This window comes from Saccostrea cucullata, unplaced genomic scaffold (genome assembly GCF_032062105.1).
Source record: "Saccostrea cucullata isolate Sc308-1 unplaced genomic scaffold, CSIRO_AGI_Scuc_v1 ctg75, whole genome shotgun sequence".
Classification (NCBI taxonomy): domain Eukaryota; kingdom Metazoa; phylum Mollusca; class Bivalvia; order Ostreida; family Ostreidae; genus Saccostrea; species Saccostrea cuccullata.
Window position 1 is genome coordinate 5,920 of NW_026940114.1, and position 144,179 is coordinate 150,098.

Below are 144,179 nucleotides of genomic sequence, written 5' to 3' on the forward strand. Positions count from 1 at the left end.
ACAATATAAGAGGAGCGTTATAGAGACAACCAGAGAATTTACAATTATGACACAAATGAAGTACGGAAAGATTGGCCAAAATTAAGGATTAACAACACATAGATGGACATCTGAAAAAAGATTTCATAGACTTCAAACTTTTAATGAAGAATACAACTAAGACAACCAAGGGATCGACAAAGATTTCTTTGAAAAAAGGATGAAGTTAACAAAACAACAATCAGAAGAGTGTATCCCTGTAACAATCATCAGGGAAACATCATAAAATTTTACAAACTCACCTTTAGTGAAGGATATTTATAGAATGATAAGAAATTTTACCAAAGGAACATCCAAGGATTCATTAAAAACATTAACCAGTCTTAACACCATGAAGGATTCAAGTTGGAAAAGATACTGCAAAAATCCAAAGCAGGAAAGAGTTGATATCATTATAACAACCACGAACTATCAGAACAATCAATTACATACTATAATGGCAACAACAGGAAATATTTATCAATACAACTAAATGAGAAGATCAGCGGAACCGTAGCCATGCAGACTTTATAAAGACAATCCTTGTAAGGACATCATCAAGATAATTGGTTAGCAAAGACTTTGAAAGGGCAACAAGTAGGACAATTTCAGGAAGGACAACCGTAGAATAGACACTACTAGTTTTTGCTATAATTAGAAACGGACACAAAAAGGATAAAAAACGGGATATTATTTTAAAAAAATAGTAAGGACACGTTTATTCAGAATATTCAGAAAAATTGATATGAACAAGGAGTAGGACAAGACACTGTCAGTACCAAATTAGGATATTGCATCGTCAAGAGTGAGTAAGAGACTCGTTAAAACATCTACATTCCCATAGCTTCGAAATCTACTAGCAGTTCAAGTAACTACTAAAAATACATTCATGAGGACACAATCTCAGAAGAAGAAAAAAAAAACTACCAGCAGATCAGGTACGTCACGCAGACATTCTGAGGACCAAAATCTTAAGAGACGATGAAGTGCAACAACTAGGTGATAAACATCATCAGGATGGACCATAAGAAAAGATATCATGGACATCTATAACTAAATAGTTAACCAGAGCATAACAGGGACAACCAGGGAATCTACAAAGACAACAATAAAGTAAGACCGCCATCAACACTCACACAGTCGGAAGAGGATATCATCAAAACAATCATCAAGGAAACTAAAGAATTCAAACTTTAGTAATGGATATTTAAAGAATGATATGAAAATTTACTATATAAACAGAATTCAGGGAGTCAATAAAAACATTAACCAGGGTGAATATCATGAAGAATTCAAGTTGAAAAGGATACTACTAGAGGGAAATCCAATGCAGTGACGAATTGATATAGTATAAGCAACCACCAACCTTCAAAACAACCATTACTTCTATATTGACAACTGCAGGAAATACTTGTCAATGCAAGTAAATGAGAGAGTGGCCATGAGGAAATTTTCTCAAACAGGAAATCTACCAACTGGCAAGGTAACCACTAAACAGAGACATTATAAGGACACAATCTAAGAAGAATCAGGAAATGCAATAGCTAGGGGATAAACATCATCATCAGGACTGAGTAAAACGTGTCATTTAATATCTTCATTTTCACAACCTGGAAATCTACCAGCAGCTCAGATATCTACTAAAAAAGACACCATGAAGACAAACTTTTAGATGAAGAGGAACCGGTACCAGCAGACATCATGAGGACAAAATATGAGAAGAAAAAGTAAATGCAACAACTAGGGAATAAATATCATCGGGATGGACAAGATAGTAAGATACCATGGACTACTAAAAAGAAAAATAAAGAAGAGCATAATATAAAGAACCAGAGAATCTACAAAAACTACTGTAAAGTAAGGACTTAGTGAACACTACCACAGCCGGAGGAGGATGTCATCAACAAATTCATATGGGAATCTTTTTTAAAAGTCCAAACTAATCATTACTGATGGATATTCAAATGATGATAAGAAAACTTACTATGTGAACAAAAACAAAGGGGTCATTAAAAATATTAACTAGGGTGAACATAATGAAGAATTCAAGTAGTAAAGGGGATACTAAGATAAGGAAACCAATGCAGTGAAAAATTGATATCATTATATTAACCACTAACCTTCAGAGCAACCAATTAATTACTTTGATGGCAAGACTAGCAAATATTTGTTACCACAGCTAAATTAGAAGATGAGCAGAACAGCAATTATGAGGATTTTTCTTCATTCTCACAACCAGAAAATCTACCAGCAGCTCAGGTAACTACTAAACAGAGACACCATGAGGACAAAATCTTAAAAGATAAAGGAACATGCAACATCTAGGTGATAAACATCATAAGGATTGACGGCAGGGAAACCTATTAAAGGACTTCTAACAACTAAATATGGCATTAAATGGACAATAAGAGAAATCTACAAATGCATCAATGAGACAAGGATTTCATCAACACTACCACAGCCAGACGAGGATATCATCAAAACAGTCATGAAAGAAACACTTTTAAAGATCTGTTAACTCATCAGAAGTGAAAGATATTACTGAATTATAGGAAAATGTGTTATGTAGACGACGACAAAGGATACCTTAAAAACAACAACCACAGTGAACATCATGCAGAATTCAAGTAGGAAAGGATACTATGAAAAGGAAAGTCAATGCAATAAAGAGTGAATTTCATCAAAATAATCATCACACCATCAGAAAAACCAATTAGATACTATGATAAAAGCAATAAGGAAAATACTTATCAGTACATCAGCAGATCAGTGGCCTTAAGTACTTCAAAAGGAGGACATTCTTAGGAAGGACATCATCGTAATAACTTGCAAGCAAGGACTTTGGGCAAGTAGAAACAGATACAAGAAGGGTGGAAAGAAATGGATATCTTTTAAAAAAATATTAATGACAGGTTAAATCAGAACACCCAGGAAAATTTCAAGCATAATAGATAGGACAAGGCACTATCAGTACCAAAATTAAGATCTTGCATCATCAGGACTGATTAAGAGACATCATAAAACATTTTCATTCTCACAACCTGGAAATCTACTAGCAGCTTAGGTAAACAGCGACATCATAAAGACAAAATCTTAGAAGAAGAAGAAGAGGAAACGCTACCAGCAGCTCAGGTAACTACTAAACATACAAATCATGAGGACAAGATAAAAGAAGAAAAAGTACATGCAACAAATAGGGGATAAACATCATCAGGATGGACCAGAGAGAAAGATATCATGGATTTCTAACAACTAAAGAAGAGCATTATAGGGACAACTAGGGAATCCAAAGACGCTAGTAAAGTAAGGACGTCATCAACACTTCCACAGCCTGAAGAGGATTTCAAAACATTCATCAGAGAAACCTTTCTTAAAATTCAAACTCATTCAAAGGATGGTAAGAAAATTTACTACGGGAAGGAAAACTAAGGAGTCATTTAAAACATTATCCAGGCTTAAAACCATGAAGAATTCAAGTTGGAAAGGATACTAAGAAAAGGAAACTCAATGCACAGTGAAGATTTCATTATAACAACCGCTAACCTTCAAAACAACCAATTACTTACTATAATAACAATATGAAATATTTGTCATTACTAAACGAGAAGATACGCAGAACAGTGACCTTGAGAACTTTCTATCATTCTCATAACCAGAAAATCTACCAGCAGCTCAGGTAACTACTAAACACAGACATTATGAGGACAAAATCTGAGAAGATAAAGGAACATGCCACAACAAGGTGATAATCATAATCAGAATGGACCACAGGGAAAGATATGGAATTCTAACAACTGAAGAAAAGCATTATATGGACAGCTGGAGAACTCCACAAATGCATCTATGAGATTAGGATGGCATCAATACTGCCATAACCAGGGGGGAGGGGGTATCATCACAACAATGATCATGGGAACATTTTAAATAACCTTTTTAACTCAACAGCAGTGAAGGATATTACTGAATTTTAGGAAAATGTATTATGTAGACAATAACCAAGGATACTTTAAAAAGCAACAACCACGGTGAATATCAGCAGAACACAAGTAGGAAAGGTACTATGAGGAAAATACTTATCAATACAGATGAAAAATTAGCAGAACAGAGGCCTTGAGGACTTACTGAGAACAATCTAAAGAATATCATAATCATGACACTATGAGGACCGAATCTTAGTGAAAGAAAGAATGGTATCGGGTTAAGGATCATCAAACCCGTGATTGACATCTTAAAAAGATTTCCTGGACTTCTAACTAGCAAGGAAGAGTATAATTGAGACAAACATGAAATCAAGATATCAGTGAAATTGAGAATGCCATCAACACATCCACAATCAGAAGAGGATACCTTGAAAACAATATTCATAAGTACAATTTGATGAAATATCAGCAGACCAGTGTCTATGAGGACTTTATCAGTAGAATAGAAGAGGAAGACATCATCATGATAACTGTTTAACAAGGACTTTGGAAGGACAGCAACTAGCAAGATGCAAGAAAGGACAACTGGAGGATGGACATCATTTAGCTGAGGTAGAAAGACACACAAGGAGAAACATAAAAGAGGGCTATCAGAAGAAAAATACTAAGGACAGGTTAACTCAGAACATCCAGAAGGCTTTCATGGACTACTAAGTAATACATGTACCTAGGATAATACTATCAGTACCAAACGTATGACCTTGCATCATCAGAATTCTAACTACCGGGAAATCTACAAACAGCACTTTACATATTCATGACAAGGATACCGGGTTATCAAACAGCAGCTCGGAGGGAAAAAACATGAAGATAAGATCTCGGAAAAAAGAAGTTAAGGCAACAAATAAGGAAAAAAATCATCAGGATGTACCACAAGGAAAGATATGGACTGCTAACAACCAAAGAAGAGCAATATAAGGACAGCCGGAGAATCTGCAAAGACACCAGTGAAGTAAGGACGTCATCGTTACTACCACAGTTAGAGGAAGATATCAAGACACACAATTATAACGGAAACATCCTCAAAACAACAACAGATTCATCATATGAACAACAACCAAGGAGACAAATGCTATGAAGAATGAATATTATCAAAACAACTACCAAAACATCAGAACAATCCAAAAGTTACTTTGATGAGAACATTACGGAAAATACTTATAAGTGCAATCAGATGAGAAGACCCGCAGAACGGTGGTCATGAGGACTTGTTTGATATTTTTTACTGGTAAGCAGTTCGTTCTTGTAACTTTATAAAATGACTTTTTTCAGTAAGAAACAAAGGCAAAGAGTATTTGCTGAATGTATTTTAAGATAAAACTTGACATTTGTTAAAATGCATGTTTTTGTTGTAAACATATAAGTGATTGAATTCATTTTGAAAAAATGTTATTGTTCTGATTGTGTTCCTTCTTTATTAACAGGTGATAGTAGAATATCGGTATGATGCAGTATGAAGCACATCCCAGAAGAATATTTTTGTCAAATGAATCAATGATAAAATAAAAATTTAATTTATAAATATGTATGTATTTTAATTGATTTATTGGGTCCCTTGCTTTTATTAAAAGCGAACGATTTTTTTTATATATCGATCTTAGCTGCAGTTCTAACACTCGTTTGAATATTGAATGAACACAGTAGCACTGGTTGAAAAAAAAAGTATAAACATTTATTGTGCACAAATAGAAGTCGCTATTTTTCTATATATTTCTCCAAGATTTCAAAACTGTCATCTCAAAACCGTGTGCATCTTGCATAATCTTTTATAATTTCCTTAACAATTGCTGATAACAGTTCTCCTGTACCTGAAATTTAAACAACCGAAATGGTTGTCTTATTTATATTGCTATTTTGGTCAAGCGCTCTTTGTGCAAATGTCTAAATGAAATAGGTTTAGGGATTTTTTTTTTTTTTAAATTGAGCTGAAGTGCTGTTGGGTTGAGAATTTGGATGAATTAATGTAGAATCGAGCGCAATTTTTTGTGTGCAATAAATGAACAGTTTTTTTTCTGTTGGTTACATTGTAGCTTTGCTGTAAATATTTATAGGGAGCAACATTCTTAACGAACAATTTTCCATCCCTTGTAATAAAATGGGTTAATGAACAAGATGTGTTTGTGAAATACTATGCGCCCGGCGGGAACAAAATTCGATAAAAGCCATTTTTAGCAAATAGGTCAAGGTCACAAGGTCATTGACCTTGGTGTCATTTGAAAGAACTTATTAATGGAGTATGCATACCAAATATGAAATCTCTATCTCTCATGGTTCAAAAGTTATAAAAGTTATGGTGATGGTTCAAAAAAGTTATTTTTAGCGTATTGGTCACAATCAAGGTCAAAAGGTCATTGACCTTGATGTCATTTGAAAGAACTTGATTAGTGGAGTATGCATACCAAATATGAAGTCTTTATCTTTCATGGTTCAAAAGTTATGGCGAAGGTTAAGGTTTGCAGACAAACAGACCAACAAAAAACAGACAGACAGGACAAAAACAATATACGCACCGGATCTATCGATCCGGGCGCATAAAAATTACAGCCTAACGTTTTATATGATATGAGGGACATCGGTCAACGTTCGACTTAATGTCCGTGTATTTTTTTTTTTTTTTTTTTTTTTTTTTTTGCAAACAGTTATTGTATCTAACAAATTTGCATTGTAACTTTGTAAAGGATTAAATTTATAAGTGCTTGGACACTCGTATTTGAAGTTACTACTATGATAAATATCACATTTTATCTCGAAGTTATTGGAACTTCGAATTTCTGGACACGTTTCATCGACACGTCCTTGCACTTTGACAAATTTATTTTTATCCTAGATACTTAAGAAAAGTAGTGAGGTTTTGCTTTCAACATTTTTACTCTGAATTTTCTGGATTATAGATGTAATAATTTTCAATAATACACAGCAAAATTGCTACTTTTCTTAAATATTATAGGGATAAGTTAAATTTTTTGAAAGTGCAAGGATGTGTTAGTCAAGCGTATCCCGAAATTCGTAGTTCCAATAATTTTAAGATAAAATAAGTTTTCATATTTTCAAGTGAAATGCTATTGAAATATATAAGTCGTGATTCTATACAGAGAAATTGAGAAAATATTAAGTTTAAATCTGTGTTTAAGCACCTGTCAACCAAATTTTCGTGTTTCCAATCTAATTGTCAATAGCCTGTCTTCTTTTAAAAATCGTTCATACATAGCATACTTATGCACCTGTGCATCAGTTCAATTGGAATTTAGTATAAGAGATGATTTGTCAGTTTAGCATCAATTATCAATAGTAAGGCATCCAAATATGAAATGGACTTTGTGGGGTATCATTGGGATTCACGCATCGATGTTGACAAATAAGTTGTTGGTGCAAGGATACCGTTTAGTATGAAATTTAGTCGTCAGTTTACCATCAATTTTGTTGCTAACATCCATCGTCACGTATTTTGTATCGAGATCAATGGGATGTATCGACGAAGAAGTTATAATGATACGAGGATATCAAGAGTCTAGTCAACATTTCGTACATTCTTAAGTCAACACAATGATATTAGCTAATACAAGCTTCCGTTCTGTCGAGTGATGACTGACATTTTTTAACACAAGTTGTTAGGTCATTATTTTTAATTGAATTTTTTAACGCATTGTTTGTTAGCCCGACCATGCAAAGAAGCACGAGGTTCATGAGTTTGTCAGGCTGAAAGGGGATGCTTACTCCTCTTGGGCACCTAATCTCACCTCTAGCATTATCTGTTTGTTTTGCTCCCAGTTTATTCAAAATGTTTCCGTGAAGTTTTGAGTTTTATTACTGATTGTTGTCTTCATATTTTGTAAATTCAACTGAATATTTGAAATTCATAAATCAATATAAACAAAGCATGAGACTTCTTTTTCAGTTTTTTTTTAAATAAATGTGACTTTGAATAAAAAAAAATGGCCGAACACATCCAACGGCATTCAAACAGATTTTTGGAAATCTTGATCCTCAAAAACTTCTTATGGATTTTGTCATTGAGTACCTTCATGTAGAATCACAATGTTTCTAATAAACAAAATAAGTTTGCATGTGACTGGTAGTTTCCGAGTTCAATTTTTTAATGAATCTAAGTAGTTACAAGTCGTTATGCTCAGTAAGTAGAGAGTGCAGACTCGCCACGACCCAAACCCAGTCAATTACATATATAAACGATAGCGACGGAGTCTTGAAGTAATACTACACAAAATTGTGTAATTAACAAATGTCAATTCATCCACTATTAATGCGTGATATCATTTGATTATCATTAATTGATGAGTCTCCATTCGTTGCTGTATACCACGTAATAAAATCCTGCTAATTAAATACTATAGATTAACCTCGGCGTCTGTAATTGTGTTGAGAAAATATTTGTTAGTTTGCTCTGGGAAAAGTTAGAGAGTTTTAATTATTTATCGCTTCCAAGATATTGACTCCTGGGTATATATGAACATAATTGGCTTTTTATAACCGTAAGCGTCAAGAATGAGATTTTCCTCCAAAGGTGGGTAGATAATTGTTTTACTAAACGATTTAGTTTTAGCAAATACATTTTCAATTTACTTCGCTATTAGATTTATGCGTAGAACTTACACTATTTTTTGATAAAAGTTAAAAACTTTCAATCAAGGACTTGCCTTCGGGTCCAGAAAAAGAGACATTTTACGACAAACATAAAAAAAAATTGATCGAAATTTCTACGGCTAGCTCTTGTGAGACTTGAGTACATGTTAAGGATCAGCTACAATAAATTCTCAAATATGTAACTTAATAAAAATGACGTTTTCCGTGCAAGTAAAGTGGGAATTTTTTTTGTAAAATTTTGTCACAATGTCAGAAATATCTGCAATATTTTATATAAAAAACAAAATAAACTGCATATCTAAATTTTTTATTGTGTTATGCATCCTTAATCAACAGTTTTCATGTTTACAATACTGACAGACAAGTTTTCTATATATTAAGTTTTCTTTTCTTTCTCAAAAAAAAAACAAAACAATATCAAGTCCTATTTTAAAGCAGTAACTTGGAATTTTTAACCTACAATTCAAAGTATTCCTCATAAGGAGAAGATGTATAATGATTCAATCATCATGGTTTTAAAGTCGTACATAATTTTGATTTGGTGGCTTGAAAACCTGAAGAAAAAATTGCGACAAGTTATATTGATTAAACAGTTAAAATGTAAATGCATTATAAAACATGACTATCTCAAGCATAAAATGAACAATATTTGAGTCCGAACAAGGACAAAATACTTTATTTTTCTTTAAAATACTTAAAAAAATTTTGGCTCTACATTTAAGTTGCAGAATTTATATATTTTAGTTTTTCTATAGTTTTTCTATACACGACAGTTGTTAGTTTAATCCGAGACATAACAGTTGTTTGATGTAGTTTAGTTTTTTCCTTGTTAAACTGTGTTGTATCGTTTCAGAGTGATGGTGTGGATAAGAAGAAAACGCACTTTCCTGCTAAAGTTGACTTTTTACGTTTTTTATTTATCAGTTGTAATTTACATTTTCCAAAGTTTGTTCCATGCATATACTTTGAAGGAAAAGTATAAAACTAACAATTTGCAGAGTGAAAGTTTCGAAAGTCTCCAATTCAAAACTAAATTCGTTTCGATCAATTATGCCTTTCTCTTACATGAAGAAAAGAGGGTGAGAAAAAACTATTACGCAGATTTAATAAGACAAGAAAAAAAGACGCCAATTTATCACCAATATCCGTTAAATGTCGACTTGAAAGGGATCTTAGATCAGATCAAAAAGAAGGAACCAGTTCCACTGCCTGTTATTAATCCTCATCCCTTTTCTTACATTATCAATCCTGAAAAAACGTGCCTGTCGTCGAAAGTTACTTTGGTGATATTAGTAAAATCAGCAGCTTCCCATATGGAAAACCGTGATGCCATCCGAAAGACCTGGGGAAATATTCCGGATCCAGCTATAAAAGTTGTTTTCCTATTAGGTTCTTCTGAGTTTAACCCGATTATTATTGAAGAAAATTATTTCCATCATGACATAATACAGGAAGATTTTCAGGACGATTACAGGAATAATACATATAAAACAATAATGGCTTTCCAATGGGCAACAACGTACTGCACCAGCGCTCGTTTTCTTCTCTTCGTCGATGACGACTTTTATGTGAATCTTCCTAATTTGCTTTTCTTTTTAGGAAAGTTAACGAGTAATGTTTCTCTTCTCTCGGGGTATGTTTTACCCATGTCCGAGCCTTTCCGTGACAAGTCTAGCAAATGGTATGTTCCTTTTGAAGATTACCCATTTCATCGTTATCCGCCATATCTGGCAGGTGGCGCTATCATAGCGTCCATGGACGTTGTGCAACAGATGACTGCAGCTTTCCCTTACGTGAAATACTTGGTTATTGACGATGCATATTTAGGAATTGTTGCTTACAAACTTGGGCTACACATTTCACACAATCGAAAAATTACAGACAAGCATTGCCAAGACTGGCGCCTACGCTCAAAGATTGCTTGTCATGGATTTGGTAATGCTAGTATTCTGGTCCAAACCTGGATTCGTTTGAAAAATATTACAACCAAAAACTAGAAAGACAGGAAAATCTTAATTATTTGAGTTTATGCATAATGTATATAATTTTGACACACATACATAATATAATAATATTATTATGAATATATATATACCTCCTCGCCTTTTTGAACATGTATATTGAATCATAAAGAAAATTTTAAGTTTAAATTAGAGTTACACATACTAATGAGTGAAAAATTCTCGAGAGGCATTTTAAACAACATAAAAACAAACAAATACTTATATGAGGCTTATATATCAAGATAATAGGATCATAGAAAAGTCAAAGTTGATACAAACTGCTTTACAATGAAGTCAACCAGTCACAGCATCAGCAAACTGATGTTAGCTGCTTATATACTTAAGAGTTATCGTGTACAATTAATAAACGTAATATAAATCATTGAAATTTCATTCACAAGCCTTGATAAAAGTATTGGTAATTCTGTATTTCTATAGGTTTGAGCTTAGATGTGAGAACTGTTCCTATACTGATTTACCTATTTCAGATCAATACTAAAATAATTTCAGACACGAATGCTTGGCAAACTGAACACACTCGTATATCACATGTATATTCTTTCGCTGATAATGTTGTTCAATACTCTTCTCTATAAGATTTATAACACTTGTTGTTATGATCAATTCAGTTTGGTAATAGGAGTATTTTAATAAAATCATTACAGAAAATGTACACGGCATTCTAGGATCTTGAAGAGGTATCCTGAATCCAATATTCCAGATTACACGCGTTTGCGTGTGCGTGTATTTTTCAGGGTATGGCAAAATGGGTAAAAAATGGAAAAATTAAATATACATTGGAGACGGCGAGGATAAGCTTAAAAAGTTTAAATTATACGTAGCCGTATACCTATCTGTTCTACAAGTACAATGCTGTTTTGTTTAAAAAACGATTAAATAAATAAAATAAAACTTGTCAACCATTCAGCTCATGGAATTCGTTATAGCACTATTTTCTTTATTTAAATATTATAATAGAAAGTCTTCTTTATACAAAATATTTCTGTGATATGGAATTGCAAATCTATAGGTCGTGTGTACTTGTTGAATACAATACTTATTATTTTCAACCTTTATGACCTCGTTCTTAGTAAACAAGGGGCTGTACCGAAACAATAACGAGCATAACGTAATTTGTTAAACATAAACAATTTTAAACTTATTTACAAATGTTAGGTAATAATGTGAATGTTTATCAACAGTGGTAAGCCAAACAAATTTCGTGTATACATCCTAAAGGTCGATATAAAAAAATCCATATCTTTAAAGGTGCACGGTCCAGAAGTAAGTCAACGCAAAAGATCATAAGCCAAGTATGAAATATTTACACGACATCACAATCGTTCGGGGTATGCTATGGTACAAAACTCTTCAGCATACCATATACTTTATGAATGAAAGAATTAGAATGTTAGGTACTTTTAAAATCATTATGTTGCAATCCATTTTTCCTTCATTTATATACTTTCAAAATTTATTGCAAGCACATTATTGTAAGATTGCGTAGCAGCCCCTCCCATCCCCAGTTTTCTGTAAGCTACCCCCCCCCTTTACAAAAAAGAATTTTCAAGCTTGGAACTAAGACAGTCTACCCCACCTTTTTTTTAAACTGTATGTTATTAGATGGTGTCTGGCCACAGGCTCCTGTTTCTGTTATGTTTTTTTTTAAAACCCATAGTATGATAATAACACGTTTTATTATCATTATAAAACTTACATAAACAAATGTCTGTGTGTCTGACATATGGCAATGATAATAAACTTTTTATGAGTAGGAGGTATTGGTACAGAGATATATGTATATGTCTCGACCCCCCCTCTCTTTCATCAATTTAAATAAAGTAAATATAGAAAATACGTGTATACTGATATTATATTCAAAACAACGGAATTAAATGTCCACGAATCAATTTTAGATCTAAGATGACAGATCAACGAAATTCTATCCCCACCAAAATCTGTGCGAATGCATTATTGACTTTTAAAAAAAAATGTATTCCTCTAAAAGTTTTTATTTCAACATGGATAGTTTTTTAGCTCTACTGGTCAGAGACCAGAAGAGCTTATGCAATAGTAATGCGTCCGGCGTCCGTCCGTCTGTCTGTCTGTCTGTCCGTCTGTCTTTAAACAATTTTTCAAAATGCTACTCCTCCTACAGTTTTGGCCTGATTTCAATATAACTTGGCACACAAGTAAACTACACTAAGATACATAATTCTGTTTATCGGTTTTTGATTTCGATGAACGGTGTTGCCGTTGTTACTAAAAATAGAAATTTCTGTGAAAATCATTCAAAATGCTACTCCTCCTACAATTTTGGTCTGATTTCAATATAACTTGGCACACAAGTAAACTACACAAAGATACATAATTCTGTATATCGGTTTTTGATTTCGATGAACGGTGTTTCCGTGGTTACTAAAAATAGAAATTTCTGTGAAAATCATTCAAAATGCTACTCCTCCTACACTTTTAGTCTGATTTCAATATAACTTGGCACACAAGTAGACTACACTAAGATACATAATTCTGTTTATCGGTTTTTGATTTCGATGAACGGTGTTGCCGTTATTACTAAAAATAGAAATTTCTGTGAAAATCATTCAAAATTCTACTCCTCCTACAGTTTTGATCTGAATTCAATATGACTTGGCACACAAGTAGACTACACTAAGATACATAAGTCTGTGTATCGGTTTTTGATTTCATGAACGGAGTTGCCGTTGTTACTAAAAATAGAATTTTTTTTGAAATGCATTCAAAATGCTACTCCTCCTACAGTTTTGATGTGATTTCAATATTACTTGGCGCACAAGTAGACTACACTAAGATACATAATTCTGTGTATCGGTTTTTGATTTCATTGAACGGTGTTGCCGTTATTACTAAAAATAGAATTTTTTTTGAAATACGTTCAAAATGCTACTCCTCCTACAGTTTTGATGTGATTTCAATATAACTTTGCACACAAGTACACTACACTAAGATACACAATTCTGTAAATCGGTTTTTGATTTCAATGAACGGAGTTGCCGTTGTTACTAAAAATAGAAAAAAAATTTGAAATACATACAAAATGCTACTTCCCCTACAGTTTTGATGTGATTTCAATATAACTTTGCACACAAGTAGACTACACTAAGATACATAATTCTGTGTTTTGGTTTTTGATTAATGGTGTTGCCTTGGTTACTAAAAATAGAAATATCTTTGAAATACTTTTAAAATGCTACTCCAAGTACAGTTTGAGTCTGATTATAATATAATTTGGCATGCAAGCAGACTACACTGAGATACATAATTAACAGTTTTGTTTTTGATTTTGATGATTTATGTTTCCATTGTAATTTAAATTGAAAATTCAGTAAAATTTTATTGAAAGCTACTCCTACAGCTGTAGTCTTATTGCAATCTTGCCTCAAAAAGAGACTTAATCAAGGATCATTACTCTATTTATTGCTTTTGTAAAGTTTTAAGTCCCAACTGCTACTTTTCTTTCCTTTATTATACCGGTAAGTACAACCCAGTAGAGCTACAGTCTCGACAGAGACTTCTGGTTTTTACACAAGTTGAAATACAGTCCTTACCTTTTTATATTCAATAGAGGAAACCTAGGACTTAACATGAGAAATGTGAGCTACGGAAATGAAATAAGTATTGAAGAATATAGATATCACTGTAGGCATTATGTGTAGGTTTACATGATATTTGCTTTTTACGTTCAAATTAAATTTTACACCTATATTTTGAACTAATATCCCATAGGCGTCGGAAGCAAATTTAAAGTAGGGGCTGCCTATATTATGGCTATCTTTGTATTAAAAAAAAAAAAAAAAAAAAAAAAAAAGGGGGGGGGGTAAGCTGACACCTATGTATCACCAAGTTTCTATAGTTAGATTGACTTTAATCAGTTATTGTTTTATAGATCTCGGATATTTATGAGACGCGATTGATTTAAATTTTGTAATTTACAGGAAAGTCCTATCTTTATTTAAAGTAGCATAATACATGTAAATAGAAAGATCTTTTTTAATTTTGGTTAGTCTGAACTTATGAAAAATATGCCAAATATGACAGAATGCGCGAACTGACTTCCTTGTTAGATCTAAGGATGAATTTAACAACCAGAATCAAAATTTTCAAATGACTGCGTGCCAAAACCATCATGTTTAATTACTTCTTATTCGCGAAAACTATTTTGCGTATTAATGCAAGACACATTGTTCGCGATTATTTCATTTTTGTGTACGTTTGCATTTTCAAAAATACTTTTAGCAATGGGCCTACTTGTTTTCAGTTTTCCAACCTTTTTTCCGTTTCAAATGCTGGAATCCCAGGCTATCAATAACATAAAAATTCTCACAAAATTTCTCGATTAAACGATAACTGAAATACTGTGTCTTTAGAATGTGGAAAACATCAAATCCAGATGAAAATACATTACAAAATTCTTGAAGAAATAGCAATAGGCACAAGTTCACCGCTGCGTCAGGAGAGGGTGTTGGAAAGTCGAGTTTCCCGACTTTTGATTGACTAATTTTACAATTTCCTTCGAGTTAAAATGTTGGACTGGAACTCCATTGAAGATTATCATTTGAAATGTATATTGTACGATTTCATACTAATTCAAACTTCTCGTAGCAAAAATAACGGTCAAAACAGAGAATGTTTTCGTTTCACAAAAAGAACTTAAAACTAAGACCCAATACTTTTGGTTTGATGTATTATTTTCAAAATGAATTATTCAATTTTAAATTGATGACATACAACTATATGTTTCTGAATTCTTTAATTTTTAATTTTAAAACTATCAAAACAGTTTTCGAAAGGTTCATTAGAAAATAATAATTAAGTAGAATTACATGTTTGACTGTCAAGTCTTTATTCTTTTGTAAAAAGGGGCCTCTCTTCTCGATATTTATGCTACAGTCAGCTTAATTGAATCAAACCAATAGTTCAAGTCGTGCGAACATATGCTGCATTCACAGGCACCTGACGTTACTTTTTTTTAATAAAAAAAATATATATACCCATAGGTATGGGTATTTTTTTTTTATTAAAAGAAAAATAAGTAACGTCAGGTGCCTGTGGCTGCATTTTATAATCTTTTTCACAGGCACTTGGGGTATGGACCCCCCCCCCCCTTTCCATTTTTTTTCTTTATATCTGATACATAAAAAGAGAGAAGTCTCTCTTTCAGTCGAAAACGATATTTTTAAAAACAGCTTATAGAGACAAAAGAGTTACATTATTGATCATATATAGTGCATATTAGAATACAAAAATAGGAAAAAGGTGACTCGACCCCCAGGTATAAAGAAAAAAATGGAAAAGGGGGGTCCATACCCCAAGTGTCTGTGATCTTTTTTAATACCGTCTCCAAAGAAACTAAAATAAATCTTTTTATAGCCTAATGCTACAATGTCTGAACTTGCTTTTTCGTTTCGCGATAAAAAAAGTTTAAATGACATATTTTCCAGCATTTCAAGCTCTTTTTTTTTATCGATTTTGTCAAGATCCACCTACGGAGTGAGATCTTACTATCTATGTTACAAACATTTTGATTGGGTATTACAGAAAAATTTTCCATTTTCATGAGATAAATACCTAAGAGGTAGTTGCCTTCAGAAAATAAGTAATTAGTTAGTTAGAAAAATAGGACTTTACTGAATTAGATTAAAACAAATTTGGTTGAAGAAAAATATAACTAAGGCATTTGATTCTTTAAACATAACTTCTCATACTCAAAAATTTAACATCCAATCAAAAAAAGCGAACTATACTTTGAGAACCCACGAAAATTAATTACCTATAGTATTTGGGATATATTCCAAACTGTGAGATATAAAATTATTTTTGTTGTATGTTACGTTAACAACAGCTGAATAATTTCTTATAGTCTTAGGATTTCATTATTTAAAAAGCCCTTTAAAAAATTTTAAATGTCGTTTATTTACGGATTTTTCCGAAGTTTTACGAATATGGCGGTTATGTTCCAGTTTCAACCGGTTGAGGAAATTTCGATGCTTTTCTTAAAAAGTTGGGTGTATGTCAGTGGAAAAGTTCTTCGAGGTAAGACTTCTTGTGTGTAGATTATGATAGTCATTCAAAGCTGAAATGACACATAAAAGCGTATTTGAAAGGAACACATCATTAAATTTCTTTTATTTTATGGAGGCGGCCATATTTGAAGCTACGGAAGCATATTTATGTTTATCACGTGATTGACCGATATTGCGCGGTTTATAAGAATGGAAAATTACTGATGGCAAAGAACAGCATGGAAGGTCTTTCTAAATGTTGCATTGCAAGAGAATCGAAAATAATAAAAAGACTCATAAATGGATAGTGTCGCGTCAATATCATATAATTTAATTTTTACCAAAACGATTTTACATAAAAAATTTAATCTGAGTTATTTTTAAAAAGTATTTTGAGTAAAAAAAAAAAACAACGTTCAATTTAACGCAGATATTATAGAAATGGTTTCTAAAACATGACAAAGTTGTACTCTAAAAAAAGATCTACGAAATGGTCAAAGTTGTTGAACAATGTTGTGTAAGGCAGCAACTGGGAAAATGGATTTCCATCAAGTCCATGGAAAAGAAAGCTCTACTACTAGAATCTAGTAGTATCCCCCAATTCTCAGCATGACAGTGGTCTACAACTTAGTACATAAATTATGTCACGAAGCAAACATTATATTCCAATAAGCAAACATATAATGCCAAAAGAAACACGTCATCTGACATCAAGGCTCAAGTTCTGTGTTTTAACTACATGCTAAATGTCATAATGTCGGCCTAACAATTTTTGAATTGCATTTATAGACTATAATGATATTAATATAATATTCTAAACTGGCATTTTTTTCAGTTAAGCAGTGTTTTCTCTTAAGAACCGACTGACGGCCAAATTGACCGCTTCAATTGATAAAAATGCCGCCTAGAAATCAAAATTTGTTGTTAGGTTAACATAGTTCTGTACATTAACATGAACGCTTAGCCTGTAACAATCAATCTTTAACCCTTTACTTTAAAATAAAGGGAAAACACTGGTTAAGTACAATGACATGACTTGAATTAAAACGAGAGAAAAAACATCCCCATCACTGGACTATTTTCCAAGTCTCTATATATTTATTACTTCTTCAAAGTTCATAACTTAATTAAGGTGTCAAAGTATTTCGCTGAACAAATCTGCCTTTGTAGACATTCTATACATTGCCACTGTGACTTGATTGTGACAAAATTATGAAATATATGTACACCCTATCATATCAAGGGAAAACATGCAGGTCAATGCATGTAATCAACACAAATGCATGTTGAACAATTAAAATTTTAAAAGTAAGACTAACTAACTAAGACAACATCTAAAGAAGTGATAGATGCTGGCCACAAGTTCTAGGTATGCAATGAGGGGTAATGAATGCAAAATCTATATATAACCTAGTGATGATATCAGAGGTAGAATAACTTGTATGACATAGGGCTAATTTAAATTAAGAATATGAGTTGTATTCATGCTTTTTATCCTGTAATATATTGTTGGTAATTTGATATATTTTCATTTCTCAGAATAGACATCATATACATATTCTTACTAATTTTTCAGTTTGAAAATAAATAATTCACTTTTGATAAACCTAAGTTTTGTTTTAGGTGCTACTTCCCTAAAAGGTTTTGATGCCACCCATAGCAATGAATTCGGTTAACCTCTCAGAGGAGGCTGCCAAGCTCCTGGACTTCAGTCAGAAGCTGGACATAAACCTACTGGACAATATAGTCACAATGATGTACACAGGCAATGGACCACAGGTATAGAGGTGTTCTGCAAATAAAAAAAATGGTATTTTAATTATTAATTCAATTCAATTGGTATGATATGTTGCAAGCTAATTTTGTTCTTATTTTAGCAAAGAATGGCGCAAGAAGTTTTGACAACACTGAAAGAACATCCAGATTCTTGGACCAGAGTGGACACAATTTTAGAATATTCTGTAAATCAACAGACCAAGTACTACGCCCTCCAAATCTTAGAAAATGTCATTAAGACAAGATGGAAAGTTTTGCCACGAGCTCAATGTGAAGGCAAGTCAATCCATTGTTTCCAGATAAATTATTAGTTTTTCAATTTGACTCAATCCAGAATCTTTTTGCCCGTTATGTAATATATAAGCTTGTCTTTTACTATGTTTTTCCTGTTATAAAATTTGTCTTTTTTATGTAGGTATAAAGAAATACATTGTGGGTTTAATCATCAAAACATCATCTGATGCTGCCTTATTGGAAAAAGAAAAAGTGTATGTTGGAAAACTCAACATGATCTTAGTACAGGTACAGTATTAATATAATAGGCTTTGTTTGAATTAATAGGATGTCTGGTTGAAATAAGTCTTTCCTCTGATGAAATATTGAGGTACATACAAATTCTTTTTTTTTTCTTTTCCCAGATTTTGAAATATGAATGGCCTAGGAATTGGCCCTCATTTATCAGTGACATTGTAGGAGCTAGTAAAACAAATGAATCATTGTGTCAGAACAATTTAACAATTCTGAAACTGCTTAGGTAAGTAGACAAAATCTTTTTCTTTAGACTGTATTGATGATGATATGTTGAAATGTTCAATAAAATTTGATTGGGTGATGTATTGTAATTTAGATAATGCTCAATTTTTAAAGTTTTTCTCCTTCTTCTATTTCAGTGAAGAGGTCTTTGACTTCAGCAGTGGTCAGATGACACAGGCTAAAGCCAAGCATTTAAAAGACAGCATGTGCAGTGAATTTTCATCTATCTTCCAGCTGTGCCAATTTGTCATGGTAAAGGCTCCAGTATATTATGTTTTAAATAAGCACATTTATTTAAAGCAGTATATTGCTTATAATGAATGACTATATGTATATAGAAGATATATTATGCAGGGATAGATAATATTTGTATTTGATAAAACCATAATGTATATATATTTAGCTCCTTGATTTTACCACTGTGTGATTGAATTCTCGTACTCAAGTTCAGTCATTATTATTTTACAATTTGCTACATATGTAGGACAACTCCCAGAATGCACCATTGGTGGGGTCTACTTTGGAAACACTCCTGCGATTCTTAAACTGGATTCCACTGGGATACATTTTTGAGACAAAGTTGATCACCACACTCATCTATAAGGTTCTATTAAGCTCTCTTTTTATAGGCTTTATCTGTTAGTGTTAGATGGTTCATGCAAAAAAAAAAAAAAGAATTCAAATACTTTTTTTAGGTCACCTGAGTAAACTCAGGTGACCTATTGCTATCCGTTTTCGTCCGTCGTCGTGCGTCGTGCGTTGTGCGTTAACATTTGAACATTTTCAGCTTCTTCTCTGCAACCACTGAACCAATTTCAACCAAATTTGCCACAAAGCATCTATGGGTGAAGGGGAACAAAAATTGTGAATTTTATCCCTGCCCCCCAGGGGCCTGAGGGGTGGGGCCAAAACCACTAAAATTAATGCAATCTTTAAAAATCTTCTTCTTTACTCCTGGGCATCAAGCAGTCAAACTGGTTGCATGATTGTAATCAGCATTGAGTCCTCTACCAAAATTGTGAAATTCATGGCCCTGGGGTCAGGGGTTCTAGTGCTAGGACGGGGCTAAATAAGTAGGTAGTGAAAATGCATTATTTCTTTGAAAATCTTCTTCTCTGCTCCTGGGTATTAAATAAACTAACTAAGTACATAGTTATGATGAGCAAGAGTGCCTCTACCAAAATTGTGAATTTTATGGCCCCAGGGTCAGGGGTTCTGGTGTTAGGGTGGGGCTCTATTGATTATATAGTGAAAATACATGAATTCTTTGAAAATCTTCTTCTCTGCTCCTGGGTATTAAATAAACTAACTAAGTACATAGTTATGATAGAGTGCCTCTACCAAAATTGTGAATTTTATGGCCCCAGGGTCAGGGGTTCTGGTGTTAGGGCGGGGCTCTATTGATTATATAGTGAAAATACATGAATTCTTTGAAAATCTTCTTCTCTGCTCCTGGGTATTAAATAAACTAACTAAGTATATAATTATGATGAGCAAGAGTGCCTCTACCAAAATTGTGAATTTTATGGCCCCAGGGTCAGGGGTTCTGGTGTTAGGGCGGGGCTCTATTGATTATATATTGAAAATACATGAATTCTTTGAAAATCTTCTTCTCTGCTCCTGGGTATTAAATAAGCTAACTAAGTGCCTAGTTATGGTGAGCAAGAGTGCCTCTACCAATATTTGAATTTTATGGCCCCAGGATAAGGGGTTTGGTATTAGGGGGGGGGGCTCTATTGATTATATAGTGAAAATACATGAATTCTTTGAAAATCTTCTCTGCACCTGGGTATTAAATAAACTAAGTGCATAGTTATAATGAGCAAGAGTGCCTCTACCAAAATTGTGAATTTTATGGCCCCAGGGTCAGGGGTTCTAGTGCGGGGGGGGGGGGGGGGGGGGGGCTCGATAGATTATGTAGTTAAAATACACGAATTCTTTCAAAATCTTCTTCTGTGCTCCTGGGTATTAAATAAACTAACTAAGTGCATAGTTATGATGAACAAGAGTGCCTCAACCAAAATTGTGAATTTTATGGCCCCAGGGTCAGGGGTTCTGGTGTTAGGGTGGGGCTCTATTGATTATATAGTGAAAATACAGGAATTCTTTGAAAATCTTCTTCATTGCTCCTGGGTATTAAATAAACTAACTAAGTGCATAATTATGATGAGCAAGAGTGCCTCTACCAAAATTATGAATTTTATGGCGCCAGGGTCGGGTTTTGGTGTTAGGGCGGGGCTCTATAGATTATATAGTGAAAATTCATTAAATCTTTAAAAATTTTCTTCTCTGCTCTAGGGTATTAAGCAGATGAACTACCTATATAGTTATTATCTACAAGGGCCCTAATCTTCCAAAATTGTGAATTTCAAGGCCCCAGGGTCAGGGGTAATATGGGGGTGTGTACTTATATACTGAAAATGAATGAATGGTTTGAAATTTGCTCCTTGGTATTAATCAAATATCAAGGCCTAAGGGTCAGGGGTTCATGTGTAGTAGGGGCACTACTGATTATTGCTGAATATAACTGATTAGTTGAAATGCATTTTTTGTTCCCCTACCTTGTGTATGGGTATTGAGTAAACAAACTAAGCAACTGCTAAGTGAATTGTTATGATGAATTAAATTTAATCACTGGAAAGTTGTTGCATAATGCTCAGGTGACCTATAAGGCCCATGGGCCTCTTGTTTAATTTATTTTCATACTGGTTGAATTACATTGAATAATGACAAATTAATACAAGAATTTTTTTCAGTTTGAATCTATGAATAACTAATTTGGAATTTACTTTTTTTTCAGTTTTTAAATGTCCCATTATTCAGAAATATTACCCTTAAGTGCTTAACAGAAATAGGTGAGTGATTTAAATGTAAATTCAAAACACATATTTAGGTTGAATTTGTTAATGACAGTTTTTTTTTAGGTGATCTACATATAAATCAGTACGAGATAATTATTTAACTCGATAAAATGTTTATCATATTTTCTTAATATCTCGTTTTAGCTGCTGTCTGTGTTCAACAATATGACGAGCAATTTGTTCACTTGTTCAATCTCACAATGACTCAGTTGAAACAGGTACAGAGATTTGTAATCAAATGCATTTTGAAAATTCTTAAATGACAAGATATGGAAAAAAAATTGTTTAGTTTGCAATTGTCATTTATGCAAAAAATTTGAATAAGCTTTTAATTGTACATGTAGATGCTGCCTTTAGACACAAATTTGAAGGAGGCCTATCAGAAAGGAACAGATGATGAACAAAAGTTTATTCAGAACTTGAGTCTATTTCTCTGTACATACCTGAAAGAACATGGCCAGCTGATTGAGAGGAAGCAGGACCTGCACAGTGTCTTACTGGAGGTAAAGGTTATATTGGCAAACTGCTATTGTATAAGCTTGTCCAGGTTTTTAGACTTGAAACAGGATTTTAATTAGGTTCCTTGATTTTGGTAGGCCTTGAATTACCTAATACTAATATCAGAAGTGGAGGAGGTGGAGATTTTTAAGATTGCTTTGGAGTACTGGAACACACTGGCTGCTGATCTGTACAGAGAGAGTCCCTTTTCTTCCAACACATCACCATTGCTCATCGGGAAACCCCACCACAATGATGTGCCTGCCAGGAGACAGCTCTACACACAAGTCTTATCAAGGGTTGGTATTGTGTGGAAATGAAGAATTTTTCGATTTGCATTTTATTTCGTTTTGTTTGAATTTGCTGTTGATTTTGTATTAATTATATATAAGATCTAATTTTAATAGGTCCGAAGGGTCATGATTTCAAGAATGGCAAAGCCAGAGGAAGTCCTTATTGTGGAGAATGAACAGGGAGAGGTTGTGAGAGAATTCCTCAAAGATACAGACTCCATCAATCTGTACAAAAACATGAGAGAAACACTAGGTAAGATTCTACTCGGTAAATGTACCACAAAGAAGGCTGCCTATATCTCATTCAGTTGACTGAGGATTCTCCATGTTCTATTTTTAGTGTATCTGACTCACTTGGATTACAACGATACAGAGTCAATTATGACAGAAAAACTTCACCATCAGGTAGATGGTACCGAGTGGTCTTGGAAGAATCTGAATACAGTAAGTAGGATTTGAGATTCCATCCTGAGGAGGAAGCAGGATGTAACATAAATAGAATACATAAAATGATGTTTTAAAATTCCCTTACTTTTGATTTTTCTTTGAAACTTGTGACAAATAAATGATGATTGTTATGATGAGGGATTTTTCTGTTTCAGTTATGTTGGGCCATAGGATCCATTAGTGGAGCCATGCATGAAGATGACGAGAAAAGATTTCTAGTAACGGTCATTAAGGTTAGAAATCTTTTTGATAATACTTTGAGAATATTTTTTTAATTTTATGTTACTACAGAGACTGTACAGAGAATTCTGATATAAAGAATATGATGAAAGTGTATTTGTGTATTTAAACAGGACCTGTTAGGGTTGTGTGAACAAAAGAGGGGGAAGGACAACAAAGCTATTGTAGCCTCCAACATTATGTATGTGGTGGGACAATATCCTCGCTTCCTTCGGGCACACTGGAGGTTCCTCAAAACGGTCGTCAACAAACTCTTTGAGTTCATGCATGGTGAGTTGCTTTGACAGGTTTTGTTGGGAAATGTAAATTTGTAATGAAGTTCCTATGTGAAATTTATTAAAGATAAAGTACAGTGGTGTTTAATTATTACGGTGTATTGCAACAGATACATGGTACATTGGAAATGCAAAGCACCAAACACTACACAAAATATAAAATAGGAAAGTTAATGTCAGGACTCAACATTGATGATTGTCCAATGGTAAATTTCATGAGATGCTTATAATTGAATAACATAAAAGATTTCAGAAACAAAAACCTTATACTGCACATGTATGTTTTTGATCGTAATTATGAGACTCCACTGTACATTTACATGAAGAGAGCTATACTGTGTGTTATACTAAGCTATATGGCTATGACAAGAATACAAGGTAAAAAGAAGTGATCAAGCTTTTGTTTTTCTCTTCAAAGAAACCCATGATGGTGTACAAGATATGGCATGTGATACCTTCATTAAGATTGCCCAGAAGTGCAGGAGACATTTTGTTCAAGTCCAGGTTGGAGAGGTGATGCCATTCATTGAGGAAATTCTAAATGGAATCAACACAATCATCTGTGATCTACAGCCACAACAGGTAAGGAAGCTCAGGAGAAATGGTCAACAGATCGGGTATTTAGGAGACTGTAATGATTACATGTACGAGTATTATCTTGTAAGAAGACAATAAAAAGATTAAGATGATTGGTTGGAAGCTTTCATTGATTCTGTAGTGCAACATTCTGAACAAAAAAATTTTCTTTGAAATGGACTTTTGATAAATAATTCATTAGTATTCAATTTGAATAATTCACTTCTACTTACCTGTACTGGTTGACCCATCCGTTTAATAACTGATTAAACTAGAGTTATATCTACATACACCTGTACAGTATGTACATGTTTGTCCTTATTAAACATGAGGGTTAAATCATAGAAGAAGTGATTTGTAATTGCCACAAGTGATTCAAAGAACAACCAATGTTATTTTTCTTCTTAGGTGCACACATTCTATGAAGCAGTGGGGATGATGATCAGTGCTCAGAATGACCAGGTAGCTCAGGAACATTTGATAGAGCGATACCTCTTGTTACCAAACCAAGTGTGGGACGGAATCATAAACCAGGCAACACAGAACGTAGAAGTTCTCAAGGACCCTGATGCTGTAAAACAACTAGGAAACATTCTCAAGACAAATGTTAGAGCATGCAAGGCACTGGGTCATCCTTATGTAGTGCAGGTTAGTGTGAAATCAAAAAGAAACGTCAATTCATGTCCATGAAAATTAAATGAGTTTTATATTTCAACAAAGTGACAAGAATTTGTTTTACCATTTCATAGTCAGTGGTGAAATGTTCTCCATTTGTTGTTACAGTTAGGAAGAATTTATCTGGACATGTTGAATGTGTACAAAGTGATGAGTGAGAACATTAGTAGTGCAATAGCAACAAATGGTGAGACAGTGACAAAGCAGCCACTGATACGCAGCATGAGAACGGTGAAGAAGGAGACACTGAAGCTAATATCGGGCTGGGTCAGTCGCTCCAATGATCCACAGATGGTTAGTACTGAAGGTTGATTGTGATTGAATACAGTCATTACATTGCAGATGAAAAATCTTAATTACTTTTTGAGATCATCAAATCATGTTAGTCATATTTATAAAGAAGCATCCTCAAGTACCATAGATTCACGGGGGGGGGGGGGGGGGGGGTAAGAGAGGGCCACATCAGGAGATCAAAGTTTACATATGGAATGTATAGGGAAAGGAATATTTTTATGCCCCCCTTCGAAGAAGGGAGGGCATATTGCCTTGCTGCTGTCTGTCGGTCGGTCTGTCGGTCCACTTAGTTTCCGTTCATTTTCTTCGCAACCGTTGCACATACTGAAATGAAATTTGGTATACAGATATATCACATGAATATCTAGGTCAAGTTCTGTTTCGGGTACAATCGCGCCATTTTTGACAGAGTTATGCCCCTTGGACTTAGAAAAATTCCAATTATTTGCAGTTTCCGTTCATTTTCTTTACAACCGTTGCACATACTTAGATGAAATTTAGTATACAGATATATCACATGAATATCTAGGTCAAGTTCTGGTTTGGGTACGTTCGCGCCATTTTTGACAGAGTTATGCCCCTTGGACTTAGAAAATTTCAATTATTTGCAGTTTCCGTTCATTTTCTTTGCAACCGTTGCACATGCTGAGATGAAATTTAGTATACAGATATATCACATGAATATCTAGGACAAGTTTTGGTTTAGGTACGATCGCGCCATTTTTGACAGAGTTATGCCCCTTGGACTTAGAAAACTTCCAATTATTTGCAGTTTCCGTTCATTTTCTTTGCAACCATTGCACATACTGAGATGAAATTTAGTATACAGATTTATCAGATGAATATCTAGGTCAAGTTCTGACTTGGGTACAATCGCACCATTTCTCACAGAGTTATGCCCCTTGGACTTAGAAAATTTCAATTATTTGCAGTTTCCGTTCATTTTCTTCACAACCATTGCACATACTGAGATGAAATTTAGTATACAGATATATCACATGAATATCTAGGATAAGTGTTGGTTTAGGTACGATCGCGCCATTTTTGACAGAGATATGCCCCTTGGACTTAGAAAAATTCCAATTATTTGCATTTTCCGTTCATTTTCTTTGCAACCATTGCACATGCTGAGATGAAATTTAGTATACAGATTTATCAGATGAATATCTAGGTCAAGTTCTGACATGGGTACAATCGCACCATTTCTTACAGAGTTATGCCCCTTGGACTTAGAAAATTTCAATTATTTGCAGTTTCCGTTCATTTTCTTTGCAACCATTGCACATACTGAAATGAAATTTTGTATACAGATATATCACATTAATATCTAGGTCAAGTTCTGTTTTAGGTATGATTGCACCATTTTTGACAGAGTTATGCCCCTTGGACTTAGAAAAATTCCAATTATTTGCAGTTTCCGTTCATTTTCTTCACAACCGTTGCACATGCTGAGATGAAATTTAGTATACAGATTTATCAGATGAATATCTAGGTCAAATTATGTTTTGGGTACAATCGTGCCATTTTTGACAGAGTTTTGCCCCTTGGACTTGGAAAAATTCCAATTTGGGGGGAGGGGAGCATAAGTGTTTTACAAACATCTCTTGTTTTAGAAGTATCTTTGAGACAGCATCATTGAGAAGCAATGGTTAGATTCAATGTAATTGAGAAGTTTGTTCAGTCAGAGCAATTAGGGTTAGAGTGGTTCCATAACAGAAAATCGGAATTTTATATGGGGTAAACAATGTCCCATGAATAAAAGAGAGAATTAACATTTCATGCATTTACTTTGTTTAGGTGGCAGAAAATTTCATTCCACCTCTTCTGGATGCTGTACTACTAGATTATCAGAGAAATGTCTCTGCAGCCAGGGAACCAGAAGTCCTCAGCACCATGGCAACCATTGTCAACAGATTAGAGGTAGGAAATGAACTTTTCCCTGTCTTTCATGGAAATGATAAGTTACTGAAACATAAAATCATAAAAGAAAAATACATGTAAATATTAACATATTTTACTAAACTTCTAAGTCTGATCTGTGAGATTGAGTTGGATATTGTCATTTGTTTGTCCAAAGCTGCCAATCCTTGCATTATTTGCACAAGACCAAGGATGAAGCATTAAAACTACACTTTTTGATTTCTTTTTTATTCCTCTCATATTAGTTTTTCTCAATTGTACAGTTAAGTTTTAATGCACTGATTTTTCAAATTATTTCGCCTTCGGTTTTCACTATTATAATATAATACTCCAAGTCCTTATCTAGCACTTCCATTTATTTTTATTGTATGTTTCCATGTTACATGAAGAATTTAATTTATGAAGGTTTATTTTGAATGATGTTGCAAATTATGTAGTTGTACATCATTTATTTGTACATTTATTAATACTGCGGTTTTTCTTAAAGGGTCACATCACGAAGGATATCCCCCAGATATTTGATGCTGTGTTTGAATGTACACTAGAAATGATCAATAAAGATTTTGAGGATTTCCCTGAACACAGAACAAACTTTTTCTTGCTGTTACAAAGTGTCACTTCACATTGCTTCGAAGGTTAGTAATGCACGCTGTTGAGAATTGTCACTAGTTGTAGTGAGAAGATAAACACAAGTTTCGTCAATATTATTTTGATGCTTTTGTACATGTATTGATTATCTTTTAATTTTATTTCAGCTTTCCTTAACATCCCTCCAGAACAGTTTAAACTGGTGTTAGATTCTGTGATATGGGCTTTCAAACATACAATGAGGAATGTGGCAGATACTGGTCTGGACATTTTATACACGTTGTTACAAAATGTGGCAAACCATGATGAAGCAGCACAGAGCTTTTATCAAACATATTTTACAGACATTTTACAGCATGTGTTTTCTGTTGTGACGGATAGTTCTCACACAGCAGGTACAACTTTTCTTCAGTATCCAATAGTTTTAATGTTTAAGAGTCTTAACGTTTAAACCATGTACATTTATTTTTGAGAATTTTATATTAATTTCATCCAATATCACCTGCCACCTGCAGTATGATTGGATTCAGAGACTTGAATTTTTTTGTAGGATTGACAATACAGGCTTCTATCCTGGCCTACATGTTCACTCTGTTGGAGAACGGGAAGATCACGGTGACGCTAGCCCCCACCTCAGGCCCTCCCATGCAGAATGTCCCCTACATCCAACAGTTCCTCATGAATCTCCTCAAATCTGCATTCCCTCATCTTAATGAGTAAGTTCTCAAAACACTCAGTAAAATACCACTAAAATAACTTGTCAGACAGAGAAAAAGAAGTTAATGAAGAATAAAACAAATTCACCATATAAAGGAATGTTGAATTTTTTATTTACAGACCCCAGATAAAAATATTCATTGAAGGTCTGTTTAGCTTTGACCAAGACATTGCAGCATTCAAGGAGCACCTAAGGGACTTCTTGGTTCAAATCAGGGTAAGAAACTGCAGATTTTAATTTAAAAAAAAATATCAAAATTTATCTGAAATATTTCTTAATTTGCTCTTTCAAGAATATTTTTAATGAATAAGTGATTTAAATTTTTGAATTCCTTTTATAGGAGTTTGCTGGTGAAGACAACCAAGATCTGTTCCTTGAGGAGAGAGAGATGGCCATCAAGCAAGCTCAGGAGGAGAAACGTAAAATTCAGATGTCTGTGCCAGGAATCTTGGGACCTCATGAAATTCAAGAGGACATGCAGGACTAATTTACTCAGTGCTTCCTCTATGTGTGTTTGTAAGAAGTTCGAATTTATATGAAGAAATTCAATGGAAAAAGTGCACTAAAAACATACTCTCAGTATATGAAAATGTGGTGCAAGCATATTCCCCATGAGGCCTTATGGGAAGAAGGTATTGGGCAGCAACTAGGTGCCTCTCACTACCGTATAATCATGGCAGTATTTCTGAGCTCGAGTTAAATCAGTGGGAGGAGAAAGAAGATTCCTGCTATGTTGCCTAACCTGAACTTGTTCATTCAATGTGATGCTATGTTTTTATTCTCTGACAATGGAAGAGCTGCATATCTTTCCAGAAATGTTTGAGAAAAATGAAATTGTAAACAGAGGTCTGGGTTTTAATACCAAAACATAACAGAGTGCTTCTATATCTTAATTTGATTTACATTATTGGTGTGGTTGCACATGGATTTTGTGTGAAATGCAAGTAAACATTTAACTTGTTGAGTGCATTTAAAGTGCAATAATGACCTGTATCATAGGAACATGTATCTCATTTGTTCTCTGAGAAAATTGTATTCAAATCTATTCAAACAGGTTCAGCATAGCATTGAAAGCACTTTCATTATGTTGTAGTTTGTGACAAAAAATTAAATTCAAACAAGCTCAGTTTAAGATGATTGTTTAGTCTTTTCAAGCCAACCATAACTAGTGTATTTGTGTTTTGATTCCTTTCTTAACATTCTTTTTCATCCATTGTGTATTAGAAATTTTTATAATGTACATGTTTACCTATTTTAGACTGAGCTGAAAAGCTTGTCTAACATATCTTAAAATTTTCATCCATGTTATACTTCAGCTTGTGTTAACTACATGTATGAATGGTAATTTAATGTTTCATATTTATTGTCAGTCCTTTTCCATGGCATTTTTTCTCATCTGTTAAATTGTTGTACCGGTAAACCATTTGAGAAATCAAATAAATATATAACGTTAGATAGTGTATCTTAATAGGTGAATGAAAATTAATTGCATATTGTCTTATATGTGAAACTTAAGGAAACCGTTGTAAATTTCATGCCTTGTATTGCAATTCATGAAACATCTGGATTTTTTTGTATGTGTGCATATATGATCACATCTGATACAAGTGAGACAAGTTTCTCGTGTAAGATCTGCCTCACTTTTGGTCTAATGATAATCTATGATTAAGCACTGTCTAAAAATATAATGTGGATACACTTCTTAAGCATTGTTTTGTTAGAAACAATGAGAAGATAAAAAACCAGTAAACTTTGTATCAAAGTGAATTGCTGTATGACTAATTTTTCTTTTGGTGCTTCTGTGAGTGTGTGTAAAATAGTAAATGTTTTTTGTTTGTTACTCAGCCAATATCAAGGGTGATCCAGATCCTCTGTTATACATATTTAATCATGCATTGTTTTCTGATAGAAAAAGTCATGAAAAGTTCAATAGAATCTAAATAAATACTGCTGTGTTTGTTCTATATTATGAAAAGTATTGAAGGGATGGTTCAAGGTCTTCATGACTTCATGTAAAACAAAGTCCAGTTACAAAAGTTTTGATAAGCACTAGGATTTTTCATCTCTTGACCTTGAACTTTGACCTAATTTTCAAAAATGTTAATTTATCCTTATTAACTTTTGAGATTGAGAGAATATGCGGCTTTCATATTTGACGTGTGCATTACCTGTGACAAGATATTTCTGAGCATGCTATGATTTCTGACCCATTGTCCCTGACCTTCACGATTGACCCAGAGTTGGTTGTAAGTCAGCTTCCATCTGCTCTTTTCAAAAAATTCAACTTGGGTGATAACTTCTGAATGACATTTGATAGGACTTTATATTTGACACAATTTGCCATAAATAATGACATATCTCATCAAAAAGACACCGAAAGCGGGAGACTACAATTCTTTGAATTAACGATCCCCAATACGCTACTCCCCTTATAAACCTTGTTTATAGGATAGTGTTTCTGAAACCCTTGGCTATTAAAGATGAATGATCAAGAGTACTGAAATATGCTAGGTCATTTAGATCTGAACCTTAAAAATATATAAAAGTCGATTTTAATGTATATATATGAAATATCCTTTGGAACTTTAAGTGTTCAAATCCTATTGCAATATCTTCTTAAAGTTTTTCAGGGAACAAGCTCTTAAGTCCAAAGCATTACTCCTCAATCATGAAGAATTTTTTTTAATATTGTTTAAAATAATGACAAGAGTATTAATAAAATTTGAATTTTATTTTTAAGAACTTCTAACAATGTCCTTTTTCTACATATCAAGGTACAATAACAGATATATAAACATTTTATTTTTACAAGATGCAAAACATGTTTTATCACAGTGACAAGATGAGATCTCATTTTAATGGGATGCAAGCCTGTAGATTTAAATTATGACGACGTTTTCAAAATATTTTTTTTCTGTCAGTTTTGAATTGAATCTAATGTTTTTGTTAGAGAATTAAATTATGAATATTGTGTAATAAAGAACATGTAGTCAAGTTAAAATTTAAAAAAAAAAAATGAAGGAGGCCATCTCTTAAAAAAAATGTTAGGTTGCCCTCTTCTGACCAACTGGTTTAAAATGGCCTGCCTCAAAAAATTTTTAACCTCCAGAATGCAATTATTCATTTATGCATTCCAGAAAATAAATGTTGAAAATTCAGTATTGATCTTGAGATTTTTAAAATTTCTAAAAAGCTACCTACCCACTTTTATATCCTGAGTTGGGAGAGGACAAGCAAACATTATTTTAAAGCTTGCTTGACCAAAAAATTTCACATTTAAAAATAGGAAAAAATAATCAAATACCGGTATTGAAAAGCTCAGTTTATCAGTTAGTCAAGTTTTTTAATGTATGAAAGTTCTGTAAGGTTCATATGATAAGGTAAACGTGTATATAACACATCTGGACAATACGCTCTCAGAATTGAGACTTTTGTATTATGCATCCCTAAAATGTACCAGGGGTATCTGTCCTGAAAATTAAGCCCAGATAGGGCTAATGTTACTTGAGTGCTGGACTTCCAAAAAATTTAACATGGGGTGCTGGATGCTGAAAAATGGCTGAGCATACTGAATGTTCATCTTAAAACTGTTGAAGCAAGTACTCAGTATATTACAAAGGAATCATTCATGTATATAAACAAATAATTATGACCAGCTGCAAAATTAAAGCTGTAAATGGTACAATAAAAAATTAAGGATAATGTTTAAGATCAATAAATAGGCAAACACCACTACATGTTAGGCTTGCAAACCCATGTTCATTTAAACTGACTTGTGAAATATGGATGGAAATGCTATGAACAAACAGTGAATAAATACATTTTTACAATCTAGGGAAATTCAAAATATCAAAAAACTATGGACTTAAGAGTGATATTAGGCCTTTCCAAGTTTTTTCCTTCTGTTTAGCATCATAGAATTTATATTGAGGTAATTGAAAATTGATTAAAAAAAAACACATTTACACCAAAAACTCCATCAAATCAAATATACCCGGGGACCAGCATCTATACAATCATAATTCCTTTTAAACTTTTGTTCTCAAGATTTGTTAGTGATTTTTATTTGTTCTGATAATTGTATATTACAATATGTACACAGTGAAAAAAATTCTCAAAGAGAGACAATTTTTATAATTGTGTTTTAATATTGTTTTTTCCCCTACTGCTTTGTGTGCTTACCCATATAGAAAGATAGGTTCTTGATGTTAAAGTGGATGCTAAATATAGAAAGAAAAAAATTTGGAATGGCCCTTTGATAACAGCTGGGACACTAAGGTGGTAAAATATAGCTCATAAACAAACAGTTTAAAGCTGACAAGTCCATTCTCCTTAAATATTGCTTTGAGAGTCATTTATGGAAATGCTAATCAATGGACACAAGTACTGTATACAGGGTTATTTTCGGCCCTTGTTATTTTTGCCCTTTCACACTTGAAAACAATTTTTTCCCGTTTTAAATTCGCCCAGTCATAGTTTTGTTTAAGAAATTATACTGTATTCTTTGAATTCACCCCATTTTAAATTCACCAAAAGAGGATAGGACGAAAGGGGCGAAAATAAAACAGGGGCGAAAATTTCCCTGTATACAGTAATACATTGGGATAAAACTTTGTAATATATTCTTTGTCCTGATTCTTCTTTATAATAAATATATATGTAAAATAACTAAACAAAATCCATGAACCTGTAAACATAAACCTCTTTGATAATATAAATTTTCTTCATACTAGCCTGAATATTACTGTTATAAATATGTATACTAAAATATTAATCCTCTAAACTACAATAATAATTAATCCTTCATAACTATTACTAGTACTTTAAGCATTTTATAGTGATCAAATGAAAAAAATTCTTTTAACTGAATTAAATATGCACAGATTAGTTATTAATTCTGTCTCTTTTTGAAATATAAGTTCACAGTACTTCACACTTAACTGAAAAAAACTACATGCTATTAATTTCTGGTACATGTACTAGTATATTTATCTCTGATAATAAAAAGAATGATAATTTATTTCATATTTATAACTTTTCTATTAATTTAATACAGAATATTTTAAAATCACTACATCAAAGGAAATCAGAGAACAAAATCATTTGAAAAATCACAGAAATCCTGCAAGGGGAGATAAGTTTGCTGACTTGAGAGGAGAATTTGAGGGTGAGGTTTTTCTATGATTCAGCTTGTAGGCTCTCATCACGGCTTTTGCTGTAGCTGGCATCAAAGTCATCGTCGTAATCATCTGCAGTATCATCTCGGACACTTCCCGCATGGGAGCTACGAGTCTGTACAAAGTCCTCATCTAGACCCACACTCCTTAATGTTGCTGTAAATTTTTTGTTCACGGCATTCTTTGCATTTACCTGTAAAATCAGTCATGGGGTGAAAAATTCTTATACCAGTATCCACTGCTAAAGTAGCACCATATGGCTTTTAAAAAGAAATTTTGCTTTTCTGCACCATTGACCCTGGTAGTAGTTGGTACATGTACATTTATTTTTTTTTTGGCAAAATTTAATATATTACTTGAGCACTATAATTCAATTTTTAGCTTTTGTAATTGAAATAAATATACAATGATTTTTTTTCCCACATTTCATGAATAGACTACATGATATACATGTATTAATTTTAGTTATGCATGTGATACTATATTTCTTATGGTTACAAATATTATCTACCACCTCCTCAAAACCCTACAAGTCATATTTTGGAACTTTCTCTATATACTGATAGTTTATGGCTTTAAATGATCTGCATAATTATTGCCCTTGGATTCCAAGCATGTCAGACTTTGCCCTTCCCCTTACTTGGGAAATCAGCCATTAAGTTCCCATACACAAATTTTATTCCTGCTTACCATTGTAGCTGAGAGTAAACTATAAACTAAGGCAGTCACTAATAATTTTAGACATACGGTACCTGTGACTGTTGTTCTACCAATAGGGGTCTTCTATCAACTCTCTCTTTCATTTCTGCAAGCTCTTTCTCATATTGTTCTATCCTCTCTCTTTCAGCTTCTCTGAAATAAATTTTGAAAATTTTAATATGCTTTTACATCATTTGAACATTTTTTTCTGTTTTCCTAACTTCCTTTAAACCATACTGCAAAGTGTCATTTAAAAAAAAAATAGATATTTTTTTTCTCATCTCAATTTATATTTTTCCTTAACAATTACAAATAATACATGTAATGAAACTGATTGAATGAAGAGCTTTTAGAAAAATGCTACATTTATTGGTAACCAGACTGAGCATCTGGGAAAATTACAATGCCCCCTTTTACCTGCAAGACCTGAGCTTCCTTAGTGTTGTCTCCTCCAGAGTTGGTTGTAAGTCAGCTCCCGTCCGCTCCTGGATGCTTCTCCTTAACCTCATCTCATTAATTCTTCTCTTTCTATCCTGCTCTATTTCCTGCTGTTCCCTATCTTTTAAAATCCCTTTTTTACACCTGTAAAACATCCAAATATTAACAGTGTAATATATCTTGTACTCTGTGATTTCTGTGTCTTTAATTATGTATCAAGTAAATGCATAGTGTTGTGCTGTTGTGACGATTGCAATTTAATTATTACGATAAAATGCTTACTGTGTTTGAAATTCAGAATATAAAATCATTTTTCAACAAAACTATGTTTGTTATGCTGTTCCAAATTGCTGAGACTTTTATATGCTATAAGATAAATATAATATTGACACAACTTTTTAGTTATATCATTTTAGAGGCCTAAAAAAATTAAATCTCCAAAAATGTGTCACAGTCTTAATTACTTCACAGTTTCAGTTCTCAAGTCTGTAGCTTTAGTAGAAGATGCTGGCAGAGAGTCCAGGGAATTTGATAAGTAGCCTGAAATTAGAATGCATATACGCTGTATATAGCTAAATCTTCAATTTTTTTTATTGATTAGAAAATAAGAATGTCCATAGTTCTCATTTCCTGAACTGCTTAACTTTTAACAAAAGTATGGGTTACTTGAAAGCTATATAAATAGTACATTTTTACATATTACAGATAACAGGTGTACAAGTAAACTCTCTTTTTAACATGACTTACCTAGACTTTTCCTGGGTGTTGTTCTGGGTGTCATGTATGGCCATCTGTTTTCTTTGAGAACCTCTTCATCTCTCTTCATGTCCTCCAGGATTCTCTCCCTTTTTGTTGTACTTGCTGTGCTCAGTTTGAATGGTTTCACCACTGTCCCTTCTCTCTCCTGCTTTCTTCTCAGCAGCTCCTTCTGAAAATGTCTGTAAAGCTCCTCATAATCGGGAACCTCGTGTTTCACTTTGCTTGCTGATGCGCTTTTTCTTTTGCTTTTTATCTTCTTTTCTTTAGCCTTCATGTCTTTAATCTTTTGTCTCATTTCCATGTTCTCTGGCATTTGGGACTTGCGGTACATCTCTTCTGCTCTAAGTTTGATTCTAATTTTGCGGTATTCCTCCTCTTCTTTCAACTGATCATCAATAGAAGAGTCATATAAATATCCTGGAACAGGTCTGGCTTTGAATGTGTGGACATCTCTCTCTACAGGTTCAGATGAAGTTCTAACATGCTTTTCATCCTCCCTTTCTCTTGTGTGGAACTTGAAAGGTTTTTCTTGAGATTTGAGAAGTTCTTGACTGTACTGCTTGATGTATCTTTTTCTTGCCTCATTCTTCTCATTAATTTCATCATAAAGAGGAATATACACGTGAGCAGGAACAGGCTGTGCTTTGAACTTCTTTTGACATTCAAGGTCTTCTTTGACTTTTTCCTCTATGAGCTTTTGTTCATGCTCTAGTTGGAGTTTGCTTTTTGTTTTCTCCTTGCTGGCTTCCCTAAGGGTCATTTTAAAAGGCTTTGGAATAGTTATTCGATGTCTCCACTCTTTTTCCTTTTCCTTTTCTCTTCGTGTGACAGATGCTGATGATGGTCTTTCTTTTACTTGCCTAGGAGCATAGTCCTCCACTGAAAAATTTTCCCACATGTCCTCAATACGCGTCATTGCTGCTGCTAACTCTGGTTCATCTGACGATCTCACTATATCATCGGATGTCCTCAAAAGTCTCTCAGTGTTAAGTTCATCGTCAGAATCAGCTCTCTCACGTTGCTGACCTCTCTCTGACGCTATTTTTGCCCAGACTTCTTCTTCTAAGCTTTTTGTAAGAGACCCCCTCCTTCTATACACTGGTGCGGAGCTTGGTCGAGGTAGAGGCATCGTACTGAAACCTGCCTTTTTTGACATTGGAGAAGTATGGAACTGCTGGCGTCCAGTTGGTGGTTTACTAGCTGTGGTCTGTATAACATCCCTTTCAATGTACCTATCCCTTGCATTTTCATCTTCATGTCTCCCATCTAAATACACATTTGATGATATTGGCTCGTCATCAAGTGGTAAACCATTGGACTGTGGTTTGTCACTCGAAATTTTTTTCTTGTAGAGTTGCTCGCATAAATATAAAGTCTTTTTATGCTCATTTTTCAATTTCAACAATTTTTGATAAAATTCGTTGTCATCAAGATCCTGAAGTTGTGATGAAATTTCATCAATCGCGGGATTAGTGTAAACATGAACAGACCTACCGAAGTCATCATGACCATCTTGATTTTTGCTGTTTGCATTAAAGTCTGTGTCTGAATTTTGTAATACAAACGTGTGATATGCATTTGCTCTCTCATGCCATGTTGAAGAGAGACCGGTTTTTGGATTTCTTGGTGGTTTTATGCATGAATGTGCTAAAACTGTCAAACCGTGGGTTGTTGCCATGTTCTCACCAAACTATGCAAGGTGCGCAGCAGAAAATAGAAAACACGCATTGTAATTGGTCAATTTTATTTTTTAATTTTATCATTGTAGTAAAAATATCTTTAGATAACTTTTAATGGTATGCTTTTAGAAAATAAAATTTTAATTTTAAATGCGTATTATTGATAGTTTGATATTTCAAGACCACATCAAAGGTTCGGGCTGGGTAAGGGAGATAACTCTAATTTGACAGACGCACTGCAAGGCCAGGGTGAGATTGCACTATGTTTAAGCATTGCAAATTATGTAACATAACATCTAGAATTGTGAATACATTGGCATCGAGAAACTTAAACTCTGCGAGCTATGGTACTGACAAGGCAGACATCGTTATATCTGGAGGTGGGATGGTTGGAACAGCAATGGCATGTGCATTAGGTTGGTATACTTATAGCTCAAAGCATCATCATAAACTTTGTTCCCAGTGGAACCTTGATTTGCCAACAAATCTATTTTACTTTTATATTGATAATTAATATGAATACAAAATATTTTCTTCTTAAGTACTTAAATAGTGCTTCAGATTCTGATAGTACTTGTAGATTTTCCAACAAGAGATGACAAAACACTTGACCTCTTCTTTGTCTCCCACTCTTCCCTAGTAGAGAAGTGCAAACCTCTGCCAGCATTGGGCAAAAGTGACCACGACATTGTTATGTTGGACACACTTATTACACCTACCTTGGCCAAACCAGGGCAGAGGAAAATTTTCCTATGGAAGAGAGCCGACACACAAGCAATCCAGGAAAGCTTGAAGAACCTGGCAACCGAATTAGTGATGTATAATGACATCAACGTTTCATGGACCCAGATTAAGAACCACATCACAGACATGATACAGAAGCATGTACCAACCAAACTGAGTAGAAACAGGCATTCCCAGCCGTGGATCAACTCTTCAGTCAAGCGCCTGATCCGAGGTAAACATAAGGCTCACCATAAGGCCAGATCCACCCAAAACCCTGAAGACTGGACTCGGTATCGGCACTTGAAGGCAATAGCACAGAGGGAATTTAGAAGGGCTCATGACAGCTATATTGATGAGATCTTCTGCAGCGACCTCCATAACAATCCAAAAAGATTCTGGTCTTACCTCAAGGGTAAAAGACAGGACTCGCAAGGTACTGCACCCCTCAGAAAGGCTGATGGTTTGCTATACAGCGACAAGGAATCTAAAGCTGAGATACTCAACAACCAATTCCACTCTGTGTATACCAATGAGAACACCAGCAGCATGCCAGACAAGGGTCCTAGCCCCTACCCGGACATGCATCGTATAAGAGTGTCACAAAATGGGGTCTACAAGCTTCTTAAAAACATCAATGTCAACAAAGCCACTGGCCCTGACGAGATACCAGCTAAGCTTCTACATGACCACGCTGATCAACTTGCACCAATATTAACATCCATTTTCCAATCTTCTGTAGACACAGGAAGGATTCCAGATGACTGGCGATGGGCAAGTATCGTTCCAATTTTCAAGAAAGGGGACAAACATTTAGCTTCGAACTATCGACCTGTATCTTTAACATCTATCCCTTGTAAACTGCTGGAACACATTATACACAGCCAAGTCATGGACCATCTAGATGAGAATTCCATCCTCTCAAACAGTCAACATGGATTCCGCTCTAAGCGTTCCTGTGAAACTTAGTTGGTGTCCACCATAAACAGTATAGCCCAGAACCTTGGAGAAAAAGGCCAAGTAGACATCATCCTGCTTGACTTTTCTAAAGCCTTCGATAAGGTCCCCCACCAGCGGCTAGCTCATAAGTTAAACTACTACGGAGTACGAGGCACCACTCTCCAATGGATTAGAGACTTCCTAACAGACAGGACACAGCAAGTACTTCTAGAGGGCCATACTTCCTCAACAGCACCAGTGGTGTCAGGAGTGCCACAAGGGACAGTCCTAGGACCCCTACTGTTCCTCCTCTATATTAACGACCTACCTGAAAGGACACTGTCAGATACTCGCCTTTTCGCAGATGACTGTCTCCTTTGCAGACCTATCACAAATAAGGATGATGCAGTCACCTTGCAAAAGGAAACTCTCTGACCAGCTGGGAGGAGGACTTGGCATTCCACCCAGAAAAATGTGTTGTTATTCAAGTTACCAGAAAGCGGAAACCGATCACCGCTACTTATTCTATACATGGGCACCTCCTAGATGTGGTTGATTCCAGTAAATACCTTGGAGTCACCATTAGTAAAGACCTACGATGGGACAACCACATTAGTAACATCACATCAAAAGCCAACAAGACACTGGGCTTTATCAGGAGGAATATGAGGGGATGTCGGACATCTGCAAGATCCGCAGCATACCAGGGATTAGTACGACCGATTCTAGAATATGCCTGTGCAGCATGGGATCCCTGGAACTCCAAGCAAGTCCATCAGCTGGAGAAAGTGCAAAGACGAGCAGCACGTTTTGCCACCAAAAACTACCATGATAACCACCCCGGGAGTGTTACCCAGATGTTACAAGATCTACACTGGGAACCATTACAAACAAGAAGAATGAAGATAAGACTCGTTTTGTTATACAAGATTGAGCATGCTTTGGTGGCCATCCCTGCAGATATGTACCTGACACCCAGTGACAGAAGGACCAGAGGCAGCTACACGTTCCGTCTACCACACACCCGGATCGACGCACATCGATATTCCTTTTTTCCGAGGACAATTCTAGACTGGAACAATTTACCATCTGTAGTTGCCTCAGCACCAACACTAGAGTCCTTCCGGACACAGCTGGACTCATACACACAGAGCCAGCTGCCCATCAACACCAACTAAGTGTGCCAGTTTTTAACCTTTTATTGTACATAGTGCCCTGATCGGGTTTTTAGCCTTGTCCGTCGCGTGTGACAGTCCGAGTTCAACGCTCTTGTAAGAGTAAACTCGTATGGGAAGAAGAAGAAGAGTACTTAGAGATAAAAATTAAAACTGTTTTGTGTAGTTCAGTAGGAAATGGAATTTATTTCAACAGTGGGCCATTTTTTTTAATATTAAGAATGCAAGTGAAATTTGTATCTGCACTTCATGGTAACCAGTTCTGACTTTAATACGACGGAGAAAGAGGTGCTGTGGGTGTTATTGACATATCCTGTTGAGGACGGTCTTGAATGCCTCAATTAATGGATATATTCATTTATTGAGCACACTGTGTTGTTGTCAAGATGGTTCCATTTAATCACAGTATCTATGAAAAATGAGGGCTTTTTATTGCTTTGTTTTGGTTGATGTTACATGTACTTCAAAGCTCTGGTTCTTCTTCTTCTTCCTGTCCAGTGCTGACCTCGATATCGAGTGTAATAGCACGTCGAACACAGCTAAAAGCCTCTTATTTACAGTTAAAAGTCGGTTAAAAAACAATGTTCTGCATGTCACTTAAGGGTGATAGGAAGCAGCTATGGTGTTGGTTAGCTGCTTCTTGAAGCCGTCGATGGTACTGGCTTCTTTAACATGATGTGTTGTTTTTCACTAATTGTTTTGATATGATGTTGTCCAAGATGCAGTTTCCATGCAGTTTCTGGATTTTAATAAATAACTGGAATGTGGAACAGTTTGTTCCATAAGACCATTTACAAAAGAAGTATTAGATCAGGCTTTTAAAAAAGGCTGGCATTATGATCATAATTTTCTTGTATCTGCCAATTATTTTTTTGTATCAGTTTAGGATATCTATCTTCTTTTTAAGGACATGCTGATTACCTACAGGACAAGAAAATAATCCTTCTGGAGTCAGCTCCTGAAAAGAAAAATTTCAAGCTGAGTGAACGATTTAGTAACAGGACTTGTGCTATTAGTCCAGCAACAGTCAGCTTATTTCAGAGTATGTATAAAAAAAACAAAGCTATAAATTGTATTTCAATTAAGCATGACTCTATTTCTTAATTCTTTTCTATAATGATTTGTTTTCAAATAGGTACAGGAGTATGGGATGAAATCCTGCAGATGAGATGTCAGTCTGTCAAGAGGATGCAGGTTAGATTTTAATTTATAGCTCTGCTGTTTGAAGACCATAAGAAAGAATGCTATGAAATTATACATCATACGTCTGTTTTACTGAATACAGTTTTCAGCTCTACTGGTCAGAGACAGAAGAACTTATGCAGTAGTTATGTGTCTGTCATCATCAATTTGTGTCTGTCTGGCTGTTTGTCCATCTGCCTGTAAAACATTTTTTGGTACTTCTCCTACAGTTTTGATATGACTTTAAATTATAACTGGGCACACAAAGAGAATACACTAAAATACATATTACATGCATATAATCAGTAAAGCAACAGTCTTGACAGAGACTTCTGTTTTTTGAAAAACACTACCGGTACTAAATATTTTATGCAAATTTCATAAAAACATGGTATGTACATGATGTAAGTGGACTATTACCATAATATTCGATTTCAACGGACTTTGTGACCATAGTTGTGAAAAAGAAAAAAATCATGAATTTGTTTCTCACCTTTTATTCTCCAAGATTTTTTGTCCAAGTCTCAATGTCCCATATGCAACATTCTCTTGGTTTTTAATTTCAATGTAGACATTTTCATGAATTTTTAAAAGTCTTTAAAAAACTATCTATAGTAAGGTTCTTATGAGTTTATTCCTTTTTTTTTTGAAAAATAAAAAATCTTTTTAAACAGCTTTAATCCTTGTATAAGTATTTTAGAATCATTTTTAATATAAAAATATTACAGAAAAAATAAAATGTATGCTTAATACATTTATAATATACATACTGGAAGAACAAATAATGTCTACCTACACAGGTGTGGGAGTCGTGTTCCGATTCTCTGATCACCTTTAATGACGAGGAGCTGATGAACGACCTTGCTTACATTGTGGAGAATGATGTGATCTCGGAGGCCATAAGGCGACGACTGTCCGCAATCTCAGACCGCGTGGAGATTCAGTATCAGACATCGGCTAAATCCTACATCATACCGGGGGCCACACCTGGCCACGACGACGTGGATCAAAACACCTGGGTTACCATAGAAACAAACAAAGGACAAAGAATCCAGTCAAAGTTACTGGTGAGTGGCAAGTATCTGGTTTAGTAATGTAAGAAACAGGACAGCCAATGAATTATTCATTATCTTTAATGATGATATACCACATAAGTGGAAAGTTTAGTGAGACTCAAATTTAGCGATTTCTACCTAAGAACTGGTATTTTATTTTTAGCGAGAAGGAATTTTTGCTATTTTGAAATGCTAACTAAAGAAACTATTACAAATAATACGCAATTAATTTTCAGTGATATTCAATTTTAGTGATGTCAGCACCCTCGCTAATAATGCCAAAATTAAATTCTCGCTAAAAATTCTACTTATATGGTATCATACATCTACAATATTTGAAAATCTTGACTTTCCATGAATATCTGGGCCTAAAAGAAGACTTGTATTAAATAATTTTTGTCAATAATTTATCACATTTTCTAAGTTTTCTTTTTAAACAAAACATTCAAGATATTGGAGAGATAGAGAGAGAGAGAATTTTGAAGAACATTCCAGTGCCCCTTAAAGTTTAAAATAATGTCAACTGTTTTCCTAGTAACCATTTAAAATGATCCTATTACATTTATTAATAAGAGGTATTACTACAAAAGAGAAATCTCCCTGGACTTATTCTTTTTTAGATAGGAGCAGATGGCATGAACTCTGCAGTTAGAAAAGCTGGAAAATTCCATGTGTTTCATCATGACTACAAACAACAGGCTCTGGTGGCCACCCTGGAAGTCTCAGGGGTAAGGAAAATGTGAAAAGCCTAATATAAATGATACTTAAAGTGGCAATACGGCTGCAAATCATTTGCTTTTTCATTCAAATTTACCCAATATATCATTCAGGAATAAGGTAAAAAGTTGAAGTAAGCATTTTGAAAAAAATAAAAATTCCAATACAATTTGCACTTTAAATGGCAATAATTTTTATATGCCATAAGTGCATTTTTATGTTGAGTTTACACTGATTTTTTTTTCTTTGAAAGCCATGGAGATACATGTATGAGAAATGATAGCATGTATCAACAAACCTGTAGGGTAGAACCTTCGCGAGCCCCGCGTGAATGTCGCCGATATCCCGTTTCTTCTTCATCCAATGATTATATTAATCTCCCAGCTAAATTTTTGTCAGGAAAGTTGCTTTTTAATTTCAAGCCCTATTTTTTTGTTTTGTCTTTCGTTTTTGGTCGACTTTGTCAATGTAGCAGGCCTACCGGTGTAGCATAATATTTTGATGCCGCGATATATTGAACCTGGGTTCAATATATTGCATAATATTTTGAACCCGGGTTCACTTTTTCGCTGCGATATATTGAACCCCTTTATAAAATATTGAACCTCTACCCTTTTCATTGAAGAGGGAGGGGGGTTCAAAATATTATGACCATAATATATTGAGTCCCTTTGCCAATTTACTTTTAAAGGGAGGGGGTGCAATATATTATGGCCATAAAATATCGAGTCCCCCTGCCCTATTAATTTATTAAGGAGGGGGTTCATAATATTATGGCCATAAAATATCGAGTCCCCTACCTATTCAATTTAAGGGGGTTCTAAATATTATGGCCATAAAATATTGAGTCCCCCTGCCCTATTTATTTATCAAGGAGGGGGTTCAAAATATGACCATAAAATATTGAGTCCCCCTTCCCTTCTAATTTTATGGAGAGGGGGGTTCTAAATATTATGGCCATAAAATATTGACCCCCCCTGTCAGAATTATTTATGAAATTTGTAATTTTCTGAAAGTGTATACATTTATGAGTATGAAAAAAATTCCAAATCCTATAGGAAAATTTTAACAAGTCTGTTTTTGAAGAGATGCGCCATATTGTCACTTTAACTGTGACCAACTTTTCAATGAATTAAAATATTGTGATTTTCTGAAAGTACTTTTCAATTGTTTCCTATTTTTTGTTTGCAGACATCAGACAACAATGTTGCTTGGCAGAGGTTTCTTCCCACAGGACCAATAGCTATGTTACCAGTAAGTTGTCTTTACAGTTTCAGGTTATATAATTATTTATAAAGCAATCTACAAAAAGGAACTTTCAGTTTTCACCATTAAATCCTTCCAGTATTTTTTGATACACAAACATACCAGAAAATATAGAGGCAGTGTAGAAATATTGTGTATGTAGCAAAAAATGTGACAATGTAGTAAATACATATGTATGTTATATTTTTGCCCTTTGGCTTTCCCATCTGGAAATGGATTTGCTCCTTTAAATTAGCTTCAGAAGTGATTTATACTAACACTCAAGATGTTTTTCGTATTACTTTTTCCCTGCCAAAAGCATGATTTACATTAATTAATAACTTCATGAATATAATTTTTGAACGTTACCTTGTTACTTTATTTCACTGTCAGACAGTCCTTTGTAGCCTTCGAATGTCATTTTCTAAAAATTCCCATTCTGACATACAAATTTTGGGTCTTCATAAAAAATATGCTGAGGAAATTAATTTATACATGTATATCTAAGTTTCACTCTGATTAAAATCAGATCCTTTGATCCGCTCACATAGATCGCTACACCTTGTGTAGCGATCTATGTGAGCAGATCAAAGGATCTGATTTTAATCAGATTGATCTAAGTTTCTTTTTAATTTGAAACATATCTTCTTTTATAGATGATATAGTATAGTTGATAACTAAATCCCCCTCCTATTTCCCCTCCTTGGTTGTTAAATTCTTTGACAAGTATATTTTATCTTTGCCCTAACATTGTTTGTGTTAAAAGAGAGACAACTCTTTATTAGTTCAATTAACTCTCCCAAAATAAAAATTAAGACAAAAACATCCCCATATTCTACCCAAGGCATTTTCATGGATTTATATAACTCTCAGGAATTTTGATGGCTTAAGTTAAAAATGTCTCTCTACTCATAGAGAACAAAGATACGTGTATAAGATTTCACAAGAGCACATACAAGTTTATTATAAATTGTAGGCTTGTTGTACATGTATTTCAGTTATCCAACAATTACAGCTGTTTGATTTGGACAACAACTCCAGGAAAAGCAAAATATCTGAAGGACTTAGAAGACGACAGTTTTGTTGATGCTGTTAATGATGCGTTTGTAAGTTTTTTATTGGAAAAATAATATGTGGAAATGTAAATTGCATTTTATTTCTAAAAACTTGTATTCTTAGTAGTGGTGTAATTTAATACATTTGATTGAAAAGTTCAAACTGTAAAAAAAAAAAATGTTTGTGCCATTAGTGAAGGCAATTTGTTCTTTTTTTTTTAGTGGCATGAAAGAGATAAGAATTCAACAGTAATGTCCATTTCACACAGATACCAAGAATTTCTGAACAGTATTTTTACTGGTAAGCTTAAACTTTCAATGCACAATACTAATATATCTGTAAAAAGAATCTTGTAATCGAAGACAACAGAAATTTAGATACACTGGATGAAAAGTTTTTCCCGTATTTTTCTGTAGATAACCAGGTGATACGTCAATTACCTCCTACAGTGGTGGGGGTGGATCCAGGAAGTCGCGCTTCATTTCCCCTGTCTCTCACCCATGCCTCAAACTATGTAAAGCCACGTGTTGCCTTAATTGGGTAAGTTATACTTTCCAGTTTTATTCTTTTGTTACAATCATAATAGAATGTCTGATTCTGAATTAAAATTTACATAAACATTGCCTTACAAATTCTTACATGCTTAACCTTTTCTCTGAAGTTAATTTCAATTATGTCCTATATTTTTATGCACCGAGAGTGTGGTTCAAAGCATTTATGTCTGAACACATTAATATTTGAAATAAGCTTTTTTTATGATTCAATATCTATATTTTTGAAAGTAAAGGAGAGTCTATCAAAACTCTAAATTCATAATGAAGAATAAGAAGGCTTTAACTTGTTATTGAAAATTTCACTTGATGATTCACACTAAAGTTAAATATTTCCTCCCCCAGTGATGCAGCACACAGACTCCACCCGCTGGCTGGCCAGGGTGTGAACCTGGGATTTGGGGATGTCAGTTGTTTGTGTAGGCTGGTGGCAGAGGCGGTCCAATCAGGATCAGATGTAGGCAGTCTGTATTACCTCACAAAGTACGAAACTGAACGCCAGAGGGCAGTGTTACCCGTCGTCACGACGATACATGGTTTACATTATCTGTATTCTACAGACTTATCTCCCGTGGTGCTAATACGCAGTCTAGGATTACAGTCAACTAATGCTCTACAGTTTGTTAAGGTAATGTATTATTCATTATGTGTTTAGTTCTTGTTTATTGTCACATTTAAGCCATTTTTTTTTTTTGTAATTTGATATTTTTCATATGAAGTCCCTCCTTATAATTTACTCCTTGTTTTCTTTGCAGAACAAAATAATTCAGCAGGCATCAGCATAAAGATTACAGACCAACAGTCTCTCTAGACTTTAATAACAAACCAAAAAATGACATAGCACTTCTAATTTATAATTAATATTACAATTATGCTGCTAAGCTTAAAAATGTACTTTGAAGCAATAATAAATTATAAAATTTCATATTGCTTAAAGATCCTCCAGTGTAGCTCTTGTAATGACGTTGTACAAAGATAAAAATACTGATTTGTACCGGTATGTTTTGTGTTAAAATGCATATACATGTTACTGAATTGACTGGGCTACCGTATTACAACAGTGAATTGACAAAATATGGCACTAATAAGATGTCTCCAATAATGCACACTTTTTGTGAAAATGACACGTTGCTTTGTACTGGTATTGACTGCAGGAATGAGCATCTGCCTGAAAAAAAAAATGCTTATTAAAAACAAACTGTCCAACTGGTGGAGTATTTAAGTAGGAATTTTTACATTGTTGTCCAAAATGAAAATGTAGCTGATGATGTATCAATTTTTTTCCCCTTGTAATCTAGATAATATTCAAAGTTATTGAATTATTTTACATATTGGCCATTTTCAGCAGATTTGCGATATGTTACAAAGAAAACAAACCTTGACTAGCAAATCTAGTGTAGCACTTTCTTTATAGTGGTGCAATGAATTGATTGGCATTCAACAATTCTAAGTATCTGAAATGAAATTTTAAAAAGGCAATATTTAAATGCATCTTTACTCTTAAAATTTAAAAGAATAGTGATTTGTGACAACTGTATGAAATGAAACAAGTGGCATCATTCATTACTACAGGCATCTTCGCTAGCCAAGGGTTTCTGATACTCTTCTCTCCTCATAAACCCTTGGCCTATGGTGAAGTCAAAAGACGGGATTGTTTTCCATTACTTGATCTCGAATCTATCAGGTACGCACAGATTGCGTCATCGCCAGAAATAAAGACACGTGTTAAAAAAAAATAAAATCAAAGTTTTTTCAAGAATAATCAAGAAGTAGTAATTGAGTTATGTTTATTCATTATTTATAGAACAAATCTGTAGCTTCAATATAGATTCTTAATCACATATTTAGAAGATATTGGATGACACCATGGCTATTCATAGAATTGAATGTTATCTTAAGGATCGTTGTTTACTTGCGTTTTTCATTTCCGAGATTAAAGAGTGAAGATGTATCCCGAACGCAAATATCGTCATTTACAAAAACAATTGCTGATTTGTCGACCTGGGTGTACTGAAATCCAATCAGAACTCTGGAAAAAAATCCCGATTTCTATGAACACCGTAGGCCAAGGGTTTATGAGGAGAGTAGCTTATCAGAAACCCTTGGCTAGCGAAGATGTACTACAGGTATTAATGGGATTGTGAATACCACAAGATTTGTGGTCATTTGACAAGCCTTTTGCCAAGTCCTTGACTGAATCTTGGCATTTAGTTTAGAATGATTATTTTTCAGGCATAATTTTATCTTAATTAATGTCATATCATCAACATTAAAAAAATCTTATTTTGAATCTGAATATAACATCATAGAAAGAGTACACAAAATAGTTTAAAATTATTTTTGAACTTGGACATTGCCTCTTGATTTTATAATCAGGATTAAAAGAAAATCCTTTAACATTTGAAAATTAGTTTCAGTTGTTTCAATAAATGCCTTTATATGTAGAGTCTACTTGAATGAATATTTGGAGGGGCAGGCTAAGATACAAATCAGTGTACCTAACAACTCTCAAGCACTTTTTGTATCAATAGAGTCATAAGAGCGAGGCAAACTCGCTACACTGACTATGGATGCTCAATTTGAAAGAGAAAAAAAAGTCCTTATTTAGTATAATACTGAAACATCAAGGTAGTAGTTTGTTTCAAGCTCTGTAAATCAAATAAAGCTTCTGCTGATGCTTACCGAGGATTGTACTGCTCCACCCTGCCCCGTAATATACTGGGTCCTAGGAAGCCACTCAGCTGATTAAGACACTGGCTAGCTGCACTGGCTGTAAGAGCATTGTCACAGGTCTGAAGGAGGAAAAATATTACACCATATATCAAAGAACTTGTGACAATATAAGATGTACAGTATACATGTTCAAGTACATATTCTGATAGTTTTGTATTCCCATTTACTACAACTTTAATATAAATATTGTGACCACTGTTGAAATATTTGTGGGGATCAATGTTTGTTTTTTACTTGTTTGTGAGGATGTAAATTTGTCAATTACTAGTTCATGCTGTAGATTCAATTAATCAATACGTTTACAAAATAAATGTTCATGGAGATCTAAATTCATAGGAAAGGATGACCCTTAAAATCCATGAACATTGAATACCTATGAACAACGAAGATTCCGCAGTATATTTACATATAATGCCCTTCAGGCGTTATAGAATTTGATCACGTGACCTACTTCATGTCATATCCCATTGAAACTCTAAAAATGATATCTTATTTCTTAAGTACTTACTATGCCATAAAATATACAGTCAAAGAACTCTTCCAAGTGTGGTTTAAAGTACCTCTTTCCCAGATTCTTCCCAATGTTTGGCAACTGCAATACAGATTCATACAAGACTTGATATGGAATGAAGTCAAAGAACACTATAACACTGATTAAACAGACTACTAGTTAATTGTTCTGCAAAATACCACACTGTCCTTTAATAAAAATTATTAACCCATATAACCCAAGCATTAACACTCCAGTGGCCATTCACTTGTTGGGTGATTACCTGTTTACAGACCGTTTCCAGGTAGTTGACATGCTGGGGGTAGTGATGGAGGGAGGTGGACTTGGCCAGAGAAGGCAGTAGGTCAGACACGGTGGATGTCAGTTCTGGATTACGGGAAAGCTCAGCTATCAAATGTACACACCTACAACAGGAATATTACAGGAACTTTGAAGAATTCTCTGTCTTTTATAAAAAATTTTGCAAAATTTATGAAATGCTATAATTCACAACTTAAGCAAATTAATATGAAACTCAATTAATATAGAGATTCAATTTAATCTTCAAAATTCTTCCAGATTTTTGCATAAAAAATCTTAAAGGAAATATCACACTTTGAGGGAATAATTCTATGTGATTTATTTTTAATCATCAACATTTCTCTACTGATAGAGCTTGTTACCCATCAGCCAGCTCCCAGGGTTCTGGGGGTTTCCTGAATTTGTGGTCCATACATCCTCCTCCCCGGGTGCCCTTCATCATCTTTGGAGCAAGGGAACCACAGGAATACATCTGTCAAGAAAATATCAGAAAATGTTTTCTTTATCGAGAACAAACAATCAAAATGTGCTGCCACCAGTACTTATCAGTAGTTTGTTCTACACAGTAATTCAACATACTTTTGCTGTTGTTAATTCAGATTTTGTGTATACATGTATATATATAAATGCAATCTTGTTTTGGACAGGCATTTCTTTCATGTTTTTAATACATGACCAAAAAAATTATATATAAATGCAATGAATGCAGAACATATAGCATGTAATAGCAAGAAAATGATATGTTAACAGTTTACAAAGCAAGTTTGTTAATCAAGATTTATAAAGTAAAGGTATCCTATACACTTGTGATGTATTAGCATTACTTTAGTATTTTAGAAAAATAGTTACCCAAAAAATGAAAATGTAATAAAAACTTTCAGGGTCGGAGGGTAAAATGTAGGGTAGGTCGGGTGACAGGAAACAAGAGTATTTTTTATTTTGGCCTAAGCATTACCTCTGAGAAATCCTTTCCCCCAAAAATCATAATTTTTTTTTTACCTCAGAAACTTTACTTGATCATAATATTTTATAATTCAAATATTTAAATTTCTTTGTATCATGGATGTAAGACAGGCAGTCAAGATAAATACAATGTGACAAATAACTGATCTCAACCAACAAGACATCAAAATCGAGGGACTCGATTGTACCTGTTTATTTGTATGGAGATCCATGTCATTATCTCGTAGCTTTTTGACCACACTGTAAGTGGCCGGTCCTTTATCTAAGTCACTGTATTTCTCTGAGGTTTCTGGTTGGTTCTTTAATCCCTCTATTCCCTCCTTCACTTTATTGAGAATTTCTTCATGACTTTCTTGACCTAGTTAAATAAAGAGTATTCATGTTAGTAACTTTGATTTTAAAACACAAGGCTTTTATAAATTAGGGTTACCTTTAAAAAAGTTTTTGAAATGGTACCTAGGTATTCAAGTTCTCTAAATATAAGTTACTTTCATAATAATCTAAGATGTGATGTCAAATCCAGAGGGAAGGACTTTTTAAACTACATTTTGTATCTCTGATGAGGTTAGCTCTATTGGTTTGTTTGTATTCATACAATGTACCAAAAATATGGTAGGAAAAGAATTGCAGCTGAAACTAAATTTGAATTTTTTTATCTCATGGAAAGTTCCAAAATAGAGACTGATTTATGAAATTCAATTTTTGCCACACCACAAAATATAGTAGGAGTTCCAATGTTTTAGACATATTTTTAGGGTCCTATTGCATATCTACAATGGCAAGGCCAATCATAATCAATTTGATACTAGTAAACAGTGATGATGAGTGACAGATGGGTATGGCAATTTTTATATGTTCTACAGCATTTAATGCACTATAATTTCATGGACAGAAACTAGGAATTTTAAGCCTTTGGAATGTTTGATTAATGTAAAAATTCAAACTTTTCTTACTTCAAATACATTAATTTTAATGATCATAATTTCCTTTACCATAGACTTGTGCTACATTGGCCAGTGCCAGCGCCGCCCCCTGTCGGACTGAGGGGATGCTATCCTGTAGATTATTGTAAAATAACGGGTACAGCTCAGGCATAGAACTCCTGTCAGAAACAAAAAGCTCTAAATATTATCTTACCTTCAGCATATCTAATGAAGATACACTGTATATCGATTCAAAGCTTCAACATTACATTACTAATAAGATGAACAAACATATGCATGAAGTTTGTATGTACCAGTACAATTATTTAAGGAATGAAGCTTATTTCAACTTATGTTATACGATATAACATAACTTGGGGCAGTTTACGCTTTCTTATAAACCGCTTTGCAGTTTAGAAAGCATAAACTGCCCCAAGTTATGTTATATCTTATAACATACATGTAAGTTGAAATAAGCTTCATTCCTTATAATTTAATTTCAATGTAGACAATCAGACAATTTTTCCATTTTTTCCTTCAGAAAAAGGCTTCAAATATAGCAAATCTTAAAAGTTAACGTCAAGCGGAGTAATACGTTTTTGGCGTAACTCATTGTGACGTAGGCAAGTTATGTTACACAAAATGGATAAAACCATTTAACCAATCAAATGACGTGTTACAACTAAAATTATATTACTACAATATAGTACTCACTTAGATTCCTCTGGGAAGCACAAAACAAAGTTACCACAGGCCACACAGGCAGCTGAAAGCACAAATCACAGCAAGGTGGAGCATCAAAAGGCAAAAATTACAATTTTAAACAAATTCTGAACTGGAAAGGATATAAATGCAAAATATAATTGGATTTTTTTTTTGCAGCCACCGAAAATTTAGCATTATTAGTTATGATCTTTGGAATGTTACAGCTTTTGCTATTTATTTTGTAAAATACACATACAGTTAATTCTCTATAAACCGCCACCTTTTGTAATTTAGAAATCATGGCGGTATAACGAATTTGGCGATGAATTGAATTTCCCATCTTCGGGAACATGTGGAAAACAAGAAGTAGAGTTACCGTTCTTAGAAACACCATTTAGCGTTTCTATTCTTATTATTACATGTATCTGTATATAAAAACATATTTTTGATTGAAAATACTTCAAGTACTTTTCTTAATGTACAAATTCGCTAAAACAATTATACAGTTATGAAATAAAGACAAGTACATAGGTGTGCATTTAAATCTGCAGTTCTGCTATTGAAAAAAAAAATGCTGGTTCGATCGTCGTGATATATTACCGATAGTAAGTATATTGAATTCTTGAATAAATATATTGTTTATTGCAACATTGTTAATTAAACATTCACAATTTATACCGTATAATTATTTTTTTTCAGCAAACTTTGCATTGTTTAAAGCAGAGATCATCTAAATAATATAGTTATCGGCGTACTTTAACAGCGACCGCTTTCGTGGCAAAGCCATGACTAAATAAATTTTATGAAACAGAAAACAAAATTATTATAACAGTTCAAGTTAAAATTATTGCTTATTTAGTTCTTGTTTAATTACTTAATTGCATGTACCTTGTTTGCCTTTGCATGCTTTACAACAGGGATAGTGTCAACCAATTAGCCGCGCTTCACTGACCACACGCACCTGTGGCGGTATATCGAGATAATTGACACTTAAAAATGGACGTTTGTTGTGAAAACAGGGTGGCGGATGGCGGTATGCGAATTTGGCGTTATAAAGAGAATTTTATATAGCAGGAAAAACGTTCTTGAAAAATCATGGCGGTATTGCGAAAATGGCGATGAATCGAATGGCGATAATTCGAGAATTGACTGTACATGTATTTTCATAGAAAATAAATATACTTTGTATTACCAAAACTTAATTTTTTTCAAGTTTTGAGAAGTCTGTTTCAATAATAAATGAAAAAAAAAAATTATATTGCTAAATTTTTTTGTCACCAAAAAAAAAAAACATCAATTTTACAGTAATTATTATTTTTGTTTTTGTGTAAAGGAAATCACATCAGTAGTAAAACTGATTCTTCATGAATACCTGTAAAGTTATAGACAAACACCTACCATCCCTAACAGGCCAGCTGTCATCATTAAAACAGATTAAAAGAGCCTCCAGTAGCTGTGGTATGAATGGTCGGACATAATTCCTGTCAATCTGCAATGGTTAAAATATATAATCTAAAATTTATGCACGAAAACAATTTTTTTGGGGGAGGGGGAAGAGGCCATTAGGCTCACAGAGGTCAATTTTTTCTGTCCCACCTTTTTCTTGTCATTGATTACCAATGTCTGAATTTCAACATATCTATAGTACCCAGTACATCAATTAAAAGGTTAATGGAAATATGCAAATGTTTGTTTTGATGTTTTTACAGGTAGATATATCTCAATGTACATGCATTTGTAAAAACTTTGTTTCCAATTTTGTAGTCCAATCCTCCCAGAGATATGATTTCAAGAAATCTGAATCTGCAATATACTGGGATGCAACAAGTTTCTCTAAAAGTTTTGAATATTATATGATGTTTAATTACGGTAAACTGTTATTTCTTATCTTTCCTCTTCGATTACCTTTGACCCTAGTTCTGCTATACAGGCACAAGCCGCCTCCCTTACAGCATGATTATCTGCCCCTGTGGCCTCAATGTAGTATTCCACCTTTAACAACAAAAAAGATCATATACTGTGAAATCACATACACATTTTATAGGGGTCAGATTTTCGAGAATTGCGGGGAAAAAAATTGCTTTGTGGGGATTTGTATTCTACATACTGTAAATGATATAGTTTTGAGAAAACATATATAAAAATTGATTGTAATAGACATACAATCAATAAATGGGTGAATTAAATCAGTGCAGGAAGGGCTCTCAAAATTGCTGCAATTTTTTTTTTTAAATGAATCTTCACTGTATCAGATAGAAATTAAAATTCGTTATAGGTTATATAGAAGTCTAATGATTTCTTTTATGGTCTATTAGAATATAATAAGATTGAAGATCAGATAACTTAGCACACCTGTATGATAACTCACCACATGATCAATGTACTTTTCCACCAGGTGTTTTCCCTCTCCGCCGGTCACCATACGCCAGGTGTCCTGAGAGTAGATCCTCACTCCCTCTGCTACATAGTACCTACAGGACATACAGCTTCTGATTAGGACATCAGTATAGTCACCAATCACCATTTCATTGCATGCAAGTGTAGAATTTATAATGGTGTTAAATGGTATGTGTTTAATTTATTTTGTTGATAGGGTCTAAATCTGTTTTCTCTTTACATTGTTCACCTGTTCAGACACATCCTGGGGATCAGTATAGGGTAAAACTTGGCCTTGGCCTCCTCAGACGATAATCCTCAGTAAGTTCCGATAGACTATGAACTTTTATTATGATTAAATCGAGTTAAATAATTGCAGCATGGTAAACTCTGAAGGAATTTTCTTGTTGCCACACTGGACGCAAGTCGGACCTGGACAAAAACACCAATGCTTCAAACTAATCAAAATTAATCAAGCAATGCTATTTTAAGTTTTAAACTATTCTATATTTGCAATATTAAAAACACCTCATTAATATTATCCCATGTAAGTTATCATGTTTTATTCCTAAATCTTATGTACCTTGTATGTGAAAATGATTCCACAAAATCTTTATACTATCTTATATAATAAGGACTAAATAACATGTGTACTCCTAAACTTGCTATCTTGTTCTCCAACAAAACTTAACTTTTATTCTACTTTGAAATCCTTTCTACACACATTTAAATGTCTCAGTTCCTTGTGTTACCTGACTCCAGTTGTCTGACAGTCCTTTAGCCATATATTTGGCAAACTGTTCTCCATGACGGTACACAGCATTTTCTTCCTCCAAAGTCAAGGTCTCTGTATCAACAAAAAAAACATTAAATTCTAGTACACTTTTTTCAATCATTTGAAAGTTTATCTAAATTTTTAGGTTATCATTACATGAAACAAATATTTAAAAATTAAAATTGACAAATGCATAATTGAAACAAATGAATTTATTGGAAAGATTCTTGATTACCCTTGACCTAACCTTTGCCTTTGTCTTACCTTTACCCTTTACCCCTATTGATACGAGTGATGCACAAACATAATATCCTGTCTCTCGGACAAAGCGATTTGTGTGCTCAAGTGCATGAAAAATCAGGTCCAGTAACTCTTGGTCGACACAGTTATTGAACAAATGCCCACAATTGTCTACCACACACTGCAAGCACCTGCCAATGAAGAGAGTATTAAAATTCCTACAAAGTGGAAAACATCTTGGCAAAAAATTTTCATATGTGGTTTATCATAAAAAAAATGCACTGTATCCTTACTGAGCATGTGATATTAAATGACATAAATACTGTATAGGGGGAAAATAACTCGCGGTGTTAATATTCGCTATATTCACGGTGTTAATAAATCCGTGAATTCAAGAAACAGTGAATAAATTTTCAATCTCCATGTTTTATTTGGAAATTTGAGAATAGACTATGACAGGTTGACTACGACAGGTTGATATACATGTACATGCAGTACATGGTCGTTTCAGTAATTACGAGTAGTACTCGTCATTCAATTATTTTAATTATCACGCTTTACTTTAATTCAAATCGGCAGATAATAACTTGTGTTTGTTCAAAAGCTGTTTTAATAGCCAATGCTACATGTTTCATCAATCAAAACAGGTGGGCCATGGGTTTTGATTACCCATGCGTAACTAATTTTACCACGTGTATTTGTTACCTGCATTATCATGCATATTAGTTTTTATCAACATTTCGGTTTTAAAAGATCATTCAAATAAATATCAAACTTACTGAAGATGTGGAAGATATTATTTCGGCGAACTTAATAAACACATTTCCTTCCGTCCAGTGGTTTTTCGCCGTGTTGTATTGAAGATCTTGAGTGCACATGCACTCATCGTAATAGCATATAGGAAAGTCATTTGACCTTTAGAGTGTAGGACTTTTAATAACTGCACTTGTTTTAATTAATTAATTTAATCTATCAAATTTATATAAACCTACCCTGTTGTTTGTGAAATAAAAACAACGCTGAAGAATGTCGTTTACATGTAGCTATTCCGCGAATTCAAGAAACCACGATCGTGTCAGATGAGAGAAAAACGTGAAAATTACAACCCGTGAAATTAATCCCCTATACAGTACTGCAACTCACTTCATCCAAGTCTCTAGTGACTTCCATCCAGCTGTGTCATGAAATATCTGTTCTGCATCTACTGAACTTTGCTGAAAATCGTTAAAAAAACAGCCATAATTTACACTTATCCTATCAATATTCAAGAATTTCATAAGTTTCCCATTTCCAAATAAAAAAGTTTTATGGATAAGACCCAGTTTATTTACCCTTGCTGGAGAGCTACTGAGTTTCCCCATGAGTCTTTCTGTCTCCTCCTGTTCCTCCTGACTGGATTCTGATAATTTTTCTCGCTCCAGATTACTGCGAATTCCTTCTAAAATTGCAGACTTAGAATTCTCATACACTGCTGGTCCAACTTTTTTGCATAGTGCACCCAATACTTCTCCTGAAATTAAACAAACAAGTGTAATTCACATGACATACAAGGAATTTTTTTTCAAACAAGCTCTCTACTCAGGATAACTTTATTAATTCCTATGAAGCATTAAAAAAAAGAAGAAAATATAAATTCAGTACTTAAACCAGAAGTCTTTCTCGAGACTGAAGCTCTACTGGTTCGTACTTATAGCAAAGGAAGAGAAAAGTACTTAAGCTTTTGGGAATTGAAACTTTACAACAGCAATAAATAGAATAATGATCCTTGATAAAATCTCTTTATGTTCTTAGTGTAGCCTACTTGTGTGCCAAGTTATATTGAAATCAGACCAAAACTGTAGGAGGAGTAGCATTTTGAAAGAATTTCACAGAAATTTCTATTTTTAGTAACCACGGCAACACCTTTCATCATAATCAAAAACCGATACACAGAATCATGTATCTTAGTGTAGTCTACTTGTGTGCCAAGTTATATTGAAATCAGACCAAAACTGTAGGAGGAGTAGCATTTTGAAAGAATTTCAAAGAAATTTCTATTTTTAGTAACCACAGCAACACCGTTCCTCGAAATCAAAAACCGATATAGAGAATTATGTATCTTGGTGTAGTCTACTTTTGTGCCAAGTTATATTGAAATCAGACCAAAACTGTAGGAGGAGTAGCATTTTGAAAGAAATTTACAGAAATTTCTATTTTTAGTAACCATGGCAACACCTTTCATCATAATCAAAAACCGATACACAGAATTATGTATCTTAGTGTAGTCTACTTGTGTGCAAAGTTATATTGAAATCAGACCAAAACTGTAGGAGGAGTAGCATTTTGAAAGAATTTACAGAAATTTCTATTTTTAGTAACCATGGCAACACCGTTCATCAAAATCAAAAACCGAAATACAGAATTATGTATCTTAGTGTAGTCTACTTGTGTGCAAAGTTATATTGAAATCAGACCAAAACTGTAGGAGGAGTAGCATTTTGAAAGAATTTCACAGAAATTTCTAATTTCAGTAACCACGGCAATATCGTTCATCAAAATCAAAAACCAAATACAGAATTATGTATCTTAGTGTAGTCTACTTGTGTGCCAAATTATATTGAAATCAGACCAAAACTGTAGGAGGAGTAACATTTTGTAAGAATTTCACAGAAATTTCTATTTTTAGTAACCACGGCAACACCGTTCATCGAAATCAAAAACCGATATATAGAATTATGTATCTTAGTGTAGTCTACTTGTGTGCCAAGATATACTGAAATTAGACCAAAACTGTAGGAGGAGTAGCATTTTGAAAAATTGTTTACAGACAGACAGACGGACGGACGACGGACGCATTACTATCGCATAAGCTCTTCTGGTCTCGGACCAGTAGAGCTAAAAAAATAGATTTTGTTGAAATTATTAGTCCAGTTCCAATTCAGAATCAGATCTGCTTGGTTGGTAGTACTGTAGAAGTACATTTTTCCGTGTGGTATTAATTTACGCTATGTACATGGTCACAAATTTTCTGCGGAAATTTGTCCAAGCGTACTAAAAATAAATGTAGGGCATATAGTGACAGTTCAAGAAATCCGCATAATTTTCTACCCGCGGATTAAACAGAAATTGTGATTCCGCGGAATTATGACCCCGTGGAAAAAAGTATGTCTACAGTATATTTAAAAAGAAAAAAATAATAATACAGGTTGATGTTAAACACAGTCAGCTCTATAAACCAATAACATGTACTTGTAAGAACAAGGGAACACAGTATTGAAACCATAGCATTCATTGAGCAATTTTTCTTTTGCGATTTCCCAGACTTATCTGGCTGCCTGCTTGCAATCTTGTGAACTCCTGCCCAAATTTCTCCATTTCTACATGTTAGTTCAAAATACATTGTTCCACTATGACATGGTATAGAAACGTACCAAAGTATGAAGCATTTATGTAGACTATTTATGAGCCTGACATGAGCTCTTCAGCATCTTCGGTTTAAATATAAATCTAAGCAGCAACTTTAATTTTGGTTGAATTTAAACCTTTTAACCAGTTTTATAGTGAGTGATGCTTGCAAGGCTGGAATGAAATCTTTATATTAGTCTTACAATTTTCCTGTGAAACCTTCTTGGATTTTCTATACTACATGTACCAGATTCAAGGTCCACGCAATAATGGCCAATTCAACGGTCCTTCAGTTTCTTAAAGATTTTAATTTATGCAGTGAATTTAACAAGAAAATAGTGGCATCTACTCTATAATAATTTTTGCTTAATTATTGCACTTAGCTTATTCAGACTGTGTTATAGATATGCAACTTATATACAACATCATCTGATGCCACATTTTACACTGTCTCATGCATTTTGAAATTTGAAGAGTCAGATCATAGTTGCAAGTGTCACCTGGCTGGCTGTCTGCGCTTAGCCTTACCCAAACAGTCACACCTTAAAACATGAATAATTGGGAGCTCATAAGATGTCCAAAGTGAAAAGTTGAAGTGGGCAGAGAATTTAACATATTTTGCAAGTAGCAAGCAGCTGAAGTTTAAAAGATTTCCCAAAAGAGAGCTGCGGTACTACTCTTTTTGGGGGACAAAATTTTTGTGTAAAATGACATAAAAACTGTTTTGATATACATCATTAAATTATCTATCAACAAAAACTTTGCCAAATATTATCATGATTATTAATTTGCCTTGTAAAAGAGTAGTTGATATTAGTTTATATGTAATGTTTAGTAAGGTTATATCAAATTAAGAATAAAAAAAATCCTAAAAATTTAACCCTTTGTCAGAGGTTGCATGGCCTGGGAACATACCTGGTAATTAACATCACTTTCAATTTGAATTTTCCTTAATTATTTCAGCAGGTCCAGGAAAATCACTATATTTAGCTATATAGCTTAATTTACCTATATAGCTTTATTTACCTATATAATATAGCTTTATTTAGCTATTTTAGAATAAGTTTCTGTTTTATGAAAAGCAGACAAAAAGTCGCATGTAAATTATGGCTGATATATTTTTTAAAAGGTTTGATAAAAACAACCTAGGGCATGACTATGTTTTAACATTTCAAACACTTTTCAAAAACCAAAAAATGCATCTCTATTGTTGGATAGCTGTCCCTCACTGGAAGTGCGATCAGGCATGACTAAGTGTGACTGCCTTGCATTGTGCTGAATTAATTAATTTATTACCAATCAATTATCTTGTTGACCAAAACTGCTTTTCTTTGTTAAAGTAGCTGCTTACTCACAGGTTAACTGTTATACATAGCCCCAAAACTTCTAGATCTTTGATTGCAATTGCACAAAAGGAGAAACATTTTTAAAAGTGGGTTTTTGGTGAATTGTTTTAAATCCATTTCAAAGTTGAAAACTAATAATGCCTCATTATCAGACTTGTCGAAACCCGTCGGTCCTGTCGGCAAGGCCGGTAAAAATTTGTCTGGACAGATAACATTTAAGAAAACATCGGTCCAGATGACTGTTTGAAAAAAATTGAGCGTATTGCAAATTTAATAAAGGTCGGGATCGAGATGCATAGTTAAAGGTCACAAATACAGAAAAAATGGCCGCGTACGCGGCATGTTGACGATAGCCAAGTAAATTTGTTATAGCAAAGTCTAAAAACATGTCATTTATGTCTATGTTAAAGATTCCCTATCCCAAGAAAGGAAACTTATGATATTGAAGACTATTGAAAATAATAAAGGGCATTTTGGTGCTGTTATTTATGTGACTTTCTCAGCTTCAAAATAAGGTACAAGGATTTGGTCGCAAAAGTTTGACTGGTTCCGCACACCTAACATACACACTTTGTCAAACCAAAAATTTTGACAAGTCTGATTATGCGACTTTTTGTTTGCTTTTCATAAAACAGAAACTTATTCTAAACAGCATTTTTTTCCCTTATATAACTGGTACCGATAAACGACACCGTTCCCAATGCCAAAAAACATTAATTTTTCCCAATTCTGTGACTAAAAATTCCCAATTCAACTGTGAAGCAAAAGATTACGACAACATCGTATTTCTTGTTAAATGAAACATTGTACGAGTTGACTAATTGTTTCACTTCCGCTTAAATCGAAAGTAGAGAAAGTCCTAATTTGGCGGGCCCAGTGGTTTAGACAGCCTAGTGTCATACATTTTGACAAATTGAAAGCCATGACAATGTGAAAACAAGGAACGTTGATAAAAAAAACAATAAGTACTTGTTGTTTATTCTTTAAAACAAGCAGTAATAGGTAATAAGTTGGAATAAACGCAAAATATGTTGCATTTGCATAAATAAGAGAAAATTCTCCTTCATTTTTCTTCGATGTTATTTTTCCCAATTGAACCGGTACCGGACCCTTTCCCAGTTGGTTGAAAAAAATCGCTGCTAAAATAGCTAAATAAAGCTATATTATATAGGTAAATAAAGCTATATAGCTAAATATAGTGATTTTTCTGGACCTGTTCAGTTCAAAACATACATGTTTGCATAAAATATTTACGATAGGGTGATGAGGATCATGGCAAAGGGGACACAGATCGAACAAGAATTATGGCGAATTGACCCTGCGCAAACAGATTCATGCAAACAGGTAGATAGGGCGAACAAACCTGAAACCATTCGGAAAAGTCAGTAAAATTTTGTTAGTCTCGACATATCTTGCCGAGATTACTGATAAACTTCATAAAGTATATTATCAGGTTGGGCACACACACCCAAATAGTCATTTAACCCCCGTTTGGTGGTCAATCGCCCATATCGGCGTCTTTTTTACCTACCAAATGGTGGTCTTTTTTATTCAAATCCAATTTTCATTGAAATAAAGCAAAAGCGCATTTACTTAGGCATTTGGGAATTTTAATTAACATATTCATCGCACATTTAATACAATTTAGTCAATTTTCCATGTGGAATTTCTGTGGAACTTCGTAAAAACGAAACCCACAGCTGTTCGTGACGGCCTTACTATTAGCTCAAACAATACAAAAAATATTTTGTTGTGTATAGTTCGGTAAAAAATACATTTAAACAAGAGGTGTTAGTCTAGAGAAGTAACTTTTCAAACGATCTTTTGCTCTGCGTCTATATAAATCTTTAAAAAATCCCGTTAAACACGAGCTCCTCGAATCTTATTCGTATGGTGGGCACTTAGTGCTATAATATTCATTTTTCCTACATTTGAATGTAACATTTATTCTTTATTTTCTTTTAGGACGAAGTTGCGATTTCTGTGCGACCCTTTGTGGTTTAGTATGCTTATCTATGTTGTATCTACTATATTTATTAAATATTTTTGAATAAAAGATTTACAAAGTGACATTTGCAATTATTCCTGTTTTTATTCCAAGATTATGGTTTTCGAGTGATTAGCAACATGAATTCACTGCATATCGCATTTTTATAAAAATAAAGTCATTGCTTACGAAATAAACTAAATAAAAGCGAATTCTTACCATTCCTCGTATTTTACTTTTTGAAAATTAACACTGAAATGGGCCTCCGTAGTTAATTCAGTCTTTTGACCCAAGTTTGGAAAAGATCGTCATTTTTGATTGGGAAGATAATTGATCGGTTACCCGGATGACAGAAATATGAAGTGATCAACACGATTGATAGGCTCATCTACGCGCGAGACGGAGGGAATTTTTCTTTTAAAGTTAAAACAGAGAAACGTTACATTTGTTTACATAGGTGACAATTTTGTCAATTATTTGAACGACACTGCGCAAAAAAGTCCGCGTTGAAATTTTAATTTTTTTCGTTCAGAGTACAGATAAATATCTATATTTTATTCCCCGTGAGTTGAAATTACGCGCCATTTCACGTCATTCCAGAGAACTGAACAGAACGATTTTTCTCTCCCATTTGGTGGTTAATAAAATTTTGTTAGTCTTGACCACCAAACGGGGGTTAAATGACCATTTGGCGGTGTGTGCCCAACCTGATTATTTCAATACTGAATAAATTTTAAACGCTTTTATAAGACACCTGCTGCAATGCGAACTCTAAATTCTTTGTCCTCCAAATACTTCAGAGCAAGTGAACGCATATCAACAACAAAGTCATCTGAACTTTTTCCACTTGTCAACAGAGCTTTAGCTGCCATTAACCCCCCATGTTTTTTCTCCCAAGAAGAATCCTCTTCTGTCAAGAGTTTTGATACATCTTGTTCAATATCGTTGATATCCTCGCTCTCCGCTGTATCAATATGCTTGACAAAATTTTGAAACCCTCTATCTCGTTCTATTTTATGAGAGCTACACAGTTCTTCAAAAATTTTGTCAGCCATGTTGTTTTTCCTTTGACACAGTATTTTATAACCGAATTTCTCATTGGACAAATTTATTAATTATGATAAAATATTTTCGAAAACTTTCTTTTAATGAGAAGGGAAAGCAAAATCCCGAATAGAAGTTATTGCAAAATAGTAATTGAATTTGGTTGAAATACGTAAATGAATTATTTTCATTCTAGTTATATGATTCATAAGATTGATCAGCATTTTTACATATTTATTTACTGTGAAATATTTAAGCATTTACATTTGTAAAAAATAATAATGAAACGGAAAAAAATGTTTCTCGTAAAATAGTTCAAATTTTATACATGTTAAAATGAACTAACCAATCAGATTCCTTTTCATTTATTACAAAGGAAGTGTGAAGACAAATTCGGGCTGTGAAATTAAAACATTGATTGCTGTATTGTATACATCCTGAGACTGAGACGCCGATCATGGGTGTACCAGCATTTTTCCGCTGGCTTAGTCGCAAAAATCCGTCAATTCTCGTACACTGCATAGAAGAAAAGGTACGTTTTAGAAATAATAATAACCTATTACCTATGTGATTTTTCATATGCCCAAGAGAGGGACTGTGAAACTATACTTTAGCTGTTTAGCAGTTCAGAAAAGCCTGCTTTATCTATTTGGGACGCTTGATTTTATTTTTTGCTATGATATACAAGTATATATGCCAATCATAAACGATATCATTTTAACGAACTATCTAGAATGTTCTAATGCTATATTACTTTTATGATTCAAACTCTATTTCTAGCAAAAAATATTATGAACAGGTGGTTTGAACCACTCACACTTGTAACCCTTCAGTTTGGTAGATTGATCCCCAAGAAGTTCAGGAACTTCTAAGGGATTAATCTCCTAAACAATGGGCATAGAAAAAACTTGTTAACCAAAAGTTATTCAATTACAAGTACTTGATGCAGATTTATGATAATTAATTTTTTTATTGCCAAAAAAAAATCAATATTTTTGCACTAAAAATTCATATCCCATATTGGATATTATATCCCAAATTGGGTATTAATCAGGGCTCTCGCACCACTTTTTGGGACTGGGGCCGGGGCCGTTCAAATTGGGAAAATTATCGTCATTTTGGGAAAAGTTGGATAACACAAATTCATTAAAAAAAAAAATCCTCAAATTTTGCTTTTCTAGCATTTTATCATCAATGCTAACTCTGGTTTGAATAAACAGTTAAACAGCACAAACATGGGTATGTAGGCTATTTATGAAAGTACATTAGCTTTGTCATTACTATCTTTGAGTGTTGATATAGCGGTTATATGTCTTACTGCGTGACAGTCGCTAGTCACATAGTCCCGAATTTCCTCGATCACATGGGCAATGAAGTGCTTACCAATACAGCGCGAGACAACATGCCGAAGCGCGGGTATGTTTCTAGGTGCAGCTTACTAATGTTTAAATGAAATGTCTATTTTTGAAACCAAAATGCTGGTTTTTGTCGAAACTACATAACAAGATACTCTGCACTGTATACATTTTTGTAAAAACAATAACCTGGTTCCCCGAACCAGTTTACGAATGCATTTGGCGTGAACTAATAAAATAGTAGTACAGTTTCACTTTCATTTGCAAATGTGTTTTGTTTTTTTTTTTGTTTTTTGTTTTTTTGCGATTAGGTTTGATGGACTTTTATTTGTTAATTAATATTTTACTCTGGATGGAAATTGGGAAATTTACACCTTTCTTTTGGGAAAAAAGGTACCTTTTTTGCATTAAAAATTCATACGGCCCCAATTTTAGAGAATCGAGAGCCCTGATCAAATCCCATCTGGGTGAGTGGTCCCAAGTCAACCTGTTGAAACACCTTGAGAAATCTGTATGTTTTACCAGTGTGCGAAATTAACGCCTGACCGATAGTCCGAATCTATCTCAAGTTGACTCGGACTAAGCCGATCGGAATTTAAAAAGACCGAGTTGTCTATATCAATTTCGGCCATGGGTAATTTGAGATTGAACAGAGACATATTATACACTTGTACGTCTCTGGATTGAATAAAAAATCAAACATGTAGTTAAAGATAAAACGACTCTGAGACATAATTTAATATTCTGTGTTAAAATTATTGTTAATCTCAACATTCAGAACATTGTGTATCTTTCAACAAATGAACAATGATCATGTATTACTTTTATCCAATGCTCGCTTCCTGTTGCACATCTCTCATAGCAATTCCTGACCGCTGGTTACTGGATGGAAGCGTGACATTAAACACAAAGTGGATTTAAAAAAGGAAAGCAACAAAGATAATTACAGAGTTAATGTCCTTCACAAAAATAAACTTGTCTGCAGAATGAAGTTAATTCATATACAATGAATCTGAATTTTAACACGGCACATATTTTCGTGAATAGCATGAAGTACGGGCGCTGATTTTACACTTTATTTTCACAAGGTAACAATGAGTCTGTAACAGATACATGTACTTCATCAACAAAATAAATACAAACAAATATACATACATGTATATATGAATAAAAACAAGTGCACAAATAAATATGAAAACAAGTGCATTTTTTTTCGTGTTTACTTTTTTTGTGGACAGTCCCATTTCTCTAAGGTCTATCCCACTTTAAAATGAGATAGGCCTGTGGGCTACCTCATTCTCCTGGTTAGTTTCGCACACTGTTTTACTTTAGAATAAGATTATTTATGAACATTTACCAGTATCAGTAAGGTTTTAGGCCATACGTAAAATATTTATAACTTATTGATAAATGGATATTTTTTGATTTTGTGTGTTTGTATTGATCAGCCTCGGGAAGTAAACGGTGTGAAGATCCCTGTAGACACCAGTCAGCCTAACCCTAATGACTACGAGTTTGATAACCTGTACCTGGACATGAATGGAATTATCCACCCTTGTTGTCACCCGGAGGACAAGTCAGTGTTAACCAAGAATTAAAAAAAATTGTATAGATTTTACTGTGACTTTTTAGAGTAATTTCCTTCGAACATGTTGCTTTTCACAAGTTGGATAGAGTTCAATTCTTGTGAGATATTTGTTCACAATAATGCAGCATTAACAAATGTAGCTACATTTTATGACACTCTCAACTCATATTTAATTGTTGGCAACTTAATCAGGGTATCATTTTTATTTTTTTACTAATGCTCCCTTTATTTGCACTTCTTTGTACCATGAAAATCCTCTGTTCCAAGATCCTGCATTAAAATTTGTCTATTGTTATGTCACTGCCTCCAACCTCAGGCAACCTGTACATTTAATGTGTCTTCATTTGCTTGTTTTTGCACTTTGATTTTACACAGTACCTGTAAATACAAGAAATTCATTCAGTAGTTTGTAAATTTAATATAAATTCTTGCATAATTTTTGGTAACATTACTTATACATGTACATGTACTATTCTCTTTGAAGAATAATGCATGTGCTGGCCCATCTGATTTTAATTTTATCAGCCACTCTGTTGTTCTGATTTAATGTTAAATTTATTTATATATATATATTCATTTTTGTTTACTCAATATCTACTTGCCATACTCAAGATACAGAATAAATGTAAGAGGTGTCACAAATTGAACCCTTGGTGACCTGAAGGGGAATTACTGATGTACTCTCAGCCATTGTGTTCCAAATTGTATTGAACTTTATAAGTTGTTCATGTATGATTGATATTTAAAAATTGACTTCACACCATAATAATCTGATCATTTGTATATTATTTAGGCCTGCTCCTAAGAACGAAGATGAGATGATGATTTTAATCTTTGAGTACATAGACAGAATATTCACCATTGTGCGACCAAGAAAGTTACTTTACATGGCCATTGATGGGGTGGTATGTACAATGGAAGATCTCAAATATTACACATGTGATACTCTAACAAAAATTAATCACACTTTAGAAATAAATTAAATGTGCTGTATTACACTAGCTGTTAAAATTAAGGCTATGAAAGAAGTTTAAGGTGGAAATAAGCAGTATATAGTGCTCCATTTACCCTGTAAACTAGGTCTAGAATAATAATCTCTGACTTACTGACTGAATTTGATTTCGTTATAAAAATCTGATTAAAGGAAATGAGCATGAGAGATAATTAAGATATTTTTTTTCTATAGGCACCAAGAGCCAAAATGAATCAACAAAGATCCAGAAGATTTCGGGCATCTAAAGAATCAAAGTAGGAAATTAAAAAGATAAACGCAAACAAATGAAAAAAAATATACATAATCTTAAAGCACATTCAAGTCTGTGAGATGATTTTATTTGGAAGCTAGTTGAAGGGTAAGGACAGATCATTTCATTGTGTACTTATTTTTACAGAGAGAAGATTGAAGAGATGGCCCGATTGAGGGATGAACTTAGCAGTAAAGGTTATAACCTTCCACCAGAGAAAGAAAAGGGAGAGCACTTTGACAGTAACTGTATCACGCCCGTAAGATCATGAAACTAATTTATACAGTAAAATATACAACTGTTATCCTCCAGGATCAGTCCAAAGATCCAATTGTTTGACTTGTTTATAATGTCATAAATGTTTTATTATGATAATAATGCTTTTCAATGAATGATCTTCATGCTCTGTAATAACAAAAAAAAAATCCATTATCAATTTGTCTAAACTAAGATTACCCTAATACCATGCATTAACTTTGGGGTCATCCATAATTCTGACTGATTTTTGTACAAATCCTGTTTTTTGTTTCAGGGTACTCCTTTCATGTTTAGACTGGCTGACTGTCTGCGGTATTATATACATGAGAGATTGAATAATGACCCTGGCTGGCAAAATATCAAGGTCATTCTCTCTGATGCCAATGTTCCAGGGGAGGGGGAGCACAAAATCATGGATTATATCAGGAAACAAAGAGGTCAGACATAATGAACATTCATAGCAAATGCTTAACTTCTACTTTCAGTGTCATTATTAATATACATATACATGTATCACATGTGCATAAAAAAGCAGACTTAGTAAATTGTATTAAAGAAAATCTTGTTGTGACTTTTAATCACCAGTACATGTTCTAAAGGTAAAACATTTGTGTATTTATTACAGCTCAACCAGATCATGACCCCAACACAAAGCATTGTCTCTGTGGAGCTGATGGTGAGTTATTTCCCCTTCTTTATATTGTTTATTAAATTTAAAATGAAAAATTTAGTTGACAGATTACAGTCTTCGCGAAAAAGAAAAATCGCCACAGGACATTCGGACAGACAGTTTAAACAATTTCACAGGACCAAACGAATCTTCACCGGTCCAAAACTTTTTCATATAATGATCACCACGATGTTTTTTCATGGCATATGAATCAGTAAACATGCATTAAGCTTTAATTTTTTTTTTCCTGTAACATTCCCCAAAAAAATAAGAGTCGTTAGGTCAGGAATTCTTTTTTTTTTTTATTTTTTTTTATTTTTTTGCTTAAGCTTATGTATGGCCAAACATCCCTGGACTGAATACCAGGTGTCATATTTCCAGTGGACACCCGACATGGCATCCAAAATGGCTACCTAGCAGCAGAAAACAAACTTCACAAAGTTGTAGGGGGAAATTGTTGTTAGAATAATGATTACTCTTTATATTTAAGGTAATTTGTAAAGTAGATTGACATATTTTATGTCTCAAGTTAGTAAAAGTTACAAGTTAATTTTTTTATTTAAATAAATGGAATCGGCTGATTGATTGTCAGAAAAAATCCACTCGTGGATAATTTGAATGGGTAACAAACATTTTTTTTTTTTTAGTAGGTTTTAAAATCACAATCAACAAATACTATAGGTTTTTAAAAGTGTCTTTTGGTTTAAGATTAAGCGTCTACATGACGAAATCGAAATAAAAAATTTAAAATCCAACCAAAACGAACCTCGGACAAACGGACCGAATTTACTAGATAATGCATCGGACCAATAAGATTTTCACCTGTTTTGTCCGACGGACCGGTGCTTTTGGGATAGACTGAGATTATTTTAATATCACTTTATCACATGCTTTTATGTCTTTTGGATCATTTATTTTATAGTTTAGTAATGTTCTGGTTACTCTATTTCAGCTGATTTGATTATGTTGGGTAAGTATCAATTAATTTATAAAAATGATACATTATTTTGTTAAAACAAACCAACCAACCAAGAAACAAAAAAAAAAACAACAACAACAACACAAAATCAAATACTGTAAGTTCAAACATATTCCATATGTAAACTTTTAATTACTACAGGACTTGCTACACATGAACCTCATTTTACCATCATCAGAGAAGAGTTCAAGCCAAATCAACCAAAACCATGTGACCTGTGTGGACAGCTAGGTGAGATATTACAAATCTACTGATATGGCTGTGATACACTTCTCATGGGAAGTCATGATATGTTTCAGCTTTGTATGCTTAGCAGCACTGAATTTTTTTAAGTAAATAAAATGAATTAACCTGTCATCTTTCTATTGCGCTATTTTAAGGTCATGAGATGAAGGAGTGTCTTGGTTTACCTAAAGAGATGTGTGGAGAGGTATGTAGATTTAGGTTAGACACAACTGAATGTTTAAAATGAATGCTCTTTTAATTAAAGATCAGAGATGTACCTAATCAAGCCCCATCTCACATAGTTCTTATAAATGAGAGAACTTAAAGTAAGTTAAGATAATACATTTATGTATTTATTGTCTGTAAATGGAGTAATGAATATTATCTTCAAAATAGAGCAATATCTGGAGACCTTGAAAGTTTTGGGATCTTTTCTTTTTTCAGAATGATGAGTTGCCTAAAATAATGGGAGCGGAGCAGGAGTTTATATTTATCAGGTTAAATATTTTGCGAGAATATTTAGAAAGAGAGCTTTTAATGGACAACCTACCTTTCAAATATGACTTTGAGGTAATTTACTAACTTTCATTTTCTTGCATTGTGTTTGCAACTATAAATACAGTGCATTTCTATTTTTTAAAAAGGGCAATAATTTGATACACTTTTCTGAGCATTTTTGTAGTAATTTGTCATTATTTAAATTTAAAACACAGTGAGATTATTGGCCAGTATTTTTTTTTAAAATATGGTATGCATATCAAATGTACTTTAATAGCAGATATTTCATATAATACTTGTCATGGATTCGTTTAGAAAAAAAAAGTATTTTTCACATTCATAGAATTTATGCCCACTGTAGTTTTTGACATAGTGAACTGCATGTGTCCTAAGTTACAGTGTAACTCCTGAAGTGGTAAAGTGAAGTAATAGTTTTGCTTTGTGATGTATGAGCAATCCATTGTATGAGCAATCCATGTTTGCCTTTTGTGTTCCTACAGAGAGCAATAGATGACTGGGTCTTCATGTGTTTCTTTGTGGGGAACGATTTCCTGCCTCATTTACCGTCCCTGGAAATTAGGTAAGGATCCACAAGTCAGAAAGAATTAATAAAGAGATAAACTTAATTGATTGATTTTTTAAACATTGGTTTAATAAAATCTGAAGAGTAAATAATTAAAAAGTACATCTTCTTAAAATTTTCAGGGAAGGAGCCATAGACAGACTAGTCAAATTATACAAAAGCTGTGTCAGGAGAACAGGGGTAAGCTTAAAACTCGAAACATTTTTGAATTATTTTCAAATCCAAATACTGGGGGTACATGTACATTTACTGATTAGCGAGTGTTATACTTTGCGCTTCATTTATTTATTTCACTTTTAGGGATATCTAACAAACAGTGGTGTGGTGAATCTAGAACGAGTCCAAGTTGTTATGTCAGGTAAGTTTAATAGCTTTTTCTGTTAAAAGGTTTACAGCATTTTTTAGCTCTACTGGTCAGAGACCAGAAGAGCTTATGCGATAAAGGTTTACTGCATTTTTTCTGTTTCAAAATGCTACTCCTCCTACAGTTTTGGTCTGATTTCAATATAACTTGGCACACAAGTATATAAGATATATGTATATCGGTTTTTGATTTCGATGAACAGTGTTGCCGTGGTTACTAAAAATAGAAATTTTTGTCAAATTCTTTCAAAATGCTACTCCTCCTACAGTTTTAATATTTCAATATAACTTGGCACACAAGTAGAATACACTAAGATACATAATTCTGTGTATCGGTTTTTGATTTCGATGAACGGTGTTGACGTGGTTACAAAAAATAGAAATTTCTGTCAAATTCTTTCAAAATGTGTTTTGGTTGATTTCAGTATCTTGGCACACATGTAGTACACTAAGATACATAATTCTGTATATCGGATTTTGATTTCAATGAATGACGTTTGGTTTAAAAATAGAAATTTCTGTGAAATTCTTTCAAAATGCTACTCCTCCTACAGTTTTGGTCTGATTTCAGTATAACTTTGCACACAAGTAGACTGCACTAAGATACATAATTCTGTATATCGGTTTTTGATTTTGATGAACGGTGTTGCTGTTGTTACTAAAAATAGAAATTTCTGTGAAATGCTTTCAAAATGCTACACCTACTACAGTTTTGGTCTGATTTCAATATATCTTGGCACACAAGTAGACTACACTAAGGTACATAATTCTGTATGTCATTTTTTCACTTCAATGAATGGTGTTGCCATGGTTACTAAAAATAGAAATTTCTGTTAAATACTCTCAAAATGCTACTCCAAATACAGTTTTAGCTAATTATAATATAATGTGGCATGCAAGTAGACTACACTAAGAACATAAAGAGACTTAATCAAATTGCTGTTGAAAAGTTTCAATTTCCAACTGCCTAAGTACTTTTCTCTTCCTTTGCTATAAGTACAAACCAGTAGAGCTTCAGTCTCGACAGAGACTTCTGGTTAGTTTAGAACATCATTGTATATATATGTAAGTTTGTATGACTGGAATAATACAATATGGTGATTTGCTTTATTAACGTGACTGCAATGTTTGTTTTACAGATCTTGGAACAGTGGAAGATGAAATTTTTAAGCGCAGAAGGGAAACAGAGGTAAAGGCAGTATGACTTTATCATCAATAATCTACTTTAGATGTGCAGGAATACTTTAAATTTGTAGAGGATGGCATAATGATAGTCTTGTTTTATTTTTCCAGTTGGAGTTTAGGAGAAGGGACAAACAGAAAAAAGAAAGAGAAAAGAGAGTAAGTTTCAATTCTTCTTTACTTAAATAAAAGATAATGTAATTTTTTTTTTTGATTAAAAAGTGATTGTCAACATTCCTTTGAAAAGAAAATACTATTTGCCACAAGATCTGTCTGTAATGTTGCTGACTCTGTATGCTGTATTTAGTTTTCACAGGGTCCCCGATGGACTCCAGGGGGTCAGTTTGCCCCTCAGCCCCTGGGTCACTCCCACAGTGCCCCCTCGGCGATCAGTAACCCAAGACAGGAAGTGGCTAGAGGTCGAGTGGAGAGCATGAGAAACTCTGCAAACAAAAACGCAGCAGCAGAACTTAAAGCTATGATGGTAATATCAGATTATAGATGTAATTAATATATCAGAACTAATAATTAGTCAGCACTAAGGATTGTAATTCTAAAAGATGGTTACATCTCTAAATTGACTTCAATGTGCATAGATTATTAAACGTAAATCTATCAAGATTGCAACATAATTAATTGCTAAACATATGAACATGTGTACACACACTTTCTGTTTACAAAGAGAAAGAAGAATTTCATGAGTGAAAAATCTGGCACTGCATGATACATGTATTGTTACTCCTCTTCTGTAAAATCATTTATTGATGATTAAAATTCTTATTGTAAAGAACCTTTCTTTTATTGTTAGACAAAAGATGATCAACGTGGTGAGAAAAGAAAGGCAGAGAACCAGTCTAAACCAGAGGGTGAAGAGGAAGAAGATGAGGAACCAGCAGATGAAGTCAGGTGATCAGTCGTTAGCCAATCATCTATTCCTATTCTGATAACAAACGCCAATCAATGACTCTCATGATTTATATGAATAGGAATAAGAAAAGGAAAAACTGAATAAAATAATAAAATTAAAACTTAAAAAGAGAGATAGATAGAGTTGAGGCTAATGCCTACTTAAGATGGATTGTTTTGTTACAGGTTGTGGGAGGATGGATGGAAAGACAGATACTACAATTCTAAGTTTGGAGTGGACGGTTCAGATATAGAATTCAGACACACAGTGGTAAAAATTAATTTATCAACTTGTTCTCAGATTATTTAAGCAGTTTGAAAAAAGAGAGAATTTACTTTGACATTTTGTGTTGGTTTTTCTTCCTCAGGCAAACCACTATGTCCGAGGCCTGTGTTGGGTTCTGAGGTACTATTACCAGGTAAGTCAGTAAACATTCAAACAAATGTACAAAATGGACAGCATTTATCTCAGCACAGACAGTACAAAACAGTATTCTCTTACCTTATTGGATGTAATTATTTCTGAGAAGGTTTGACAGATAAGTTTTTTCTTTATAGGGCTGTGCCTCCTGGAAGTGGTACTTTCCTTACCATTACGCTCCCTTTGCCTCAGATTTTGTAAATGTAGGACAGCTGTCTAACTCCTTTGAGAAGCATACAGTTCCGGTAAGTGACAATGTTAATGCCATATGGTTATTTGAGTGTATATTTGTTATGTTGTTGTCCATCCTTGTCACCCTCTCTCATCTCATTGTCCATCTATTAGACTTTGCAATTAATCATAATTCTACTGATTCTCAATTTTGCTATAAACTTAGTTTCAAAGAAACATTTGGAGATATTTTTATCAATCTTTTCTTTATTTTGGTGCTCTTTTTTTTATCTTTGTCCATTATTTGTTGACAGTTCAGACCACTAGAACAGCTGATGGGTGTATTTCCAGCTGCCAGTAAGAAGCATCTCCCCATCACATGGCAGAGACTCATGTGTGATCCGGTAAGTCTGCGCCTCTAACCTACATGTATCAGGAACTACTGTAATTTTTAAGATTTATTTAGACAGAGTTTGTATTTTTTATGGCCATTCAGATAGATGTGTGATGTACACGTGATGTGTTTTAAAAGGACGCTTGATTTTCATTTCAGGAATGATTAAATTTTTTTATTGCTTTGTTTTTTTCCATTTTTAGGAATCTCCTATTATAGATTTTTATCCTACTGATTTTAAGATTGATCTCAATGGAAAGAAATATGCTTGGCAAGGTAAAGCTTTATTTACTAACTTTCACTGTGAAGCATAACACATTACTGTATTTTATTACAGAGAAAATTTATGTACTATTAGCTTGTTTAAAGTTGTTTTATCCACAGTAGTACATAACTTAGTAAACATACTGCAAATAAAAAAAATGTGTTCCGTCCAACTTTTTATAGTTATGCCCTTTTGATACTTTTCTTTTGCATAGCAATCCCAATTCAGATTTATTACTGAAAATAAAATAATCCGTGATTTACCACAATAAGATAAATGCTGAAAAATTTCCAAGTAGTGAAGCTTTATATTAAAAGTTTTATTATGTTTGTAGGGGTAGCACTGCTGCCGTTTGTGGATGAGAAGAGGTTATTATCTGCGCTGGAGACAGTGTATCCAGACCTAACAGAGGAGGAACGTGAGTCCTACATATTATCAACAGTAAAATATGTACCAAGTACATGATTTAAAACCCAAGAACTAGTGCATAAATCTGCAAAGTGTAAATGAAAGTTAAAAATTGATTGTACATTACAGAGGACAGAAATACCTGGGGCAGTGATCGACTGTTTGTGGGCATTAGACATCCATCTTATTCATTTCTAGAAGGTCTTTATGAGGGAGAAAAAGTAACTGAGGTATGTAAATCCTATTACACGGTAATATGTTTTACAGTGTGACCGTTGGGGCGAGCGCAGTTATACCATCAAAAATACACTAGAAACATTGATCAGCAACTTCAAACATCAAGTCGCACAAGACTAGCTGTGATGTCACATGACCTAACAGAGCTCATCGGAGCTTACTGAGACAGCCGAGCGTCTGGATGATACTAGAGACCTAGTGCAGTTTTTGACACAAGACATTGTAGAGTATTTTCTTGTTGCTTTTAAGATTTCTACAAATCGAAAGACTTATTATACCCCCGCAAGCGAAGTTTGGGGGGTATATAGGAATCACCTTGTCCGTCTGTCTGTCTAGCTGTCCGTCTGTCCGTCCGTCTGTGCAAACATGTCCGGTCCATATCTTTCTTACGGAGGGACATTAGAATCTACTACTCCACACAAAGATTGCCCATGACCTAAGGGTGTGTCATGAACTTGATCCAAGGTCATTTGGGGAACTTCAAGGTCACTGGAAGAAAAATTTCATAATCGGTTGGTAGGTTCTCATTTCACACAAAGATTGCCCATGACCCAAGGGTGTGTCATGACCTTGACCCAAGGTCATTTGGGAAAGGTCAAGGTCACTGGAAGAAATATTTTGTAATTCATGTGTGATACATATCTTTATTATGGAAAAACTTACTTCTGAAAAACCCAGCGGGGGGTATTTTGTCCCGTTTGGACAGTTCTAGTTTTTTATGTTATTTATTAACCATTATCACATGGAATCCTCATCCTGGTAGCAACTAGCAAAGGAATTCTGGGAAGGTTTCACACAAAAATTTGGCTGACATATGTACAGATTTCATTCTGAATTACCTCTGTTCTTACACGTCAGTGTATTGAGCTTGCTGCCCTCGCTATTATTATGATTTATTTCAAATATTAGGGATGAATCCATCCTCACTTACTTTATAGGAGGTACATGTACTATCATCCATATAATGAAAATCGAGCAATTTTTTAAAGTGTTGTTATTGTAGATTTATGCTTTTTATAATGTTTGAGAGTTCTACATGAATTGTACAATTTTGTCTGTGTAATATGTTAGAGATAACTCTCAATATATATTGATAAATTTTCTTTTTCATAGGGAATACCAATAGATCCCAAGAATGCAGAAGGGATGGGTGGCCTTGTGTGGTCTGATAAAAGAGCCACACTAACAGGAGGGTAGGCATCTGTAGGGGAAAGATACTGCAGTCAGCTATAGAGTGTTAAATTTAAGTTTGAAAAAAATTACTTGAATAAATGATTTGCTGGAGGTTTTGAATGATATGAAATTCTTCATTAGACATGAATTAAATGTAACAGGATAACCAATTGCCATAAAAAGTAATGTGATTCGTATGAGTAAAGTATGACATATTTTAACAGAAACCATTATTATATACAGTATATGTATTTTTTTCAGAACAGTTGAGTCCCCTTTGAAGGAGCTTGAACCCATCACTGACAATCGAGCTCTCAGGTATGCCATATAATAAACTCACACTCTCACAGAATGACATGTATATATGTGTATTACAGGAGTTTTTCCATGTTTGACAGTCTGAAATTTACAGTAAATTTAGAATTCATGGTGATGTTTTATGATTTTATACATGTATTTGTATTGTCTTTTTGACAGTGTTCACTATAAAGACCCTGTGTATGATGTGGATTTCTTGTTTGAGGCTGTGGTTCTTAAGGGTGCTGTGTAAGTATCACTGATTTCATCAAGGTCATTACATTTTATACTCAATTCATTATATTAAGAAAATTTCATTTACCTCAAATGAAGCTGAAAATTGCAAATTAACAAAGTGCACTTTAATTTACATTATTATTATTAAGATTTTCAGGTTTTGAATGAAACTTTTTTGATAACTGAATCAGTTATATACAATGTGCATGTATTTATTATTAAGAAAGAAAGGCACAGTAATTTGAAGCTAGAGCTAGGCTTGCTGTATGAATACATGCACTTTTTACATGTGAAGGTTTAAAGAGAAACAACTGACTCCCAGTCCAGCTCCCAAGCTAGATTTATTCCCTATATATCAACATATGAGGAACTGGCTGTGAATATATTAAAAGATTTAGAGATATTTTTAGATACTGAACAAGAAGTTCAGGTTTTATTATTGATAGAATTATGTCCAAGATATGGCTTTTTATTTCTATGAACATACACCTTTGTTTCATATATTGAATGGTTTTGAGTTGAATATTTCAGGTTTTTGTTTAATACTAATATTTCGTATTTTTAGATTAGATGTAACACTGGTTATGATTTGTTATGATATTGAAGATAAATTTATTTTCTGTTTGATTATTCTTTAAACTTATGAGTATTTGATTTAAATATGAATTAATGGTGCAAAAGGATAAAAAAAAGGATGTTGGCTTTTTCCACGAATTTTTTTGTGGCAATGAGTCATATACTTCCTAAAATAAACACAAGGTTTCTTAAGGCACTATATCAAAGAGAGATATAGTTCTTTGTTTTCCTTAGTTACAGAATGTAAATGCTTTATATACCACTTTCTGAAAACAAAATGAAAATACAATTTTATCATGAAAAAAAAGAACAGAATTGTAAAGATATTTTTAAAAAAAAAATTGCCATTCCATTTTTTTTAATATTGTTTAATTAGTGGAAAATGTTAGTCAAACTCAAGCCAGAATTTTAAAAATTCAGTTTTATTTCAGTTCTACAAGTAAAAAAAGTCAATATAATAGAAATGAATGAAATTAATAGAATGGATCTATTCTCAGATTTAAACAGAAATACAATGCATGTAAAAACTAGAAATACATTTGTAAATTAATTAAAAGTATAGTAAAAAAAATACATTATCTGAATAGACAAACCCACATCATTAAGGATAATGAATAAGTTCTACCATATGTTTAAAATGCAGAATGCCAGACCGAGTTCTTAAACCTGAGGACTTTAATCAGAGAAATCCGGGTCGTGGGTGGAGGCCTCAGATTGGTATGTCACGGAACAGTATGTACCGCGGGAAGGACATGGCCCCCGCCAACCGCATGATCAGGTACAGGCACTTACTTAGTACTGGGGGGTATTAAAAATCATCCAAAAATGAGGGACAAGAAAATCTATATTCCATTATTTTTTTTTCTTGAAAGCAAATTACTAATGATTATTTATGAACACTTTCTCAATAAAATTTCTCATAAAGTGAGTAGTCTAAAAATCAATGATGACCTGTTTTACAGACATGGTGTGGGGAATCAGTACGGGGCTCGGATACCACCACCAAGGAACTTTGGACAACAGGGAGGAGGATACCAGCAAAGTGAGTACCAGTTTTAACATGAAATAACATAGAATAGAAATAGGCTGTAGAATTACAAAATAAATGTAAAGGGACTTGAAAACATGCATATTTTTGATTTTTAAAAAATTATTATTCAAATACTTTCTTATGCATTTTATTCAAAGGAAATCTTTAATAATGTATCTATATGCTGTAAAAGAAAAGTGCTGCTCTATCAATTTATCACATAATCAAATTTGATAGATCATTATTGCTTCTTCCCATCTGAGTTATTCTCAGGGAATATAAGATTCATCAGTTTTCAGGTGGAGAATTGCAAGGTGCAAGATAACATAATTTTGTACACATGTGTAAGTCACTCAATAATTATAAAAAGACCTGTCAGACTTTTTATATTGAATCCATATACATGGAAGACTGAGGGGGGGATTAATGATGAGTTATTGCTCTTTGAAAATAATAAGTGATTGGATTTACCTCACAGAAAGAGTTACTTTTCCTTACTTAGCACCAATCTTGCTGAATCAAATGATGTACATATACAGTATCTTAAATGATGAATCACTTGCTTTCCTGGCTGTGGAGGCCTCTTTGGTATTTGTTCACCTCCCCTTTCAAGGGATAGAATATTAGGAATCCACAGTGATGCTCATTGTTACATGCCTTAAAGTTATTTCCATTCACTGTTTTGGTGAACATTAAAAATGTTGATAAATGCCATGAAATTTACTGAGAAACAGAGAGACAGTGTAACTCGAACCTTTTAAAGTCACAGCTTTATATGTATATGTATGTATATAATACTTTTCTATAGTTTAAAAGAAATACCATCGAATCACCTTTCTTCTCCGTGAAGTTTTGTCCACTTCCAGAATTACTGAGAAAAGAATTATGAAGAATGTGTTTTTTTGACAATGATTTACCAAGCAATGTTTGAAAACTGTATTTTTTCTTAAGGTATGTCACTCGTAAGATTTTGAGAAAAGTTAAGACAGAACCTCTTACTTCAAAAATATTTATTAACTTTCAATTTTTATAACATAATATATTTAAATGAAACAATAAAAAATGTTCAACATTCAATAAAAAAAAAAACTGCCCAAAAATTCATAAAGAAGCAAGATTTATGAGGGACTGTTTCTTGAGGTGGAAGGATATTTAGCAGAAAATTCTGCAAATCTGCACATTTATTAAATTTAAAATCTTGGAACTTTAGCCTCACATACTTTTACTCAGAGAATATTTTCCATTATATGTTAGGAATATTCAATATAGGTATCAATTTATTAGGTCACCTGAGTCACTCAGGTGACCTATTGCTATCCGTTTTCGTCCGTCGTCGTGCGTCATGTGTAGTGTGTTAACATTTGAACATTTTCAGCTTCTTCTCTGAAACCACTGAACCAATTTCAACCAAATTTGGTATACAGCATCTATGGGTGAAAGGGAACAAAAATTATGAATTTTATGATCCCTCACCCCCCTGGGGCCTGAGGGGTGGGGCCAAAACCACAAAAATTAATGCAATCTTTAAAAATCTTCTTCTTTACTCCTGGACATCAAGCAGGCAAACTGTTGGCATGAATGTAATGAGCATTGAGTCCTCTACCAAAATTGTGAAATTCATGGCCCCGGGGTCAGGGGTTCTGTTGTTAGGGTGGGGCTCTATTGATTATATAGTGAAAATGCATTATTTCTTTGAAAATCTTCTTCTCTGCTCCTGGGTATTAAATAAACTAACTAAGCACAAAGATATGATGAGCAAGAGTGCCTCTTCCAAAATTGTGAATTTTATGGCCCCAGGGTCAGGGGTTCTGTTGTTAGGGCGGGGCTCTATTGATTACACATGTATAGTGAAAATGCATTATTTCTTTGAAAATCTTCTTCTCTGCTCCTGGGTATTGAATAAACTAACTAAGTACATAGATATGATGAGCAAGAGTGCCTCTTCCAAAATTTTGAATTTTATGGCCCCAGGGTCAGGGGTTCTGGTGTTAGGGCGGGGCTCTATTGATCATATAGTGAACATGCATAAATTCTTTGAAAATCTTCTTTTCTGCTCCTGGGTATTAGATACACTAACTAAATACATAGTTATGATGAGCAAGAGTGCCTTTTTCAAAATTGTGAATTTTATGGCCCAAGGGTCAGGGTTCTGTTGTTAGGGCGGGGCTCTATTGATTATATAGAGAAAATGCATTAATTCTTTGAAAATCTTCTTCTCTGCTCCTGGGTATTAAATAAACTAAATAAGTAATAGTGATGATGAGCAAGAGTGCCTCTTCCAAAATTGTGAATTTTATGGCCCCAGGGTCAGGGGTTCTAGTGTTAGGGTGGGGCTCGATTGATCATATAGTGAAAATGCATAAGTTCTTTGAACATCTTCTTCTCTGCTCCTGGGTATTAAATAAACTAACTAAATACATAGTTATGATGAGCAAGAGTGCCTCTTTCAAAATTTTGAATTTTATGGCCCCAGGCTCAGGGGTTCTGTTGTTAGGGCGGGGCTCTATTGATTACAAGTGAAAATACATTAAATCTTTGAAAATCTTCTTCTCTGCTTCTGGGTATTAAATAAACTAACTTAGTATATAGTTATAGTGAGCAAGAGTGCCTCAACCAAATTTGTGAATTTCATGGCCCCTGTATCAGGGGTTTTGCCAATTGGTGTAAGGGGGGGGGGGCTCTTTTGATTATATAGTGAAAAATACATTTATTCTTTTAAAATCTTTTCCTTTGCTCCAGGGTATTATGCCAATGATCCAAGTATATATATTTATGATATAGAAAGTTGCATCTAGCAAAATGGTCAATTTCATGCCCCCCTGGGTCAGGGGTATCGGGGTGGGGGTTGGGGTACATAGATTGAAAATAAATTAATGCTTTGAAATCTGCTTCTTAGTTATTGATCAACAATTTTATGATAAAATTTTCAAAATTTTAAAATATGTGGCCCCAGGGTCAATGGTTCCTTTGGGGTGGGGTGCACAACTGGTTTGAAATGCAAGTCTATTTTCTCTTTGTTACTCTGTTCTACCTCTGGGTATTAAGTAAATTGAGTAAGCATCCTAAGTTTATAATTATGATAAGTAATGGTGTCCCTTTCAAAATTCTGAATTCCATGGCCTCTGGTTTAAAACACGAACCAAATTCAAATGTTGGAAAGTTGTTACATGATACTCAGGTGACCTATAAGGCCCGTGGGCCTCTTGTGTTTTTATAACAAATATTTCACTTTCCCTCAAAAAGCTTTGCCAAAAAATGATGATATATTAAAGAAGTCAAGATTAAATTTACACTGTTTTTGTCCTGAAAATTGCATATTTTGACCAATATTTCAAAATTTATATCACTGACCCCTACTTTTTCTTTCATTATTTAAAACTACTCAATACTTATGACTGATCAGCACTGAAGTCGTAAAAAGTTTGATACAAGAAAATGTTTTATTGCCTATGTTGATTTTTATAAATACCCCAAATATGTTACTTTTTTAGTGCAAAAGGTCAAACAATATTTTATGAACATTAATTTGCAAGATTTGTTCAAAGATAAATATCATGCAAACTATTTAATTTAAAATAAGATTATATTACTTGCCATGGTTAGATCTGATGAAATATGATAAAGGTTAAAGTGATTAACCAAAGAGTTAAATTTCAAGTGCAAAAAGGTCAACTTAATAGCACCGTAGCTCAGTAAGATGCACACTGACCCCCCTATTTTATCTGTGATTTTGAGTCATAATATATCAGTACTTATCCAAAATATACTTCTCAAAAAATCCTTGATATAAAATTTCACGAGTGACATTTTGAACAGAGAAACAAAATTCAACTTACTTTATACATTTATGTATACATGTACATGTATTTAGTTTAAATAGACTAATAACTGGAAGTTGAAATTGATACAAGAAATATGAACCTATTCAATATTAACTTTTGCCTGTGGATTATCAATATTATAGCACATGTCTTTTATAGACGAATTAAATAAAAAACAAAAAAGTATAATACATGTACATGTAAGACCATTTTAAGGGTGAGGGTATCTGATCATACTTGATTTTTTTGCTCTGCCTTGAATTCGAATATGGTCAGGGAATATAGTGTGTGTCATATCTGGCAATAACTCATAACTTGACCATTTATCATGTGGAAAACTCAGTTTTTAAGAATCTATTCAAGATACATGTACATGTACTCTATTTCTTCACACTTCTTTTCCTATGGCCATGATGGTCATATTTCTAGGTTTTTTTTCCTTTGCCTGATGCAGAAATTCAATTTACTAGTAAACACTTAATTTGGGGGAACACTTTTGGCAAAAATTAAATTTGAGCAATTTTGTAGTTCAGCGGAAGAACTAACCTACTTTTTTAGGTCACCTGAGTAAACTCAGGTGACCTATTGCTATCCGTTTTCGTCTGTTGTCGTGTGTTGTGCGTTAACATTTGAACATTTTCAGCTTCTTCTCTGCAACCACTGAACTAATTTCAACCAAATTTGGCACAAAGCATCTATGGGTGAAGGGGAACAAATTTGTGAATTTCATGATCCCTGCCCCCCTGGGGCCTGAGGGGTGGGGTCATTAAAGCACTAAAATCAATGCAATCTTTAAAAATCTTCTTCTTTACTCCTGGCCATCAAGCAGTCAAACTGTTTGCATGATTGTAATCAGCATTGAGTCCTCTACCAAAATTATGAAATTCATGGTCCTGGGGTCAGGGGTTCTAGTGCTAGGGCGGGGCTAAATAAGTATATAGTGCAAATGCATTATTTCTTTGAAAATTTTCTTCTCTGCTCCTGGGTATTAAATAAACCAACTAAGTCATAGTTATGATGAGCAAGAGTGCCTCTACCAAAATTGTGAATTTTATGGCCCCAGGGTCAGGGGTTCTGGTGTTAGGGGCTTAGGGCGGGGCTCTATAGATTATATAATGAAAATACATGAATTCATTGAAAATTATCTTCTCTGCTCCTATGTATTAAATAAACTAAGTGCATAGTTATGATGAGCAAGAGTGCCTCTACCAAAATTGTGAATTTTATGGCCCCAGGGTCAGGGGTTCTGGTGTTAGGGCGGGGCTGAATTGATTATATAGTAAAAATACATGAATTCATTGAAAATTATCTTCTCTGCTCCTATGTATTAAATAAACTAAGTACATAGTTATGATGAGCAAGAATGCTTCTTCCAAAATTGTGAATTTTATGGCCCCAGGGTCAGGGGTTCTGGTGTTGGGGCGGGGCTCTGTTGATTACACAGTGAAAATACATTAAATCTTTGAAAATTTTCTTCTCTGCTCCTGGGTATTATGCAGATGAACTACCTGTATAGTTATGATGAGCAAGGGCCCTAATCTTCCAGAATTGTGAAGTTCAAGTCCCCAGGGTCAGGAGTACCATAGAGGGGGGGGGCTGTACTTATATACTGAAAATGAATGAATTGTTTGAATTCTGCTCCTTGGTATTAATCAAATATTTCTGAAAAGCAAGGATGCATTTTCAAAAATTGTGCAATGTGTGGATCTAGGCCTAAGGGTCAGGGGTTTATGTGTGGTAGGGGCACTACTGATTATTGCTGAATATTACTGATTAGTTGAAATGCATTTTTTGTTCCCTTACCCTGCCTATGGGTATAAAGTAACCAAACTAAGCAAATGCTAAGTGTATAGTTATGATGATCAATGGTGCCTCTTTCAAAATTGTGAATGCCATAGCATCTGGCTTAAAACATGAATCAAATTCAATCACTGGAAAGTTGTTGCATAATGCTCAGGTGACCTATAAGGCCCACGGGCCTCTTGTTTTCTTTACCATATATCCATGTGATTTGACACTCGGTTATTTTTATTACCCCCCAAAAAGCAGATCTAAAGTGCAGAAGAAGAACATAAATTTTATATATGTGGAAAATGGGAATTTAAAAAAGGTTTAATCCAAGCTCCATAATGAAAATAGGGAAGGCATTGACAGAAGTTTGGAAAGTTTGGAGACATTTGTCTCATTTTTTGCTCGAACTCTTATACCTTATCACACTGTGTTGAGATATAACCAAGTTTCAAGTAATCATTGTTTATTTTCTGATTAAACTCTGCATATGTATTTGCAGCTTGCACAGAAAAAAGTTCCTTGTTGTAACAGACTTCCAAACTTGTTCACAACTTCAAAGTTAATGGAATGAGGAAAGTTTAAATACTAGAGTAATTCTGAAGTATTTGTAATCAGATAATTGCTGACTGTTTTACAAGGAGCCTGTTGAGATTGGGAAAATTGTCGTCAAACATTTATTCTGAGAAAAAAACATTTCCTTATTTTTTTTTCCTTCAAAGTCTTTTTCAAGCAGAGAATTGCAGAATTTCACAGCCAAACTTTTGGGATACATAAGATGAGAGTCAAAATAAGAACATAAATGTTGTCTTCATGCAGGGAGATAATAAACACCTAGATCTTTGTTTATTTAATGGGAAATTATCCCCAGGGTGACATAATTTATCTTCTGCTCTGTAAACAGAGTTGTATTTTTAAAAGGACAGAATTGGTTGGAGATTACCAGCGTTTATCTGAACGGAGAAGTGGCTACTAGTGCATTGGCTTTCTGACAGAGTGTTTAGACATCTGATTAAGATAGGCCTTGTTTTCCCTAATTATAGATATCAGTATACTCTTCCCTCTTGAAAAGGCTTTTCAAAAATTTTAAGGAAATTTTTTTTATAACTTGTGTAAAGTCATTCATTTTTTTTTTCATCATTTTTTGACCTGATCTATAAGTCTTTTGACTTTTTAAACCTTCAGAATACTGGTAATACTTAAATCCTTTCCCATGAAAAATTCTTAAGGACCTGATTCTGATACATGTACATAAAAATGTATAGGTTTTCATAATAGCCTCAGATTTTTAAAAATATTTTAATTGTAAGCTTCCTGTGTAAATGAGATGGACTTTTCTCTTTAGCAACAATCTTGGCAAACTGTGAGATGAATCTTTTTACAATCACAGTACTGACTACACGAGATATTTGACACAGGAGTCTAGAAGTCGCTTGGAAGTAGGCAGATTGCGGAGTGTATATTTCTTATTAGAGTCCTGACTGGATGATTACGGATATTGTTCATGTCGTTGGCAAGGTGATAATTGTTGACCCTGCTGTCCTCCTGTGAAGAAATCTCCTGCCCTTAGCGTCATTAAATATGGCGATTTGTCTCTTCTTCATGCAGATTTATTCATCATGACAATTCTCACAGTAATTTTCTAGCCATCTTTACTGGATGTTGTTGTCATCTCACTGTGAAAAGCAGCTCAGAGGTTCTTGCAATCAATTGTACACTCTTTAAGGAATTATTCCATCTCACCAAATTGGATTTTTCTTCAATTTGTCTGCAACAAAAACTCGTCATTTTTGATTACACACAATCTCAGATCTTTAATGGTTTCTTCATTCCGTCAAATTTATTGCCAAGTTAATAAAAAATCTGAGTTTGTCAATCTTGGCCATGGCCTCCTTCACAATAATGATGGCTTGATTCAATAATTCTTAGTAACCTTGCTTGACTTGCTTGTACAGTAAATGTTTCTATTCAAGCTACTGATTATTAAGGGTTTTTTTTCAACACTTTAAGATATTAAAGTTTTTTTCTAATTTAATAATTTTTAAAATTTTTGAAACAATTGAATATGATTTTTTAAAGAATTTTTTTTCTTAATCCATGACCTGTGAATTTTAAGGGATAATTAAAAAAGCACGGGGGAAAAATCACTTTTAAAGTCATGTCTTTTGGTACCGTGAATATTTAAAAATCTTTAATTTATGTAGCATTTTATTTTTATCTTAACATTTTTAAGCCAATCTGTTTCGTACCTAAAACGAATTGGCATGTATGTTATGTTTTTTTCATTTATTTAAAATAGATTTAAATATTGTGTATGTTTATTGTAATACAAGAATGAAATTTTTCACTAACAATTCCCAAATCGATTCTGGTAGTGTGACGTCTTTTGACAGATCAATCGGCCTAGCAGCATTTAATGATATGTTGATACCACCAAATTATAGTCTCAATTTAAACCAAACATCCCCAACATTAAGACAGTCAGACCCAAAGCATCTGCTGTTATTAGAGTCCTCCCGCCCAAATCAAACAAGGCAACATTTTCTCATTCAGCAATTCTACAGATTCTAATTTAAGTCCTGCAGTTTTTCTTTTTTGTATGAAATGTTGATGCTAAATTTACGAAATTATCTTGCATGGGTTACCAAAATCTGTTTAAGCACATGATAAAGCAGGGAGGGGGGACTATATGTGGTGGTTCTACAAATGAGCTCGGCTTTAATGAGGAGATTGCGATGGTGTCAGACCCCCTTACCCCTGGGGCCATCACTGGCACAGTCAGGCATAATTTGATGTTTCATGAATGAGTTGCTAAACTAGATGAGGATAAATTCTTTTTTGCCCAATAGATATCTTTTTTTCCTGTGTTTAATGGAGGGTTTTTTCATTCTTTCTCCAGGTGAAAGGTTTGTTTCACAATTCATTACTTGGTGCCTTTGGGTAGGGACATAATTTTGCATCATTTGTCTCCCTTAATTTTGCTAATTACTGTCATGTTAAGAATTAAATGAATATAAAACCTGATACAAGACAAATAAGACATCTATATGAAGAAAAAAAACATTTGATGATGAAGAAGTGATGTATACAAAAATTTGGTCTTATGTTTTTACAAGATCAGGGGAACATACCAGTATTCAATTTCTATGGCATTTGTTACATACAAATCATCACTACAGTATTTTTTCAAAACTAATTTTTTTTTAATTCATTTCCATATTACTAGTAGATACTGTTAACTATTGCTGTTATTTTATATTTTGAAGGAGGAGGGTATAATGCACCTGGCAGCTATGGCAACAACTCCAGGTTTGGTAACAATTCTGGCTATGGCAACAACTCAGGGTATGGCTACAGGTAAGAATATATTAGGTGAACAATTCATTTTAAAAATTTAGTTCTTAGAACATTGTCCTAAAAATTCCCACAAAACTTGAATGAATGGTGTTATTTCAAATACATGTACTTAGTAACCACAAATTTATAGGACTTCTTTTTTGGTATTTTAATTTTATTTTGTTTAATTCTTTTCCTGAATATTTTTATTAAACAGATGCAGTTTAATTTTTTTTTTTTTACTGGTATTCAATTTACTTTCATTAGAATAAATTTGGATTTTTGACATCCACATTTGAAGCTAGATCAAAAACATTCCTGTATGATTAGAAATTATTTACATTACTATTCTATCTAAAGAAACTTCTAAAACCCTCTTTGAATGACTGCTTGTCACTTCTGTCACTGGAAAGGTAAAAAAGCAAGCTTTCCAGGACCTCATCTGTGTCAATATTACAGCATTTAATTGGCAGACTTCAAAGCATTGACTTCTATAAAGTAGAATTGAAAAGGCAAGGAGGTGTATTTCAAACAGAGCTCAAAGATTAAATCCTGAGTCTATGCACACAAGTAGATATATAATTAAATTAGCGGCAAATTTTGTAGCTAATTTGTTTCATTTTGCATGATTTAAGAATGCTGAGACAGAATTTCTGATTTTTGACATAATTTTACATTATATATATTTGCACTAGTAATAAATATTAATTTTCAGTTGAAAGATATTAAGTATTTTATTAGAAGTTTTAAAAAGCATAGTAAGAAGATGTAACTTATGCATCCAGTAAATATCCTCAGCAATGTAATCTCAATCACCTCAAAGTAAATGAAGGCTAGTAAATGATCTCATTAGGGTTTTGTGTTGATTTCCAAGGAAATTAGAACCATAGATTTATAAAGCAACCCCAAAGAACATGTAGCAATTAAATATGAAGAGGGGTACTTGAGCGCGGCCAGGATCGGCAAAAGCAATGGCAGGAAACACCTGTGTTAAACTCATACACGACTCCCCGCCGATCGAAAAAGAAGCACACAAATACACCACAATTAGCACAGTTCTTCAAATCTGAAAGAGATATCATTGGTAATTATGCCTAGATTTGTGAAAAGTGTCCGGCTCTTTCGACGGTAGGGCTGACACATGCTGACTGTTGACAAAGACACAGATTTTTGGGGAACAAAGTTGAGAAGCATTGTGGAATTATATTGTATGCCTTTTGATGAAGTAGAATATTAAAAGCAGTTTAATTAATTAGTATTTACATATTTTCTACACTTTTGGCTAGTTTTCTATTGACAGAATTTCAAGGCATGATGAGGAGGGTCTGACAAATTGTGAGCACTATGTTAGAGCTTGTGCCATACAAAATCTCTATTTGAACAATTTCCTGTTTGAAATCCTAATTCCTAAGGATTCATTTAATTGATAAAAATACTGTTTAAAGCTTTTTACAATCTTCACATTAAACAGACTTTAAGATCCTAAATTTAATTAAAAATGTAAAAGTTCTTGGAAATTACTAATGGCAAATCAACCATGAAAGCATTTTTTAAAATGATAGCCGGAACATAAGCTTAAAAAATGATTTCATGAAAGTATTGTCTTTTTTTTTCAAGGATGAAAAAAATCATTTTGAATATGATTGGAAAAATTTACCACAAAATTTTCACTTTATACAATAAATTTTTCATCCAATACTGGAGATAAGAAAATCCTTGTCATTGCAGAGATCAGCAAGGTCAGAGAGGTGGGGGAGGAGGGTTTCAGCAAGGAGGAAGAGGGGGGTACCAGCAGTATAATCAGCAGAACCAGCAATATAACCAAGGTTACCAACAGCAACAACAGAGAGGCTATGGAGGAGGTGGTGGTTACCAAGGCAACAATTACAACAACAGAGGAAATTCTGGCTATAACAATAGAGGAGGTTATAATAGAGGGGTAAGAGAAAATTATTCGTAATGTTGAACTATATACATGTATGTTAGTAAATAATAAAGATGTTTAGGACATATTCCTATCAGTGAAATAAAAATAGGGTAGATGTACATGTAATAGTATTTGTGCAAGATGTAAGAAACATCCCAGAGCCAGATTTGTAAGTCCCTTCACAGTGGCATAAAAAAAACTGCAAAGGAGCAATACTGAACAAGATAGGCATAATATTAATTTTAATCTTCAATTATCATTATTATCAAGCATACACGAAAACATTTATAAGTCTGACATTGTTCAATAAAACATCGTTTTCACTGAGTATTTTTTTAATGATTTAAGCAACTTGAAAATTTGGTTTTAATTTTTACTTCCCATAAGTTATGACAAAATATGGCCTATCATTTTTTTTTTTCATTGTAAAGTAACACATTACAATTGAAAACATTGATTTGTATTACAGGGTTATCAGCAGCGGTATTAAATCCAGTGATTCACCTGCTACAGGTGGCTGAGAACAGCTTGGATGAGAGTTTTATTTTCATCAACACAGACTTCATAGACTGCAGACTTTATCATTATATGTGATCATTGAATTTATATATTTTATTGCAAATGAGAATTTGACATGCATTATGACTGTTCATTTCATAGAATCAAATCTTCGTGAAATAAATACATTGATTTTATTGTATTTCGTCGTGGAGTTTTAACTGGTTCCCAGTCTGATTTTTTGGTGGGAATTTTTTTTGTGTGCCGAGGTTAGAAATCACGGTGTACAGATACATGGAATGGCACTGGGATAAACTTCCATGATAAGCTACCGTAATGATAACAGATTGCTCAGTATATTTTTCCCCAGAATGTAGATCCACTGAAGTAGAAACGCAGACAACATCCCTTGATGACGTCATGTACCAGCAGTAGACAGATAAAACTATTTATTCTCTCCCCCCAAAAAAGCAATCGGCACAAATCACAAGGATAAGCTTATGAAGTGCACAACCAGAGCACAGCAAGAATATCCGAGGCTGACTTTTTTTCCTGATAACCATAACTTTATCATGAGGTATATTAAGCTTGCCCACTTCATGATGTCAAGTCGACAGTCATATTTTGTAAACTTGGAAATTTCGGGATTTAAACGTCGAGCTCTGTTTTGACAGCATGTAGGGATGTTTGTGGCATTTTAAACATCCAAGCCTTACCATTTTGACACAATCTGTCATAGCAAGAAACGATTGATTTGGCACGATGAATGAAAAGCAAAACACGCACTTGTCGGGGGCTTATATGCTACACCCCAACTTCCATTTAATCGGCACGAACGACGTGAAAACAAATAATACAGACTTAGTCTTGGGGTCCCCGCAGCCCGCCGACCGCCCCTCCCCACAAACACGAATCCTACATTGGACTGTCTTCAAACTTTGGTCCGCAATGGTTCTGAGCTATATGTAACAATTGTCTGGTTTCATTTCTAGGTAGTCTGAATTTGACCTATATTGCCCTCTTGAAATTATCAGCTCTGTCGCGATGCTTTTTTTTTTATCTATTCATTCTGAAAACCATATTTATGCAACTTACACATTAGTATTATATTTCAGAACCCACCTACTCTCTCTCTCTCTCTCTCTCTCTCTCTCTCTCTCTCTCTCTCTCTCTCTCTCTCTCTCTCTCTCTGTAGATAGGTAATAAAAAGTAGCCACTTGAAACAAACTAGTTAACTATGCAAAGTGTATATTCTATGAGAAAATGCTGTACCCCGTGTTCTTAAAAGTGCATGTATATATTAAACGAGGTGCAATGTACAAAACATGTGTACCCCGTGTACAGACGGATATCGACACCGAGTCCTCAGCCTATAACGAGGACAGTAAGAGCTGAAGTAATGGTCTCTCCAAACTTCGGAAAGTGTGTTAAAACAGGCTCTTGTGGCAGAGAAGAAGGCCGTAAGTGTCAAACACGGGGGTAAGTACCGCGACACAGGTGAAAACGCTTCTCCATTGATACTGCCGTGTTAAGTACAGCAGAAGATGAAGTTGAAAACTATCGTCCCTACCCTTGATGGCCACTAAACACAGTTTAACAAGGGTGCTTTTGAGGCTCTTGAAATATCAAAATTTATCATCACTGATACGCTGGGGGAATTTAGGTCTTGTATATATTTTTTTCATTCAGTAGGTAAATTTCGACAAAATGGTCACTTATTTTGGAAAATTGCATTTGAGGATGATTGCATTTGGTCAAATGAGGTTATTCATAGAGGCTATCTTAAACAGATGCAAAAATTATGACAGATATTAACATCGATTATGTTTATTCCCGTCGTAAAGCAATTAAAATGGAATATTTAAGCAGGGAATATACCCCCTTGATTTAGGGGACAGGGGAATAAAATAGCAGGGGTTATCAAGCAATGGAATCCCGTGGCGCTTCTGTCAACATGAGCGAAGATAACGAGCTGACGACTGCGGGAAAGCGCCCGTTAACTGTCCCATGATTGCCCTGTCGTAAATTCTCTCTGAAAAATTCCGTATTCGGGCATAAATTGGCCCTCTCTATTTATTCAAGAAATGCTGCAGACGTGACATTGATATTCTTCCAGAAATTTTCACATGTACAACCAAAACATTATTTATTATTACTTGCTCACTGACAGAATTTATCGCCAGAAGGAAAATTAGTTTGAAGTTTGACCAAACGTACAACATGTATTCACATATTTATAAGTTTTATAACACAAGTTAAAAGTAATTTTTGTCAGAAAACCAATACTAGGAACACATTTTCAAAATTTAAACAAAATCAGTGCATCACTTCCGGGGACAGACTTTTGGTTGTCGTAACAGCTGTGAGAACAGGCAGGTCTTGCTACACCTGTATCTCGGCTTTATCAGAGGACCTGTACATTATGTTTGTTTTTCTACTGTTATAAATGACTGTTACGTGCATAGAGCAGTGGTGGTTGGTCTTCCCATTTATCACACTCCTGTCCATCGACAGCGACCTCAACCAAAACACCAACACCCTTTACAAACTAAGCCACGTACCGTGAGATGTAAAGATAGCTGGCATAGATATCAAAATGTAGCATTTACTTACTCCATATTTCTCATGAAAAAAAAATAGATTTCATTAGATTTCTACATTCTTAAATTTTTTCGGGCATAGTCATTTTCCAGTGGAATTTTTTTTTAACCTAACTTTACCTTTTTTATCTCTAGAATGTGAAATTTCTGAGCATAAGGTTGTGTTTGCAAAGAATAATCGGTTGGATTGCTTTCGAGAGGATCTGAAATAAAACCTTGAAAAACAGTATTTGAGAAATAGAAAATGTTCATATTTTGACTGAAAATCATTTGCATTTCCAACATCCCTATCTTCAGAGCTATTGAACAATCGAATATTAATCCTTTTTTTAAATTATTCAAGACATTGGTACCCCATCCCCGAAGTGTGAATTTCAACAATGGCATATGTTAGGGTCTCCATTGTGTTTGAGTAGTTTCATGTTTTGTTATGATTTGTGAAGCTTCTGTGAATACTGTATCTGATCCAGATTATCTGATAGAAGCATTTATCCGACTTTCACTCTCATAAATAAATAATCCGTTCTTTACAAGAGCTCGTGTGTCTATGAGTACTTTCATTCGTTTGTGTGACTGAACGTATTGTCCACTCTCGCTTCGCAAAGTACCATTGTAGCGCTCAGAGAAGAGGTTTAGCTAAACGAGATTTATCCTTGAAGAGACTTCTAATATTTCATACTGTGTTGACTTTTAAGAATAAATGAGATTTTATGCATTTTCTATTTCATACAATAGTTGGATGTAGGAGCGCTCGATAGACCCTCGAAAACACTCGGGTTATGCCATACGACTCTCGAGTCCAGACTAGAAGTAGACTTCCCTCGCCAACATAAACATTTAGATATCTCTGTAATGTTTCAGGTCAACTCCATCGCATCAAATCAAGGCTGACAGAAAAATTCTTCAGGTGAAAATTAAGTAATCGGATTAGAGACTTTGATGGACTGCTTTGATAATTAGCCACAATCAGCCCCGATGTTCTCTCGCTGCCTTCTGGACGATTTGGCGTATAAGGCCTAAGAGGATTGTTCATGTTTTTCTGTCGATCTTTTCTCAGATATCGTCCGAAAAGGCCTTTTCCTGACTGTTTATTCCTGATTGAATGTTGTATCTGTGCACATATCGACAGGTTTTTATATAATACTTTGTTGAGGATCAAATTTACCGTTTATCCGACAAACTACCGACTTATCCGTATTAGCGCGACCCTGCAAAGGGGGCAATCAAAGACATTCCGAACTGCGCTCCACCATAACTTTGGACTTTTGCCTCTCTGATAACACCTAAATTTCTTTAACTTACAATTAGTTAACGGTAATTTTTGATAAAAAAAATTGTCCAATCAACATAAAGATAACACATTTGAATAAAGCGAAATCTGTAAATGTAATATATGCCAGAATACAAATTTTTTAAAAATAAAAATGATTGTTTTAGAATATTTTTAAGAATCAGATAGGAATTTACACGATCAAAATATGGTTTCTGAAATATTTTAAAATATACGTTAAAGAAATAGTAAGCTGAGCATGATATCATGAATCACGGCTGGGATACAAAATGAAATTCCACTGAGTCCCCACGACACTGTCAATGAATTTTGTTAATAGGTCATTTATAATGGAACTCCTGGTAAAATTTTGGAGAAAATGGGGAAGGTATTCTATTGATCTGAAAGGGGTATACTTATACAGCAGTGACCCCTACACGGGGGGAGCGCTCCGTGCGCATGCAGTGCAGTGCTGTCGGTAGAACTTCTTGTGCCAGCTAATGCGTCTCAAGTGGACCTTGTTGACTTTTCAAATCCAAATTAGTCGTGAGTGTTAGTGACTTTGACATCCACAGTTTAAGAATTACCTTTGTTGTTGTTGATTAGAAAAATAAAGGGTTATTCATGGCCGATTTAATTCTTAAATCATTATATACTTCTTGTTCCAGAAGTATTTCTTTTTCACCGCAGATCTCGGGACCCTTGGCACTTGTTCGGATTTGGCTATTAACCTGTGTTTTTAATCGTAAAGAAAGACAGCGCACACCTGCGTGTGTATAAGTCTACATAAGTAAACCTGCATGAGTGAAAGCTTGTTAACATTCGTAATGGTGTTTTTCGTTGACCCATCGGCTACATCAATCCTCATACAATAGCAAGGGTTCTCCAAAATACTTATAAGAACACTAGCAATCGTTGTAGGCCCCTAAGCCGACCTAAGTGGTCGTTTGACACTTTGGTTAATGAAGTCCATGTCCTATGTTTGTGACAGTTCTATTTGTATATGCTTACATGGCCTGTTTTTATTTCGGTAAATCTAAATAATGTATATATCTAAGAGAACTTCAAGTGCTTCTTGTTTGAACTATATCGAGAGGAAATTAATGTAACATTAACATTTCTCTTAATTTTTAATGTATGTTTATCCCTCGTATCTTACCTTTTTAGTGGGAATTGAAATAAGTGTATAGCCCGTCAAGAGTTTCTTGAATCATGCTTAACAACGAAAGAGGACTGATTTCAATATTCTTTTATTCCCATGATTTGCAATGCAGATATACTTTGCTAAGATAAATGTCACACTTAAATGTGATTATCTATTACAAATCAATAATATTTTAATGGATGCTGTCTTCAAAAGGATGGGATAATACAATAAAAAAATAATTATAAACACTTTGGAAAAAATGCAGGATTCTTACAATTTAAATGTAATTTAAAAAAAAAAAAACATCAGAAAACAATTCTCCTTCAATTCGTATTTTTTGATTTTAAAAAAGATTCTATCGTATTCTCAAATAATAATATTTAATGATTATTTTATTTATGTATTTATTTAATTTTTTATTCATTTATTTTTTTAATTAGTCATAGATCAATAATTTAATGCCTCTCTATATCATGTTATCGAAAGAAATACGTGGAATAAAATTCGGATAAATTGCATTTTTTTTAATCGGTGGTCGTTCAATATGATACACTGTATTTATAATTCACATAAAATGATTTAAATGTAATTTCTTTTTTGTAAAACTCGTCGATACTTTTGAACAAAATTAAAATAGATACTCATTCGAAAGAATTTTTAAATGCCAAACATATGGGGAAAAGTACATATATACGTTTATATCTTTTTAAAATAATTTAAACAGAATTTCAAATTTCATCAGAATAAATATTAACATACATGCACTATTTCCAATATGTTTGTACAATTTTTCGGACCTAACCAATGCATATCTTATAGTGAGAGAAATTTTATACAGTAGAAATATTTAATGCCAATACAGCTAAAATTTTTATCTTTGAAGGTTACAACATTTTTACTGGTTGTTCTGGAGTATTTTTTAAAATTTTCATTCTAAGATTATTTTAATATATTTGCTTTAAATGCATGAAAATAAACCCATTTCTTTTAAAATACCCTATAAATCCAGGAAACGTACGTTAAAATTTTTGGTTAGAAATATTATTTACGATATCGGTTTGACTTTTATACTATTCAATTCTTTACAGTAAAATATGATTCTTTCAGTCCATTACATCATAATTTGTTAAGTCTTAAAAACACACACACACACAAATCATTTGTGATTAACATACTTGTTTATTCATTATTTGATTAATAAATTAAAGAAATGTTTTTTTTAATTTTTTTTATGCAACGGAAGTAGATGGACCTGAAATTGAAGGGAGGAAAATCTGTATGGTTAAGATATGATATGTAAGAAATATATACCTTGGTGATATTTTGCTCTTATAAAGGATGGATAATATTTTTTGGATATTGAGGTCAAAATAAGATTTGTTTTTTTTCTTTTAAAGATTGTAACGGGATACTAATCGCTTACATGTTTGTGTGGGAGGGGGTCTTTTTAGGTTCAGAACTACCCTCTTTTAGTCACGGCGAATATTTGAAGCTTTCTCAGATATTGTTTGCAACTTTATAGGAAGATTTCCTAATTAGCGCAATTTGAAAATTCACACCATATAGTATAAAAGTACGACATGCTTTTTATAGCAAACAATTCCGAAATCCAATGCCTTAAAGGTGAAAATTCCAGCGCATTATTCCCAGTAATCTGCTAGTGTTGTTCCTACTGTGTACAGAGTTACTTAAATAATATAAAAACTGTTGGTAGTGCTAAAAGTTTTACCAGTAATATTTGCAGGTGTCAGAGTTTGTAAAGCTTCAACACCTGTGTCTAATACCAGGTAAGCAGATATTGTAAGGTAACTGCTCCATACAAAGCAGAAAGAAAGTTGGGGGCATGATTTGGAGTTGTTTCTTCTGGGTGCGTCTAAACAACGACAATTGTGGTAGGAGAGAATTAATGATAAGGATTAATCGCGACCTGTTAAACTGTCAATCAAGGTATCAACTCACTGATTGACAGCTCCTGATTCAGGCTCGTGATTTCATATTTTTCATCAAGACCTATATCGACAAGAAAACTGTGCGATTTGGTTTTTAATAAGGGCCAATGCTGTATATTGATGTATTGAACATTTTAGAGGACACCCTTCCTTGAAACATTCGAGAAAGAGTTCAGTATCTTATAAATCCTTATTTTTATGGGTCAATATATTGTTAATTGTGACATCTGTTCTCTGCAATGTTTAATATGTATAGTAGGGCTATTCACCAATCGCTCTGACTCGGTTTCTGATATTTTTTGCTATGTTCTGATTTCTTTTGTAATCACTAATAATCTCTATTTCGCTGAGATACTCCAATCTCCATTTATTTATTTAGTTCATTTCAATCATTTCTCATCTTTGTTTATTCTGGCACCTGGGCCATTCTCGGCTGCATAAAAGAAGTCTTGCTGCATTTTGTGTTTTCGCGTGCCGTCATTATTTTGGACTAGTCAATACCACGAAGTATAGAACTGTACAATCAATTAAGCTATGAGAACTTTAAGTATGTACCTATCCATGCTATCTGAGATCTTTCTGAAATGCAATTAATACTTGTATCTTTGTGAAGAGAGCTGCTATTCAAAACTTTATCTTTGAACTGTCGAAAATCAGAAATACATACATTTAATTATTCGCAACATTATGGAAAAAAGCGAATTTAGGGAATTTTAAATTGGTAATTATAGTACTTGAAATAAGCAATAACACCGCAAAAATTCTTGCTATAAGAGAGCCCGTTATCAAGCACTATTTGATGATAGGTTTGAGTACTTTTTTTGGCCACCTGAACACCTCCATACAATAGCCATATTTGTCAATGTACGATCGTTTTAATGACCTTGTTCAGATGAAATTAAATGCTCAAAAAATTTAATTCAGGTCAGAATTCTTTCTGATAAATCAATTCTTTATCCCCATTTCCTGAAAGATATGTTCATTTGTGCATTGTTCTTGGTTCTTTGAACTTCAGGGAACGCGAAGAAGACTTGGATCGTACCTGTTGTCCAATCCTGTACATGTATTGTGTTCCTTGTTTTTAACAATGTAATAAAATTCTGTTTTAATTTTGAAAATAAAGGAAAGAAAAGGTTATAGTTGAAAGAACAAGGACAACCTACTCCAAATCGTTCAGAAGGTAAAAAAAAAAAATCCGGAGAATGCAAAGTCATTCTGTATAATACAGAATTAAGTCTTGTACATGTTCTCTCGAAAACGTTTTCCGATTTGAGCAAATAGAAAAAGGTCAAATGTTCTCGAAGGAATCTGAAAGAATTTTACACAAGATCTGTTTTTATCAATTCCAATTAAACATTTTTAAAAGTCGCTTTTAGTAAAACTTACATTAAATTTTTATTCGTAAAGAAAGAAAAATTAAAAAAAATTATGCATCCACTTAAAATCAGTGAAATTTTTTTTATAAAATTCTATATGAAGAACTCATTATTTTAAAAGTCAGAATTTGCTAGGTTATACTCAACATATTTTTTAGTGTTAAAAAAAACATTATAGTATCAATTTCTTCTTTTTTTCCCCTTAAATTCTGTTTTACGCTTGTTAGTTTGACTTTGAAAATATCAGTGTATAAATAAATGTTTAATACAACCTTAGAAACGCAAAATAGATATAATTTGATCAAAACAGACAAGAATATTATATATTAGAACAAATAAAGGACATGTGTATAACTATACAAAAAGCTGTCACAAAATATATGATTCAAAGCCGTTATCGAATATTTGTCCCTGGATAAATTTAACATTTAAACTTTTATGGTATTGATATTCTCATGAAAAATATAAGCCTCTTCTATTTCCATTTTTTAGAACGCACCAGAATTTGATCATTATTGTTTGAATATGGCAGCTAAAAGTTCAGTGTCAATCTACTTATCGAATTTAGTTTTTACAAAAAATGTATCATATGAAACATTATACACTAAGTAAATTCACTGCTACTTCAAATAATAAAACTAAACAGAGGCATATTCAGTGCATGAGATTGTAATTCATTCCAATCATTCAATCCCCGAATAATGTATTTTTTTTTAGGAAATGTTACAATGTTTACACATACATTATAAATAAATATATCTTACATAATATGCACAATATATATGCCGAAATCCTGCAGTATCAGAAATATATTTATTCATGATTTTTTTTTTTAATAAACGATATTGAAGAAGACTTTTTAGAAATTCAAAGAATTTATTATTTTTTAATACCTTCTCCGACAAAACATACAAAATCCACGGAATTATTTTTATATATTTGGTGTGTGTGTGGGGGGGGGGGGAGAAATTGATTAGTATGATTTTCAATGAAATCAGTATATCATTGTCAAACTGATGTAACGGGGAATAGATGATTAAACAAATCTGTATTCTCACTGTGTGTTGTCCTCTACAATAAAAATGAAGTATAAATGAATTTGAAAGAAAAATTAGCACTGGTAAATAAACTATATATAAAGAATAGTATTTTTTTTTTATCGAATTTTACAAGCATGAATATCTGCAAGAGATGACACCTGCTATAAGACCTCGCTGAACATTGCGATGACAGTTTCCACATAATTAAAAAGTTTCATGAAAATTCGTCTGACAGTCCGGGATTCTACATGCTTGAGTCGGGCTGAAGTGGGTCCTTCAAGATTCCAGCTGCCACGAGGCGATTTCAAGAGGGATTTAGATGAGAAATTCCCTGTGACGGTCCCGACTCTAATAAATGTTGTAGGTTTCAGTTTCTGGCCAGGAGAGGGGCTGTTCTAGTCGGGCTTCGTTTAGGAATAATGAGACAGTAAGGGACTATTGTTAGAAATTGTCCTCAGGGATTTCATTATCATATTTTTTTCCTCCCCTCTTGTACTCGTCCCCTATAACAATTACGAGATTTGTTATTTATCATCTTTTTTGCACCTTATTATTTCTTAAAAATGAACATTAATTATCAATCGTTGAATTTAATATACACACTTTTTATTTTAAAAAATGTTTAAAAGAGTCCAATTTTTTTAAAACTAAGATTTGTACCACTTCATACTGTTTTTATTTTAATTTCTGTTATAAGTGTACAAGAATTTTTACAGAAAATGCAGACATTGCAAGAAAAAATCTCGTTTTATTTTGCAGCACAAAACGTACTATTTCCAAGAAATTCTCGCTTTTGTGCTATTTCGATGAGAAAAAACAAATTTAAATGTTCTAAAAAAAAAATTACGACAAAAATAATGACAAAGGCCTGAATCTATAGTTATATTTTCCCTAAAAATTTAGCCAAGCTTGAGTGTCTCTCACAATTCTCATTATTTTCTTATCTTTAGATAGAAATCATCAGTGTAAATCGTCTCCAATGTGAATGTACTCAGTATCTTAAAGTTCTTTCTCTTTAACTTTTTATAAAGGAAAAAAAATAAAGCAAAATAATTTGTACAATTTTCCCTTAATGAATTATTTGCGAGGTTCACTTAATCAAATTATATTTTTTTTTACTTTTTATATCTATTAGGATTCGAAATTTAGAAAAAGTCAGAGTTTTATCATGTCAAAAATCCATACCAATCACAGTTTTTCTTTATTCAAACAATATTGGAAAATGCAAAAAATAAATACACATGACATCTCTGTTTTACTAAATCTAGACAAAAATAAATATCAACAAGCATTTATCTTAAACATTAATCCTTCAACAAATTAAACCAATACTGGAATGCTTCAAAGGTGACATAAATTTGTGATTAATTATTTCTTGGCGCTAAATGCAGGAGCCAGTAAAATTCGTTATTCGGATTCCAGAAAAGCTGAACAAATAACTGACCGAATGCACCTCGTACTTACTGAACATCTAGATAAAGGCGGGAGATTGGCCGACACTTACAGAAGACAAAAATACTGAAATACCTTTTTAATCGCACGTGGCGTAATCTTTAATATCCCGACAAGTAACCTAGCGGATATCACCGGAAGATGTAGAGATGTATCACCATGGCAACCACTCGTCAATAAGAGATGGCTGATTAATGCACTCTGTTTCATCAGACTCTTCAGGTTGTGATGCGGTCGTCGTTGAACGATTTTATTCTCAGTTTATCAAGCTGAATCCAGTCCTGGCGCTAGGCGTATCTTTGGTCAAGTCCTCTTCATATGGACATCTACATTTGTGAAATCTTTTCGCACGTGTACACAAAATGGAACTTACGAGTTGGAAAAAATAGAAGCAGATTGGGACGCTTTTACAATTATCAGTTGCAATGTGTATATACATCTGGCTATCAAAGTTCTTTGTTTCATCAATTAGTTTGATGTTCATGACCAAAGAGTTTTGGTTTACAATTATCAAAATCATATTTTTGTGCAAAAGAAATATAAGTACTATACAGTTTGGCAAACACGGCCATTTAGTTTTGTTTTAGTTGGGATTAGTTTTAATTCAGAAGAGTAAATTATAACAAGATTAAGTTTTCACAAAAAAGTTACAATCCATGTCATCTTGTCCTTTTAGGTCAACTCTCTCTCATTTTCAGCAACAATTCTTGCCTCATGCTTCTTGATATTTTTAACCTTTGAAGAGAAAAACAAAATTAAAATAAGCTCCCAATTAATGAAGGGATTTATAAATGCTTTACCATTGGCGGATCCAGAGGGGGGGGGGGTTCCGGGGGTTGGAACCCCCCCTTTATTTTTTGCCAAGTGGAGAAAGAGAGAGAAAGAAGGGGGATAAAACGTTTCCCGAGTATAAGTATTTGTACGTCTAACTTAAATATGTATTGAATAGAATAGATTCTCACACATTTAGGTTTTTCCATTCACCTTCACTATTACTTTTTATGAGTGAATGGTAGAAAATATTCTACTTATTTTTATATATCTTATATATGAAATGTAACATGCGAGGTTAAATTTGATATTAGATTCCTGCGATCTTAATTTGGCTGTGTTGGCTACAAGAAGGTGCCATTTTTTAAAACTAAATCTTATGAAGGAACTAAAATTTAATTCAATGTTTTATACCCAACCCAAAAAAGGATTTTCAAATTCTTTAAGAAAATTCATTCTACTCTTCGGAAATGCTGCAAATCCATTCAATTATAAGGCTTCAGTAGTTTTTTAAATGTGTTGATTTTTTAATACGGACTGGGGGTACCTTTTCAAAGAAAAAAGGACGTAGAACAAAGATATTATTTTCCATAATCTTATATTTTTCCATACATGTGTGTGAATCTTTGTCTGAGAGTGTGTAAGGGGGGGGGGGGGGGTTTAGAGGGACACAACCCTGGAACCCCCCTTTCAAAAATTGCTGGATCCGCCCCTGTTTACATTAAAAAGAATCTTTAAAAATGTAGTATATAACTTTATGTAACCCAGATGCAACTAACTGTAAGTTATTTCATGCATTTACTCCAAAAGAATTGTCTGAAATTAGATTTATTAGAAGGAAATGAAAATGAAAAGATGCGGTCTTTTCAGAAACATGACTAAGTATCGTTTTTTCCTTACAAGCATTTCGTTGGTCAACTTTCATTGGCGAAATTCAGATGATTCTGTTCACATGATTTTTTCATGTAATATTTGATTTTTTTTTCATGTTTTACTTCTGTATTTTATATGATGTACAGTAACAAAAAATAGCATGGATTATTATTCAATGGTGGAATAACATACACAAATATATAATATACATGTACATCATAATAAAAAATGTAGCATCCACCTAAAGGTATAAATGTGTTTATTATTATTTAATGTCTAAGATATCCATAAAAATGGTTTTCTTAATTTTAACTATCTGCGCTACGCTACTGTTATTTTTTCTAACAATTTTGATGTTAGTTTACGTCTTTTGATTTGGCCATTTCTTCTCTTTCTCAGTTTCTGTGATTTACTCTGGAGACATTATAATAAGTTATCACAAGTTTGAACAGTTATTATTATTAAACAGTATTTGTCTTCTCTTTTCCACAAAATATAAAAATGCGGGTAAAAACCGTCTCAGATAGTATGAAAAATCTAAAACTGACCAAATAGTAATATTTTTTCTGCATTTTGAAAAAAAAAAATTCTTGATTTGTTTATCTTCAACGTACATTTGTAATAATTTTGTAAATTTTAATTTCAAAGTGAAATATAACTGCCAAATTTTCTACATCAGAAAAATTATTTCTTCTTTACAGTATCTGACTTAGAACAGCAATATTTCTTATGAATAGACAGTAGACAAATCAATCTATCGTTTTCGTTAAATTCTTTTTCTCAAGTAAGCATTTCTTTGATGGTCACACAATGCTTTATTTGTTTACGAGAACTTAAGTGATTTACCATAAACTCTTAATTTACTGCGCAAGTGTCTAATTAAACACCTAAAACGGACATGATACACCAGCATGGCCATAAAAAACAAATAGTAATTTCCATAATTTTACAGGTTTTGAATGGTGGGCGGTGGGTTGGACGGATGTTCCTAGTACTCGATTCCAGTTTATTTGACCACCTTCCGTTTAGTAAATGTTGACCTTTCGGCTTATGCACGAGATTTTTGTAAATATTGTATCCCGTCCGAAGCCCCGGTCGCTCTAATGAAGATGTTTGCAAATGACCGCTTTTTAAGTCTGAGCCACGTTTTTAAGTGAAGGGGCGAAATTTTATTACACTTTTTAATTGCTTTGGAAAACGGCATGGGTTGGTCAGGGTAGAATTTCCATTATCAAATACAAAGAGACACAATTTAAGGGAGGGGTATGTGTTGGCATGGAAAAATTCCAACCCAAAAGTCAAAGGAGCAACTCGAAAGTATTTGATATTGGAGATTCTTTACAAATATTCATAAAAATAATTTCTCTTCAGAAATATAACGATTTTCACTTCATTTCTTTATCAATTTATCAATATCTTTAACAGAAGCAAAAGGATACCCGGGGAGTTAACACAACTAAGAAGACAGTAATTGCCCTAGGTGCATATAAAAAGACTGAAATAATTGTCAAAATTTCTTGTCAACGAAGATAAAAGAAATTACAATGATCAATTCAGATTCTAATTAATATCAAGGAATCGTCCATAGAAATGCAATTACGATCTGACAGAGCCATTCTGCACACACAGTGAGCGGGACTCCACGTAAGTCTGTGAATTTCTTTCATGTCATGCAAATTAATAAAAGGGAAAGGGAACATTCAGCGTATCAATACCGAGTTATAATTAACGACTTATATTTCACTCAGGTTTTATTAACTCCTAAGACAACCGGAAGTTAGAACTTTACAAACAGGATGTTGATAAGCTTAAGCTATGACTTGAGACCCGAGTAACGAAGTCAACAAATAAAAATATTCCGAGCCAACATCAATGACAACGTTTTATGGGTTATTACATATTGCCATATTCCCCAGTTATTCTTGTTGTGAATTATTCAACCTCGCCAAAACCAAAAGTCATCCCGGGTTTGTTCTCCAACCTGAAGGGGGAGAATAAAGAGGGTCCTGTTTCGGCCCGACCTTAGTCCCGCAAGCATCCCCAATATATCGCTATAATTGTTCTTCATTCTCTGAATGGATAGATAGGCGTGAGTTGAACTTTGCAAGAGTCCTTCAGGAGTGTGTTTCTTTTTACAAGTACGCCAGAACGCTTCACAATTACCCCTAGATGAAAGGAAATTGAGTAATGAATACCATCTTATTTTTCTTTGATTCGAGCCTCCTATAATGGCATTGATAAGCAGTGATTTAAAAATGTGTAGATTTTGTCATATTTAATTTGTGATTATAATTTGACAGGGGAGTCTACCCGATGACGCGGCCACCAAAGACGGCGAGAAGGATGGATACCACCTCAAGATCACAGTCAATAACAGAGCCAGTCAATAAATCATTAAACGCCACGGGGTGTACACAGAATAAGGTTTTTACAAGAAATTGAGTAAAGGCTTTTTTCATCTCTTTAAGAACATAGAGATAAGTCAAAAGTATTCCATGTTTTAATTCAAGGGCTCTCTGTTTTTCTCCGAATTCATGATTCGATATTTCATTGCTATTCTTCATGAAATTATCTATTTTCATTAATCCATGTGAGAGGTCCAATTATATATAATAAATTCTGGCTGTTCTACAGTTACAATTAAAAATACTAAAATTGCCACGAGTTTGTCAAAGTTTTGGGGGTAACAATGAGACATGAAAACCGTTCCAATTTTTAAATTCTAGTATTTTTTAAAGTTAATTTTTATATATTTTATTGTAGTGTTAGAAACAGTCATTCATTTTACAAAAAGTGAGAATTTGGTTGCATAATTTATGGGATTGAAATGAATGCTTTAAAGATTTATAAGTTTTGTTGCTCTATAAATTAGAATGATCGTACTTCGCGTTGGTGTTGATACTCAGAAATTAAATTGCTTCTTGTATTCTACAGAAAGTAAGAAGTATTTGATAAATGAACGAGTTTTCTTTAATTTTATGTGTACATTCTTGTTTTTTATTAACAATAATGTAAATATTGACTTTCAATATGAACTACCTTGTCTCTTTTCGCGGATGAAGTGACGTGAAGTGTCTCGTCAAGTATTACTCCGCGGAGAGTAAGTGTTCGACTCGTGAAAAAAGTCAAGCAATTTCGCTCAACTTATTGAATTTTAACTCTTGGACTTTTTATATAAGATGACAAATACTGTTCTCCTCGTGTAAACATAATAAGAAGACAACACTGAACCAAAACCTATAGTTACCATTGTCTGTCGAGTCTCCGGGGAGCCGTCTTTTTGGGATTCATAATATTATAAATTACAACGGAAAATGGAGACCAATATTACAACGGTTTCTTGGATAAATACAAAATTCAAAATTACATTTATATGAGGAGAAAAAAATCAGCACCGAATTAATAAAATAAACTTCATAGAAATTATAGTTTAGTAAAACATATTAATTTCTTAGAGTTCTTAAGAGGACAACAAATAAATGATTATTTATTTAAATTAATTTTTTTTTGTTTTCTTTTATTCTGTTTGCTCCTTTTTATTATTTGTTTATTACATTTTATTTTATATTATATAAAAAAAATAATTTTAATTCATTTATATTATATTTTTTTAACTTTCAAATATAGTTATTTTTTCCCTTGTTTGTTAACAATATTTGTTGCATTTAATGAAAATGTAATTATATTATATTTGTATGTTAGCTTTCTCACATTTTAAACTGTTTGTACCGATTTTGTTTTAACAGATAAGAAAAATTTACTACATTTCGAAAGCTTTGACCCGATACCAAGTCCTTTCTATTTGTAGTCAATAAAAATGGCAGCACTGGCTAGGCTACAAATCATCAGCAGATTTATGACCCAGGCGGTTTACAATTTTGTCTTATATGGATTTCAATGTTATTCCGCCATAAATATGTAAACATCAGCAAGACCATGATGTCTATGTACATTTCGTGCACATGTTCGAATAATAATTCTTAAAGTTTACACAATCTCGGCAATTGATCATTTTAATATCAGGTGCGTCGTACGTACGGTTCTACATATGTGAAAAATCTAGCCCAAAATTTAAAATTTATTATTTTTTCGTGATTTTTCATTATTTTCATAGTGAACATTGAAGGATTAGTAAGAGCGGTCAGTGTATATTAAAACATTTGTTTGAAGTTTGCCGCGAAGCACAGGTGTCGATTGAAAACAAACTTGTAGGAAAACATACAAATTCAGAAGCAAGACAAATTCAAAAATGTTTTTCCTGACGACTATTATACGACAACCGTTAGAATAACATAGCTGAAGGGATAGACAGGTGTAATCTCTCATTTCTCAGAGGTGACTTGATTTGGGCAATAGAACGTTTTGTCAATAGATGTATCACTGCCTACCACAGTACAATACACTCTCAAAGGGTCCATTAACCCTGTCTAAATAAGGAAAAGACTGCAATGAACTGGACCTAAATGATAAAACAATAAAATAATATAACATAATCATTTCCGGAACTTTCAAAGCGCCGAAAAGGAAATACCCATACAAGATAATTGTTCGAAAATTGTTTTCGAAAGTCATCAAGAAAAAATATATATATTGCATTTAAATAGATATTTGGAATTTTAGCTTGATAGAATTATAATTTTTTTTACTGTCGGCTTTGTAAATAATAAAATGAACACGTGTACTACACATATATCCTTAGAAAATTGTGATTACTGGTCAAAAAGTGTATATTTACGGCTAACAAGTTGTTTAACATTTTCAATCATATAGTTGTAAAACCACGGCATAAAATATTTGTATGGCAAAAAAAAAAATAATAAATAAAAATAGGAAGACTATCTAAAGTAATTCGAAAAGTTTAAAGGTTGTAAAGAGCATCATAAATCGCCTTAGTGCCAGCCGTTCATAACATCTCCGAATTTAATAAACAAGGCAAAAAGTAAATATAGGAGGAGAAGTAACATTTCATAGCCCCTAACCGAACAATACAGAAGTTTGCTTAATTTATAATCTTCCCAAGAACATTTTTAAATATCAAATATTTCCTTCTCTATTTCCAAACTTGAATATGCGGACCAGGATTATATAAATGTCACTGACCACTATAATCTGTCAAAGAATAATGTATTGGGGTATTTACTTAGATTTTTACATATTTAACTAGGTCAGGTAAAATCAGATGAGCACATAAATGGTCAGTAAAAACTGCCAAGAAAAGGCAACAAATCGTGGCAATTATTGACAAGCCATTTGAAAATGTGGGGACTATTTTTTCTCTTTCTTAGTGTCTCCCGATTGCTATCCCACCCCTAAATTTAGGAAATAACAAAATTAAACAAGATTTGCCATAATTCGCGTTGTGCTAACAAACCCTCGTTTGCTTTTGACTCCGGTACTTGGTGTGACTAAACAATGAAACCCCGTCGGCAGAAGTATAAGTTTCCGTAGCATTCAAACTTCTTTGTAAGTAAATCTGGTTTCTCAATTGGGATGACAGGATCGAATTTCTGTTCTTAATCTTCAGGCATTTGGTACTTCCCCACAAATTAGCTAAGACCACAAATCCTGTTTACACGGTCGTGATGGATAAAGGAAAAGAAGTATTTAAGGAAAATGCTTAGAGTCATTATACTATTCTTTATTCTGAAGATACAATGAAAATGATGTTGTATTTAACATAGTGGACTAAATTATTATTTTTTTTTCAGTAACACGAAAAAAGATATGTCCGTTTAAACCCCACCCACCCCAATCTATTCAGCTTACAAATAAAAGGCAACCATCGTTTCATTAAATAATTAATTTAAGAAAATATTTCTGGAATAATTTTTTTCCTATCAAGTTTTTCATCTTTGTAAAATCGTACATACACTAATTCTTTAGTATTTTATGACCTTCTCCGTGGGACCCAGTGGCGCAGTGGGGTAAGAATGATATCCATTAGATAGTTAGGCCAGCAGCTTCGCAAAACGGGAACTCCTTCACAGGTGTGTAAGATAGATCTACATAATGATATCATTAATTACCCTAACGACCAGGTGATAATGATATCCCATCGGTTTCCGACACCTTTTGACATCACGGTACAATACCGCTCGGGATCGGAATCCCGCTGGGGGCGTGACATCAAACAGAGGGGCTACATCTATAGATATACATTTCTCGAAAAATATTAATTTTATGACAAGATATTTTATTTTTAAACAGAATTTAAAAAAAAAAGAGAATGGCTCTAACTTCTTTTCAATGGGTAAATTAATTGTTTGTTGTTTTGTTTATTTTTACATTTGGATCTGGGTTTCTGCAGTATGTTTGTGGTTTACAATTTTTTGATGTACTTGTTGAAATTAATGAAAAATTCATACAATACCACCAATCAGTTGACTAGTTAGTTTCTATATTATACTATCAATCAATGGATTTACGAAACATATTTCAATGTTAAAAGAGAATTAAGAATAAGAAATTATATTTTTTGGGATCTTCAGACCTGATTTCCGCAGTATGCAGCAAATATCTGAAAACAGGCAATGATAATTTGTGTAAGAATTACTAGGAAAAAAAGATAGGCAGTGATTTGGACTTGGTTAACACTTGCAATACAGTATGTTCTCTATGAATTACAACATTTCGCTTTCTTTGTTTACTTTCCACTCGTGACTGCGAAATATTTGACTTGTCGCCTTTACTTAAAATATGGCTTTCATTCCAAAATTTGGAAATAGGTCCCACTTCCCTTCTGATAAACAAAAGATATATAAAAAAATATTCGGCCAAAAACGTCTTAAAGTACACAGGCTTTTGGAGTTTCACTCGGATTATGATGTTTCGTTGTCGATGAAAAGAGAGGTTATCACTTTTTTGTCCCTCATCAGCGGGGAGTAATGGACGCGGACTGGATCCGACTACCGTCCAAACACGTGCGTTTTGTTGGAATTAAATACTTACGTAACACAAAGCGTACCTAACAAGGATTACCGCTAGGAATTTTCGCCTCTTTTTAAACTTACCATAATCCATAATAAAACGTAATCCGAATGGTGTCACTTTCAAAGCCTTCTAATTAAGCTTTCCTCACTTTTTCTACACCTTTTTTATTTATTGACTTGCGCTGTATTGGTTTTGTTGATTTAGTTAATGACATTTACCTTACACCGTTACTTCCCGTACCCGACAAAAAGAAGTTCGCCTCAACGGTAAACGAGTTCATACGTTGCATATCCCAAATATACTAAAACACCTTGAAAGAAGACAATTTTAATTATTTAATTTTAAACTTCTTTCGTAATTTGGGTTTCTTTAACTTTTTTCTCGCTCTTCCAACCAACATGTTTACAAATAATTTTGAACGATAAATCGAAGAAAAAAAATAATTTATGCCTCAATTTTGGTGTTTTTGTTTATATTAGAACTTTTTTCTAGTGTATGAAACTTTGTCAAAGTTGGGTTTGAGTGGGGGTTTTTTTCAAATAAAAATTATATAAAATGCAAACTCAGAAAAAAAATTGACAGAAATAGAAAGGAGAACAATATATGCAGCGTTTGCACTTGTCAGTGAAGTAGGAATTGTCAAAAAATAAATACATGTTGTATGAAAATGGCATTAAATTCTGAAAAGCTGTTGCAGGCCCGTGGAAATCAGTGTACACAGTTGTACTGAAGGGGTACTCAACTCACAGGTGGACGATGCAGGGGCGGACCGCTGACATCAACAAAATACCGCAGTTTCCAGATTTCTTCTCAATAGCCACACAAATATATTAATACTGGTTATCGTATAGATCAAAAATGACTTTGTTTTTACAGTACCATATACTTTCAATTTGTCAAATTTAATTATCTAAGTTCATGGAATTTTTATATTTTTAAAAGTTTTTTCCCAAGAAATACTTTAATTAAAACGAAAAAGTGCCACTTCTTACGCGAATGTTTGAATTTCAATTCAAATATCAGTCTATATCCAATTTTCGCAAATCATTAAGATCACGAATACAATACTTATTATATATGACATTCGGTAAACTAGCTTGTCATTTGTAAAGATTTTCAATCCGCTCGATTTATTATTAATGGTTAAACGGGACCAGTAAATAGGAATTATTAAAGAAACATCCCTGTAGTATAATGCGAATGATTTCGTATTTAATAAACCCCGAAAGACAGATTTAATTCTCATTATCAATGGCCCAAACAGAAGGAAACCCGGTTTGAGGACCACCTACCAATCAATAAGGGGTGGAGCTACCCAGTAATGTCAACAAAGATAAACTTTATACGCATGCGTACTCTTTCCCAAACTCATAATTTGTCAAGAATGAAAGATATACAATTGTGATAATATGTTTGACCGTCAAGATTGGCTCTTAACGTAACAAAGTATCGGTGGAGTAGCTTGAAAAACGCACACTCAGGAGAGGGACTCCTCGTGTCACACTTACAAGTTATGTCCCTCAGTCCTAAACAAACTACACCGTTTTCCGTCACCGACATCCTTAGTCCTATTGAAGAAACCTACAAGAGAACCACCATAGAGGCTGCTATCCCTCCCTTAAACCCATACAGGAACCATACGCAGTACCCCAATCCTCAAATGGGAAGCATGAGCGTACCAGTGACGAACCCGTACCATACTGGATATGTTCCCCAGCTAACACATCATACCCCCTCTTATCCCTCCCAATTCTGCAACGGAACCGAGTTTGGACATTACGGTGACCCTACAAGACATGGGTCCTCCAACTGGTACGGCACCAATCCGGACCCTAGACTTGCAAGTAAGTATCATCCATGCTAACCCTTTAAAGTCAATTGCGCAAACTTTTCAACATCGCAAAGGGTACTTGATGAGTATTACCGAAACTCGTCGTGCAATTCGAGTGGAACTAAGGCGGTATAAGATTTGTCCATTTCATCTTTTCAACAAAGCGAAAAAGTTGTTGAAGGGTTTGCACATTTATTACTTAAAACGTTTAAGACTGTCGACTCCACGAGGACGTAAGATTTTAAGTTACGCCATAAGAGGTTGGTGTCTGCAGATATTTCTTGTCTGTTTCCCCTGGTGGTTATCGCTTGTTGTGATCAAAATGTCGAGACAAACCCAGAAGTTCTCAATGCGATTAGTATTTCTTCATTATATTTACTCCACAGGAAAAAGAAATTAGCATCTTAAAAATAATCTAGCACGCCTAATTAGCTGAATTAAATAAGATATAAGAGATTCTGATTTAAGAAGCGGCCAATACGTAATCTTATTGGAATATATATCTAGCTTGTTTAATGACTATTTCTACTCGGAATTTTTAATGCCTTTGAACACCTGTGGAAAAATAATTTTCAAATGAAATGTTCACGTGTTTAGAATTAAACCTTTTGACAGATATGGACCCATGTTAAGCTATAAAAATAACCTCTAGTTGTGTTCATTATAGATTACCAAAAACAAATTTTGAACACTTTAAAAGCACTTGCTTAATTTAGCGCAAAAATCGGATTGACTTATCACAGGTTTTTTATGGCATAAGATAGTTTAAGTTTATGGCTTAACAAAAAGTAAACTTAATTTCAATTAAATTAATTTTCTACATGATTTAATATATGCATCTCATTTTACTGCATATTTTTAATAGCTTTGTATAAAAATTTCCAGCAAGATAAAAATACATAATTAAATAAATAAAATACAAAGTCTCCAAACTGAAAAACCTCTGATTGTTTATATATAAATTAAGTATTCTTCCATTTTTGTTTTTATGCAAAAAATCTCTACATCTAAACGTGTGTACATAAAATGTGATTTAGATATTATTTGAGAAATATTATTTACTCTTGATATAACTACTTTATATTTTTGTCCTTTGATTTGGTATTCCTGACAAAAAGAAGTTTAAACCCAAACCGATGAAGTACCAAAGATAAAAAACAGATAAAGTTAAGAATTTGGCCGAATTTAACATTGATAAACAGACGTAATAATTCAACTTAATCTCATAAAACATTTAATCGCCCTGGTACTTTTGCAATATTATCAAATGGGAATTCAAGATGATAAGATTTGCGTTGTTTAATATTTTTCTGGGAAAAAAAAAAAGAAAAAGGCCAAAATAAATTAATTAAAGAATAAATAATATAAAATTATGTATACCTTGTAAACAGATTTCAAAAGATTTCAAGACATCACAAAATTTATATATAAAAAAAAGTTGGAAAAAAAATAAAAATCTTCATTGTTACTGAATTTGATTAATTAAATTCTCTTATCTTCTCTTAAAAATTAATATTTCTTGATTAAGTGTATGTTTTACGCTTAAATTAGTTTAAGAATAATATAATTTTATTTAAGACTCATTTCCGGGTTATGGTTTGTGTGTTGACCTTTGGAATAGATCTTCGTAAATTAACTTTACCTTTTTTAAAGATGTTTTACCAGTAGAATTAAATTCTTTTACGTCGAACACAAACTTTTTCATCTATTTTTAAAAAATATATATTTATCAAAAATATTGAACAAGGGAATTTTAGTATGCCTAAATGTAAAAACAAGTGAAAGCCATTCAGTTAATATGTCTATGCCATCATCTGTTTACTGATGCGAATGTCACTAAAATCATTTTTTTTTTCAGTTTTGTAAATATGCAAATATTTACATTTATATAAAAATTTCTAATTATTTATTCTATAATTGTACTAACATCTGTTAGAATCATACATGTGTAAAGGTCACAAAATTTAAAATAAATAAATCCTTACAAATAAATTCTAAAACGTTGACTGAATTTTTAAAGAAATGTAGATTCTAAGTGAAAATAAATTATTTAAAAAATAAATAATTATATTTTAGTATTAATAATGTCCATTGCGATTCTATAACTACCAGATGATTTATATTTAAAACCCTTATGTTAAAAATTGAAACGTTAAACTAACAAAATGCAGCTCCTTCCGGTGTATTACAATACACTGTCTCATCTATATCAATTAATTTATATGTCTCAATTTCCCCCTCTCTTTAATATTTTTGTATTTTAATTTTCAGTATCTCGCTTGATGGGTGGCCCGAGTTCTTGTGCAATGTCCTCGATGTCGTCTGGAATGCACAACATGAATATGTCAGCGTTAGGGGGCCTGGACCAGCACAAGGCGGGGGGTATTCAGTTCCCGATTACCCAGAGAAGGAAACGACGAGTGTTGTTTTCACAAGCTCAGGTGTATGAACTAGAAAGACGGTTTAAACAACAGAAATATCTATCAGCCCCTGAGAGAGAACATTTAGCTAGCATGATCAATTTGACACCAACTCAGGTAAAAATATGGTTTCAGAATCACCGATATAAGTGCAAACGACAAATAAAGGATGCCAAGGAGAAGACCGATTCATCGTCCCCACCTTCATCTCCTGCATCTTCACAGCAGGATTCGCCGCGTCAACCCTCACCCAGGAAAGGCACGGTATCCGTGTTAGTAAAGGACGGAAAACCATGCACGGGTTCGGGATCATCAGAAATCGAAAACCCAGGTCAACAAACGCAACCGACGACAAATTCTCAGGCGAGGATGAATATAGGTCGGCATGGATCGAATGGGACGTCTCAACTGTCCCCTCATGATCAATCATCCAAACATTTATCTCATTCTATGGCTAACTGTAATAATTCTACGCACCATTCAATAAACTCTCACTCTGGATACGGCGGAGGAATACATTCGGGACTATATCCTTCAGTGAGCATGAACGGGGGGTTGGGGTCTCCATACGGAATCAGTAGTCGGTCATGGATAAAACCAGAGGGAAACGATTTTTACACTGGATAATCGTAACCCCTTTAATTTGAAAGAGGTGAACCTGTTTTACGGTAGGATATATTGCCATAAGAGCGCCAAGCATTTACATCTCTGAGTTTAACCAGGACAATAAAATGCTGACAATCCTAATAAAAGTTCGCATAAAACTGCAATAACGACTTGCTATCAAAGCAGTGAGGTTGGAATCGAGCGTCGGGGCGGAAGACAGTGTTTGTATACCGCGGATGGATATTATACTAAATCTTGCGTCATTAATGGAGTTGATGTGTAATTTCCTCTTCATAAACTAGTGCTGATTTTATTGACAAATAAAGATACAATAAAGTATACGCAATTTTATACAATATATGAAAATGGTTTTTCCATTTTTCAGTGATTTTCTTTTGTGTATTGAGTCTAGCAAATTAGGAATAAATTATTGAAATCAGTAGAAAAAAAAGTTTTTTGTTTTGTTTTAAATACCTTGACACAATTATACAGTTAAGTTAGTATATTTGCTCTGTCTTTAATAGAGAAATAAGTAAATACAGTACGATTTTTTGACCCAAATACGTGTTTAATTAACAATCTTATTTACAACTTTATGCAAGCTGATAACGTTCATTTTGCCTGCATTACAATGGGCTTCAATACATATGATATCTACATGTACCTACGAAAGGTTATTGTGTCTGTTTACATGATGTGTCTTTTATACCCCCCCCCCCAAAAAAAAGGGAGCATAGATTTTAATAAAATTGCTAAAAATATTGTACTTCGATCATCATTTTACTACATACTGTTAATTTTACATTGTAAATATAGGCTTTAAGAAGTAAAAATGTAAAATGATCAAGATTTATATAAATTTTAAGTTTCAATTACTTTCAGGCTTATGGAGATACAGCAATATATAAAAATTGATTTAGTTATAGACAAAGATAATGGAGGACAATCTTTGATTTGTGTAATACGCAATATCAGTGCAAATAATCATATTAAACGTACTGTAACGCTAACAGAACTCCCAATTTTTGATGTGATTTTTAATTAAGCAATGTGTGTCGATGCTCTAATAAAAAAAAAACTGACAAAAAATTCTCCAGACTTTTGAGAGCAGGATCCAACTTTCTGAAAAAAGACACATTAAATTTGCAATAACGCCAAATAATTTTTCAAAATGAATAAATATAGTACAAGTACAACATCTTCGATTCCCTGAGAGTAAAACGTATTTTCTGATAATTTTTTTTTAGTTTCTTTTTTTTTTAATTTGTTGATAATTTTTTATTTTAAAAAAGCAGTTAAATTTTTAATTATTCTTTACATTTTAAATAAACAAAAATGCCTTTATTGGAGTTATTTATATATGACCTGAAAGTTTTCATTTGCAATTTATTGTAGGTACGTACCCAAGATAAAATATCACATAAGTAATTGATTGTTTTTATTATTTTTATTATTTTATATTTTTTTATTTTATATATTCAAACCAAGAAATAAAAGTCATTCATACTTTTCACTATGTCTGAGTTTAAGATAGACACATAAAATATGGAAAGAAGAATTACATTAAAATAAACAATGGATTTGCCAAGTACTAAGGAGAACATCGGGATTTGTGCCACCGCAGTATGACATCCAGAAGGAAGGAGGAAAGTAGGCTGGTCAAAAAAAAAATAAACAGAACAATTGCATCTTAGGTGGAATAGCTGCGGATCAGGGAGGGCAGTAGCCAAAGAAAGAGGCAGTGGAGGTTTTTATATGTCTGCAGGCACGAAGGGTGTAGGTGAGGTTTGTTACTAGTCAGTATTTATCTTTAACGGTAAATTGGTACTAGCTGGAACTTCTTCTCTTTTAGTTAAACAAAAAGGAAACACCATATAGAAATCAAAATGTCTGTCGTAGCTCTGATTCCAGTTTCATGAGAACGACTTTGCATCATATTTGCAAATGGTCTCTATATAAGTTAAAGTGCGACTTAAAAAAAAAAAGAAAATTCTGAGTGCATTTCTGAAAATATGATGTTCACAGTTCTCCTATTATTTTTACTTTTTATTGGTTCTTTTATATGAAATACAGATATAGATTCGATCCAGGGTATTGTTATAGAAAGCTACCGTAAATGCTTTGCAAACCAGCCTTGTCCAAACCTAGACCTGGAATTGCTAAGTGTAAGCGCATGTACCTTATTCATACAATTTGCATATGGTATTACCCTCGATATATTTCGCGATTTTAAACATTATAGAGTCCGCTAATTATGAGATATGTATATAAATATTGATTATACACAGATGCATTCTCAAATTCTTCTTAACTCTTTATCGATTAATGAATGGATGTAAGGACTATATTAACATTTTCACTCTGAGTTCTTTTTTTCTCTGATAATTTATTTACCATCATTTGTATTGAATTACCAAAGTACTGCTTCACTGCTGAATTCATTGCTGATTTATTTCCAGGTTTTATAATGTTTATATATGATCAGGTGTCGGCCTGTTAGGATATCAGTCTTAACGAGAGCTGGAGATTTTGAAATGTATAGTTTATCGATACTTGTCAATTTATCAAGTCTCTTTAAAACCAGCTTTCTGATCTTCTTTTTTAAGTAAAGTAATTCTTAGACTGCGTAAAAATCTCCATACAATCCATGATTATCTTTAATTCCTTGGGTTGTATTGATGTCTGAAGAGAAAGGCAATGTTGATTGTTGCAAAGGGTAGAAAATCCTACGACTTCCTACGAATGTTGACATATCTCATTTTTACATTAAGTTGAGTAATTCTAAATATGCCGACAATTAAGTTCTTCGATTATGTTGAGAAGCCTCTAACAAAACTCTTTTTGTGCATTGATTTCGGAACATCTTTTTCAATATTTAGCGGTCATGCTTTCTATAAACTATCTAGAATTTAGGAAGTGCACGTGTTCAAATTATAAACCTAAAAAATAGTCGCATCTCCTACCTAAAGAAACCCCCACATTTAATACTATAGTATTTAACACCCCTTCCTTCAATGACTTTCATTTTGCTGAAGCGTTATCAAAGATCAAAATCCAACACTTCATTCACAATTTTCTAAAAGTATGATAAATAAATATAATAAAAGTAGCTTTTCTATAAATATTTTTTATTTTGAGGAAGCGCCGGTACGTCGTCCGCCATGATTGGGTCATAGCCGACAGACAAGCCCGATCGGAAAACGTGCTCAGTCAGTTTCCGATATTATTTATCCTCAAAGATAAAATAACACCCTGTTTATATAGTCTGAGTGGAAAAGTGTCGAGAGACAAACTCCCCTGAATGGCATGGAATCAAGGGTTATCACAGTAAACAGTAAAACGTGTTTAGAGAGACTGAAGAACGATCCCGAAGGTAAACCCAAATGGCAGGAAAAGGTATACTGCAGGATAACATTGTGAAAACTTCAAATTAAACTGTCACCATAATCGTTTTATTAAGATCCCAAAATGCCGTCAAGTTAATCCTAGCGTATTAGGACAATCTATAAGAGTCAATCGTCCAAAATCCTTCGTTTTCTTCCTTTAAGATGAGTAAATCAACTGCTTGATGAGTTACTCATGTTATGTTAACTTCTGTGACTTGATTTATTAACTAGATTCCCATAAGCTGATCTATGCCAGAACAGCCCATGATAACAAAAATATAGTGCAATTATAAAAAGTTGTCAAACTTAGCATCATCCCATCTATTCAAGTATCTATATTAATTCTGTTGTAGTCAGTTTATTTTTTCATGTGACATAAAACATGCTTTTTATTTATTGCATGAATTTGTTCTCAATTTCTTTGGATACATCGATCAACTGATACGTATTGAATAAAACCCTTTTGTCTATTTAATAATAAAAAACACACCTACATTAGACATACAGAAATTGAAAAGGAAATATATTTTTGTTACAATTCCGTTTTGTTACCGACTCAGTTTTGCATGATATTTCATTTATCTTTACCTATTGAGACTGTGTAAATACTTCATTCGACTTTATTAATTTCACCTTTGTAATTAAGACACCTGCTGTGTGTTACATAGGTTTATTTTGCACGTGTAGAGAATATTCCCCGTCCAGACCGGCTAATGCATTGTTTGCCTGAGAATGATAAGTACCAACAATATCCACCACTTATATGGAGCTTGCCAATACTTTCGATTTTAGGTAAATAAGTCTCCTCGACTTGCGTCTTGATGTTTTCAATGTTAAGTCCTAGTCGACAACTTGAATTCTGTAAAGATGGCGCCAAGTGTAGTAAGAGAACACACTCCATGCTCTTGAAATGAACAGTTTGTATCAATTTATCCAAACCCTTACCTAAATGAGATTTCATTTGAAAAGCACTTTGGAGAGTAGTATTAGAGGGTACTTAAGACGAATAACAATTGAAGGGTTAATGTCAGTGGATAAGTAATCCATGTTTGTGTATTGGTGAAGACAATACAAAGCATAAGGAGTCTTAAACATAAAACAAAATGGGCCTCTATTACACTCAACTGCAAGAAGACATCGCAGCACATAGATGTAGCGATTCAAACCTGTTGAATACTTCATTTTTCAGACGGTTTGTATTTTTCTTTCAGGTTCAAATAATCTAAATAATTTTTTAAAACGAAATTGCTACTCTATTTGATTTATGGTGGCTTAAATTTTAGAAGTCTGCGTGAATTCGATTTGATGGTAAGTTAATTAAAATTATCATAAATTGATTAACATTTGAAGCTGCACATAAAATATATATGATCTTTGACAAAAGGATATATTTAATATTACCTTATACATTGTACCTTACTTGTTTTTGTTCTGGTCATGCAATCGTGTCAGGGACAATTAACATTTTTTCTCTTTATCCAGGCTCAGAGCACAAGCATACAGTCAATGGGAGGCGTGAAGACCGGTCCATCGGATGAGTCCGTATGAACCGATGTCCTGTGTCGCAGTAGGTAATGGAACGGGAAAGATCCCTCTCTGCTCAATGGCCGTAAGTGCCGAGCATAGGACAAATTTGCAGCTCTCCACCGGCAAGTGGTGGCGCGTTTATATGAATAAAAAATTCTCGAGAGGATCACCAAACAACATACAAACTAGCATATGTTTATGGCATTCCATCATTACATGATGCGTAACGACCACGATATTAATGACTATTTTGTTGCTGTTTTTAGATTTCATGTTTTATTACTTGGCTTATAGTTGTCTGGGCTAGACCTAGATTTTAATTTACTTATATGTACGATAGCATCACCAAAGATAATGTGTCCTGTGACTTCATGGCTCACATACAACCCTATAACAGTTTTGTTATTCGTTCGCAACGGAGTTGTTAGAAATATCTGACGTTTTCCTGGCTTTTCATACAATTTTGATATTTTACTTTCTGGCACGTAAAATAACAAAATTGTGGAAAAAGCCTGGAAAACTTCAGACATTTCGGACTAGCAACGGAGTTGGAGGGGATATAGTAACTCAATCGTGTGTGTGTTTGTGAGATACCCGTAATCTTGGGCGAAACGGAAGTGATTTTGATTGCATCGGGATCGATGCGCATGGTCCTTGATTTATTGATATGCTGCCTTGATTTGCGAGGGGATGCGCCGCTTTGCGATGCCCTTGATTTTAATTTGTTGTTAGTTGTTATCTTCTCACAAAAAGAGGTTTTTTTCACTGGGAATAAATTTTTAAATCTTTGAATTCTGATGCCAATTGCAATGACGATGTATCTTTAAGAGACCATTGGTTTGCGCACAAGACATTGACTGAGAAATAATTTTTACATTTTTGTCTTGACAAAAATAAAAACTTCGATAAAAGCATTTCGAAAATCTTTTAAACTGTAAGTTATAATATCTGGCGTATAAGCATATCATCTTAATGAATTACGATATTGATCCAAAGGAAGAAAATACCTCGTATGTGTTAGTGTACGCATCAATAAAAAGATCTTCAAAGATGTCATTGTACCTTATGTTAATTATTTATACATGTAAAATTAATTTTATATTGAGGTTATTGCATAAGTTTATAACTAAATAAAAATCGTTCACTTATTTTAATTAACTGTCCCTTTTTGTTGTTTTAATGAGATGCAATTTCTGAAGAATCAGTGCATTTTTATATGAATGTATGACCAATAAACAAATGTAGAAACTTTATATTTAATGACTATCTTCGACAAAAAGTAAATTTTGATTAATTGAACATGATTTCTTTTAATATTGGAAGAGGCACTCTCCATGACTATCACTTAGTTTGTGTGACAAAAATACATGAAGCAATTTGAATATTTCTTTTTATAAAAGAATATATACTGTTAATTAAGTTTATTGAACGTAACCAGTTCCCGTAAGAACTTCCCTCTCTTTCTTTAACTCTGCAGTCGATCGATGAACGTTTTGAAGTTTTTCTAAAAGCCTACTTAAAGAAGTTTCTATTGTCCGTTAAACATTGATAGTAGCATAAACGATTTAGCTTCGTATGAAAAAAATTATATTAAGAAATATATTTAATTATAATTATACTAATCGGTTACAGTTTGACTGTCAAATTGATATCCTTTAATAGATTAGTGTCATAGGTAAAAGCTGAACAATAGCCAAATTGTTTCTTCAAAGTCTCAAGAGGACTTTGAAAAAGTATATATTTACCTCTGGTAGGTTTGATCTATGGAATCATGAGAAAATGAAATTCATAAATGATTGAACTGAACCCCTCGGTGTCAAAAAGTATAATTTGACCCTTGGAAAATTCTATGTCCTAAGATTGCAAAGTTGAAAGTAATCCAGAAATCAACTTTATATTAGGAATTAATCTTATATTAGGTATGATCATGTACATAGAATTCCATCCCCTTTTGCCAAATAACCAGGAGCAATGAAGACAATTTCTGAAGAATCAGTGCATCTTTACATTGTATGACCAAGAAATAACAAAAAGCCAAAGATTAAGTATTGTGAAATTTACTCTCCATTCTATCATAATTTTCTTCAAAAATAATTATCTATTTGAATATTTTTTTAAAAAGAATATTTGCATTTTTCATATTTCTTCTGCATTCTGATTGATTGATTGTATACTGTTTAAATACGTCCCTCTCCAGAATATTAATACTGTATATTTAATTACAATCGCCATTGCTTGTGAAGGGCTGAAAACTTTTTAAGGTTTTGCTACGGCACTTACGGTTCCTTTAGCGTAGGGAAAAAGAAATTCATAAATGATTGCTCCCCTTACCCTTAAATTCTATGTACTAAAATTGGTTGAAAGTGGTAGAAGTCGAAAAATGTATAAATGTGAACAGACAACGCACGGATATCGGATTCATACGACCAAGAACTGGAAAGAAAGATGAAGATTGTGAAATTTATTCGCCATACTCATATAGTATTCTTCAAAATAATTACAAGCATCTCACGTACTGGATATTTAGAAGCTTGCATACTGAGATCAATGTCTTCATTATCTTAGTGTGATTTAATTAAATGCTGAATTAAAATATGGAACACTCTGGTTCTTCCAAAATCGGAAGTTCAATACGATGAGGAGAAGTTTGAAAACTGTGTACCTAAACATGGTACACAGCCTGGTTTGATCCGCCACGCCCATTTCTGTATCTTTATAATAAAACAATATTTTGTCTCCTCCTACCCATTGTCGAGTCTTTCCCGCACGTGTAGAAGTATAGTGGCACATATTTAACTTTTTAGAAGGCGAATTTTTAGATGCATTGTGATCTATCTTTGCATTACAAACTTGCTTTGTATCTAGCATTTGATGAAAAAGCATGTCCTTTTTCCCAGGCCGGAAATTGGTTTTCTCAGAATATGTTTAGAAAGTCTATCAATTGATGCGATTACCGTTGTTTCCATTGTTGTATCTAATGCACTGGAAATGCACTTGCACACTTTACAAAAAGGACACATTTTGTTTAAATATTGAATTGTATTATTTTCGTCATCTTTTTATTTGTAAAAGTATCAAAGAAATACACCCTCCTGCCTCTATTTTGAATTGGAGACTCGTTGAAAATTCAATGCTTTGATTGTCTATACAAGAATACCAGCTATATTTAACAAATTTTTTACTTTATTTAATATTGAACAAAAATGATCTGGAGTATAAATTTTTTATGGAAAATCTTGTACAACAGAACTGCTAACCACTCTGGTCCTGCAGACGTGCAGCTCTCGAAGACACTTGTGTACCAACTGTTCCCCTTGTCAAACTGACAATAACAATTTACAATCTTATTTAAAGTACAAAATATATGTATTACATATGAAGATTGGTGTTAAATATAGGTTTGTATTTGATCCGGCGAGAAATTTGACTTAATCCGGACTAGAAAGACAGCTGGGCTTAGAGAAGTCGCCGTGTGCGAGACAGGTTTTTGTTAAGGCGGCCTTAATTAGAACAAGCAAACATGCATTTTAAGGTAAAACACAGGGACACAAAAAGAGAATTACAAAAGTAAAGTAGAGCGGGTACTTGATATGACAAGTCAAGTATAAAATCTGTCTCCTAGCCTTCTTGGTTTTACTTATGCTGGTCAAATTAACCCGCGGGGGATCAGGTCCAAATTATAAATGAAATCCTTTATTCGTGTGATTACTTTCTATAATTACAAAGCATTTATTTCTTATCTCCCCTAGACGTATTTTTTTGGACTGACACGGGTCTAGATATATCACAAAAAAAATAATAAATAAACCAACAACACAAAGCACATCAACTTTTAATGTCTACATTCTAAAAGCGTTGTGAACGACAATTAGGGATTTTCATGTAAAAGAACGAGGTTATTTTTATGTGGTAAATGAATAAAATCCTGCATATTATTTACAATAATAACTTTCTACTAAAATTGACCAATTTCATAAGGATTTTAATCAAATTGTACTGCAAGAATACGATAGGTATTCCATCTTTAGACAAACAAGATCACCGCTAAGCAAAACATCCCCTCACGACAGGAACAGGAACTTCACCGATCATGGCCATGTCTCCATACGAAAGAACAATTCTTGAGAGGGACATTAAACAAGATACAATCAGCTCTGGAGTCGCGAAGTAAGGAGTCAATCCTTACGTCGCGGGTTCGAATCCCACTGTGGGACATGGAGACCGATCCTTCGGATGAGACCAAGGTCCCGTGTCGCAGTAGGTGTTGACACGAAAAAGATACCTCCCTGCTCTATGGTCCTAAGTGTCCAGTATTGGACAAAATTTGCAGCTCTCCACCGGCAAGTGGTGGCGTCTTCATGTGATTGAAAAATTCTCGAGAGGGACGTTAAACAATAAACATTCATTCAATCAATCTATCAAAAGCATGTAATACTATATAATGTAAAAAGTTTTAAATAAGGCCGAGGAAAAAATGTACTTTAGCACTAATTTTAAATTGCCGGTAAACAAGAGTCAAGGTTGTTGATAAGCAAGATGACTTTAACTTTTCTTTTGTCAACTTCCTCTGCTCAGCAAAATACCTTCATCACTTTCCTACGGGATTAATATCTCTCAGTTGATTTGATACGCAAGAACATGCTCTACGTATGAACAATGTCCAAAACGATGTAAATTATTGACAAACAAGTTGCTGAAACGTGAATATCGTCAGTCTAGCTTAAAGTCATCATTTCGTAAGTTCTATGGTCGATGTATATTTTCTTTGTTAACAAAAACAATTTATCACCATATACTTACTGACGTACTTCATTCTAATTGTTAGACCATTATATGTACACACTGAATTGCCGACGAATTACTCCTTTATTTCCCGTCATGACGGCCGGTGTGACAGGAGGGGATGCTCCCTCCTCCATGGAACCCGATCCCATCTCTGAAGTTTTGAAGGACCGTGTTTGCTCTGCTCCAATTTGTATTGTTTAATGAACTTTTGAGCTTGATTAATGTTTTCTTCATACATTTCATTGATACCATCGTGAAGGGGGGGGGGGTCCATTTTTGACAAAAATCAAGGTGCATAGCATCTTGGCGCGGGGGGAGGTTACATACATACATAATTGGGCAGTTTTCCTTATTCCTAGCTGACTAGGGTTTAATTTTTAGTAATTTACATAAGTGAATATACCTTACAGTTGAATGCAATATGCTTCAAATTTGAGAATTCCCATAGAAGCAATAATTTTTCTTAATGAAAAATTATTTTTTAACAGTGCCGATGTTGAGGGGTAAATGAAATTTTTGGAATGACTTTACAGCTTTCAAGAATTACATGCGCCTCGAGAATAAATTTATAGTAAACAGACGTGTGGTAATTTGGTGATGAAACCGCGACGTTCATCATATTGTTGCGACGTTCATCATATTGTTTAATTTTTAATCTCGTACCTGTGTAAAAGATGACATTTTAATATACTATTAATTGAGATATACTGTCTCTAGATATGCGTAAAAAATATGACAAAACGTAAATACAAAGCAGAACTTACTGAAACATCTCTATCGTCATGAGCCGAACCTCTCCAACCTCTGCGCAACGCGGGCGACGTCAAGTTAATTAAAACTGAAATAAGACTTAAACTGTAGAAGGAGGGGTATTTTGAAAGTATTTCACAGATTTCAAAAGTCCATACAACAATACAAAATAGGAATACAGCAAACACGGACGTCCGAAACATATGAGGTAGGATCAGCTCCCATGGAGGAGTGAGTACCCCCTGCCGAACAGTCACACCCGCCTTGTAAGCCATGTTACTGAAATATATGTAGATACCGAACAGTATTCAAGCTCAAAAATCCATAAAATAATACAAAATAGCAGAGCAAACACGAAACATCAGAGGTGGGATCAGGTGCCTTGGAGAAGTGAGCATCACACCGCCGTATGCCACTTATCATGATCGGGAAACAACGGAAAATCCTTCGTCAATTAAATGTTAATCTGAATTGTGAATGTGTAAATACTAATAATGGACTAACAATTTTTCATGAAAAACGTCAGTTAGCATTTGACTCAATGATAAATTTGCTGACAAGGTCATTGTATCGACCAAAGATCTAACGAAATGATGACTTTTGATATTTTGTTTCATCAACTTGTCAATCATTTACCTCGTTTTAGAAGTTGCAAATACGTAGAGCATGCTATTTTGTATCGAATCCACTGAGAGATGTAAACTCCGTATGCAGGTGATGAAGGTATATTGCTGCACAAGCCTGGAAAGTTGACGATTGGAAAGTAAAGTCATCACGTTTATCATAGAGCTTGGTTGTTAGATTACCATTAACGTCTTTTCCAAGTAAAAATATCCAAATATAAAACAGATGTGTCATCCATGGTACCTGATTTTTATCTGATATTTTAAGAGGCCCCTGTTTGCTATGCTCCCAAAGACAATCTTTAGGACCCTGTATAAGCTATGGAAGATGAAGTGTACAAAAAGTAGATACAAATTTATAACATCCTAATTGAAGGCGCGCGTCCCCAAGAACAATTCAAAGAAAATAAACAAGCTGATGAATTTATTTTAATGTATATATAATTTTGATTTTTGGCACAAGCTTTAGTCTAGATAATTTTATATTTTTTGCAAATACATACTCCAGCACTGAAAATCAGATTTTTAAAAGTCACATGCAAAAAAAAAAAACAGTTTAGAGGTAGCCTAGCCTGTTAAAGTACATTAGAATAGATACTGATTTTCGTTCCAATGTTCCGTTATTGCAATATACCTCTCGAAGTTTTCTGTAATTTAAACGGATATTTGAAGAAGGTATCAATAAAAAACACTTTTTGTAATAAAAACCATTTTTTCACCTATCAGACTCTTGAATGAGATGAAACAGGATTTAAATGGATGGGCTGAAAAGAATTATACATTAAGTGTGAGAAAATAAAAGGAAAAACTTCATTTTGTTTCGGAAATTCAATACGTAATTGAGTACAGTGCCTATCGTCTCATTGTGTGATATTTGTGTAATTAAGAAAGTATACACGACCAAGTAGAGAAATTTTGCACTATAATGTTTACACTTCTCTTCTGTTAGAGGCAGCCGACAATGGAATCTTAGAAATGAATTCAATTTCTGTAGAAGACAATCTGCGCCCAGATTGAACGCTTGCATGAAGAACAAACATTAGCCTCATGTACACACGTGATTCAGACGAATGACATCAAATCGATGTCCCGTTACTGATAATCATTGACGGGGCGGGCTAAAGAGAGAAAAGTCGACCAAAAATACTGTTAATCGTTAATTATAAAATTTTAATGAGTAGAAACTTTAAACTTTTTTAAATTTTGCCCTTCAGTGTCTCTTTAATTCAAAGTTGTAAAAAATTCAGAAATCATACAATTATGTATTTGAATATATTACTTACATCTTCTAATTTTCAACAAAAAATTAGCATGTAAAATAGGGTTTTTTTTTTTTTTTTTTTTTTTTTTTTTTTTTTACAATTTTAAATAATATTTTTGTTTAATTTTTGACTTTTAAGGTAAAAACTATTAATTAAAATTAGAAAGCTTTAGAAAACTTTAGTATATTTTAGTAAGGAGAGCGCCCCGTTTTTTTTTTCACAATAAACTCTATAACAAAGTAGCGCCCCTCCCACATGCAACATAAAAAATTATTTATGTGTGTTTGTTTGTTTTGTATAATAAGCCATCTTAATTATCTATGGTTTAATAAAAAGTATATTACTTATTGATTAAAATAGGGAGGAGATATCTTGTATGCAAGACAGTATATGAGGCTGAAAAAAGCACATCTCTAATCTCACTAGTCATAAGGGTACAATATCAACAACACACTCGAATTATCTCTCTTTGTCCATGCTTTCACAGGCATTATAACACTATGCTGTATGTATTACAACTAATGCACGGACTTTCATGGTGGGCAAGCACATGTTTTTGACGAAATCGTATTTTGCAAGGTGTAATAAAGTTGATACAATTTTGTAGTTTGTTTCGGTATAATTTTGTTGATTTAATTTTGACTAAACTGGGGTAACGTATAGGTATGTAGATTGTGAGTTATTTTTAGAAGGAGAGAATTGTTTATATTTCTTATAGCTTTTTTAAAAAAGCTGAGTGTCAGCCACTGGAATACAGAAAGTTTCTTTCTTGTTTTGTTATGGTTTATGATTTGATCTATCCAGGATCATGTTGTGTTCCTTCAATGTAATAAATGCCATTGTAAGAAAAGTAAAATTCTTGTAATCGTTTTCTTATTTGTAACATAATGCTGTACATAATAAATAATAAAGCATAGGATAAAATTTAGCTAGTCTGCATCGTGATCATTACAATGATTTCCATTAAATTCTCTTCGGCGCAGATATCAGACAAAGTTCATCTCATACCGGTAAATGAACAAAAGCTAGCCACCATGGCAACTACGATCACGTTAAATTTTAGCTAGATTATGATGAATAAAAGAAGGTTGACTTTGTGTTAATTGGCAAAATACACGTATTATTAAATAGTTTTGATTTTGCATTTCGAGGCAATGCATGGTGCCAGGGGGGGGGGGGGCATAAAAATGTATATTTAATTTAATTTCTAAGTTTGAAATCCGTTTGTGTTTTATTAGGAAAGAAAAGAGTTGCTTCCAAAAAGGTAATGGCACGGACAAGCAATTAAAAATGGAAATTCAAAATATAAATACATGCAGTACGTATACATAAAATGTCTTTGATGATGTTTACCATCATAGCAAAAATAGAATTTTTAAAATGTGAAATTCCTTTAAAACGCTACCCCCCCTCTCTCTCTCTGATTTCATATAACTTGGGAAATGTTGACCCTAAATAAATCAGCATTATCGCATTTCCACTGTGGTCAATTTCTCACATGTGGCCGCGGTTCACGTGCACAACTGGAACTTTCATGTCTATCATCATATAAATTATAAAAAGACTACTGTCTTACATGCAGTGGTCTTGTGATGTTTTCATAACTTCACACATTAAAGTGAAAAGAAATTGATCGTTCCTTTTTTCACTATTTTTGGACCTTTGTCATGTTTGTAAAAGTGAAATTTTGTGTGAATTCCTTTAAAACGTACATGTCTATGCAAGATCGAGGGATTTCAATATCACTTGGCACACAGGTAGGAATCTAAGGTTTGCAATGGCGATTGTGGGAATAAATGTACTTATTGTCTATTAGAAGCAATGAAATATTTTCAAATATCATTTAAAAAATGACAAATATCCCATCTAGAAGCTGAACAGTCTATGTCATTAATTTTCGTCAGGACAAAAGAACAATGCAGTCTATAAATAGATCGAGGTCAGTGTTGAAAAGCTGCCCTCATGGTTGGAGAATTGTGCAAAATCTACTTTTCAGAATTCCGATTAACGCAAGCGCACTTGCAGTTTCATCCTAACGTAACTAGTCAGCCCGGGGGCTGACTAATAAAGTTAGGATTTGTAAAAGTGTAAGGATGTGTCAATCAAACTCGTCTACAAATTTTTAATGTCAATAACTTCCATAAAAATAAGATTTTTATTATATTTTCGTAGGAAATGTTATAGCAACACATTAAGTTATGAAATTCAACAGAAAATCTGAGAAAAATATTAACTAAGCACTTTTAAGGATGAAATAATTGAACGTCATGAAATATCATTCACCAAGAGACACATGTCGCTAGTGTTGTCAGAGACTATTATCCAGTAGAATGTCGATGTCTTGTCCTGACCAGCAGTTTCACCCAACTTATCACCTATTGAATTTTGTTTGCCAAGTTTGTGGCAGAGCACAACATCCTTTCCTGGTTGAAAATTGCTTCACAAAACTGTACAGGTCCATGTTTACGGACAGCATAATTGCTTCTAGGTATTCCTGTTTCAGGACAAAATATCCAACAAATATAACGCTTCTCCTGTGGAAGGACAAATACAGCGTTAATTGAAAAACAGTCCCTTGCTCCATCCCTGCATCAAGAGGTTGTCACACTGTTGCAGTCCAACCCATTCTCCCTCGCTATAAATGGCAGCAATGACAAAAACTGTGACATTCTTGTGCGGGTACCCCACCGACCGATCCAAAACTAGCCTCCTTGACATGTCCGTCTGCACCATTAGCACTGCAGCAAACATTGACCATTTGCAGCAGGTGTTTATTAGTTCAACCTGATCTCCTTCATGTAAGATAATTGCACTGTAATGACAGGCAAGAACAATACAATGGTCACCAGAATAAAAGAGAAGCCACAACAGCGTTTGACATTGGATGTGTGTGTCATCTAGCCAACTTGTGTGCAGCTACTGGTGTGAAAACCATTTCCCTTCTTGCTGGAGATTTGCTGGTGGAAGTCTTTTTTCCCATTTATACCAAAAACCACACAGAAAGGAACGATACAAAGAGTTCCTGGATTTCACAGACACAGAATCCATGAAAATCCTGAAGCACAGCAGAACCAGATGTCTAAGCTGAGAGATGTGTTTAGACCGTCTGCTGCACCACTGGCCTGCTCTCCAGAGTTACTTCAACTCTCATGAAAATGTCGAGAAGCCTGGGCGATTGAAGCGCTGTGCCTCATACCTCAGCAGCTTATGTACTTTTACTTTATCTGCTACACTCTTCAGCCCGCAACAACTTTAAAGCTGAACACGATTTGTAAAAGGAATGTATGCGCCATTTTTGTTCGAATTCTCGCTATATCTTTAGTCCCCTGTACAAAGGGCAGGATTTAGTCACTGTTCATTGTAATCTGTCGACACCAGTGTAGATGGACGTATGCTATACAGCACTCAGTAGCGACAAAAATAACGTAATACTTCGTCCAATGCAGGAAAGTAAGATACCAAAGAAACTTACAGTTAAAGTCCATAAAACAATACAAAATAGGAGCAGAGCAAACACAGACCTCCAAAACATCAGAGGTGGGATCAGGTGCCATGGAGGAGTGAGCGTAGATAATGATATCGAAATTGGCGTATGGCTATATAAGAGTTGAGTTCAGCTTTAATACTATATTTCAGATTGATTGACTGATATTGTTAAACGCCGAGTCGGCAATATTTCAGCCAAATTATTTGTGATAGGGTTTGAAAGGTATTTGGGTTTCTCTGGCGGCCCCAGTTAGCCAACCTTTTCGAAATCCAGAAAAAAATCTTTTTCGTGCCATGGGGGTTGTAATCCTTGAAACGGGACACCATTTAACGTATAATTCGACGAACTTTAAAGATATGTAAATAGATACTGTATACAGGGAAATGTTCGCCCTCGTTTTCTTTTCGCCGCTTTCGCCCTATCCTCATTTGGGCGAATGTAAAACGGGGCGAATTCAAAGAATACAGTATAATTTCTTAAACAAAACTATGACTGGGCGAATTTAAAACGGGGCAATATTGTTTGCAAGAGTGAAAGGGCGAAAATAAGACAGGGCGAAAATAACCCTGTATACAGTAGTCAAAGTACATTATATAAATAATGACAACATTTTCTATTTAAAAGAGTATATATCTTAATCTTTCTGTAAAAATCAGTTTCTTGCAAATATTGTAAAATTGTACTAGAAGGAATTTCATTTGTAAAAAGATCATGCATTGTTTGCACACTGTTTATTTCGAACAGGCAAAAATCAGAACATTCTAAAAGCATATGGCTGATTAATATTGCAGTCAGAAGATATGCATTGATGTTATAAGAATGAATAAATCTTGAAAAATACAATGCCTATTCTTGATAAAATCACTTCGTTCTGGCGTTTCAGGTCAAAATCAGTTGCCTGATTTACTTTGTTTTATATTGCATTAAGTTTATTATCATCACAAAAAATACCAAAAATATTAGCCAAGCGAATAAACGGAAGTTTTAACTACAGATTTCCGATGTTTCAGGCAGAAGATTCTAGCATTGGCTACCTGAAAGACGAAATCATCATTCTATTAAGGGTATTTATTGCAAAATTCATAAGGACCAAACCTACTTAATCTACTAAGGACATAACGCCTGTTCTCTTCAAAGACTGTGACTGTCAGCTTCAACACAGATAGTTGCCATTGGAATGAAAACCAGAGCTTATCTTGTGAACCATTCTGAGATTCAACCATCATCCATTTATAGACTTTCCATGTCTGTTAGGAAGCTTCCTGGGGCAGTAACTTCAGAGTGAGAGATGTTGACAAAGTTCCTCTTTAAGGTTTTGGCAAAGTTCAACATGCCCAAAATTTATTTTTATGCCCCACTTCGAAGAAGGGAGGACATAATGCTTTGCTGCTGTCGGTCAGTTGGTCTGTCTGGCAGTCCACTTAGTTTCCGTTCATTTTCTTCACAACCGTTGCACATACTGAAATGAAATTTGGTATACAGATATCAGATGGATATTTAGGTCAAGTTCTATTTTGGGTAAGATCGCACCATTTTTAACAGTCATGCCCATTGGACTTGGAAAAATTCTAATTATTTGCAGTTTCCGTTCATTTCTTGGCTTAGGTTACACATACTGAAATAAAATTTAGTATACAGATTTATCATATGACTATCTAGGTCAAGTTCTGTTTTTGGTACGATCGCGCCATTTTTGACAGAGTTATGCCCCTTGGACTTAGAAAAATTCCAATTATTTACAGTTTCCGTTCATTTTCTTTGCAGAGGTTGCACATACTGAAATATAAATATGAATTTTATTTCGAAGATTGTTTTCCCTTTCTTGACTATGAAAAACTTCGGATCGTCCTTTGTGGCCCATCCTACCCCCGGGGGTCATGATTTGAACAAACTTGAATTAACACTACCAGTCTACCAGAGGATGCTTTCACATTAGTTTCATCTTTCATGACTCAGTGGTTCTTTGTAAAGATTTTTAAAATATGGTACCAATTTTTCATTTTTTCTTCATTAGCTCCCCTGGAAAGGGGGTGTGGCTCTTCATTTGAACTCAAGTGAGCTAAAATACCACTTACAAAAAATACAAATTTTCAATACATCATTTGAGAAAAAAATAATGGCAGGAAGATTACCAATTGAAATAACAAAAATAACAGAAAAATGTATTTATCAAAGAAAACCCTCAAACAATATTTCAAATTAAAACTTGAAAGAATTTCATAAAAAAATTTCTATTTTTAGTAACCATGGCAACACCGTTCATCGAAATCAAAAACCGATCCATAGAATTGTGTAAGGGGACCGACTATAGTTTCCTTTGCGCAATATTTCGCGCATCATAGTAAAATGAAGCGAATTTACTGTTTTAATTTAACTTTTTTCGCTTAATTATTAAAATTAAACAAAATTAAGAAATTGTAGGTATATAAATGCAATTCCAATTTGATATAACTGATTTTTTAACCGATTTTGCAAATGACGGGTAGATTGACGTCGTTGCAGTGTGTTTTTGACGTTATGATAATCTGTAGCTGTTAAAGAAAGAGGTATTAAAAATATTATTTAAGAAAAAGTAATAAACATACGCTCTTGAAATTTAAAACATAGAAATTTGATTTTGTTTTCAAGTGAATCCATTGTGTACGTCATATTTTGTAATACTCTATAAAAATAGTAAAATTTGCTAATTTTTTGCATTTTAAGATGCCCCCTCTGATAACAAGAATTTTGTGTCTCTTACATATATAGTATTACTCATCAAATATTATAGTTTGAACAAAATGTTTATTGTAATATTTGTATAATTTTCTATAAAGTGCTAAAAATTGGCATTTTCCTATATAATCCTATAGTAAATGTAACTGTATTTTGAGGCGGTTCCTCAAAAATACCTGGATGGTAGATTTCCCCCAAACTTTGCATGTACACTGAAGTTAATGTAACATATATATTTTATAAAAATGAAGAGTTTCGCTATTGTAGTTTTCACACAATAAAACTATAGTCGGCCCCCTTAAATTTCACTGAAACATTGATTTTGGGGTAGATGTCTAAAATTTGCCAAGATGTAGAATTTGAAAAAAAATGTCAGTTTAAAAATTTGGATGAGATTTTTACGTAAGTTTTATACATAATTAAGACCAGTATAAGGAAACATCTACTCTTAAAGCATCTTTTGCCGGCATTAGGGCCTCGGATACACTGTACAGGAACTTGTCCCACCATACTGCCAAAAAATCCACAACATCAATGACTGTGTCAAGTCAAATATGTTTATATCAATGATGAAGACAAAAAAGATAGATTCGACAAAACATTATTCAGCTGTTTTCGGAGGCCGACTTGCAAATACTTAGGTCAACAAAGTTGCAGTGATGATCTAGAAAAAAAGTGCGACTCGACATCACCCTAGTTTTGCTAGAAAAGGTACAGGAACTCTTAATCAATGTTGAAGAAAACAAGAGGCCCATGGGCCTTATAGGTCACTTGAGCATCATGCAATAACTTTCCAACGATTGAATTTGGTTTATGTTTTAAACTAGACGCCATGGCATTCACAATTTTGAAAGAGACACCATTGCTAATCATAACTATACACTTAACATGTTTAGTTTGGTTACTTAATACCCATAGACAGAGTAGGGGAACAAAAAAATGCATTTCAACTAATCAGTTATATTCAGCAATAATCAGTAGTGCCACTACCACACATGAACCCCTGACCCTTGGTCCACACATTTCACAATTTTGGAAAAAAGCACCCTTGCTTATCAAAAATGTTTGATTAATACCAAGGAGCAGATATCAAACAAATAATTCATTTTCAGTGTATAAGTAGACATCCCCCCCCTCTATGGTACCCCTGACCCAGGGGCCTCGAAATTCACAATTCAGGAAGAATGGCCTTGCTCATCATAGCTATATGTTAGGTAGTTCATCTGCTAAATACCCAGGAGCAGAGAAGAAAATATTCAAACATTTAATGTATTTTCACTATATAATCAATACAGCTCCACTCTAAGACTAGAACCCCTGACCATGGGGCCATAAAATTCACAATTTTGGAAGAGGCATTCTTCCTCATCATAACTAATACTTAGTTAGTTTGTTTAATACCCAGGAGCAGAGAAGACGATTTTCGAAGAATTAATGCATTTTCACTATAGAATCAATAGAGCCCCACCCTAACACCAAAACCCCGACCCTGGGGACATAAAATTCACAATATTGGAAGAAGCATTCTTTTTCATGATAACTATATACTTAGTAAGTTTATTTAATACCCAGGAGCCGAGAAGATTTTCAAAGAATTAATTTATTTTCACTATATAATCAATAGAGCCCCGCCCTAACATCCGAACCCCTGACCCTGGGGCCATAAAATTCACAATTGTGGAAGAGACATTCTTCCTCATTTTTACTATATACTTAGTTATAGTTTATTTAATAAGCAGGAGCAGAGAAGAAGGTTTTCAAAGAATAATTGTATTTTCACTATATAATCAATAAAGCTCCGCACTAACACCAGAACCCCTGACCCTGGGGCCATAAAATTCATAATTTTGGAAGAGGCATTCTTCCCCATTATAACCATGTACTTACTTTAGTTCATTTAATATCCAGGAGCAGAGAAGAAGATTTTCAAAGAAATAATGCATTTTCACTATATAATCTATTTAGCACCCCCCTAGCACTAGAGCCCCTTACCCCAGGGCCATGAATTTTGGTAGAGGACTCAATGCTGATTACAATCATGCAAACAGTTAGACTGCTTGATGTCCAGGAGTAAAGAAGAAGATTTTTAAAGATTGCACTACTTTTAGTGGTTTTGGCCCCGCCCCTCAGGCCCCAGGGGGGCAGGGACCATGAAATTCATAATTTTTGTTCCCCTTTATCCATAGATGCTTTATGCCAAATTTGGTAAAAATTGGTTGAGTGGTTGCAGAGAGGAAGCTCAAAATGTTCAAAAGTTGATGACCGATTGACGACGAACGACGTCGGACGAAAACAGATAGCAATCGGTCACCTGAGTGACTCAGGTGACCTAAAAAGATAGATTCGTCAAAACAAACCATTATATAACATATACTGGGGGAAGGGGGTATCGTTAAATTTCACAAGCCTCACACACCTTTTGTAAAAAAATTATACATTAAGAAAATGTTTAGTGTATTTTTCGTTTATTCTACAGAAAAGAGAACCGTCAATTTTAAATTATCGAAACAGAGGGATATTTCGCTCTTAAAGAACCAGATTTCTTCCCTCACAATAATAAAATTCATTGTAAAAATTGCATACATTGATACTTTTTCTATATTAACAGATACTTTTTCTATATTAACTATCTCCAACAATTTCCCCAAAATTTACTACTTTAGATATTGAACTTCAAGCAGCCATAACAGAGAGAGAGAGAGAGAGAGAGAGAGAGAAAAATCCTGAAAATCTTCGAGTTTCACAGAGTAATATACTAGACATCCACTTTGCCGACTTTGAAAATCCATGGAACCGCATTAGGCTGTTGATGAATAAACAAAAATAAATGAAAAGCGTTGACGATTTGGATGAAGAGACGCAAGTAAATGAATGGTTAAAAAGAAATGACCTCCTTGTAACCAAACTGTTTGCACTTCAAAGAAACGAAATTGCAGTAGGAGTTCTGAAGGGGAGAAAAACATTTGCAACATGGAATTATGGTTATGGAGCCCGATGTGGCGGGGAAATTTAGCCCTGTTTGAAGAACCACAACCCCGGGAAGGCAATGAGAGTCAATTCCATCTTTGAGGGCTCAACACGGACCATCTCAGACTGTATCTTTCCATCAACAGATACTTGGACAAGCTCATACTGACCTTGTTGAAATTCATAGGCAAATCTATGGTACGACTGCTGATAACTGGAGTTTCTTTATCAGAGAAGTCTTCGAATTGCATTTACATCGAAATACAAGTTTCAAGAAGCTGTCTGAAATAGACAAACCTCTCTTTGGCAAAAGAAGGTATCATCAACATGGAGTAGGCCTTTGAACTGAGGCTAGGGTTCGATATTATGCACGATATCTCATTGCTGAAACTTGTTTAGAGCAGGTCTGAGGTATCTAACTGTTTATACGCAAGTCAGTTTTTAGCGTTTTTCAAGTGTTTCTTTGCTGTCAGTAGAATCCAGTGGTTCAAAAATTTAGCACTAATTTTTAACTTATCATATAGTTGTGGACACCGTTCTTCTTCATGCTTAGTAACACAAATAATATTATACATTTACTGACCGAGTTCTAGGGCAACATGCGTTTTGTCGGACTCAAGAACCAAACTGTCTTGCCTGTGGCCATTAGGCCGAAGGCAGACAGTTTGGATCGAAGTTCGACAAATGCAACTCGGTCAAAAACTCGATCAAAAAATTGTTTTGTGATACCTTTCATTTTTAGCTCTACTGGTCAGAGACCAGTAGACATTTTCATAAACAAGAGGCGCATGGGCCACATCGCTCTCCTGAGCAATGTAGCTAGGAAAAAAAGTAAATAAATCAGTTCATTTTTGAAAAGTTAATACCAAAAGTGGTCCCAAACAATCCTTAAAAGGGAGAGCTAGGGTATGACTTGAACAAACTTGAATCTACACTAAGGATGCTTGCATATTTCTTTGACTAGCTGTGGCTTTATTGCCCTTTACATTTGAACTCACACTGTGGCCCCACCCTACCCCAGTGGTCATGACTTGAACATAATTGAATCTACACTATGAATAGGACTAATCATGGCTTTGCTATTCCTGAAAAGAAGATTTTTAAAGATTTTTTCTACATGTTTCTATGTAAAATTTGGATTCTATGTTGTGGCACCCCCCTGCCCCCGGGGGTCATGATTTGAATACTAGTAAACTTGAATGTCCACTATCTGAGGATGCTTCCATAAAAATATGATCATTCATGAGATTTTAAAAGAATTTTCCTATATATTTCTACGTGAAACTTTGATCGGCCATTGTGGCCCCGCCCTACCCCTAGGGGTCTTGATTTGAACAAACTTGAATCTACACTACCTGAGGATGCTTCCATAAAAATATTATCAATCATGCCTTTGCTATTCCAGAGAAGAAGATTTTTAAAGAATTTTCGTATATATTTCTATGTAAAACTTTGATGGGTAAAATGTGGCCTCGCCCTAGCCCCGGGGGTCATGATTTGAACAAACCTGAACCTACACTACCTGAGTGAGGATGCTTCCCTATGAGTTCCATCTCTCCTGGCACAGTGGTTCTTGAGAAGAAGATTTTTAAAGAACTTTCCTATATATTTCTATGTAAAAATTTGATCAGCCAGTGTGGCCCCGCCCTACCCCCGGGGGTCATGATTTGAAAAAACTTGAATCTACACTACCTGAGGATGCTTCCCTATAAGTTTCATCTTTCCTTTCACGGTGGTTCTTGAGAAGAAGATTTTTAAAGATGTAAAACTTTGATCGGCCATTGTGGCCCCGCCCTTAACCCAGGGGTCATGATTCGAACAAACTTGAATCTACACTACCTGGAGATGCTTCCCTGTAAGTTTCAACTTTCCTGGCACAGTGGTTCCCGATAAGAAGCTTTTTTAAAACATAGCATCAAATTTTTACTATTTCTGAATTATCTCCCCTTGAATGAGGGGTGGCCCTTCATTTGAACAAACTTGAATTCCCTTCACCTAAGAATACTTTGTGGCAAGTTTGGTAGAAATCGGCCCACTGGTTCTTGAGGAGAAGATGAAAATGAGAAAAGTTTATGACAATGACAACAACGACGACAGACGACGGCCACATTTTGATCAGAAAAGCTCACTTGAGCCTTCGGCTCAGGTGACTAAAAATCTTAAGTTTTCCTAAGTTTTTAATCTTAAGTTAATTTCTAAGATTTCGATCTGCGAACACACTTACGACAAATGCTGCCTTAGCAACATAATTTCGTTTTTAATGCAGCTGCGCATTTAGAGGTTCCGGTGTCATATTCGTCTGCTAACAATAGTAACATGGAAAACACCGAAAAGAAGTTTAGGCGTAAACCTAATTGGAGTTCCGAAGAACTCGAGGCCTTGGCCCAGGCAGTGTCGGACAACATTACAACGATTACTTGGATGTGTGAAGGTATGGCAGATGACCTCGTGGATGGATGTTGTATTTTTTCATGTACAAGGTCAATTAGCTCCAAATACATGGTCTTGGAAAACGATACCGAACTACGATTTCAGTGTCATTGAATTTGTCCAAAGGGTTAGACCGGTCTCGAAAAACCCTTTCCCTCTTCCGCCTTGCTCTCTCCGAATGAAATAAAACAACAAACGCTGCAGCCTTTTCTGTTTACATTTATTTTTGTCTTAAGATTAATATTTAAGTTAAGTTATTTATTTCACTTAAGTACAATATTTTATACTTAAGAGAGGGTTAGGGCTGTCGTAAAGTTACGACAGAATTTGCACTTACGACTTTCTTAAGAACTTTTGTTAAAAGACTTTTATCGTAAGTTTTCACTTTAGGTTTCGTCAAAGGTCAACATGTCCAAAAATTTATTTTTACAATAGCCCCAAAACTATGTGAGGTATAAAATTATAACTTTTACAGTTTATAAATTTTGCATTGATCAACAGATAGAAAGTATCACTTGATAAAAAAAATATACTTGGAAAAAATATTAAATGAGAACTCTTCTTAAAAATGCATATATTTTCAAAAAATACACCCAATTAATTCCGCGCTCTTAGTTAAAACCATTATTGCAGAAACAAAATATGTTTATCAATGAAGGGCAAGTTGGACTTGGATAGCCTCTGGAAATTTATTTTCCCTGTTTATTTTGTTCAAATGTTAAGACTTGAAAGTGAAAGTACATTGCTAATGGCAGATTCTATAGGTATCACACCGGTAATTGACCAATCAAAATAAACTTAGTCAAATATAGGTCCATATATATAAAACTGATTTTCTTTTCTTTTGAGACGTTTTTCTATTTTCTTTCATGCCATTTTTACAACTTTGGTACCTGTGCCTAGTAAAATTTATGTACTTTTTGAATAAATAAAGGTTTTTGACAGGAACTATTTTTTTCATGGCATAGGAGGCTACTTCCTGTAGTGCACTCTGGGTGTTTATAAACACAGTGAAAACACGTGGATTTGAGGGTAGCCCTGTTTTGGAAAAAGTCCGAAAATGCCGTGTGGGTACCCTGTTTTTTGGTGTCAGCTAATGTGACAGGTAATGTTTAACACCTCCTGTTAAATATTTTTTCATGTAAACAAATACCTGATTTTTAACGATTTTTTATTCTATATAGATTTATATAGTGAAAACAATTACCGGTGTGATACCTTGAATAGGGGTCTTGTCTTTATACGTGTCATGCTTTCAATAACAGCCTTTCAGAGACCATTCACGTCCAACTTGCCCTTCAATGATAAACATTTATTATTTCTGCAATGATGGTTTTCACAAAAAAGAAATTAAGCAGGTGCATTTTTAGGTCACCTGAGTCACTCAGGTGACCTATTGCTATCTGTTTTTGTCCGTCGTCGTACGTCGTTCGTCGTCAATCGGTCGTAAACTTTTGAACATTTTCAGCTTCTTCTCTGCAACCACTGAACCAATTTCAACCAAATTTGGCACAAAGCATCTATGGGTGAAGGGGAACAAAAATTGTGAATTTCATGATCCCTGCCCCCCTGGGGCCTGGGGGGGTGGGGCCAAAACCACTAAAATTAATGCAATCTTCAAAAATCTTCTTCTTTACTCCTGGACATCAAGCAGTCAAACTGTTTGCATGATTGTAATCAGCATTGAGTCCTCTACCAAAATTGTGAAATTCATGGCCCTGGGTTCTTGTACTAGGGCGGGGCTAAATAAGTATATAGTGAAAATGCATTATTTCTTTGAAAATCTTCTTCTCTGCTCCTGGGTATTAAATAAACTAACTAAGTACATAGTTATGATGAGCAAGAGTGCCTCTACCAAAATTGTGAATTTTATGGCCCCAGGGTCAGGGGTTCTGGTGTCAGGGCGGGGCTCTGTTGATTATATAGAAGAAATACATGAATTCTTTCAAAATCTTCTTCTTTACTCCTGGGTATTAAATAAACTAACTAAGTATATAGTTATGATGAGCAAGAGTGCCTCTACCAAAATTGTGAATTTTATGGCCCCAGGGTCCGGGGTTCTGGTGTTAGGGCGGGGCTCTATTGATTATGTAGTGAAGATACATGAATTCTTTGAAAATCTTCTTCTCTGGTCCTAGATTTTATATAATTTAACTAATTACATAGTTATGATGAGCAAGAGTGCCTCTACCAAAATTGTGAATTTTATGGCCCCAGGGTCAGGGGTTCTGGTTTTAGGGCGGGGCTCTATTGATTATATAGTGAAAATACATGAATTCTTTGAAAATCTTCTTCTCTGCTGCTAGGTTTTATATAAACTAACTAAGTACATAGTTATGATGAGCAAGAGTGCCACTACCAAAATTGTGAATTTTATGGCCCCAGGGTCAGGGGTTCTGGTGTCAGGGTAGGGCTCTATTGATTATATAGAGGAAATACATGAATTCTTTCAAAATCTTCTTCTTTACTCCTGGGTATTAAATAAACTAACTAAGTACATAGTTATGATGAACAAGAGTGCCTCTGCCAAAATTGTGAATTTTATGGCCCCAGGGTCAGGGATTCTGGTGTTAGGGCGGGGCTGTATTGATTATACATGTATAGTGAAAAAACATTAAATCTTTGAATATTTTCTTCTTTGCTCCTAGGTTTTAAGCAGATGAATTACCTATATAGTTATGAGCAATCCCTAATCTTCAAGAATTGTAAATTTCAAGGCCCCAGGGTCAGTTGTACCATAGTGGGGGGGGGAGGCTGTACTTATGTACTGAAAATGAATGAATTGTTTGAAATGTGCTCCTTGGTATTAATCAAATATTTTTGAAAAGCAAGTATGCCTTTCCAAAAATAGTGCAATGTGTGGATCTAGGCCTAAGAGTCAAGGGTTCATGTGTGGTAGCGGCACTACTGATTATTGCTGAATATTACTGATTAGTTGAAATGCATTTTTTGTTCCCCTACCCTGCCTATGGGTATAAAGTAACCAAACTAAGGAACTGCTAAGTGTATAGTTATGATGACCAGATTGTAAATGCTATAGCATCTGGCTTAAAACATGGATCAAATTCAGTCACTGGGAAGTTGTTGAATAATGCTCAGGTGACCTATAAGGCCCAGGGGCCTCTTTTTTAAATATGCACATTTTCTGATACAATTTTTCTCAAAAAATATCTTTTTTAAATACCGGTATTTGTTATCAAGTGATATTTCTGTGTATTAATCAATGATATATTTATAAACTGTAAACGTTTTGACTTTATACCACACATAGTTTTGGAGCTGTTGTAAAAATAATTTATTAGACATGTATCATAATAAAAATTGCAGTAAATATAAAAATGAAACAGATTTTATGAGTTTGCACTTTAAGTCTGACAAAAGATAACGAACGCGAGCTCTACAGATAAAGGTAATTAAAGAGGCTGATCAATAGGAATTAAACTTTTAAATCGGACGGTCCCACGAAATAGATCATGGGAATGTAGCTGCTACTTACTTGCTTATGAAAAGATGTATTTGGTTAGGATAAAGAAGGAACCAATAGTATTGAAGTGACCAGAGGTCAGATATTTGAATAAATTAGCTACAACAAATAATATTTAAAGATTATGCAAAAGATCGGAAATTATTTTAAAAGTGCATTAGAAATTTAAGAAGTACTCAAGGTCAGAAGTAATAGTAATTAAATTCAAATAAAAATTTAAAGTAATAATTGCAAATTTTGAAGGAGTTACAAATATGGAGATGTAAATTACACCTAGTATAAAATGACTGGCCGGGATAGACAGGACTTCAGTGGAAAGCTGAATCTTGACTGTCTTGGTTGCATTTTATACAGGTGAGATTATTTTGTAGACTTGCGCACGTTTTGATCAAAATTATTAAATTTTCACATGGCTTATTTTATTTACAAGTTTAACTTTTTATATTATAAGTAGTTATTAGTTTTAATATGGTTTAGTATCTTTTGTAAAATTATTTATTGTAATTATAAATATTAGAAATAGATTGTTTACTTTAATAAACAGTGGAAAGCTGAATCTTGACTGTCTTGGTTGCATTTTATACAGGTTGGGTAACATCTCCACTCCCCAACCATGGCCGCCGCTCTGGTTCACAAATTTAAAAGGAATTATAGAATAAAAGAGAGAGCGCAATTGAGCCATCCTGGTACCTCCACATGCCAAGCGAGTTTGCGCGAGTTCCAGTCAATGATATAATCTGCTTATATGAAGAAAACAAAGAAGAACAATTTTCCTTTTATTTTTTTTATAATAAATGGTGGAGAAATGGGGTCAGATTCAGAAGGATGGAAATAGCCTTTAACAGTTCTCTAAGTCCCCCCCCCCCCCCCAGACGAGGATTAGTGCACAATCCCGCTGGATTTTCGAACAGAGGACTTGAAAACAGGCGAGACACAGACCAGAGCCGTCAGACGATCGACGAGGCCTGACGCTCCCTGGGCAGGACCAACTAGGACTAAGACGTTTTAACAAATTTGTGCCGACCGCGAGTCCATTTGAAACAGACGAAACGAACTAAAAACTCTTGTACTAAAAGGACATTCGATAAGACTTTTACCAGCCCGTCCTTTGGTGGCCAAAAGAAAGAAACAATTTCATATACGTATTTTAAAATAACGACTATAATTCTGTGCCGTAGCCCCTGCTTCCATATCCAAGTGCCGATGTGAAGACGAATTATCCAGTTGTTGGACAATTTAATTTTCAGTCCTACGAGTAAGACTTTGAAAAAAAAAATTAAGTACAGGTAGGATAGCATTTTTTTTTTCAAAATGTCTACCTTTGTTATGCAAGAAAATTTTTTTACGACGACGGTATTTAGAATGTTGTCATATTGTTGATAATTTTTTTTACATGGGCAATGTTTTATGAATTACCTGATAATAAGATTGTTGACGCTTATAAGCAAATATAAAGCGACTTGCATAATAAGAGATAAAGTGTTCTTAAAGTTAAATCTATGAGACGAAATCAAGAAAAAAAAACTATAAATGGGAAGGGCCTTGAATGATGGTAAAGGAAACCCCGTTGACCATTTGTGTAGGTAAAGCACGATACAAAAATAAATCCTAAATGGAAAGGGCCTTAAACGATAGTAAAGGAAAACCCCTGATTCCATTCATTTAGGTTGAAAGTAAAAGTCACAAACTCTTGCGAGAGGATCTAATTGAAACCTATAAATGGTAATTTTAAGGGCCTTGAAAGATAGTAAAGGGAAACCCTTATACCATTCATTTAGGTTAAAGTTTAAGTCGGGACTTTATAATAGTCAACCAAACTTGAGGTTTGGTGAGAAAAATTTGAAGGGAAATGATCGTAATGGAAGGGATAAAGTTATTTCCATTCTTCCGAAATAATTACGAGAATCATTCCTCCTTTCATAAAGACTTAACTTTTACAGATTTTTTTCAAAGCAGACAAAAGAGCAGAGTATGCGTCAGATGTAGGATTATTATGCATGTAAATGGAAAAGTGTATACCTTTCGGTACTGTGAAAAACATATTTTTGTCAATTGTGAAAAAGGGGTTCATTCAACGAAAATGATATTTTTGTGAAAAGTGTCTCAATCCATACAGCGAGAGTGTTTATATTCCATGAATTGTCAAAACATTTTTTTTTTGTGTATCAAGATTTTTTTTACGTTTGTTATCACTACTGTGAATTTCTGAAAAAAAGGTGCCACCACTGCCCAGAGAGAAAGAAAAAACCAAGACAATTGTACATAGTGTTTTTCGTATCTTTTGTTTAATTTTTATTTAGAAAGTGTATTTTGTAATTCTGTACCTTTATGTGTGCATTTAGATAACATAATATTTAGTAATATGCGTCTATGTATTTCATTTGTTAAAGCCATCTGAAAATACGTTAATTTTAAATAAATTTCAAATAAAGTTTAAGTCGGCGCGATAATATCAAATATAAATATCACTTTGAACATTCGGTTTTATGTGAAATTCGCAGCAAGACGGATTATTTCTTATCATAATCTCTTTAAACAAATCTTGGGGACAAGATTTTCGACAGTAGGGGATTTATCATAATAAAAATTGCAGTAAATATCATAATAAAAATTGCAGTAAATATAAAAATGAAACAGATTTTATGAGTTTGCACTTTAAGTCTGACAAAAGATAACGAACGCGAGCTCTACAGATAAAGGTAATTAAAAAGGCTGATCAATAGGAATTAAACTTTTAAATCGGACGGTCCCACGAAATAGATCATGGGAATGTAGCTGCTACTTACTTGCTTATGAAAAGATGTATTTGGTTAGGATAAAGAAGGAACCAA

At 33.8% G+C, this 144,179-nt stretch overlaps 7 protein-coding genes across 7 annotated transcripts; 5 read left to right on the forward strand and 2 right to left on the reverse strand.

Annotated features, from left to right (window-relative positions):
- Positions 1-9,454: 9,454 nt before the first annotated feature.
- On the forward strand, positions 9,455-10,764 carry LOC134254804 (beta-1,3-galactosyltransferase brn-like). Its single transcript, XM_062737324.1, has one exon. It carries the CDS (start codon positions 9,455-9,457, stop codon positions 10,592-10,594), a length of 1,140 nt encoding a protein of 379 aa, XP_062593308.1. The 3' UTR covers positions 10,595-10,764.
- A 5,810-nt stretch (positions 10,765-16,574) lies between these two features.
- LOC134254811 (exportin-1-like) lies at positions 16,575-30,502 on the forward strand. Its single transcript, XM_062737337.1, has 24 exons — positions 16,575-16,672; positions 18,265-18,420; positions 18,519-18,693; positions 18,833-18,939; positions 19,056-19,171; positions 19,308-19,422; positions 19,655-19,774; positions 21,971-22,025; positions 22,176-22,249; positions 22,376-22,534; positions 22,628-22,828; positions 22,937-23,075; positions 23,163-23,266; positions 23,425-23,502; positions 23,623-23,779; positions 24,203-24,366; positions 24,769-25,008; positions 25,144-25,329; positions 27,127-27,249; positions 27,737-27,884; positions 28,005-28,232; positions 28,388-28,553; positions 28,675-28,771; positions 28,896-30,502. The coding sequence occupies exons 2-24, from the start codon at positions 18,289-18,291 to the stop codon at positions 29,040-29,042; spliced, it is 3,231 nt and encodes a 1,076-aa protein (XP_062593321.1). The 5' UTR covers positions 16,575-16,672; positions 18,265-18,288; the 3' UTR covers positions 29,043-30,502.
- Positions 30,503-31,271: 769 nt separating this feature from the next.
- Positions 31,272-37,345, reverse strand: LOC134254799 (protein FAM161A-like). Its single transcript, XM_062737317.1, has 5 exons — positions 35,617-37,345; positions 35,334-35,409; positions 34,849-35,013; positions 34,485-34,584; positions 31,272-33,925 (listed from the first exon to the last, which is right to left on the reverse strand). Exons 1-5 carry the CDS (start codon positions 37,304-37,306, stop codon positions 33,734-33,736), a joined length of 2,223 nt encoding a protein of 740 aa, XP_062593301.1. The 5' UTR covers positions 37,307-37,345; the 3' UTR covers positions 31,272-33,733.
- A 173-nt stretch (positions 37,346-37,518) lies between these two features.
- LOC134254813 (ubiquinone biosynthesis monooxygenase COQ6, mitochondrial-like) lies at positions 37,519-46,950 on the forward strand. The gene is made up of 11 exons (XM_062737340.1): positions 37,519-37,723; positions 41,052-41,186; positions 41,280-41,338; positions 42,127-42,393; positions 43,002-43,109; positions 44,290-44,352; positions 45,342-45,449; positions 45,621-45,699; positions 45,816-45,939; positions 46,296-46,578; positions 46,706-46,950. The coding sequence occupies exons 1-11, from the start codon at positions 37,570-37,572 to the stop codon at positions 46,733-46,735; spliced, it is 1,410 nt and encodes a 469-aa protein (XP_062593324.1). The 5' UTR covers positions 37,519-37,569; the 3' UTR covers positions 46,736-46,950.
- On the reverse strand, positions 46,748-63,289 carry LOC134254812 (uncharacterized). The gene is made up of 19 exons (XM_062737338.1): positions 62,948-63,289; positions 56,808-56,986; positions 56,620-56,690; positions 55,501-55,667; positions 55,214-55,308; positions 54,851-54,893; positions 54,712-54,778; positions 54,454-54,556; positions 53,991-54,077; positions 53,484-53,574; positions 52,095-52,146; positions 51,450-51,559; positions 50,646-50,815; positions 49,857-49,966; positions 49,457-49,598; positions 49,192-49,275; positions 48,633-48,742; positions 47,328-47,404; positions 46,748-47,118 (listed from the first exon to the last, which is right to left on the reverse strand). Exons 1-18 carry the CDS (start codon positions 63,246-63,248, stop codon positions 47,359-47,361), a joined length of 2,028 nt encoding a protein of 675 aa, XP_062593322.1. The 5' UTR covers positions 63,249-63,289; the 3' UTR covers positions 46,748-47,118; positions 47,328-47,358.
- A 314-nt stretch (positions 63,290-63,603) lies between these two features.
- Positions 63,604-89,869, forward strand: LOC134254814 (5'-3' exoribonuclease 2-like). Its single transcript, XM_062737341.1, has 33 exons — positions 63,604-63,769; positions 66,041-66,168; positions 66,974-67,085; positions 67,367-67,428; positions 67,572-67,683; positions 67,957-68,119; positions 68,308-68,358; positions 69,305-69,322; positions 69,473-69,562; positions 69,712-69,761; positions 70,001-70,126; positions 70,555-70,634; positions 70,760-70,817; positions 70,938-70,995; positions 72,140-72,189; positions 72,294-72,341; positions 72,490-72,666; positions 72,991-73,088; positions 73,275-73,359; positions 73,457-73,507; positions 73,647-73,754; positions 73,995-74,084; positions 74,278-74,350; positions 74,674-74,757; positions 74,877-74,977; positions 76,098-76,177; positions 76,419-76,475; positions 76,635-76,703; positions 77,911-78,045; positions 78,230-78,309; positions 87,173-87,263; positions 88,971-89,181; positions 89,639-89,869. The coding sequence occupies exons 1-33, from the start codon at positions 63,695-63,697 to the stop codon at positions 89,657-89,659; spliced, it is 2,892 nt and encodes a 963-aa protein (XP_062593325.1). The 5' UTR covers positions 63,604-63,694; the 3' UTR covers positions 89,660-89,869.
- Positions 89,870-110,467: 20,598 nt separating this feature from the next.
- LOC134254807 (homeobox protein Nkx-2.1-like) lies at positions 110,468-114,369 on the forward strand. The gene is made up of 2 exons (XM_062737336.1): positions 110,468-110,919; positions 113,178-114,369. Exons 1-2 carry the CDS (start codon positions 110,589-110,591, stop codon positions 113,951-113,953), a joined length of 1,107 nt encoding a protein of 368 aa, XP_062593320.1. The 5' UTR covers positions 110,468-110,588; the 3' UTR covers positions 113,954-114,369.
- The last annotated feature ends 29,810 nt before the right edge of the window (positions 114,370-144,179 follow it).

What these genes read in the sequence shown, in the direction of transcription:
- LOC134254804 (XM_062737324.1), top strand. Translation starts at nt 9,455, where the DNA reads ATGGTGTGGATAAGAAGAAAACGCACTTTCCTGCTAAAGTTGACTTTT.
- LOC134254811 (XM_062737337.1), top strand. Translation starts at nt 18,289, where the DNA reads ATGCCACCCATAGCAATGAATTCGGTTAACCTCTCAGAGGAGGCTGCC. An exon ending in GCCACGAGCTCAATGTGAAG is followed by an intron (nt 18,694 to 18,832) that starts GCAAGTCAATCC and finishes TTTTTTATGTAG; the next exon opens with GTATAAAGAAATACATTGTG. An exon ending in ACAATTCTGAAACTGCTTAG is followed by an intron (nt 19,172 to 19,307) that starts GTAAGTAGACAA and finishes CTTCTATTTCAG; the next exon opens with TGAAGAGGTCTTTGACTTCA.
- LOC134254799 (XM_062737317.1), bottom strand. Translation starts at nt 37,306, where the DNA reads ATGGCAACAACCCACGGTTTGACAGTTTTAGCACATTCATGCATAAAA. An exon ending in AGGAAGCTCAGGTCTTGCAG is followed by an intron (nt 34,585 to 34,848) that starts GTAAAAGGGGGC and finishes AATTTATTTCAG; the next exon opens with AGAAGCTGAAAGAGAGAGGA. An exon ending in TGGTAGAACAACAGTCACAG is followed by an intron (nt 33,926 to 34,484) that starts GTACCGTATGTC and finishes CTGATTTTACAG; the next exon opens with GTAAATGCAAAGAATGCCGT.
- LOC134254813 (XM_062737340.1), top strand. Translation starts at nt 37,570, where the DNA reads ATGTTTAAGCATTGCAAATTATGTAACATAACATCTAGAATTGTGAAT. An exon ending in AGCAATGGCATGTGCATTAG is followed by an intron (nt 37,724 to 41,051) that starts GTTGGTATACTT and finishes CTTCTTTTTAAG; the next exon opens with GACATGCTGATTACCTACAG. An exon ending in CCACCCTGGAAGTCTCAGGG is followed by an intron (nt 43,110 to 44,289) that starts GTAAGGAAAATG and finishes TTTTGTTTGCAG; the next exon opens with ACATCAGACAACAATGTTGC.
- LOC134254812 (XM_062737338.1), bottom strand. Translation starts at nt 63,248, where the DNA reads ATGGCTGACAAAATTTTTGAAGAACTGTGTAGCTCTCATAAAATAGAA. An exon ending in CCCAGGATGTGTCTGAACAG is followed by an intron (nt 54,557 to 54,711) that starts GTGAACAATGTA and finishes TATGTCCTGTAG; the next exon opens with GTACTATGTAGCAGAGGGAG. An exon ending in ACTGTATATTTTATGGCATA is followed by an intron (nt 48,743 to 49,191) that starts GTAAGTACTTAA and finishes TTCCTCCTTCAG; the next exon opens with ACCTGTGACAATGCTCTTAC.
- LOC134254814 (XM_062737341.1), top strand. Translation starts at nt 63,695, where the DNA reads ATGGGTGTACCAGCATTTTTCCGCTGGCTTAGTCGCAAAAATCCGTCA. An exon ending in AGAGACTCATGTGTGATCCG is followed by an intron (nt 74,085 to 74,277) that starts GTAAGTCTGCGC and finishes TTCCATTTTTAG; the next exon opens with GAATCTCCTATTATAGATTT. An exon ending in ACTGACAATCGAGCTCTCAG is followed by an intron (nt 76,476 to 76,634) that starts GTATGCCATATA and finishes TCTTTTTGACAG; the next exon opens with TGTTCACTATAAAGACCCTG.
- LOC134254807 (XM_062737336.1), top strand. Translation starts at nt 110,589, where the DNA reads ATGTCCCTCAGTCCTAAACAAACTACACCGTTTTCCGTCACCGACATC. An exon ending in TCCGGACCCTAGACTTGCAA is followed by an intron (nt 110,920 to 113,177) that starts GTAAGTATCATC and finishes TTTAATTTTCAG; the next exon opens with TATCTCGCTTGATGGGTGGC.